The sequence below is a fragment of the Pyrus communis genome, chromosome 13 (genome assembly GCF_041283825.1).
Source record: "Pyrus communis isolate YQ-2024b chromosome 13, ASM4128382v1, whole genome shotgun sequence".
In the NCBI taxonomy this organism is placed as follows: Eukaryota; Viridiplantae; Streptophyta; class Magnoliopsida; order Rosales; family Rosaceae; genus Pyrus; species Pyrus communis.
The window spans coordinates 28,213,590-28,329,466 of NC_142577.1; the positions used below are offsets into that span (position 1 = coordinate 28,213,590).

Below are 115,877 nucleotides of genomic sequence, written 5' to 3' on the forward strand. Positions count from 1 at the left end.
CCTATTTCCTGGTCATTTAAGAACCAACAAACAGTGTCACGATCATCCACCGAGGCAGAATATCGAGCTCTTGCTGCAACTACAGCTGAATTGGATTGGATCAAACAACTATTAACTTTCTTGCGTATTGATATTCCTACTGCCCCAGTGCTGTTTTGTGATAACATGTCCGCCATTGCTCTAACTCTTAATCCAATTCTACATCAACGAACAAAACACATTGAAGTTGATATTCACTTTGTTCGCGAAAGAGTTGTCAAGAAGCAGCTGCAAGTTCAATTTGTATCATCCACTGAGCAGCATGCAGATATCTTCACCAAGGGTTTATCTGCTCCGCTTTTTCAAACTCACTGTCACAATCTCAGTCTTGGTTTCACTACTCCTGAGCTTGAAGGGGGATGTTAAGGGTAGTAATCCAATGGTAGTAAAAGGGCTTTGTTTGTATATAGAAGGTCCTCCGAGTCACTTTCATTGACTAGCCTAATAATATTAAGATAACAATTAACCTTATTGATTAACCAAAAAATTACAATCAAAGTTAGGGTTTATAGCTAATGTAGAAAAAGGAAAGTTATTTGGACCAGGAAACAGTTTACAAACCAATATTTATTTAAGTGAGAGAGCAGAGAAGGAGATCGATGGAGAAGATGAAACGTAAGGGGAAAATAGGGTTTTGTATTGGCCTTTCTGAAGTGAGAAAAATACAGCAGCTATATTTGCAAATTCTAGCACTTATGACAAGAAGAGAATGGCGTCGGCCTTATCTCTCTCAACAAGATCAAAGAAAGATGGCATTGGCCTTGTAATCTTTCACAAATGCCATTAAACTGGCATTGGCCTTGAATTCAACATACTTGACCTGACAACTGAAATCGAACTAGTCTTTCTTAAGAACTAATCTTGATCACAGATCCTCAGCAGCATTCGAAATACCATCAGTGAAAGAAGATCACCAAAGACTTGAATTCAACATACTTGACCTGACAACTGAAATCGAACTAATCTTGAGAACTAAATAACTTTCTTGAGAACTAATCTTGATCACAGATCCTCAGCAGCATTTGAAATACCATCAGCCGATCAGCGGTAGAAGGTCAGCAAAAATCATACACGGTGATAATATCGTGAAAAAAGTTGGAGTTCCACTATAAAACCAATTGGGAATATAGGGAGTAACTCAACCTCTTATAAGCCTTGCAAGATTTATACTTTCACCAATGGGAGACTCTTTTACTTTCATATTCTCACAAAACTAAGAAGATGGTGCCACAATGAGGAGAAATTTTTCATTATGCACGAAACATGGTACACCACGTGCCATTACATAATTAAGTAGAGATAAGTTTTATTTTTTAAGTTAATTTTTTAACACAAGTGTCTCATCACTTGTATAATGACACGTGGTGCACCACATTGTATTCCAGACACACTAAATAAGATATAGGCAGAGGTGGGCAGAGAAACATTGGTCACAGCAAATTTGAACTCGGAATGGTAGGCTGATAGTGGATTAATCGGACAATGAAGATGTAAAAGGTTGTTTTGTTCCCTCTAAAAAATCACACACACTTTGTCTTCCTCAGTCACAACGTTGTCTCTCTACCCAAATTCTAATCAAGAAATTCGAAACCAGTTTTTCTCTCCCAAAACCATGGATCTAACATCAATGGAGGAGTTAAACAAACTGAAGCTAGAAAAACCAAATTTGAAGGAGATATTAACTGAGGCGAAGAAAGAGTTGCGAGAGGTGAGAAAGGGAGTCGGCAAGGCAAGATTCATCTACATAACTAGGGCTTTAGAAATGGCGTCTCTCTTCGAGCTGTTGCAAATAAGACCTTCGTAGAATCCAAGGCAGAGCCGAATCTTCATTGCTGAGTGTCTGAATCCGATCAATGATGTAGTTGAAGAAAGTTGGGTTCTACTGTAAAACCAATTAGCAATATGGGGGAGTAGTCCGTCCATCCTCTTATAAGTCCATGTAAGGTCTCTCCTCCCATTAATGTGAGATTCATTCTCAACACCTACACGTGTAGCAAAATTTCAAGCCAAACACTTAGACAACACAACGGGATGACGTAGAGCGCGTGTGGCCATTTGGCTTCACACATGGGACAACCTATTACCATGAAGAAAGTTGAGATTTCACCGTAAAACCAATTGACAATATGGAGAGTAGCTCAACCTCTTATAAGCTATGCAAGGTCCCTCCTCCCATCAATGTGGGACTCATTCTCAATTGATTTTAGGGTAGAACCTCAACTTTCTTCATGGTATCAAAGTAGGTTGTCTCACGTGTAAAGCCAAAAGGCCACATATGCTCCACGTCATCCTATTGTGTTGTTCATGTGTTAGGCTCGAAAATTCGCCACACATGAGGAGAATAAGTCCCACATTGATGGGAGGAGGGACTTTGCATGGACTTATAAGAGATTAGGTTACTCCCTATATTACCAATTAGTTTTATGATGAAACTTCAACTTTCTTTTTTCAGCTTTGATTGAGAAATAAATCTGCGAGCCTTCCTTGCATTTGCTGAAAATTGTCACTTTCTACTCTTTGCTTGTATCAACGTACCCGGCCGATCAAGATAATATTCCTTAAACATGAACCTTAGCTAGGAGTTAACACCACAAGAATATTCCTTAAATATGTTCTCAGAAGTTCGAGTTCCTGAATTCTATAAATTAAAATTGTTTGTAATCAAGTAATTTCATCAAAGCAATTTGAAAGTGAGCCAGTCTTTCTTTTCTTAAACATTGTCTTCTTTAATTTGGTCACAAAGATGTATGTGACAAGGCCTCTGTCTGTGTATAAAAGTTCTCCCGAGTCACTGTCTCTTCCACCTCCAGAGGGCCCAAATTCTGGCTGTCTTGTACTCCATGACGACGATTCAATTGAGATAAACTGTTGCGGATGCGAGGACGACGGGGTTAAAGGTTTGCCTTTCCCTCAGAACATGGATCTAACCGTTGGATATGGCTCAGATAACGATGATGTTGCCTTCATTCCAGTGCTTGATCAACCCTTGTCTTCCAATAGATACCATGTCATACTTCGAGGAGGCCGCCATAAAGGGTACGCACATATGTATATGTATAAACATCCATACATATTAAGTGTTACTTTTACATGGAAAAATTTATATTGGAACTCATTTGATTTGCAGGAAAGCATGCACAAATACGAGGGAAGAGGATACGGATATTGGCTGTTTCGGAGGTAAAAGTATACCAGATGCTGAACCAAAACCATTGGATCCGTCAGACATATATCAACAAATTGAGATAGTTCATTGGGAGGGAGAAATAAATCGTTTTTTTGCCAAGTCTGTTGATCCAGATGGTTTTCCTCCTTACTTCTTGAGGAGGAAAGGGTGGAACGTGAGAATGAGCACACCGTATCGTTACCAATTGCGTGAAGCCTCGGGACTCAACTCTTCGCTACGAGCTAGTCTTCCTGGGTTCGATTTTCCAATATCACATGACTGCTCTGAAGTTGTGTGTGTTGGTAAGTGGTATTGTCCTTTCATGTTTGTTAAGGAAGGAGGGGTGAAGCTGAAGGACCAAGTGAAAAATTGTATGTACTACGAAATTAAACTTGAGCAAAGATGGGAAAGGATTTTCGACAACCTTAATGAGAACGCCGAAGGAAAAAAGAATCCTGCTGTGTTTGTGGATGCTTTTGTTCAAAAAGAGGTGGTTTATGTGGGTGGACAGGAGGCTGTTTGGGATGAAAGAAATGTGAGTGCGGGTGATATGTTCGTGTGGTTTAAGAGTTTTCATGGGGTGGGAGGGGAAACAAGTGTTGGAATGAGCATGAAAGTTTTTGAAAGAATGAAATGGGAGCAAGAAAGAGTTGGATGGATTGGTGGGGATGAAAGGCAAGTGAGGGTGGAGAGAGAGGAAGAGTTTAGGGGGACGGGTGGTGTCGGGTGGAATAGGTTTAGTAGTTATGTGTTGGTAGAGAGGTTTGTACTGAAGAGAATGTCTACGACTGGAAGCGCAGCAGTAATACTCTCATATGATTTCAAGCACACTCACCAGATTAGGAGCAAATGGGAATGACAAAAATTTGGTATTGAGTATGGTTTTCAGACACTTGATCATCATATTTGGGGTCGAAAACTCCAATTTGTACTGTTTTTGGTATTACACTAGTCATCGTTTTAAGTACATTACTCTCCACTGATAAATGGGACCTTCGTACAGTTTTAATTCATGGATTGCAGTACTTTTTTTTTCAAGCTCAGGCCTTGCCAGTGTTGTTGCTACATACGCAAAAAGGCATTAAGCTTAAAAGAAATCTTAAGTTCCAGTTTACAATGATTATGGAATCTTCGAACCTTCGCAGTGTATGCTACAATTCCAACTTAATTAGCTTAAGGACAAATAAAATTGTAGTTGATTTATTTAGAGTACAACGATGCCAACAAGGACATCTGAAATTCTTTAAGCCGGACAATATTGCTTAATTAATCGCGGAGTCTTAATCATTATGGTAACCACGCAACAACCCTAATGTGATCGCGAATTTCAATACTGTCTTCGACGACGATCAGCAAGAGCTGCTCAATTGCTTGTCATCTACTCTCGACCCCAGCCACGAAGTTAGCTCGTTCGCAGAAGCTTCTCTAAATCAGGCTTCTCTGCAACCAGGTAGTCCCCCACCTAAAAACCCCCATCTTTCAATTTTGATTTTGTTTCAATTCTTAATGCTGACTGAACCTTTTTGTTGCTTTGATTTTGTTTGGTAATTTTTTTTTTTTAACAAGGATGATAATGGATTAGGCGAGTCGAGCTACGTAAGGCTTGGTCGTCGGACTACAATAGTAGAAACCATACTCTCTAAACCCACACAATGCGGAAAGAAAGAACCAAACCTCAAGATTAGCCGTCAACTACAAGTAGGCTACTTTCTTCCCTTTCGGAGCAATGAGAAAAGGCTAACTCCTTTATAAAACGATGCCCCCCACCCCCCCCCCCCCCCCCGGCGTGCGTCCCCTATCTCCGAATTTATTAAATAAAGAAAAGTAAACAATACAAGCAGGGAGACAGAGCCAAAACCCTCTAAGGGAAAAACAAAGAAACATCGACAAAAACAAACAAGAAGATGAAACTCAAATAATTGAGAAGAAATTGAGAGGTGCTTTTGTTTTTGTTTTGGTGTAGAATTTATCATGGTAAATGTTTAGTTTTGAGATTCAGGTATTCTACTTTCAACTGAATAGCTTTAATTTCATTTTGCACGTATTTTATTGTTAGCTGTTAATTGATGACGCGATAAATGTAAATCTTACATATTTACTACATGGTTATGAAATTTGTGTCATATGGCAAAAACGAAATAAAAATAAAATTCAAGTCGTCTACTTTCTTCCCATCACTTTTCTTCCCGGCGGGTGAAGAATATGTCTCAGGAAAATCATCGTACGGTACAAAGTTATCATCGTACTCGTAAGTAGCGTAAAAAATGCCGGATTCAGCCGATATCCGCTAGTAAACTTAGGAAAATCAAAAGAACACATCCTGCAAATTTTGCTCTCCATATTATAAAGAAGCAATCTTGGCGGTCTGATGTTGTAATATCCTGGTGCATCAGGAGGTAGTTGTACCACAATCGCTAGTTCACCTGTGTGGATTTTACATACAGGATGAACACGCCAGCCGCCATCACCAAGGTGTCCCGTGATCTCCATCAACATTAAGATAGTCTCTTCGATCCACATATGGTTCGTGTAGTCCTTCAATTTCCACAAATGGTGAAGTCCATACAACGATCAGGGAGCGGGATCATTCTGAATTTCTAGTCTCCAACATCAAATACCACTATAACATTTTTCCTTTCATGCATCCAATGGATGGCCCCTTGGAAACAAACGCTTCTCGCGAACGTACAATAAAAAATAAAAAAAATCAAAAGGAAGATTACCAAGGTTTGCTTCTGCTAATGGCCTCCATGATGAAATATTTGTCCCCAATGTGAAAATATGAAACATGACATTATTATTCCAAGATACTTGGACAACGTTGTACTAGTTTGCAATCGGATTAAACCCAAAGTGATATGTAACGCGGAGTGTACCTGTACGAGGGAGTTTGATGGACTCTCGTGTAGTAGGGTTAAACATAAGGACAGGGATCGAACAACTGGATGCACAGACCAGGCAGGTTGATGCTCTGATGTACAACCGGGGGAGTACCGCACGCAGAATTGTACGAAAGACGGGTGACAGGCGTTGGTTTCCCTTGTTCATCGATTTGCAAGGAGAAGAAGAAGCCATCCCAATACCAGAAGAGGAGGTTAGTAGTATTTTTCTTGTTCCGGCGAGAGTTGACAAGGGAATGGCTACAGATGAGAGAGGACCAAGGCTTGCATACGTGCGTAGAGCACATCAGGACCATAAAATTAAACCCCAAAATGTAAATAAAATAAAATAAAATAAAGAAACTCAAGACATAACTTATTCACAATTCCAAAGTCACAACCAAAACATATAAAAATGCCAATAGATTGTATCAAGACCGAAGCAAAGAAGAAAACAAACTTACACCCTTAATTACCCAGCAACAAAACCCACGAAAGCTGAATTTGCTGAAACTGAAAACAAAAAGGGGTTAGACAGACAAATATAAAACCCCAGACTACAAAATGAACACCCAAAATAAGAAAGAAAGCAAATTTTCTTGGAGACAGATTCTCTGTCTTTTCACTTTTCGTGCTTTCCTATTTTGTGTGGTCACGGATAAACTAAATCAACATTATATTTTTATTTTTTTTTATAAACATAATAAGATAAAAAATAATAATAATATAAAATATTGACGTGATTTAATCGTGACCACACAAACAGAAGACATAGAAAATAAGAGTACAAAGAATCTGCCTTCAATTTTCTTCGAATGCTAAAAGAAGAAAATATTAAAAAATAAAAACTAAACACACCAAACCAGCTTTTCATATTTTTTAATCATTTTTTTCTTTCTAACCAATTTTTTTATCATTTTTATTCTTTTTTGTGTTACAGATCATGTGCTTGTGTTTAACTCTTGACATTTTTTAATCTTATTTTTTTGTCTAACAGCCCATTACTTTATCATTTTTAATCTGTTTTTGTGCCATAAACCTTCCGTGTATCTTTAGAAAACTAAGAACAGGGTCAAAGAGCACAACCACCAACCAAAAGGAAGTCAGATAGACAGAAGAAAAAGGTAAATCATATTCCCTAGAAAACACAAAACGCAAGCACGGGAACAAAAATGAGAGAGCGTCAAAGTGGCCAATTCACCGTACAACCCCACTAAAGCCCAAAAAACATGAACAGAATGAGGGGTAAAATCGGGTGGGCACTGTTATTGAATAGTACCCATCCACCGGGTTTTAGAAGAGTAGAATGTTTTCAGTATGTTGTTTTGATTTCTATCCGGACTGAATTATCAGAGCTTAAATATCAGCACTTCCACTTGATCAAACTGATGATCCATATTAGTGGTATATCACATGTTTTTATATAAATGATAAAAAATTTTATTCTTTAAGTTATTAACTTTTTAACACATAAGTCCCACAATTTGTATAATAACACGTAATGTACCACCTTATGGGCCGATCATACTAAAAAATCTATGCGTGCTTTTTGGTGGAGCTAGAGGAATGGGACACGTGGCATGCTCAAGTCCCATCCACCTGTCTAAGCGTAGTTTATGAAAGGAGGATGGAGCAAATCTCAGTCCTCTAATCTCTTATCCTTCGTCGCTCATGTACGAGTAATGTCAAGGAAACTAAGTTTATAAACAACATTTTAAAAACTAAATAATATGAAAGTTAATAATTGGTTTATTACTTAAACATTAATGAACGTGTTCATTTTTATTGATGAAACATTATTTAATTTGTAAATTTTATTTCCACATTTAATTTTCCTAGCATTACTCATCTTGCACAGGCACACATCATATATTCCTGCAGGGAAGAGGATCCTCTCCGGATTCACTTTGTGGGGATCTTAGAGATCCTTACATCCTAACCGTTTATCGAACATTGTACGGTCAGTTTGTACAATGAATGGTTAAAATGTGAAAATCTCTAGGATTTCCACAATTTGAATCGAGGATCCAAATCCTTCCCGCAGTACCAGTCTCCATTGTCCCGGGCAATTGGGTTTGTACTGACTGTGGTAAGTGATAATTGCGTGACCCGGTCCGCAGGCTATTTCATCAACGTAGTGAATCTAGTGATCATAATTTATGGAGGAATGGTAAAGTAAGAATTGAACAGCCAGCTTAAGTGGGCGGCAATTAGATGTATGCACACGGCTGGTGTCCAGAATTATTTTTTTTCGTTTCATTTGTTTGCTGCTGTGTAGTTCTGGTGAGTTTTGGAGGCCTGGTATAAAAGAAAACATAAAGCTATTATTCCTTATTTTTTATTTAACTAAAGATAATAATACATCTTCCGCCAAACTAGTACGATATTAATTCGTTTAAATCTGGTATGACTCTCTGCTGCTTCTCTGTCTCTGGTTCAAGTTCAACGCAGCCACCATCTATCGCCACGATCACTGTCCGAGCTGAAAGAACAGAACGTAAACAGCAGCACTTCCACTTGTTCATCAAACTGCTGATGGAGTTGTTTGCTTCTTGGTGGAGCTAGACGACTACGGCAAATCGGACAAGTGGCATGCTTAAATCCAGTCCATTTGTCCAAGCATGGTTTATGAAATAGATGAGCACACCTCAATTCTCTAATCTCTTCTCCTTCCTCAATTTTGCAGAGACACACAGCGCATTCCGCAGTATTAGTCTCCGAATTCGCCCCGGGATTGGGTTTGTACTGGACTGTGGTAAGTGATATTTCTGTGGCTTGGTCTGCAGGCAATAATTCGTCAAAATAGTGATCATAATGTTTGGAGAAGGAATGGTAAACCACGAAGTTGAGCAGCCAGCTGAGGTGGGTGAAAGCTAGATGTATGTACTTGTACATGGTCCGAATAATTGTAGAAGGAGAATTGACAGAGTTGAGGGATTTAAATTTCCACATGGGAGCTGTTGGGTGCGACTATGAGGGCCAAGTATGAAGGTATTTATAGGATTGGACATGGGAAAATAATAGAGGAAAGCAGAGCCATGCAATCAATATTTCGGCTAATGTCAATGATTAATGGTGAGAACGAAAGTAATTTATGCACATTATTTTTCACTTATTGTGAACTGCTAAAAATTTTAAAGTACAAGCAAAAAAGTAAGTATATTCAAAACAAATAGGAAATTAATCATAAACCTTAGAAAATTAGGAAAACAATCCGAATCTTATTAGAAAATAGAAAAAGAATCATAATCCCTTATCCTACTACAAAATTCTAGTACGTATATATGTCAAAAATATTCTATTAACTAATATATTTTTCAACATAAACTCATTTTTTTTAACCATTAGATTGAAGAATATAAATATGAATCAATGGTCAAAATTAAAAATTATATTCAGAAGGTTAAAAAAAAAAGTGTGCAAAAAATATTTCCCTCCTGGCTTTTTAGCCAAAACGTCCCTGAGATTTACATAATACATCATTTTGGTCCCTAAGATTGAAAATCAATAGAAATTGTCCTTGAGATTGTTCACCATCCATTATTTTGGTCATTCCGTTAAAAACTCTATTAAGTGTCCCTGAGCTCTTGGCCGAAAGTTTGGGCAATTTTCAAAGCTTCGTAACTCAATCGTTTCTTAACAAATTCGATCCATAATATATCAAAATGAAGATAGGAAAGTGTAGAACAAGATTGTACCTATTTGGAAGCCCAATGATTGCCGAAGATGGCAGAAAAATAGCCTAAAAGGTGATTGGTCTGCGGGAAAACTGGAAAACTTGCTGGAAATTGGGTAAATTTTAAACGTTCCTAACTTCTTCAATACTCAACGAAATCGAGTGATTCAAAAACAAAAATCATACTTTTGGACAAGAAAAAGAGAATGGTACATTTCTCGATGGCTAAATCACCATGTTTTGTCCGCAAAAAGGCTTGAAAGTGGCTGTCTTGGTCTCAAGTTAGCCAATTTTGAGCCATTTTTCAGCCAAACCACAACAAATGAGCCATCGAGAAAGGTACCATTCTCTTCATCTTGTCGAGAAGTATAATTTTTATTTTTGAATCACTCGATTTCGTTGAGTATTGAAGAAGCTATGAATGTTTAAAGTGTACCCAGTTTCCGGCGACTTTTCCAGTTTGCCCATGGACCAGTCACCTTTCAGGCTATTTTCCGACCATCTCCGGCAACCATTGGGCTTCCAAATAGGTACAATCTTGTTCTACACTTTCCTATCTTCATTTTGATATATTATGGGTCGAATTTGGTTAAAAAACGATTGAGTTACGAAGCTTTGAAAATTGCTCAAACTTTTAACCAAGTGCTCATGGACACTTAACGGAATAACCAAAATAATGAATGGTGCACAATTATTGATTTTCAATTTCTGAAATCAAAATAATGTGTTATACAAATCTTATGAACCATTTTAACTAAAAATGAATATACTGAACAATATCATGTGCTCAACCAACACAAAATACTCCATTATGGCAAATCAATGATGTGACAACAAACTAAAACGACAACATACGTAGGCCTTTGTCCTATGATTTAGACTATTGTGTCACTGTAATGCATATAGGACGCGTGATTCACAAAATAAACGACTAAATTAAGGAGTTTTGGAATGTAATAATTTAACAACTACTAAAAAATGAATAGAAATTCCTAATCAAAATTTCTCAAAATCGTTTGTTGTTAATTTATAGAACTTCCGTGTTTATAATCAGAACCGTTCATATTATAAATGATCCTATAAAGATCGCCTATGCAAAAAGTCATTTAAACTAAGATCGTTTAATCATCAAACTGTTAAAAACAAATGAATAGTATTGGTAAAAGCACTACGAACCGTCTATGTACTTGCTACAATAGATTGAATAAACGACCTTAATTTTAATTTATTTTTTGCGAAGATAATCTTTACAGTATGATTCATAATATGAACAGTTTTGATAATAAGCATAAAACTCTATGATTAAAACATTAAGAGTTTGAGTAAGAGTTCTTATATATTCTTGAGTAACCAAGTATTGTTCATAATTTAATCTTAGTAGCCACCGGGTGGACCCAATAGGACAAGTCTTGCATGTCCCAGTCCTTTAAATTGTTCCTCCGATCGTATGGTTCGAAAAGAGGGATTTGTATGTGGTTATAATTAATTGACTATTTATGATATGGTCGGTTGGAATTCAAACTTCATTATTGTATCAAATTAGATTGTCTTATATGTGAAGTTAAAGATCACACGCGTTTCATGTCATTCTATTGTATTGTCGATGTGTTAGGCTTGAAAATTTGTCATGTACGAAGGCAAGGTTCTAAAAAATCCTAAGCGTTAATCGGGCCGCGGACTAGACCCTAACGCCTAGGCGCCTAGATGGGGCCTAAGAGGACAAGACAAATTTAAGTTAAATTTATTATATATATCGCATAAGTAATGCTTGTTTATGTTTTAAGAAAAAATACATAATTGTATTGGGATATATAAATTGAAAAATAGAATGGCATAAAAATTATAAAGAATTATAATACATATAGGAAAAATGGAGGACATGCATATAGTGAGTATTCATCTGTGTATTTAACAAGTTTCTTACAATTTATTAAAACAATAAAATGCAAAATGAAAGTTATCTATTTTCTATTTAAATGAGAGTCTGCAACCTCGGTGCATGCCTAGGCAAACACTTAGGTGGGTTGGGCAGACACCTAAACAGGTATAGACACCCTTTCTTAATTTTCAAATACCTAGGGATTTATCAATGTCGTGGCTAGCTGCCTAGCGCCTACGTGGAGATTTTTAGAACAATGCGTGAAAGAGCTTGTTGAGAGTATCAATTCTATATTGGAAAAATAAGGAACCTTGCATTTGTTTATAAATAATGAATGGCTCCCATTTGGCCAATTAGTTTTATATTAAACCCCAACTTCTTCACAATCTTATTGACTTGAAGCAAGTCCAACCCACTAAGGCAATAATTGCCTAGACAATTGGACAAGGCAAATATTATCTTAGTGAATAGTAATTGCTCGAATGCATTACTGCCTCATAAAATATATTGCCCCGTCAATTGATTTTTTTTAATAATAATAGTAAACAATATTATTTTATTATTAATTTTTTTCTTTCTTTCTCCTACAAACCTCTTATCTCTCTCTCTGTGGAAACATCTTTTTCTCCTCAAGAAAAGGAAAAAAAAAAAAAAAAAAAAAGAAGATAATCTTAAAAAGAGGAATTTGTATGAATAGAAAACACAAATTATGTGGTATATCAATGACATGGTTGATATGTCTACTTTTATGGTATAGTGTTTTGAGTATGTTGTTTTGATTACTATCCGACCCGAATGGTCAGAACTTAAATAGCAGCACTTCCACTTGATCAAACCGATGATGGATTAGTGCTTCGGAAGAGGATTTTCTACCTTCTTAATCTCTTTATCCTTTCATACTCTCCTATTTGAACGGTCACGGTTAAACCACATCAACATCTTATATTGATTTTTTTATAGAGATAATAAGACAAAAAAACAAGTGTGAGAGGAGGGGATGGAAGGAAACGAAAATAGAAGAGTAAAGAATCCTCCTTCTAATGCGGTCGAGCTAGATGACTGCGGCAAATGGGACATGTGGCATGCTTATCCTGTCCACCTTTTCAAAGCATAGTTTATGAAAAAAGAGGATGGAGCAAAATAGATGTCAAATCCTGTTCATATGATGGAATGTTTAGGCATGTATAGATATCTATTTATACGTGTACAATATGGTTTGATTGACAACAACAAGTCCATTAAGTGACGAGATGTTTTATTGAATATAAATTGAGATTTTTCAAAGTGCACTCTTTTTCTATCTAAAAAACTTGTTTAATAATGGAACCCCGAAGTTTGAATCCAAGATTCGCCATTGCTGCTCATGCAATGCAAAATTAAGTTGAAAAACGAAAAAAACTAATATGAGAGTTTATGGTCGGAAACTAAACATATATAAAGTTCAAAGGCTTTTCTACCGTTCATCCTCCTTTACAAATACATGGTACACCACACGCATACATGTTCTTTCGCCAAAATAGATGAAGTACTACATTAATTTGACAGTAGAATTGGAAGACAAAATTAAACGTTTGACTTTAGATGAACAGATCTTTGCTAACAAGGGATCACTCGTGCATATATAATTACTCATTTAAATCTGGCATGGCTCTCTCTGCTGCTTCTCTCTCTTCGGTTCAAGTTCAACGCAGCCACCATCTATCGCCACGATCACTATCCGAGCTGAAAGAACAAAACTTAAACACCAACACTTCCACTTGTTCATCTAACTGCTGATGGAGTTGTGTGCTTCTCGGTGGAGCTAGACGACTGCGGCAAATCGGACAATTGGCATGCTTAAATCCAGTCCACCAGTCCAAGCATGGTTTATGAAAGAGATGAGCACATCTCAGTTCTCTAATCTCTTCTCCTTCTTCGATTTTGCATAGACACACAGCACATTCCGCGGTACTAGTCTCCGAATTCGCCTCGGGACTGGGTTTATACTGGACTGTGGTAAGTGATATGTCTGTGGCTTCGTCAAAATAGTGATCATAATGTTTGGAGAAGGAATGGTAGAGCAAGAAGTTGAACAGCCAGCTGAAGTGGGTGAAAGTTAGATGTATATACTTCCACATGGTTTGCATAATTGTAATAGGAGAGTTGAGAGAGTTGAGAGATTTAAATTTCCAGATTGGAGTTGTTGGGTGGGATTATGAGGGCCAAGTATGAAGGTATTTATAGGATTGGACATGGGAAAATAAGAAATAAGCAGAGCCATGCAATCAAATTTAGGCTAATGTCACTTATCAATACTTAGAACCAAAATGATTTCTGCACATTATTTTTCATTTTTTGTAAACTGCTCAAAAATTTGAAGTACAAGCAAACAAGAAAATAAATCTAAACAAATAGGAAATTAATCCTAAACCTTAAAAAATTGGGCAAGCAACCCTAATCTCATTAGAAAAAAGGAAAAGAATCATAATCCTTATCTCACTACAAAATCATAGTACATATATGTCAAAAATACCGTATTAACTAATATATTTTCAACGTACTCTTTTTTTTTTTCTTAAGGAAAATTAATAAAAATGATTTAAAAACTTTGAGTTTTAACGATAAGGACAAAATAAAATGTAAAATAAATAGTACCAATATTGAATTTTTAGTGTAAAAAAAAAATATATATATATATATATTTTTTTTTGTTAAAATAAACAGTATCAAGAATTTTTCGTTAAAATTCTTTATCCTTTTTTTACCCACTGGATTGAAGAATATAAACAAGAATCAATGGATCTGTGCTTAACTAACACCAATTACTCAAGTATGGCAATCATGATGTGACAACACATTAAAACGACAATGTATTATGTACAAGTTTGTGATTTAGCCTATTGTATCACTGTAATGCACGTAGGACGCGTGATTCACAATATCAACGACAACATTAAGGAGTTTTGAAATGTAATAATTGTAGAAAGAAATTCAAAAGCAAAACATTTTGGTACGAAAGAAGCTATAAACCGGAAAGGGATCATATTCGGATTCTTTCATCCTAATTTATTAAATCAGAGAATTTATGTCATTGAAATTTGATCTAACAGCTGAAATTATTATAATTTTTAAAGCGGATCCTTATTTGTAGCCGTTAGATCAAATTTCAATGACATGGATTCTCTGATTTGATAGAGATAATCCCTTTCCCTATAAACCGACCAGGAGGACCCAATTGGAGAAGTCTTGTGCATGCAAATGCATACGTGTCCCAGTCCAAATTTGGGTTTGGTATTTTTGGGTCTATATATATTAAATTGCTCCTTCAATCATACGGTCACAAGCTTATTGACTTCACTTAATTTCTTTTTCCATGTAATTATATTTCTTCTTTTTATTAAACGTCTCAAAATTCAGTAGGAGACTAATAGTTTAGTTAATTAAAAACATTCACCCTTACATCTGATATTCTAAGTTACAAAGGGAAATTTTATTTAAATCCATGTAACATATTTCTACACTCAGCTTACCATTTGCATTCATTTGATTTTTAACTAAACTATTAATATCTCTTTAAACCCTAATATACCCTCATAAACCCAATTCAATATGTGGATTTATTTTTACATCCATTTGATTTTTAACTCTATTTTTTGCTTGTATGTACTACTATCAAGAGACGTTGCTTTACTTTTTAACTCATCTTGATTTGGATTGGATTCTCTTATTCATTCCAAGAGTTCAATGTGCTAGACCATGAGGAGAAAGTGGTTGATGGATTTTATGATGTATATGGACTTTCCCTAGATTCAGCAATTCAAGGAAAAATGCCATCTCTCACAAATCTTGAAACAAACCTTGGGAGTTCTGGAAGTCTCTTTGGTTTTTTGGGGTGCAGTCTTTGTATTAGGACTTTTAGGCAGTACTATTTGCACCCATAGCTACATTGATGCCATGATTTTGTGGTGTAGTCAGACTACACCGACAGAGAAGAAAAAAATAATAATATAAAAATAGAAGAAGCAAATGGAATCCAAGGTCTTGCAATATCTGCAAGTCTTATTGGTTTTTTGGGATGCAGATGGACAGTGGGAGACCGACTGCAGTAATTTGCTGTTGCAGAAAAATAAACAAACTATGTAGGATTGATTGAAAAAAAAAAAATTTAAACCAAAATAGTCATCTTCTAAACTCTAAAAAATTGAAATCAAACGAACAAAAAATTCATAAATTGAGTCATACATTAGTTGGAAAATTCAAAACTTCAAAATCACCATCCATCAATAAAAAAAAAACTTATTTTTCTCTATGAGAGCCATTAGCGTTTTAGCTGAAATGAACGTAGGATAAACAAAGAGTGATCGTAGGGTTTAATTATAGTGTTTGGGTTTATTGATAAATTTGAGTTTTATTAATTTCATTTTGTACTTAATAGTAATTATGTAATAAGGTAAAATAGACAATTAACATTTAAATTTTAAAATTAAATGTAAAAAGAGGTTACATAGGTTTAAATAAAATTTCCCAATTACAAATAACTTTTTTTCCAATATGGCTTGTTTTAGAAGAAAAGTCACAAAATATAAACTGAATTAAGAAGTTGTAACACCTCAAAGTGGCGCTGTGATGACTTGAAACAGTAAAAACTGCTCAAACAAATAGCTGCAGAACTATTTTCATATGACTTAAAACACTGGTGACTTGAAACAGTAAAAACCGCTGAAACAAACAGCTGCAGAACCATTTTTATATGTGTAACATATTGTATATCTTGCTCCTCTCCAAATCAAATAAATAAAAAGGGAAATTCTGGTTTCAATCGATCACGGATCAGCGGCTATGTGCGTGGCTCTTTTTCCTCCGGTAATCAGCATTCTTCAGAGTCGGTACAATTGATGCCTGAGCTTTCCTGTGCATCATGTCCATCCTCATGCTCTCAGTTTTCTCAATTTCTGAATACGCATTTCTTTTGTTTAAAAACCTCAGTTTTGATTTCAGAGTCCCTAACAACTTGATTAGGCTCCTCATCACCATGCTTAAACCTCCAATCTGATCGAGGAAAAGAGACATATATGAGGTTTTATTTTATTTTTGGGTTTAAACGCGTTCTTGAATGTTTAGATGATTTTTTAGCGTAAGGTACACACATTCAATGAAAATGAAAATAACATACCAATTAAACGCAGCCGGACGTACTACTCCGAGGAAGGATTGGAAGAGAGCCCGGCTGGTCGGGTTTAAACCAGTTTGATCAAGGGGTTGAGAAATCATATTAATTAAGCAGATGTATTAATATGAGTGTTAGAGGGCTGGCTATGCATAATTATGTATAAACAATGCAATAATCCCATAATTAGCTGCAGTCACGAGAGTGAATCTTGTGTTGGATACAGCCTTGGCTGAAGACGATTTGATTAAGGAAATCATATAAGCAATGCAATAATTATTGATTCTAATCGTAAATTATTAAATTTAAATTAGCCACCCATAATGAGCTCTTATTGTTAATCAAGACTTTCAGGGTTAATTATAAATTTCACCAACTAGTGTAATTATTTTCATTTTTAAGTAAGAAGTCTTAAGTCACTAACTAGTGTTATGTATCATTTTCATTTGTGAGTGAGAAGTTTTGAGTTTGACTTATCGATGATGATAGTTATGACTTTCCTATTGTGTGACCTAGACTGCGTTCCTCTCCGAGTCTCTGAGTATGGAGCCGACGGACCCAAAAATCAAGCCACTTCATTTATATCACGCAGCCTCTATTAACACATGGCCCACCATTAACAAAATCAAGACCTTGAATGCCTCGGATCTCTCTCTTAAATGATTTGAATTTTCTAATGGACACAAAGATCCCGAAAAAATCTCAATTCCAATCACTCTTCATTTAAAATAGAATACGATTGTATAAAAATATTATAAATCCCATGAACAATATCCTATTTCAGTGGTAACGTTTTGTCAATTACCCTACAAGGCTGCGATCTGTCAACAGACGTCGTTACGTAGAAGAAATTTTTAATTATGACGGATTTGTAAAGGTTGCGATCTGTCAACAGACGTCGTTATATAGGAGAAATTTTTAATTATGACGGATTTGTAAAGGCTGCGATCTGTCAACAGACGTCGTTATGTACGAAAATTTTTTAATTATGACGGAAATACAAATGATATATCACGTATTTTTATATAAATGATAAAATATTTTATTTTTTTAATTATTTATTTTTTAATATACATATCTCATTATTTATATAACAACACGTAATCTACCGTAAAAACTCTCGTTTAATTGATAGTACCATTTCTCGCGGGAGTAGGACTGATGACTTGTGCAATTATTTTCGGCTGCTTTGACTCGGTCAAGTTTGTCGATAAAGTTATATAAAAAAAGTTGTTGAGGTAGTGAAATCATTGCATACATCAGTGGCATGGGAGTTGTGATACCCGTGGGAACGTTTTTGCGCCGCTCTCAAAACATTAAGGTCCACGAATTCCCCATAAAAAAAAAGTAAAAAAAAGAAGTCCGCGAATATTCAACACACAAAGACAATTTCTTCTTTTCCTCGATCGTTTGTGCAATTGGTCTTGTGCCACACAGGCAAGTGCATACAGATGAGAATTGTTAGGGAAATTCTTTTGAAAATGACATTTTATAAATTATTTGTCATCTTATATTTTGAGTACAATATTTATAACATTGGACCAATAATTAACATTAAATTATTCGATAATCATAAGGAATCCCACTTTGAGAGAAAATATAAGGTAGGACATGCTTTGATAATTCCTCCTACTTATTATTCATTCAATTTCCCAACTCTTTAATTTTTATATATGTTTATATAGTTAGATTGTAATATTGTTTTGTAATTTTATTTTTATTCTTTAGCTAAAAGAAGGAAAAAAAATTCTAGGAATATGCATAGTTGAGACACTGATCGGGATGTTTGTAGCGATTCTTATATTGCAGTGTTAATTAAAACTTGATCCCTAATCAACCCAAACATATTTACTTATTTTTTTCTCTCTTAATTTCTCGATCTCATCTAATTAAACGTTTATAATTTGAACGATAGCATTGTTGACATTTTCCCCCTCAATTTTGGAAAAATACAATTTTCCAAAGAAAATGTTTAAGTGGTGAGATACAGTAGAAGATGAATTAGTATTAGATTGTCCAACAAAAAAATTACTTTTGCTCTATATTTTGAATAAAACCGTCTTTCAACTATTTAACCTTTGATTTAATAGTATTCGCAAAATCTCAAATTTGATTTACATGGATAGTAAAATCGATACTTAATAATTATTTATACAAGACCGTAGTCTTGTTATGACCCTAGACGTGTTTCGTATGTTAATTTGTAAATATTCTATTAAATGCAACCGTGCAAAAAATAGAGATTTTTTGGTGTGTCTATAACACGGTATAGTACACCAAGTATCATAATATAAGTAGTTGAATATTTGAAAAAAAAAATTTCCAACCACTTATATTATGACACTTGGTACACTGAACCGTGTTCTCGACACATTAAAAATTTTCTCACAAAAGACTTGTAAAACATTAATTCATGTTCGAGGTTGTGAGTTCAATTCTTCTTCCCAATATCGTTCCTATAAGAAAGAAAAAAAATAAAGTAAAGAGAAATGCTAAGGGACTCTTTTAACGTAAATTGACTCTCCATGGATTTTCAGTCACCTTACATTTTAATGTAGGGGTGAGTTCGGTTTGAATCGGTTCAGTTTTTTGCCAAAACCGAAACCATACTGAATTTTCGGTTTGGTTCAACTTTTTTCCGATTCTTGTTCAGTTTGGTTTCAATTCAGTTTTGGTTTTCTTTTTTTTATAGGGAAAATTAGAATGTCCTACATCTTTTCTATAGTTGTTAGATTAAACATTCATCATTTTTAAAGATTTGATTAAGGTGCTTTGATCAATTGCCACCTCAATAATTTTCTATTTATTTAATTTCTATGTATTAATTTAAATGCATTTATATAGAGGCATAAGATAGCTTAGCAACTAATTGCCTACAATATAGGAATTTAATTTCGTCAATCCCCTTCTACGCATTAAATGACATTTTTTTTTAATAAAATAAAATAAAAAATTAATTAAATAATTCCTTATTACCTTTTATTAGTATTTTTTTTTAAATTCTCTTTCTATTAAAAATGTCTCAATAAAAAGTCTTCAATACATATTTTTTCACGTATAGATATATAAAAAAATATACTTAAAACTTATGGTACATTTGAGAACAAAAGTATCGACTTTGGATACATTTAGATTTCAAATATACCGAGAAACCAAATGTACCAAAAATTCAAATGTACCATAAAACCAAATGTACTCATTGTTATGTAACCCTTTTGGTACGTTTAGATTTCAAATATACAGAAAAACCAAATGTACCAAAATTTCAAATGTACCTGTTGATCCTAAAAATTACAAAACCTACGTGGCGCGCAGGCCGAGTAACTAATAAGCTAACTATGTCCTTCGGTCGAATGCGGGGCGTGCCAACTCGTCGGCCGAGCCTGACCGAGGAGTAAAATTTGTTGATGTAGCTTTGAGCGCGTTGCTGACTTCTTTAATTTGCGATTGCGACCGAGGAAGGAACACTCCCGGTCTCTGGGTTCTACAGCCCGAAGACAAGGCTGCTAATTCTGCGGAGTTCACAAATCGTCCGAGCCCGATTCGGTCACTGTGATTATATTCGTGAGAGTATAAGCACGTCGAATCGAGACCAAGGTGTATGGGCACAGGTACTCGAACGTGATATATGTCTTGATGGTAAACGTAGTTCGGCCGTCGGAATGCCGAACCCTGAAACTCACCTGTGAGTATCCAATCATAAAACCACTCGGCGACCAGTACGCCGAGCAATGTAATTCGTAACACCTAACTATGCCGAGAAGGCTAGCAAGGTGACCTCTGCCAACAAAGGTTCGAAAACCTTTCTCGACCGAGACTTGGATAGATAATCGGTCGACCTCGACGCAGTGCTGTTTATCCAAACTGAAGATGCTTCTTGGGCGGCTGATTCTGCGGCAGCAGTGCTGTTTATCCAAACTGAAGGTGCTCGCCGGTTGCTTCCACAGTGCTGTTTATCCAAACTGAAGGTGTGTCGGCAGGAAAAAGAAAAGGAAAAAATCTCAAGGTGATTGAGAGGTTTTGCGCAGGGCAATTGTATGCTCAGTTGAAGCTCCTTTCCGTTTGCATGATTTCTTGTATTTATAGTGCCCCATTCCTTGAATCCGACTCCGATTTGGATTGGGAGTCCTTGTCCCACTTCGCCTTTTCCTCGAACAAACCTACTCCCACTGGGATTCTGAATTTTCCTTCTTTTCGGGACTTCATTCCTTGCTGGTCGAGAATCCTAGTTGTACCAGGACTTCCTCGACCTTTCTATTTATCTGGACTTTTTAGGATTTGGCTGACCCTGCCAGCTGGCCCGGGCCTTATTATTCGGCCCATATTATTTGTCATCACCTTGGGCCGAGCGCATCCTGCTGCTCGGCCCAGCAATAATATTTTAGGCCCAAACAGTACCATAAAACCAAATGTGTCCATTGTCAAGTAACCCTTTTGGTACGTTTAGATTCCAAATGTACCAAAAGGCCAAATGAACAAAAAAAAAATCACAAATGTACCACAAAACCAAATGCCTTTATCAAGCAACTATTTCCAACTTGAAGGAAAGGGGTTCGAATACTCACGTCACCAGGTTAAGGTAATAATTTTATAAAATATTGTGCAAAAAAATGTGATGTATCAAATCCACTTTAAGAAAATCTGCATAGCATTTCTAAATTTTTAATATTTTCCGATAAACGTTTGATAGTTTGGACGGAGAAGGTTGGCACTTTGGTAAGCAAAAGAAAGGCCCTGTGAAAGCTGATCGTTGGTTTCAATCTCAGGGAATTATGGTGCTTAATTCCCCAAACCCGCTGCGCGGCTCCACTGAGTCACTGACCCGCTCTGTTCCTACTCGTTCACCTCCCGCTTTCTTCAAAAGATCTTGTCCAGACCCGGATTTTCCACCGAAGTCCCGGCCGTCAGGTTCGTCTCCGTTCGTTGGCAGGCACCCAGTCCGGACGGCTCGCCTCCAAGCGGTCTGTCAGTTCGGACGAATCCGATGCTTCATTCGGGTCTCTGGGCACTTCATCCGGCGTCCTCCGCCATTGATTTTCTCACATTGTGTCACCGTCTCAAGATATGCGCTGATTCTGCTTGTTCTCCAACTGTTTGGTTACCGAGAAATTAATTGACAAAATGAATGGAAAGTTGGAGAATTGTTTGTGTTTGTGATCTGCAGTCTATACAGATTGAAATTTTGTGTTGTAGTCTCTTTGAGAGATTGGGTGGGAGCTAGCCAGTGGGAAAGTTGAAAATTTTAGGTACTTCTGAATTTTCTCAGCTACCAAACACAGATGGGTGCTTGAATTGAACTCCATGTTTCATATTGTGAAAATCTTGATTGAGATGATTTGGAATGCAATCCATACACTAAGTGCGACAAAGTTGAAAATTGACTTGCCGCGAAGAATTTAGTAACTTTAGTTTTGAAACTTGATATGATTTTCTAATGAAGAGAAAAATGATTCGTGTGAAGTAGTAATAGTGGGGGTGTATATAATATGTCTGTTAGCAGTGAATTACTGAACAAGACTAAAACATGAACTACAACATGAGAAGAATTAACCAGAATTCGTGTATGCGATGACTGTAAGAGTATGAGTATGATTCTTACAAGTCTTGAGATAATTGATATTATAAAGAAGTTTAAATCTTATAAGGAATGCAGTCTTGAGAGAAGTTCCAATTGGTTTTGGAAAATAACTTAGTGTTGGAACTTTATAAGGTCTCATAAGTCTTTATAGTTTGTATAACTTTGAATCCTAGTCCAATTCTGATAGGGATGGACAGAGGAGTACTATATATATGGTTCAAACCACTGCTCTTGCGAAGATCAGCTTATGTTGTTCTAAGTCCTATTGATTAGAGAAGCCATTGTGATCGTAAAAGAGGAGAAGGTTTCGAGCACAGAGGCTGCAGTGGCTTCTTCATCAGGATTGAATAATGCAGGTATGTTTTAAAGGCTTTGGTTCTTAAGTCTGCTCAATGCAAAGTTTAGATTAGTTGTGGTTCAATTGGATGAATTCTTGTTCCTTGGATAAGATGTTACAAACTTGTTCTTACAATGACCAAAAAGAAAAGCATGTTGGAGAACAATTTAGAAACAATAAAATAACAGAAATACAAAACCAAAATACTTATACTTTATTATTCACAAATACTTGCAATACAGAATGCAATAACACAATAATTACAAAAAATTAATATGATACTAACTTGAATGAATTGAAGGTAGAGACTAGCGCAAACGCTATGTCCTTCAAACAGTATTTCCGTCCCACTCGTGTGCTTGTGGTTCTACAACGTCTGCTCGACCAGGATACAACTACCTAATTCTACAACCCGCACTGGATTATAGAACTCTAGCGAATTGTTTTGTGTGTTTACTCTCTGGAAAGTTTGTACGGAAGATAAGGAGGAAGAAAAGATAATCTTTAATGGAACAGAGGACTTCAGTTATATAGGCTCTTTCAAACCTCTTCAAATACTTTTTGGATGTATCTGAAGCTATACAACTCTTTCCAAAGAGATACAACTCTTTCCAAAGAGTTGTGTCTATTAATCAAAACTTTTTTAATTAATTTAATTAAAAACTTAATTTGAAATTAAAACTAATTGATCAGATTAATTTTAATTCCTTGGCCCCAAGTGCCCCAAGGTCTTGATTAATTAATATTAATTAATATTAATATTATAGTATAATCATCAAGCCTAATCCACACAACCATAAGGCCCAAGCCTTCAATCTATTTCCAAATGGTCTAAATTTTAATTACTAAGAAACAGGAATAAGCCTATATAAAGGCTAGTGAAAAAATATTGTTGACCAATATGGGACAAGAGAGTCTCAAACTCCAACAAAGCATACCTGCAGCAGTTCCAGAACTTGAAGCCATGACGCCAAGCTTTTCAGTGAACCTTCTCTTCTCTTGCAGATGATAAAGAACTCGATTTACAAATAGGTTTAAGTCCCAATATGAGCGTGTGTTCTGTGAGAAGAGAGGCCACTATATATATTTACATATAGTCTTTTCCATAATAGATAGGATTCCCGATTAAAATCCCTATAGGAAACAAATAATTGTTTCCTTGTTCCATAAGAACTGATCGCAATGCTATACAAAATCCTTCTTTGTCAAGGATCAGCATTCCCCTTATTAACAAAACTTTTCTATCAAACTGAATACATATAGCCGGTCCCAAAACTTCTCTATCTCATACTCATATTCTTACAATGTCTTCATTATATGAATTGCGAGAAGATTCAGGATATGATTTCCCTCTCTCTCGTAGACGACAAAAAGGAAGGGTTGGATCAATCAGGGAATAAAGGGCTCGGAGTCCATCGCAGATCATATGTATCGCATGGCTTTGATGTCCTTGATTGCTGGTGATGTTCCTGGCTTGAATAGAGGGTTGGAGCTTGGATGCTATATGATGGCCTATGCTCTTTATCATTTTCTAATCGGACTTGCTTGATTATACATGTAATTGATTTGCCACTTGGACCTTTTTCTGTGCAGTACCTTATTTTCTCGTGTTTTGCCTTCCCTTACCTCAACAGAATAGGCGGAGCAAGATACAAATAGTGCACGACACTGCAGAAGGTATCTTTTGTTCCCTTGTTCTTTCACGTTATTCATCTGTATTATATTTACAATGGATTTAGTGTGATACCTATATATGTGTGTGTGTGTGTGTGTTTTGATAGTAGATTGCAATTGAACTATTCTCAGCTATTGTCGGAGATATAACACCATCTGATGGCGTACCGAAAGCAGTGAAGAGCAGAATGGAGCAAGCAGCTTTGGATGAAATGTGCTTAGTTCTTGGTGGAGGGATTAGGGTTGATCATTAATTTTTATCTTCCTGGAACTCTTTTTATATCTGAAAATATTCATTTTCAGAATTCTATTAATTGGAAAAGTTCTTATCTGCAGCTGAAGAGATCAAAGAACTTTGGATGGAGTATGAAAATAATTTGTCCATAGAGTCTAATCTTGGGAAAGATTTTGACAAAGTCCGTATATTTAGGCATTCGTATTTAATGTTATATCGACATGCTTCAATATATTAGGCATACAGATGAAATGTCTAATTTAGTTCTTTACTAGAAATTAGGCCCACGCGTTGACTCAGGAACCAGCTGTTTCAGGCGTAATCGGATGAATAAAACACATTTAAGTTGAATAAATTCAACACAATTATGAGCAAACAAAAGGATACACGAGTGAATGAGGTCGATAAGATAAGCAGTTTTGCTTTTATATATATTCAAGTGAGTTGACATATAAACACATTGTACAATGAGTGGGAAGAAACTGAATGTCTTTGATTAGAAAGAGATGGTTTCCAAAAAAGTTATGTTTCCTTAAGAAACAGAAGAAACATTTAGTTCACACATATAATATGTGTCATGCAGTGTAGGCAGCCATTTCAACAGGTAATTAAAAATGGAAAGTGTTGAGGACTTGGTTAGGTAGCTAATTTTGTAACCACAACTATTCAAAGGCAAAAATAAGTAGAAGGTTTGTTTCCATACGAAATTGAAGAAATAGAAGCAAGCTGCAGTTTACACATAGTTTGCCCCAGCAGTTAAGACGGCAAAATATATGTCCCGCAGCGTACATACCTCACTTGTGCAACATATGCCTTACACTGGAAAAAACATCAAAAATCGAATTCAAATTTGTAAATCATGGACGGATTTGTTTTACATTTTTATAATCAAATCAAGTGGCAGTGTAGCACGTAAAATTACAAACTTAAAGCAACCGGAGAGAGCAGAAATTAAGATGTAGAGATATCCTCAAACTTGCAACATATTGTATGGAAGCTAACCGTAGAGGTTTGTGAAGCAAACTACGGCATGAGTTGCAATCAATTGAACAAAAACATAGTAGTTTAACTAAAAAATGCATGATGAAATGGATTCATTATTTTCATGCATGACATAACTCTATATTATTCCATAAGTCAACTTAATATCATTCCACAAAGTGAAATTAGAATGCTTACTTGTCGTAGAAAGGGCAATGCCACAATGAAGGCATATGGCGAAACTTAGTAACTTGTAGCATTCATTGCATTTGTAGCCGATATGATTTTGCCTATCTGAGGGCATCTGCCAACACAAAAAAGGCCACTAAAGGGATGTCAAGTCTATTTTGATTCTTATGACATGCGATAAATAAAACAGATAGATGATGTTTTCCATATCAATAGCATACCAAGAAATGTAAAGGACACAATACGCAGACCCTCTCTCTCTCTCTCTCTCTCTCTCTCTCTCTCTCTCTCTCTCTCTCTCTCTCTCTCTCTCTCTCTCTCTCTCTCTCTCTCTCTCTCTCTCTCAAACCCTCCCCGAAACCCTAATTGAACAACGGCAAATGATACCTACCCGGTGACCCACCATCTTGCCCAAAACGGAGAGGACAAAATTGCCCTTTGTAATAGACCATCCCCACCTTCGGATTGTAATCTTGGATGGGCAAAAATGTAATTAAATAATTTGAGCCTCACTGAGGGCCGGGCTTCCCAGCCAAAACCAACACATTTGGGCATGGCTAAGGGCCGGGCTGCTGACCCAAAACCAACAAAAAGATCAGATTGAAACACTATTCATTTCTACAGTGCCATTTCCAACCTTTCTTTAGACTAAATAAAGTAATGTTGCAACACAAGAAATTTACTCATTCCTACTTGCGTGTGTGCGTGCTGCGTGCTTATATGGGCTGACAAGAGTTACGCATATGGACGTTTCAGACCTTCCACTATTTCTTAAGATTTCCCTTCATTCAATATGGTTATGCAATTCTGTCCAGGTTGAAATGATTCTGCAAGCGTTGGAATACGAAATGGGTAAAAGTGTTTCATTCTTTTGCTGTAACTTTGTTAGCTTTCTTATCTTCCTCTTTTGATATTATTATTCCCAAACAGAACATGGAAAGGTGGTGGATGAGTTCTTCATCTCGACAGCAGGTGGATCGATTTATTTTGATGCTAACTAGAGTAGGAAAATTTGTGATTTCTGCTATTTGTAACTGCTCTTATCTTTTTGTTTGTCTTCTTTTTCCCCATGCAAATTCCGAACCGACCTAGGAAAGAGTTGGGCAGCTGAGATAATTGCCAGAAGAAATTCACGATTAGGCAAGAGTAAAAAATGATATTTCTCACGGCATGGTTCGCAGTCAAGCCTCCTTGTTGAAGTTGGCCGCCACCCTGCTGCACGTTCCTTGTTAACCATTTTTTCGTCTTCTCGCATGAAGGGCAAACAAGGATCTTGTATTCTAGAGCAGCCCCAACAGGATTATAGGATCTCCAGTTGCAGCTGTGGAATCAAAGCATACATCCATGGAGGCCCGGGTGAAAGTAAAGGTACGGTAATCTCCAAATATATGAAGCTGCTTCAATCTACCAGCTGAACACCAATAAACACTGTAGTTCTTGTAAACTTTTCTCATTTTTCATTTTTTTGAATTTTCAAATGGTTAGTTTTTCTCCTTCGTATACCGGAAACACATCGATTAGATATGTCCCGGAGTGTATCAAGTTAGAGTAGCCCTGCAAAATGAACTTCTCTTGCAACAAACTTGCTTAATTTTCAGTTAAGTTAGTTTGGTGAGATGGAGGTTGTCAGGTTAGGCTTGTATTGTGGATTTCTGAGTTTAAGTTAGGCGGATTGGGCTTAAAGCCCTTTGTTCTATTTTCTTCAATTTTGGGGCAAACTTTCTAGGAATTCCTGCGCCTAAAGTCAAATGTGACCTAAATCGGTAAATTATCAATTAAAAAGCTTAAGCTCAAGGTTTGGTAATATGGTTTGGTTGACATTTTAACGATCAAATGTTAGAACAACTTTCATAGCATGGATATATTAAGAACGTGGTCTCTTATGCTTATAATACAATACCATTTAGAGAATTTTATATGTGTCTTATAATTGGCACGATATGTTATGTTAAATAGGTAACTGTTTTCACTCAACTCAACCTTGTTACAGAGAAATTTTAATGAGACTTAACAGGATGTAATTGATTTAAGATATTACAACATACTCATGTAATATCTTAGTTGCAAAGGAGTTCTCCAACTCCTCTATGTCTAGAAAGTTGCACCACATGCGGCATCGTTTCAACAATGAAGCGCAAGAATACGAGGTCGATGCGCGGGGAGTAGACTTTGGGAACCTTCATGTCGTGGTCGTGGTTGCAACTTGCATTTGTGTTTTCACTGGATTTCGGCTTTTCTTCCCACGATCTTATCACTTGGGCAGAATGGATACTGTGCACGCGCGTGCTTCATATTTCGCGGTTTGCTTTTACTTTTCTTCCCCAAGGCCACGTTGACACCTCCTCCATTCTGAGAAATTTTTCAAAGTAAATAGTTTTTAAGCGACTACAAAAGTACGATATTTATTAAGCAAATTAGAATTCGTACAAACTAAAGATAGTGTGCTTAATGAATTTCGATAAAAATCTTGTCAGGGATTTTAACCTGATCAAAAGAAAAGAGTATCCCGCACAACATAAAACCTATCCTTAAATGAACAATCAAACTTACAATCCTTCCTCGAAAAGAATATCTTGAATCAGATCCGCAAAAAAAATGAACCCACTTACCGACTTACCCATTAATCTCATGCAAATTTGATTTAGAAATTCAATCTAAATAACATTACTCCACATATTAACTTTAAAAAAATAAAGGAGTCATTGAAATTTTAAGCAACAGTAAATACCCAACAATATTTTACATATTAGTAATTTAAATTATGACGAAGAAATTCAAACTAAAATACAAAAGAGAAAACACATTACTTTAATCAATTTACATATGTGTGGTCATTCTTTGTCGTAGATAAATCACATTTTAGGATTTAGATTTCAGGTCTCGAATGATACGATGGTAGCTTTGAAACCGAGCAATCTCGACGTCAAGATCCACAAACAGCAACCGGTGGAGGAGCTTCACGGGCGGCAGCAGCAGAAAAACAGCAACAGACGGGGCATAATTAGGGCATATGACCTGACCCACCACCTCCTCCACTTTCAAACATTTGACAATTCCGCAGACATCCTCTGTGAGAGAGAAAATGCTCCTCCTTTTAAATGATAAAATCACAACACAAAATTACTTTCTCTTAATCCATGCTGGGCCGGCCCCACCGCCACCAGATTAAACGCGCTATTCAATATATTATATTTCATAGCATCCGATAGCTTGTCCATAAACTAACAGATTACTTTAACCCTGCATGCAGTCTTTTCTTCTAATGTGAACAAAATAAAAGATTATGCTCGGAGATTGTCCTTGTTCCCATCGAGAATATGCATATATGTATATAGAGAGTTTTAATAAAAAATTCACGATATTGTTTATTTTAACGAAAAATTATATTTTTACACTAAAAAATCAAACCTAATACTATTCACTTTACCCTTTATTTTGTCATTATCGTTAAAACTCAAAGTTTTCAAGTTATTTTCATTAGTTTTCCTATGTATATATGTGTATATTGCTGAGTTGCTGAATTGTTGATTTACAAAAGAGTGGTGTTATATATACGCATTTTTTATCTTTCATACGTCACATCTCTCAATTATTAACCGTCAAATTAAATGAATTGAAGATGTTCAAAAGACAAATAAACAAGAATATATAAATATATAAAAAAAAATGTAAATATCACATTCTTTACAAAATTCTAAACGAATATATACATATATATATATATATATATAAAATAAATAAATAAATAAAAAGTTGCAATGGATTTGGATTGGGGGTCCGAATCCTCCTGACCAGATAACATGGACAGTTGGATTTTGATCCAACGACTACAATTATTATAACTTTAAAATGATCATCTGTTTGTAACCATTGGATCAAAATCTAACTGTCCTTGTTAGGAAGATTTGAACGCTCTGCTCAGAAGAGGATCTAAATTCAAGCTGGATTTGGTGGCATTAAAGAATGTTGTCAAACTCGTGGCTCCAAAAGTAAACTCCAAAAAACTACAGACTACAGGCACATTACAGTGATTATTCTATTTGTTTATAGTATTAAATTATATTTAAGGACGAAATTAACGTTTTAGGGAGGTGAATATTTTACTAATTTAATTATCTTAATGATAGAATAATTCCATTTTATATGACAGCTTACGTAATAACACACTGCAAAAACTAATACATGTCTCCCATATCTTTTCAAACTTAAAAAAAATTTGGGCAGAAAATTTTCCACGGACGTATGATATTACTCGCGTGAAAATCATTAAAAAATCACAAGGGGAAACAGAATGAAAAGCCAAGATTTTGATAATACTATTTTAAAATATTTTGTTTATATTCAATTAATTGATAGTTATTATAACGTATCAAACTTTATAAAAACAAATTTATGAAATCTAAAAATATTTGAAAGGAAACAAATGGAAAAGGTCCAAACTCCATAAGATTTAAATTGCCCTGACCAAATTGCACAATGCGTTTACGTTGCGTAAAAAGCCAACCACATTAATCTGTCAATAATTATGATTATTTTTTCAACCAAAACAATAAAAAAGAGTTTTAGAAAAAGAAAATACCATATAAATTGTCATCAAACAATAATAATAAGGAAATTTTAACGAAAAACTCACAATACTGTTTATTTTAACGAAAAATTACATTTTTACACTAAAAAATCAATTATAATACTATTCACTTTACCTTTTATTTTATAATTTTTATCAAAACTCAAAATTTTCAATACCCTTTCATTAGTATTGTTTCCTTTCATTAGTAATTACTCTTTCCGAGTCGTTTTCAGTTTTCGCAGAGTACATTTGAGACCCCACAAGCCGTGTGTTGAACTTCCTGTGCAGAGTTGGGAGATAAAGAAGTTTCAAGAGATCAAAGTTTAGGGTTTTTGTTTGGCCATCATTGACGAAGTAAAGGTAAGTCCTTTCCAGATTTTACCATTTGGGTTTTGCTTTTTAGTACCAAGTTGTGATAATATTGTTGCTTCTGCTGCATTTGGTCACTAAAAGTTTGGAATTTTGAGTGTTCACTTAGAGAAAGATTGCTACTTTAATATCTGTGAAATTAGAATTATCTCTCACTCTTTGAAGTTAGTGATCTGAAAAGCCTGTTTGCTGAGTTGGGTTTCTGGGATTTTGATCACAGAAGAATATTTTGATGTTTTGGAGGTGATTGGTTGGTGGAGTTTGGTGGTGGGGGAATTTCGGGAATTCCATTTTTTGAAGTTTTTGGAGATGTTGGTTTGACAAAGACTTGAAACTTGTCGCTGGGGTTTTTCTCTAAATTTTGGCTTTTTGTATTGAAAGCTCTGGATATTTGTGAAAGGATTAAAGATTTCGTGATTGATTGAAGGTTGTGGTGTGTGAGTTATATGGTATCCATTACTGGATTTTGGGTCTAGTTAGATGGCAACCACGTCGCCATCTCCAAATTCGTCTCCATCCGCCGTGCCGCCAGCTTCTAATACTACTTTAACATATCCGTCAACCGCCACACCAACACCGTCTTCTCAGCCGAATTTGGATTCACCAGAGTCCTCTAAGGCAACCACTCAATCTCCGCAACCTGTTGTTTCATCAGCTCCTCCTCCAGCCACATCCTCACCACCTCCAACACAAACACCTCCTCCAACTCCACAATCTGCTTCACCGCCAACCTCGCCGCCACCACCTTCATCCAATGTACCTCCACCAGCTTCTGATTCTTCACCGCCACCATCAACTTCTGGTTCTCCACCCCCACCATCATCAAATCCACCGAAAAGTTCACCTTCTCCGCCACCACCAACATCTGATCCACCTGCAAGTTCACCTCCTCCACCGCAATCTCCCGCACCAGTGAGTTCACCTCCACCTCCACCCTCTTCAAAGCCGCCTGAAAAGTCTCCTCCATCTCCATCAAGTCCCCCCAAAACGTCACCACGACCGTCACCATCAGACCCACCACCGAATTCACCCCCATCTCCAGCAATTGTGCCACCCATAAGTTCACCTCCACCACCAGCATCAACCCCCCCTGAAAGTTCACCTCCACCACCAGCATCAACTCCCCTTGAAAGTTCACCTCCTCCACCAGCATCAATACCTCCCAGAAAAGCACCCCCGCCTCCTAGCCGTACTACTCCAGCCCCACCTGGTTCTCAACCAACCCCTTCACCTGCACCACCCATCATAAGAATGTCACCACCTCCCCCCTCACGGGCTTCTCCACCAGTTCCTTCTCAAATTCCAAGTCCACTAACAAACACTTCCAGTCCGAATGTACCGCAAAGTTCAAATTCCAACGGCATTGGTACCGGAGGCATAGTGGCAATTAGTGTAGTGGTAGGGGCAGTAGTGCTTAGCCTCGTTGGATTGATTGTATGGTGCATGAGGAGGCAAAAGAAAAAAGTATCCGGGCTTGAAGGTTATGCTTTGCAATCCACTATGGATTCTTCTCCACGATCAGGTACCTTCAATCATACATGACGCAGTTGATTCCTTGTTGTGTTATTATGAATGTGGGATTTTCTGTTTAATCGTATTTCTAAATTTCAATAAGTTCTACATACTATTTTAAGAATATATTAGCCTCACTCAGATCAGGGTGTGGGATAAATTAATCAGCTCATATAAGCCGTTGTATTTAAGAAGGCTTTTGTAACTTGTTTCCAGATTCATCCTTCTTGAAGGCGCATTCTTCAGCTCCCCTTGTTGGAAGCCGTTCTGGCAGTGAGTTCGTGAGTCCTCCACCAGAACAAGCAGGAGTTGGAAATTCAAGACCATGGTTTACTTTTGAAGAACTAGCTAAGGCCACAAATGGTTTTTCATCTCAGAATCTTTTGGGCGAAGGCGGATTTGGTTGTGTTTATAGGGGATGCCTACCAGATGGGAGAGAGGTGGCTGTAAAACAACTAAAAATTGGAGGGGGTCAGGGTGAGCGAGAATTCAAGGCTGAAGTTGAGATTATTAGTCGCATACATCACCGCCATTTGGTTTCTCTGGTTGGCTACTGCATCTCTGATAACCGAAGGCTGCTCGTCTATGAATACGTCGCTAACGATAGCCTTTATTTTCATCTTCATGGTATATCTATAACAGAGCTTTTAAGAAACAGTTAGTGATAATGGTTCCGTAATCTCATGTTTTGCACCTTGCAATTTTCAGGAGAAGGTAGGCCAGTTCTGGACTGGGCAACGCGTGTTAAGGTTGCTGCTGGTGCAGCTCGTGGGATCGCTTATCTTCATGAAGACTGTAATTATCTACCCTTAGTTTCTGGATTCTGATAGCTGAATGTTTGGGTTACTATATCCTCATACGATTGTTTTATCGGTTACATAATTTAACTGGAAGTGTTTTGTTGACCAAGTTTGGTTTTATTTGTTTAATGTCAGGTCATCCTCGAATTATTCACAGGGATATAAAGTCGTCAAACATTCTTTTAGATAACAACTTTGAAGCTCGGGTATAGCATCATTTCACTCAGAGCACATTTCAGTACTCCTATATTTTGGTTAGGTTGTAGCTCATGGTTTCCTTCTTTACTTTACAGGTTTCAGATTTTGGACTTGCCAAATTAGCGCTTGATTCAAATACGCATATAAGCACACGTGTGATGGGAACGTTTGGGTACGTCAGCAATCCAGTGTTGGCCCATTTGCTTTCCACTTGTATCAAACCTATTCTTGAGGTTTCTTCTAGATTTTAATTTATACTGTCATCACAAACATACCTTTCATGCCTGATAATGTATTGATTCCGCTTGATTTTCAGATACGTGGCTCCTGAATATGCATCAAGTGGGAAATTGACTGAGAAGTCTGATGTTTACTCTTATGGAGTTGTGCTTCTTGAGTTGATCACTGGACGGAAGCCTGTAGATACATCCCAACCCTTGGGAGATGAGAGTCTAGTTGAATGGGTAAACTTACATCCTCTTTTCATAGTGGACATATCATGCTGCAGTGTTTATATTACTTTGCTTCTATTCGAAAATAATGTTTTGATATTTCCAGTTGAATATTTTGAATTCCCCAATTTATTGAGTGAGATCTTCTGGCCCTATAGTTTTTAAACAAGGAATGCATTGAAACTCCAGAACCGTCTTACAGAAAGAAATCTCAATGCATGAAATCTTTTTTACTGTCTGATTATGCTGTCAATATTTGTCTGGATTCAGGGGGCACAATTTAGTCTCGCCTTAGTTGTGAATCATTTCATTTTTTTCAAAAGTACGTGGATAAATGCTTAATAAAGATGTGAGACCGTACTTAGGAAATATTTATGTAACAAATTGACAATATGTTTATAGAATGAAATAAAACTGTATAGTTAACCAACTGAATGTTCTAAGGTCAAACCCAAGCTTTCCTGACAAGAGACGCATTTTACTATCCAGGCTCGGCCGTTGTTGAGTTATGCTCTTGATAATGAAGATTTTGACGGCGTGGTAGATCCAAGGCTCGAAAAGAATTATGTGGATACTGAAATGTTCAGAATGATCGAGATTGCTGCTGCTTGTGTGCGACATTCATCTGCTAAGAGACCACGAATGGGACAGGTAATAAGGAGCTGAAATTTTTTTGTAATGTGAATTCATTCACTACACCAGCGTAAGCTAACATCATCGTTCTCACTCTCCTCAGGTTGTTAGAGCTTTTGATAGTTTTGTTGCTTCCGATATAAACAACGGAATGAGAGTGGGGGAAAGTGAGGCATTTGACTCGGCACAACAATCACCTGAAATTAGGTTGTTCCGGAGAATGGCATTTGGTAGTCAAAATTACAGTACAGATTTTTTCAGCGAAGAGGTATAGTACACATTCGGAGCGTTAAACACTGAACTGAAAAGGGTTTTGCCAGATTGAGCTAGATTTGGATTCGCTCAGCTGGGACCCTGATCTTTCTGCAACTGGAACTGACTGCATCGGATGTATAGATTGTTCCATCGTTCCTGTAAAGGTCCATTTTTAGTTTCTGCCTATATTATACGTTTATGGACCGCCATTTTTTGCCCCTGTAATTACTTAGCCTATGTATGATGATCTTGTTGCATCCACCAATATTTTTGGTGGTGTTATAAAGGTAATAATTCAATTTTGTTAACCATGGATCCTATTCTTCCCTCTTTTGCTTCCCCTCTTTCACAACTCCATGTTTTGTGATTTATACGTGACAATCTCAGATCGAAAATACGTACCCCTCTTTTTCGAGCTTGTTAAATCAGCCTGCAGGCTGCCCCATCACCCTCAGAAATGTGGAAATCTTGAGTATAGCTGAGGATATATTCTTACAAGTGTCTCACTCGTCGCGTGCTAAAATATTTGGGGTACAATGTAAACTGGGTTTGCAAATATTAGTAAATCTGCAAGTCTTCCCAGAAAGGGGAGAGAACTGTATTTGAAAGACAGCTCTGTGACAGCTTCTATGGAAATGCTTAAAGCTATCAAAGAAATCTTCCACCAAGGAGAAGTAGAAGCCAAGCAACAACAGCTTTTATGTTTCCTTTTCACATCCTAATATTTTAATATATTACAGAACGGGATAAGCTTGTTTTTCGTATTTTAGATTAAATTAGAATATTGCTTGAAAAAAGAAATTCGATTATATTGGATAGCCCCTATTGGAAGCTAGAGTATTTTTTTAATGTTAGACAATGATTGAAGTCATGACTCATGTACAACGCCACATATCATTCCAATTGCTTCACCCTTTCTATTACCTCCCACAAAGGCAAGGAACTTATTCCTTAAACACCACCACCACCGGGGCATGAAGATTTCTTTTAACTGTTTTCTCCACCACCACCACCCCTTTCCTCCCGATTTTCGCAGCCATGGAAGACTGCAACATGATCGCCGCAGACTGCGTCGTGATTTCATGCTGCTGCCAGTGCTTGATCCTCCAAATCACCATCTTCATCTTGTACAAGCTCCCTTGCAAGTTGATCCGAAAGACGAGAGAGTACACCATGAAGAAACTTCAACAGAGAAGGAGAAAGGAAATTATAGTGTTGGATACATGTAAAGATGTTGACTTTGCGAGTGTTGTCGGAGAGTCTATGAGATCACCCATGGAGGCAGGAGGAGGACATAGTTGCAGGCGCTGCATGGAGGAGGTGGAGGAGGTGCTGCAGGAGTTTTCTCAGAGAGGAGAGTTTGGATTTGGAAGCTTTTGGGGTAGGGGAGAATTGGGTTGCTCCCCAACTCATCATTCACCAAATCATGATCCATTTGATGCTAGTTTTGTACAATATCACCTGATTGAAATGGTGGCTCTGTCATCTATTGATCATAAAGCTAGGTAGCTATTCAATCGCGAAAAAACTTACCTGCAACATGTTTCGTATGTTCCTCATTTCTCTGCATTTCTAGTCACGTGACATGTCTTATCACATAATTAGTCGTCTGACAACAAATGTAGAGTGACGGGTATAATCGAAACGGGTTTTAGTAGCCATTGATCAAAATATTGTGGCTCATTCATTTCGTTTTATGATGAAAATGTATGAAATTCAAATGGAACAAACGTTGAAGAAGGTTATGCATATATATGACATCACTTGTTATATATCAAAGGCTTAGATTCTTAAACCTTATCTTAGATCTCGAATATAATGACATCATGCTTATAAATGTCAAATAATTCTTTATTGTCACGCGTCTACACGACCAAACTATGTCAACTTTGTAAATATGTTGTCATTGAAGCTCTGCATATTCTAAGAAAATGCCACTTTCACATAGATTCCATTCCACACATTGAATCTCAAATGTTCTTCACCTAATTATGTTAGCTCCAATCACGCGATGGTGACCAGAAGAGTCTGAAATGATTTTATGAATCTTTTCGATCTCTAAAAAAATAGATTATCGTGGCGAAACCATCAACTGATTCCCTTTTTTAAAGAAGGAAGAAAAATGATTGAACACTCATCACAGCTCGGCCATGTTCTTGATAAAAACAAAACAGAAGTTGTTAATTAATCAATTAATGAATCCAGCATAATCGAAAGTTTATTTTAGTTAACATTGGACTAAACGCGTTAGAATAAGTTTAACTTTTATGGGAATTGAGATCAAACTTGAGTGCATAAAAGCAAATGCATCACCTTAACCAACTGACTTAACTCACATATGTCATCGTGTTGAATTTACTTCAAAACCTAAACAGACCCAAATCAATACTCTATTACCAAAATAGAAAACACATGTTTAAGTCATAAATATGGAAAGATTTTTCATTGTGCTGGAATACGGACTGATATACAAGTGTCATGATACAATTGGTAGAAATATTATTTTCAAGTTTTTAATCAACTGTATTTTGATACTTTATGTACCAAAAAATATTATCGACACACTTGAAAAATTTCTCCTAAATATAGTCAATCAACAAACAACCCCTAAGTAGCATCCCCCCAATATATAACCACGCAGCAAAAAATTGATCAACTCTTAGCAAAAACGCGTTTTCAGTTTTTAAACTTTTAATCCAAACACAAGAAAAATTAAAACTCAAAAAACAAAAACACAAACCAATCAGCGCCCCACACAAAAAACCCCAAATTAAACTCCCAAAAACTCACAAAATTCAAATCGTCTGGATCTATCGATCCCTTCCTTTTTCTTCTTCTACTTCTTCTCGGCCGCCATTATACTAATGATGGCCGCGCTCGGATCCGATCAGCTGAAGCAGCTGAAGGACATCTTCATGCGATTCGACATGGACTCCGACGGCAGCCTCACCCAGCTCGAACTCGCCGCCCTCCTCCGCTCCCTCGGCCTCAAGCCCACCGGCGACCAGCTCCACGTCCTCCTCTCCAACATCGACGCCAACGGCAACGGCGCCATCGAGTTCGACGAGCTCGTCACCGCCATCCTCCCCGACATGAACGAGGAGATTTTGATCAACCAGGAGCAGCTCATGGAGGTCTTCCGGTCATTCGACCGCGACGGCAACGGCTACATCACCGCCGCCGAACTCGCCGGATCCATGGCCAAAATGGGCCACCCCTTGACGTACCGGGAGCTCTCCGATATGATGAGGGAGGCCGACACGAACGGCGACGGCGTCATTAGCTTCAACGAATTCGCAACGATCATGTCTCGGTCCGCCACTGATTTTCTCGGGATTTGATAGGGTGTGGCGCGGGTATGATCGGATCTGCATGGTTTGACTTTCCTCGCTGACTTTTATTTTTATTAATTTTTTGTTTTTCGTGTGTGGGATTTTGCGGGCATGTCTTTGATTTCTTGTGGATGAAGAAAGGAAGGAAGAGGATCTGGACAGACAATCATATACATTGAGACATGCCCTCAAGGCCCCTTTAGTTAATTAAGATCAGAATTACCAATTAATTATGAACACATCTTGTAAATTTTTTTGTATAAATAATAATCTGTGTTATTAGAAACTTAGAATTTAATGTTAATCTGCATGTTATTCTTAATGTCAGAATATGATTTGGTAATTCCACGTGAACTTTGTTTCATGCACGGTGAGAGAGATTTGAGAATTTGCATGGTGAGATAGATTCGAGAATCTGTCTTGTAATCGGTTGTATATTCTGTGAGAAGTAAACAGAGGGACATATAATTAGAGATTGCTAAGAATCTCTTCATGTCCGGACATTAAAGTATGAATTTACTTTTTGAAGTACAGGAAAAGGAGAAAATGGAAAATTTTGGTTTAAAACACATAATGGCATTGAATTTTCTTTAATATTCAAACCAGAGACTGCAAAACAAGATATTTTTCATGCTTAATTCTTACTGCACAAACAGTTTAACAACAACGAAGTCTTATTTCACTAAATAGAGTCGGCTGTATGAATTCTAGAACCATCACTGCACTTGGTTTTGCGTCAAATCTTCTGTTAGCTCCAAGTATTTTATGTCGTTTCTTGGAATCTCTTTCCAGCTTTCTTGGGTCGTCCTCTAACCCTTTTGCCATAAGTCTCTATCTCAGAATCGCATCTTCTAACCAGAACATTGGTAAGTCTTCGGTTCACAAATAATTCGTTGTTAAAAAATTAATAGCTCACTTAATAACCATTTCGTTTCAGTTTTTGTTTTTATTTTCGTCATCAAGAAAACGAAAAGGGAGAATTCATGAGAAAAAGAACAGAAATGCAAGAAGAAAACACAAGTATTGAACCCCGCGATAAATTATTTCACTATGTATTACATACATTGGCCAATGACTCAAAATTTACAATCTCTAAATCTAACAGAGCCGAAAACTGCTTCTGTACAGAGTCATCTGGCTACAGGGGCACACTCCTAAGAACAAATTGAACTAAAAAATCTTGTTGTATAACATATATGCAACCCATCGATGTACAAAACGCAGCGTTTTTCAAAACTTGGGAGAGACTGAAGCTGTATCCTATGAGACCTACTATACCAAAGAACAAACTTACAAAGCTTATCTACGGTTACGACGTCTGTCTTTTACACGGTTGGCCCTCGCTGCTAATCGCGCCGTGAAACCAACAGTCTGTGGCCGCAAAGATCTCTGCCGCACCATGTCACAAAATTCGGGATCATTTGATGTGCCCTCGTAGCGTATCCACTGTATCATTCTATGGTACATTGGGAAGAACCGCATTTGAATGGCTGAGTATGTGAAGTATGGGATTAGAGCGGCGATTGGCACGAAGATTGTGAGGAGCCAGAACGAAGGGGCGGGGGCCAGGGCTTCAATGAAGATTTTGTAGGCAGTGGTGGAGGTTGTGGGTGACATGGCGCCGTACGCCAAGAGAAAGAGGTACCATAGTGCAATTGAACCCCAGATGAAGAGGTGCTGTATTAAGGTGAAGTAACTGATGGCAAGTGCCATCTGCAAGTTCACAACCCAAACTATGCACGTGTACATCGTTGCCCCGAGAATATCCATTCCGGCAGTTTTGCCGTCATTGTTGAAGGCCTGCTGATTTAGCGCTTCCGTGCAGAAGAAGAAAATAATCACGGCAGTTGTTAACCCATTCAACATCCATCCGAATATTCTACGCCAGCTGAAGAGAACATTTTGCACCCCTTCTTGGTATAATAGAGGAAACTGTCACACAAAACAGGATAGACAATTAATACCAAAAGTTTCAAAACAAGGCTTGAAATTAAGTATGTTAATCCGAACGGAATTTCACATGTAACCCAGTGAGCTTACCTTGAGACAAAACCGCGCAGATACATCCTGGTCGAGAACTCCCAAAGCAACCACCGGAAGTGATGAGAAGAATACGTTATAAAGAGACAAAAACCAGTCGTTGTATGCAGGCTGTCCAGAAAAGGATGTGTTTGCCTCGTATAAGAAGACAGTGAAACCAAATGCGATGTTCTTGTAGAAGAAGTAGCAAATCTGCAAGGACAAATTTGCACACATGAGTTTTAGCCTGTGATAATTTAAATTTTTTTCGCCACATTGTCGAAGATTCTGAAGTCTCAAGTTTGTTTCATAGTATATGACATGCATACCATTGATGAGATCCTCCTGTAACACCAATGCCCATGGACAAGCAGGAGACGCTCCAAGTATCGAAATTGGGCAATCGCAATATCACTTGACATGACCGCCTGTGAAAAAATAAGCATGAAAAGTTCATGAGAATAAAAGTTAAGAGGAAAATACAGTGAAACAAGAATTAATTTCGGTAAAACAATTGGAAGAATCTGTACAATACCTGCATTCCTTCAACACCACTAATTCCAACCCCAATATCTGCTTCTTGGAGCATGCCCACGTCATTGGCTCCATCACCGATCGCTAGTGTTGTTTTCCCAGTTCCAGATTTTACCAGTCTAGTGACCTATTTTACATTTCACCATTGAAAACAAATTAATTCTTTTCTGAGCATGATATAAGAACAAAACTGCAAAAGAAAAAAAATCCTTATGTTATAATTTGTCAGCATACCAGTGCCTTCTGTTTAGGTGATGAACGGCAGCAAATAACAGATGCACAGCCAATTGCAAGATTTAAAAACAAGTTCTTTATATCATCCTCCAAAGCGTAAGCAAGCGATTTTCCATCAATGATCAATGCAAATGCCTCAGAGTTCCCGCTCGATGCTATAAGCTGAGCCTTTCCCCTATTTATCTGATCGAGAACACTTCCTTTTGATGCCTAATGATGAATCAGCAAATATCGTATCAGCATCATTACTAAGGTATTATTATATTGTTGAAGTAAACCGTTTTACTTCCTTGAGTATTAAGCTACAGATTCCGTTTTCAATAACAAACAAATTCAACTATATGTATATAGTTTTACCTTGGCGATGGCCTCCTTTTCTCCTGCCTTTTCCAACGCTTTAATCTCCGGAGACTCCAAAGTGATTACAATTTGCTTCATTCCTTGTCTAAGCAAGCTACATGCAAACCCAATATTGATGGCAGTCTCCATCTTATCTCCAGTCAAAACCCAAATCTTAATTCCTGCTTGGGCAAGCTTGTCAATGCAGTCAGGAACCTAACCAAAAAAGAAAGAAAGAACATTAATTCAAAATTTGATATCGTCTATAAAGAAACTTCCATGTTACCCCATCAATATATGACTACATACCCCATTTTGTAGTTTGTCCTCAACAGCAGTTGCACCAAGAAGAATTAGATCTCTCTCAATCTTTTCTGTTACTTCATCAATCACTGTTTCACGATCTGCACTAATTGAATTCTTGGCCTTGATAAAATTTTGATTGAACTCTTTGTATTCGTCTTCCTCAAGTACACGATAAGCAAGTATCAAGGTCCTCAGCCCTGCATCAGCATACTCATTTAGATGATCCATGGTTTCTTCTTCAAAATCCGAACCATTTTTGGCAAGCCTTTCAAGCATAACACTGAACAGAAAAGAAGTTATGCTGGTTAGAAAAACAGTTTTAAATTTGCAGTAAGAAGTAAGAAAAGATTCAAGTTTAAGGCAGCAAGCACTTACTTGTCGGCACCTTTGGAAAGTAATAATATTTTTCCTTCCTCACTTCTGACAATCACAGACATTCGCTTCCTTGTGCTGTTAAACTCTAAAACATTGAGAAGGCTATACGTCCTGCAAAAATGACATAACTCAATGAGTATACTCTCTACATTACTTACTAAGAGCACCAGCACAGATTTAAAAGTCCTAATAATCAGAAAAACAATGCAATATACGAACCTCTCAACTTTTTTGCCAGACACTGGATCCAACTCTCGCAGTGATATGGTTGTTTGCGTTCTTTTGTAGAATTCAAAACCAAGTTCTCTTGCTGCAATCACAAATGCTGCTTCATCAGGAGATTCAGCCTCATATGAAACATTCCCAGTAGCTTCATCAACTTCCGGAATTGCTGTATGACAGATTGCTAATAAACTGAAAAACTTCTGGATGTATTCTGCATTAGGCTCATTAACCCAGTTTCCATTCATGACCCTTTTGTCTGTAAAATTAAAGCCTTTGATGGGTGCCCTTGTTTCAGTAGAGTCCTTGAGATTGTCCCCTCCACTTAGTTGATGAACCAATGGTGAACCATTTCGTCGACCCATAGCCCTCTCAACCTCAGTAAAGCCTCGGCCATAAGCTGTCCCGGCCACAGAACACTTAATGAACTCCATTGAATTGCAGGTCAAAGTTCCCGTCTTATCAGAGAGAATTGTGTCGACTTGGCCAAGTTCCTCGTTCAAGTTTGAGGTACGGGCGTGTGCTGGTTTGTCAGCCTCTTCATAGTACATGTGAACATCTCGATTGATGAAGATGCTCTGAAGAACCTTGACAATTTCTATGGACACATACAAGGAGATGGGGATAAAGTAGCTATACAACATTAGGGCAGTCAAAAAGTGGTAAATTGCTGCATACGGAGCTCTTTTAGCATCAAAGAAAATTTTTGAATTATCTGGCCTGAGATACCACCTTTTCATGGTCCCTTTGTTTAGGTCATCTTTCGTTGCAATCCCAAAGAAAATGGACCCAACAAATGCCATCATAAATAAAACACAGAACAAGAAGTAGATAATTTTATCCATCTTCCTCTCAACTCTGCTTCTTTTTGAAGGAGGGGCGGTAGAATTTTGAATAACCTTTGTGTCAGGACCAGTGAAGATAACAGCTCCATATACGTAGTCTGTATTTCTGAGTTTAGAGTCTCTCAGGAGAAGCTGTTGAGGAGAGACAGGAAATTGTTCATTGTCGAACTCCATAGTTCCAACAAATGAGTACAAATTTGCATTCGGGTCTTCACATTTAACAATGGCGCTAAAATCGTTGAAGTTAGAATCCTCCTGCAAGGATGAAGATACTTCCAACGCTTGTTTTAACTTTAAATTTGTCTCCCCATCAAGGTTCATGGTCTCAACATAGCAAATTGCATCGTCAAAACTGGATGAAAGCAAGAGGAGGTCTGTCGGAAAGAATTCATCCTTTTCTACCTTCACTATATCTCCCACTCTCAGATTTCTCCACGCAGTATAATTGAAAGCCCCATTACCATCACGTACTTTAACCTTTCGATTGTTCACCTCCATATCCTGGAAAATCATCGCACTTGTGAGATTACATAGCTGCGGTTGACAGTATACCAGAACCAGAAAATGATATGTAAACTATAAAGCAGGTAAGATACATGGCACAGTCAAATAATTCAGATCGAGCATATCTTCAAGGAAGTTGAAAAATCTAGTTTGATTATCCTCCAAGCCTCGGAAAACTTTCATTCAATAAATTTCCTCATCAATTCTAACTCCCAAGATAGTTACAGTAAAATTCAACAGTTAAAAATCCTCAACTACTAATTTAAGTCATTGAAATTTTAAGGGACAAGGAAAGAAAAACAACCAAAATGTAGAGCCAGGCTGAAGAAAGAAAAACCAGTACCTGTTGTTTTCGATGCCAATCTTCGATACCCTCTTTCACCATGGTCGCGCCAATCACAATAATAAGAGGGATGATCGCGCTGACAGCGCTATATGGAGCCAGAGCTGTGAATGCCAAAATACCAGTGACTAAGAAGTAGAAGTTGGCCACCCTTCTGAACTGCTCAAACAAAGATTTTGGCAAGAAAGTAGCAAGTGTATACTTTGTACTTCTAACATAATTGTCTCCGTAATTTTGCATCTGAGCCTCGAAAGATTCCGGTTCATTGCAGTAAACCACTCTGGAAAATCCTGGTCCCCCGATTTGTGAATGTTCATCTCTCATAGAAGATTTACCACAAGTGAAAGAATAGATCTTGCTGAAATGCAGCTTTCTTCTTCTGCCTCCACCCCTCATTTTCTCTCTCTAATTCCCTCTCACTCTACCACAAGCTCCAACCAACACAAACCCAACTTACAAGGCTAAAAGCTGCTTTTGAATTCCAAACCCTCACTAATTAATGCAACTTCTTCAAAAGGAATAAAATCCAAACGCAGTTTTGAATATGTATCCTAGTGAAAATAAGAGTTACCAACTTCTGCAGCTGCTTCTTGAAAAGCAATTCCTCAGTGAAAAAAAAAACAGCTTCTTTCTTAAAAAAAAAGACACCCACAGCAAGAACCCAGTTCCACAACCCCCCAAAAATTCACAAATATTAAACACAGAGACCCAAAAGTGGGGGAAAATCCCAGAAAATAAATAAAACTTTCTCAGGCAGAAAGCTCAGAACCCCAGTACACAAAAAACAAACAAATTTGGTATCCGACAGAGAGAAAGAATAAATAAAAACAAAGAATTTTTACAACCTGAATGGTAAAAAAAAACCAGAAAAGGCTTACTGATAAGCACCCTGCTTTTTCCCCTTCTGCACACCCAGCTCTCTAATCTGCACACCCAAAGTTGTAAACTTTTTCTCTCAACAGAAGAAACCCACAAATCCAAACCCACATATATTCAGAAATAAGAGTTGGGAAAGATTGGTTTTATATGAACAATATTCGGGTATTTGAATTTTCTCTAAAAACTGCAGCTTTGAACGGAGACTTGGTTCGGATCTCGCATTTTGACTAATGTCAAGGACGCGCATTTGCCTTCGGTTTTTTCTTTTTTTTCTTTTATTTGAAAATTGATTCCAAAGACTCAGCTGCTTGCCCAGAAAAAAACAAAACGAAGAATAGGGAGGAATGTTTGAAATGGATTTACCGAATTGGAAAAATAAAAGGGTTGATGGGGAAGGTCTAGAAGAATGATCTGGTTAATGGAAAATTTCCGGGTAAGTTCAGTTTCGCGGGAGAGTTACGGGGGGAGCTCCTCGTCAATGGGGGTGACTGTTTTATGCGTGAAATGGTCTTCTCCTTCTAGTCCCTCTCTCTCTCTCTGGAACTTGATTAGAAAAGTCCCCGAAATGATTTGCATTAATCTTCTGATGTAATGATTAATTAGCAGATAACTAATTCATTAATCAGAGGGAGGAGGAGAGAGGGGAAAGTGGAAAGTGGAAAGTGCTTCAAGGAGATTACTGGAAAATTAGGGTTTTTTATTTCAGAGTAAATTTCTTTTTTGATCGGTTTAATTTTTCATGGTTTTTCTTAATTGGTTGGAAAGAAATTTAAGACAAATACAAATTAAAATTAAAGAAAAACTAATGAAAAAGGTTTGAAAACTTTGAGTTTTAACGATAAGGACAAAATAAAGGGTAAAGTGAATAGTATCAGGATTAACTTTTTAGTGTAAAAATATGATTTTTCATTAAAATGAAGAGTACTCCAAGTTTTCCGTGTAAAAATGTGGTTTTTTAAATTTAAAATTAGGGAAGTCAAACGGGATGGGCGGGGCGGGTCAAACACTCTTACACCAAAGCACTCACATCACATGATGCACCTTTTCTTGTCTTTTTATTTGTTTCAAATTTTTTATGTAATGTTTTTGTACTTTTATAATCCTAGGCACTTTTGTCTGGTTCAAAGGCCAAAAACAAAGGCTTTTTCTTCGTCATTCAAAATACAACAAACAAAAAAAAAAAAAAACTCATTATGTGAGATTGGTTATATGAATTTTATAGCATTACTGTGTTCAATTTTGTTTCAAATTTTTCGTTAAATACAATTACTCTATATTTTTTTGAAATCTCTTTTCAGATCTTCCTAAGTATTCATATCCCCTCTTCTTCGTCAATTCAAAATAAAAAAGGGGAAAAAACTTTTGTTCCAAGTGCCATGAAACACTTGTATTTTTTGAAGTTTAAACCAAAAGGAGTAAAGGATCTTGAATCGTTTATTTTAGAATATATTTTGGTAAATCTAGGGAGTCATATAGAGGGAATTAACCAAAGCAATTCATAATTAATTAAGGAATATGGAATGGTAAATAAAAAAGGTAAATCAAATATAGATGCATCTATCCACGTCGACATATATGGTAACAAATCTAGCTCTATTAGCAAACAAACTCGGACAATATTGATAGTATTTGGGAAATAACCTATCAAGAAGAACTGAGCTAGATGCCACCTTTTCTCAAAACAAAAAAACAAAAAAAAACAAAAAAAAAAAAACAAAAAAAAAAAAAGATGACTCCATATGGCTATTGTGTTATGTTGTTGAAACAAATCTAAGTTGACAAATTCCATCTTTTTGAGACAATTATGCATAGTTGCAGATTAATTATGAGACAACTAAGAAGGTGTGAGTTGAACACATTGACAGAGAGAATAATATTATGACGGATTAGTTGGTTAACTGGAATTTAACCAACTCGCATAGATGATATTGTTGGAGTCTCTCAGACTCGTTTTGTGTCTGCTACATGCTTTGTAGTTTGCTATTTGGTCCCAACAAAAATGTCCCCTATGTTTAGTAATGAAAGAGACCACTGCGTGCACCGCTCCATGCATTGCATGATCATCGTAACAAATGAAATTACACACGGAACCTCAAGATCATAGAGGAATTTCAAGTGACTCATATCAATCGTCATCTCACCCTTCAACATAAGGATTAGATTGATATTTTACAAATACTTAATTTCGGATAACTCAATTGTAGTGACGTAACATTGTTTTGTTTTGAGTGCATACAATTTACTATAATCCGTTACAAAAAATTAGGAATAATTTAATATTTTCAACTTCGTTTGTATCTATGGACGCGTGTGTTAATTAAGGTGGCCGTGCAGATGGAATATTTACCCACCAAAAACCAAAATGGTACGTAAACGTAGCACGGGCAGCAGGTGGCCGGCTCAGAATATGTATAACATGTGATTAGTATTACATGCATGCATGAATTGGGAAAAAGGCAAAAGAAGCCGTCGAGCCCGTGAAAGAAGACACCGTTTTGGTAAGCAAAAACTAAAAAAATTTGCCGTCACAAAATCACTTTCATCAGTTCATCCCATAGGATAGGACCATATCATTTCAAGTCTTCAATCAGTATACATGTATATACACACACAATATATATATATATAGAGGATGGATCTCTCTACTTGTATAATGAAATTTAATGTATGTGTCCTTATTCCAGGCACACTAAAAAATATCTCGATATATTACTGATCATTAAGGTTATTGACCAATAAGCTTGTGCCATCTCATAAGAAAATTGTACCATGCATTGTATCTTGTTTCATTGGAATTGTCATTTGTGAATCGTCATTAGGGGGGTGGTGGTCCAGCATTGGCCCTAAGGAGTTAACCACTATATTCTATTAACCCTTACTCAAAAAAAAAAAAAAAAAAAAAAAAAAAAAAAAAAAGACAGTCCTCCTTTCCGTTTTACATGCTCCAACTATTAGGGTTTATGGTGAAGAATGCAACACGAGAACTTCCTAGGAGGTCACCTATCTCAGTATTTAGTTTCACCTAAACTCGTTTAATTTTGGAGTTTTGTTGGGATTCAGTAAAATAAAAACTATTAGGATTTAGGATAAATACTAACATGCATGGGCTCCATAAATATAAGAAGAGCATACATTCGACAAATTGGACAGAAATTAATTAATCACATTACAATAGGGCCAAAAAGTTTGTTACAGACATATCCATCCATTTCCTCATCCCTCCAACAACCATGTATATAAGAAATTGAATAGTAAAGTGAAAGCAACCTACTACACATATATTTATGTGTAATGGATGGTCCTGGACTGGTTTGGATAAATTATTGTAGATAAACAGTAAATTACATAATGTATTGTTCTACGTATTATTTTTTATATGTCCTCTTTTGTCGACATAGATTAATGAAAAACAAATCTATGTAGATATAATGCATTGTGATCATGCTCAAATTCATTGAAAGTTGCTCGCCATAGCAATAGAAAATAAAATCTCTCATAAAATAAACTAAAAGGATCAATGTGGACGGATCATTTTGTTCTAAAACTAATTTTGAAAGAGTTGTATGGTTTTTTCCGACGAAGCCGGTAACTATGCTAGAAGTTTCGTTCGTAACTGCTGAGTTTCTTGCAGCTCCTGATGCTGCGCAGCTGGCTTTTGGCAGTAAGTTTCCGCAAGTGGTCCTTGAGAATGATGCTCTTCAAGTTGTTCAGAACCTGGGCAGCATGCAGATGTGTTCTACTCCACTGGGCTTGATTGTGGAGGATATCAAGTCTCTTTTGCAGAACTTCGGAGACGTCCGTGTATGTCATATTCGTAAAAAAGACAATGTTATAGAGTATAGATTGGCCAAATTAGACTAATTTTAATTCTTGTTAATTTGAGGAGCCCTTAACGTGATCAAGGATGCCCTATGATTGTATGTTTCATTCACGTTAATAAAATTGCTATCGTTCACTTTAAAAAAGAGCTGCTCAAATAATGTTCATCCAAATATTGCATTATCTTGAGATGGTCAGTTCAACAGCTATTATCTGAACCCGATTGGAAAGCAATTTTAAGATCCAATTATCTGCTTTGACTAATCAACGTGTGGATTCATATGTGTTAAGTGGATGACATGTGAAGAGCGAAAGCTTCCAATTGATGCATCATTTGCTTACATGACCGGATGAATTATATAGTGACACGTTTTGGCGACTTGTGCAAGAGTGGCTGCTGCAGAAGCATTGGGCAACGACTAGTACAAATAGAGCCAAAATTACAAAAGAATAGAAAGAAAAAACATGCAAATTAAGACAAATGCATCAATATTATATATCCTTAGAATATCCCACCCACTTGATTAATGTAACCCCACACAAATTATAGTGCCTTAATTGGAATTGTAACTGTCATGGTAAATAAAGTTTTTATTTTTAACATATATTTTGAATTTAAGTTACTCCCTTTTTTTGTATAGTTTAGAGTAATAACGTTTTTGTATAGTTTAGAGTAATAACGTTACTTACATTAAAATATATATAAAAATATATAATAATGGACATGTGGTAGTAAAATTCAGTTATCTTAATTTGGTCTCGACAAAATTATACCTATGAAACAAAGTAACACATTTGATCAAGGCCAAAGCCTCACGCGTCCACGAGGTGGGTGATTGGGAATGGACCTCCGATGTAAGTCATTTTATCTTAAAAGAATGAGTGTTTTGGGTTTGTATGCATAGTAAAAGCTTACCAAAAATTGGTTGAGATGAGGTATTTATAGGAAGGTGGCGGGCCTAGTTGTAGGATTTTGCCCTACACGTGTCAGCTTCCCATTAGCAAGGTGAGTCATTCGTAGATGAACGAAGAAAGAATAATCTCAAAGATATTAATTATGAGCTAACATCTTCGGATGATGATGGTAGTATGATTGAGTGTGGTGAGGATTCAATACTTATGTTAGTTGGTCTTCAATTAAGAGAGTATTAAAGATACAATTCTTATCTTTAATGCCTTTAACTTTTCTTTCTTGCTAGGACATAAAGCTTGGTGGTGTCGTAGTTTGTTGCTCAAGCCTCCAATATTAAATTCATGCGCGTGGGAATATTTGTAAGTCTTGCCTATTTAATGAGGCATTCTTGTCTTTTTAGAAAAATTCCAAGTATCGTTCCTAAGATTATCTATATAATAAAATTAAACAAATACTTGAATCTATTTTAATTCATTAAAAAATTAAAAAAATAATAAAAGATTGCCAATAAACGCTACCTAGTTTAATAAGAAGAATTCATAATTCTTTAAATTGGATTTTAATAAAGATAAATAGAAAAGTAAACCCCAATTACGTGACCTTTTATGATCAGATTTCCTGTACATGTTTTCCCACACAAGGAAAAAGAAAATTCATATGCATATTTAACGCGTGGAAAGCTTCGTCTACGATTTTTCTTTTTTTAGTATGTAGCATGCATTGTCATTCTACTCAAATAAACTTATTATTTATTAATATACCTAAAACTTGGAGAAATTGTTTTATTGTGCCTGGAATACGGGTTGTTAAGTCTTAGGTTTATTGTGTGCCTTCCTTTGTTAAATCTTGTAATTGCTACCACACATGCTCATAACTTAGAGTTAGGGTGCAATGCTAATCTGGAATTACTATTGAGGATTGATCCTGTCAAAGCACCAGCCATCTTCGCTACAAAAGGGTTTGTATCATACATTAGCATATGCATGTCAAACTTATTTTTCTAGATTCCTTCTGTCTAGTGTAGTTGTCTAGTCAGGATTTTCGTCTGTTTTCTAGCTATCCGGCACGCAAATTAAGAAAGCCCACAAGGGGCAACTGACACATTTTTCCGTGCGTGGATCTCTCAGCCTTGATCTGGGAAGGTCTATTTGGCTTGTGACATGTGTCTCCTTGTCCTTCAGGTCTGAAACATCCAGCTTCCATTAAAAAGATTTCTAAGGTTTCATTTGTTATTTGGTTAGGATTTTCACATTTTCAATAAAAGAGTGCATTTGGCCTAGAGCTACCTCTTAAGCTTCCAAACCGAAACTCTAGCCACAAAACCATCTCATGCACAAATACCTAATCATTGTTTGACTAGATTCATGTTAGGTTATTCTTCAACTGTCTGACTGGAGAACCTGACTAGTCGTTGAATCCTCATTTCTCGAACACATCATAACATCATATCATTTCATTGATCATGTTGATCTCGGTATCACAAGGTAATGAGCTCAAGATCAGCTGGCACTTCGTGAGGACCGAATGAGTCTGTCTCGTGTAAGGCAAGGTTACACAAAGGTAAAGCTGCTCCATAGATAGGAATCTAAGAATTGAGCTTGTGTGGTCTTTGTATGAACTTTATTTACACTAGTGGATTGGACTCAGTGGAGAGTCCTCGGTTTTTTACCCAGAGGTGGGTTTTTCCGGCCAAAAACTTCATTGTGTGTCAATACTTTGCAAAGCTACCCTTATGTCCAAATAATCATTGTTAGAGATAAACTTTGTAGGGTGTGCTAGTATTGACACTTTGTTAACTAAGTAAACCTAACTCAAGAACAAAAGCTAAAACAATAAATGGAGATCATTTGTCTTGCTTTAGCAATATCAGTTTACTTGGTTTATATGCTTGTGGATATCTAACAACCTGTACTTAGTTGACTAATTCATCTAACTAATCAATACTATTACTTCTAAGTTTTTATTGCGGGGTATTCCACTTGGTATCAATTTCACAAGTGGTACACCACGTGTTATTATATAAGTGGAGGAAAGTTTTATTTTTTTGAGTTATTACACAAATATCTCATTACTTGTCTAGTGACATGTAATGTATTATTCCATGTTCTGAGCGCACTGAAAAATTCTCTCCAAAACTTGTATACTAGGTCAAGATCTATTTTTTCAATGTAGATACTAGATCCTTGGCATCAAAGTCAAGCACCATATAGAAGTTATAACTCGACTATTATTCTCATGGTCAAGCATGACTTGGAGATGGAAAGGCCTGAGTGTTTTTTATTGCATACAAAAAAGATTGACAACGTGGGAGGTATCGGTTTTATATTAACCGCGGTTTTATATTAACCGCGTTTCGGAACTCGGAAGCTTCATATATGCCTAGTACTGGTAGTAGTGGAATTTTCACGATTATTTCATAACCTAAGCTTCAAGAAATGTAACGTGCAGTAGTTGTGAGCTAGCTAAGGTTCCGGGTTTGAATAATTCAACTACTTGTTAATTAGGTTGTATTAAAGTGAGTTAGCCAGGGAACGAAGGGCCATGCGGATCTTGATGGAATGGTGAATTAGGAGAAATATTTTAATGTGCCGAAAATAAAATTAGGTATGTTAAGTGTAACAATACAATTAGTTATAATTTTTTCTTCAAATTTATAACTAATTGTATTATTACACTTAATATATTTGATCATCTTCCTAAAACACTAAAAAATCTCTTGGTCAGTTGGCTGCTGGTCGTGTAATATTATAAAGCTGTGTGGGTTATGGGTTATTTTGCTTTTTCCACCAACTTATATAAATATATTGTGCACATGTATTTTAAATTCTATTGGTCTTCTCAATCAATCATACAATTTATATATGCACACATGTAAATTCTCTTGGTCTTCTCAATCAATCTTATTTAATATTCGCTAAGTCTATTCTCGACGTATGTGCATACGTAATAATGTTATATATACATGCTAATTTGATTCATCCTACACAAATTCTATTATGTTCTAATTTATTTTAAAGAATTTTAACGAAAAACTTCTGGTACTGTTTACTTTAACGAAAATCATATTTTTACATTAAAAAATTAATCCTGGTAATATTCATTTTACTTTTTATTTTGATATTTTAAAACTTAAAATTTTCGAACTCTTTTCATTATTTTTCTTTTTATTTTATACTTCAAATTTTTTACCGTTAAATTTTAATCAATGATAAGAAATTTCAATACACAAAATAGCCTGAAAGATACTACAAATTTTCCATTTATCATACTTGAGATTATGATAATTAGTTAATGTTCCATTGTGTGGAATGTGGAACAAAGTGGACGCGACTTGCATGTGAAAATAGAAGCAGCTCAATTTCTAATGCGGTGTGCTTGTCGAGCTGATGTTATATCATGCCATGTGTGGTTTGGCAGCCTTTCGTGCCACGCTTCGATGTCTAGAACAGAAGACTTTTTAGAAGGCTTGGATTGACAAAAGAAAACAAAACCAACTAATTCAATCTATTTTCCTAAATCAAATCGCTCAAGACGTGCTCTATTCAGAATCTCTTAAAAGTAAGTTCAATTTGAATTCGGTGATACCTATATGTTTTGTCCTAAATAAGGATAAATAAAGTTTTATGTTTCATTAGGTTTACGGGTTAATTGTTGTGCAAATGATGTCAATTAAGATTGAGTAAAAATTTCGGATGACAACTAACTATACACCATCCAAATTTGAAGGACATACTGGTAAAAGAAAATGTATCACTCTTCCAATCCCATGTATAACCCCGAAAACTCTCTAGTACTTCGGATTATAATTTTATATTTTAAAAATTTTAATCGTTATTTTTTGATCCTTGTATATTTGACAAAAAATAAAGATGTAACGGTCAAAACTTCAAAATATACTAAAATACTCTATATTACGTTTAGAATGAAATCAAGAAAGTGTCAGTATCAGGAACAATATCCATCAGGTAGAAATTTTTTTGGTGTTGAAGTGGAGTTCCATTAGTTTGATCGAAGGAATTTCATAAAGATTAAGGTGACCTACCAAGCATCATCCAAGGCAGAAGGTCTTTTGTGGCGTTACACATCCACCAACCATGCATGGACAAATATGGCAACTTCCCTACATGGGCACTCTTGAATTTGAACAAGTGTGGAAACCCTATAGGCCAAGTTTATTTTATCTTATAAATCTTTTTGAGTAATGCTAAATTTGTAGACAAGATTTTGCAAATTAAATGATATAGAAGTTGATAATTGAATTATTACTTAATCGTTGATAAACATGTTCTTTTCTTATTGATGACACATCATTTAGTTTTGCAAATTTTATTTCTAAATTTAATCATTCTGATATTACCCAATTTTTTTTTATACATGTTACAACATTGGCTCAAGCACGATTTAAATAAAAGAAAACTAATGAAAAATGTTTGAAATCTTTGAGTTTTGATGATAAAGATAAAATAAAGGGTAAAGTGAATAATACCATGTTTGACTTTTTAGTGTTAAAATGTGATTTTTCGTTAAAGTGAACAGTACTGTAGGCTTTTCGTTAAAACTCCCTTTAAATAATCATATTATACAAAAATGTTTATATCCTGTAACGTAAGGGGGAGAGTTGACATTAACGGATGGAAAATAATTGGTGGAGCTGGTTAATTATGCACTTGCCCAGCTCAGTCGCTTGTTTGGGATTGTTTATAGGGTCAGTAGATTATACAAATGGGGGAAGCAAGCCAAAGCAGTAAGTAGAAAGTTGCTTTCATATTACGATTAAATATTATATTGGTCATTATTTTTTTTTAATTTTTATTTATCCTTTCTGTCATGATTGATTGATTGATTGATTGATTAAAATAGACGAGGATAGATTATTGATAATTAATTAGTTATATCCATCGTGAGGCCATCTGGTGATTAGAAAAGAATTTCATGTTTGTATTTTATACAATACATTCTGTTTTTAATTCTTAATGCATATGAATCACACAATAGTAGTTAGGAAAGACTGAAAAACTTCTTTGAATCTTTCCGATTCTTGAAAAAGTAAACTGCAATAGTGAAACCACAACTAATCTCTTTTTGAAAAAATAGTTATCTTCCCACTTTCCCCTCAACTCATCTTCATACTTGCGATAAGCAAAATTAACTTGGTTGGATCCATATTAATTTTGCGTTTGCAAGTTTGAAGATTTCGACTCCAATGTCTTCATAACACCACCGAAATAATGGTAACGAAAAGTTTGCGACTTTATGTCCGTTGTTTGCAAAGTCAGTCGTTATAAAAGAACTCATATAAAACTTCTTAGATATTACATAAACAGAGACAAATTAATATGATTTTGTTGTTGATAAAGTTAGTTGGATGTCGCGAGAAGATATTCAAAAGGACCTTTTGATTTGGATAATTCTTTCAGTATATAATATATATGATTACGTGGTATTGGATGAGATTGATAGATAAAATTTTATATTTTTGTAATACAAATGGCGAGGTCCGACACCCCAACACGAATTTTTTTGTTTGAACACGGGCTCTTCCTGCAAATTGAATTACGGTCAAAAAACTTAAAATTAATGAGCCCAATGAACAAGAAATTGGGTTCATTTGTTGGTAACTTAGTGTCCACCAAGCATTAAGCCCACTAAAAACCCACACTAACCTTCCATCTAATATCCGGTCCAGAAAATATTGTGTCAAAAACTACTCGGTCCAAACAAATGGTTGAGCGCAAAAATTGACCGAGTTAGTGTTGTACCCAACGAGTCCACTCAATTGTGAATGGTTCTCCTAGGTGGATGTGTTCTGCTCTCATTCATTTTCCAGCTTAGCAATCTGGAAATATTTTTTGGGTAAAATTAGCAATCTGGATTTTGATCCACCCAAAAACCAAACCTTTCCTTCACTCGGAGCTTCACTCTCACGAACCCTCCAAAACCCACTTCTCAATTCGAAGGTAAGCTTCCTCCTCCTCTCTCTCTCTCTCTCTCTCTCCCCCTCTCCTGGTGGATATGCAGAACACATATTTTAGCTCCAGTTTATATTCTGTGAGAAGCCAAGGCTCCCTGTCCTATTCCTTCAATGATTACTCTTACTTGTTGAATGAAAGATTTGAAAGGAACCCAATAAACCCAATTCATTGTTCATCATCCAAATCGTGTTGTTGTTGTAATTGTTGTGAATTTTCAATCCGTAGAGTGCCCATAAACCCGTGTTACTTGTCTGGTTTGAGGCAATCCACATTGCTTCAATGGTCAGCTTCTAGAAGGTTGGTTTTGGGTGGCGGGGACCGGTGTGGTTATCGTGTTCAGGAATGTAGGCCTGACTGGGGTTGCTGTGGGCTCCCTTGCTCAGTTAGGGAGAGGAGTGTGTGTGATAGGAGGGGGAGGAGAAGGAATGGGAGGTGTAGTTGTGTGGTTGATGGGGAGGGAGAGGGTGGAGTTTATGATTCGGGTGATCTCGATGATGCCGAGGCTATGCTCAGCTTGTTGAGTGAGGAAGTGGGTGAGGAGTGTTTTTGGAGAGGGGGGAATGGGGTTTCGTTTAAGAGAGTGGATGTGGAGGGTAGGAGGAGTTTGAGTGGCCGAGGGAGAAATGTCAGTTCATCTAAGAGAGTAGAAGAGGAGAGTAGGAGGAGTTTGATCGGTAGAGAGAGAAAAGTGAGTTCGTCGAAGAGAATGGAACAGGAGAGGAGGAGTTTGATTGGTAGAGAGAGAAATGAGAGTTCATCTAAGAGAGCCGAAGGGGAGAGTAGGAGGATATCAATTGGTAGGGAGAGAAATGGTGGTTTGTCTAAGAGAGTAGAAGTGGAGAGGCGGAGTGTTGGTGGTAGAGAAAAAAATGGGAGTTTGTCTAAGGGCGTACAAGTGGACATCGAACAAGACAATAGTAGTGAGTGTAACAGTAGGAAGAAGAAAAGTAATGTTAGGGTGAGTACTTCGGAGAGTAATTCGAAGCGCCAATTTGGATCAGCCACAGTTGATTTGAGTGAAGGGGATTTCAGACAGAAAGAAGAGAGGGGAATGATTTTGAGAGGTGAGAATCGTAGTGGAATGAAAGGAGGTTCTAGTTCGTCTTATTACTCTTTGTCATCTTCAGGTGATTTCGGAAGTGAGGCAGATGCTCAGGATAAGCATGGCCTCTTTGGGGAATCAGCTTCAAGTGTGTACGAGGATTCAAAATTTGATATTGGCGGTAGATTTGATGGGCAGGTCATTGAAGATAACAGGAAGTATAGAGACGATTCCAAGGGCAAAGGAGAAACAACAAAACAAAGAAGTGCTGTAGTTGATGGTGGTGTCATGTGGGATTGGAGGAAGAAGACAGAAAAGAAGCTTACAGAGGTAGTAGCTGAAGAAACTGAGGCTGGTGGGAAATCCTCAGAAATGCCGTCAAGAGTGTCGAAGACCAATCTAAGTGAGTTAGGAGAGGCCTCTGGATCCCGCAAGCAATTTGTTGATCAGCGAGAGAGTTCATATTTGACTAAGGGAACAAGAGAACAATATAGTCAAATAGGGAACCAAGTTGTTGGGGTTGGTGTGACTGATTCTAGAAGAAAATTTCAAGAGTGCAATGAATCAGAAATCCATGGAAGTGAGGTTGAAACAACTTTCTTGTCCCAGGAGAGACTCAGTGGAAGGGAAGAAAACCTAGCAATAGCTACAAACTTGGTGCAGGAAAGACAAGAGGAACGTCACGACACAGCTGGATATATCGGTCAACAAGAAGAGTTAAACAGAGACCACCAAAAGATTTCAAAAATCTCACACATTCAAGTTGTTGATGTTCAAAGGATCTCTGATAGGCGGAGGGAGACTGATATAAGAAGGATTTATCAGGAAGAAAAAGCAAATATGTTGTCGAATTCAGCAAATGAGACAGACGTGCAACTCCATGAAATAGGCCAGCAGGTCATTGGACTCGTTGACTCGGGAAGAAAGTCCCCACAAATCACTGAAGTATCAGAAACTTGTGATAGTAATATTGAAAGGGCCAACATTGTTCAGCCTGAAACTAGAATTACAAACCAGGTAGGGCAGTCACACTTGGTTCCTAATCCAAGTGGAGAGTCATCACAGCCATGTCCCAAAATAGACGAGAAAGCTCTTCAGAGAATTCTATCCGGAAAAGGAACCGCTGATGAAAAGCGCATACAAGTGAAACCCAGAAAAGAGGCCCAAAGTGACTCGGGAGAAGCCTCTAGTTTCCAAGCATCTTTGGACGTGGTTTCCCAAGCTACAACGCAACCGCATAATGTTGAGGGGCATAAGAGAAGCCCACGGGCAATGCTTCTGCCTCCCCCTTCTCAATTGATAGCTAGAGGATCGCTGCGCATCGAGTCATCAAGTGGGACGGCAACTCAGGGAGTTTCTGAAGAAATTCTAGATAGTCGTTCGCCTGCCTTGCGCACTCATTCAGGAAAACAAACTTCTGCGTTGCACCAAGAATCATCCTGTGGGAGTGGAAACTCCGAGACTCAGGGGGAGATTTTATACCTCATTCCTGAAGATGCTCTGGGTTCAACTTATCATTTGGAGAAATCATCTTCACAGTTTGTCAGGAGTTTTGTTCAGAAAGTAAGGCATGAAGTCTCAACTTCTGAAAACCAGAACGAGAATACTGTCTCAAGTAGCGGAAATGGAAACACTCAGACTCAAGGGGAGATTTTATACCTCGTTAATCCTGAAGGTGCTTTGGATTCAGCTCACCGTTTGGAGAAGTCATCTTCACAGTTTGTTGGGGAGCTCTCTGATAGAGCAAGACATGAAGTCTCAACTTCCGAAAGTAAGGATGCAAATACAGTTTCTGAAGCAAAATTGGTGCATGGAGGTGAGAAGAATGGGCAAGTGGATTTTAGTCAAAATAGGTCTGAAGACTCTCAGACGAAGGGAAATGACACGAGGCGTTCATCTGTAGGTTCTGGAACCAAGGGGCCTGCAGATGAAATGTGGGATGTGACAGACACATCTGTTCTTAAAACCCCCAAGTTAGAAAAATCAGAGGCTACTACAACAAGTGGGGATGCCGTTGTCAAGAGAACTGGCAGGTCCATATGGAACATTGTTGCAGATATTGTTAGGCTGAGGTTGAGTTCGCATGCTGAGAGCCCTCATTCTGCTGTGAAGTTGGGTGGAAGGATTTCGTCAAATGAATCTGCAAGTAGTGAGGCATGGTTTTCTGGCCATGAAACCGAGGACAACAATGAAAAGAACACAAAAAGGGAAAAAGACTTGCAACATCAGCTGCAACCGTCTAAATCATTTCCTCAAAGTGGAAAAATGAGATTAAAGGACAAAGTAAGATATCTTGAAGCAGGCACACCGCCTTCTCCTAATAAAGAAGAAAGTGGGCTGACATCAAAAGTCATTTCTACATCTTCTAGTGAGAGATCTTTGGGTTCAAAAGAGAATCAAAAGAGTTTTCGAGGTTCTTCTGGCATTGAAAAAGTGGAGTCGTCTCAACCACTAACTGCTAGTGGCGTAAAGCCTGCTGTTGTTGAAGAAATTTCAAATGCCAGTAACATTGTCTCTGGAAGTGGGTCAATGGAGCGCATGGACCAATTTGGCAGTCAGAAGTTGAATGAAGGAGTATCAGACAATGTGCAAATGAGTGGGGAATTGAAACAAAGAAAGTTTCAGAGGAGTACGCAAGTCCTCAGAGACAGATTTGACGAATGGGAAGAAGCACATACACTTGAAATTAAACAAAGAAAAATGGATGAAATGTTTATGAGAGAAGCACTTCTCGAAGCTAAGAAGGCTGCTGATAATTGGGAGGTACCTGTCGGGGCTGTTTTGGTACAACAAGGGAAGATTGTTGCACGTGGATGTAACCTGTGAGTTCTATTAGCTTATATGTATATTTTATAGTTAAATGCTTTCTTTTGGATATTTACACTGATGTGTGTATCAGAGTGGAAGAATTACGGGATTCAACAGCCCATGCAGAAATGATATGCATACGGGAAGCTTCAAATGTTCTTCGGTCATGGAGGCTTTCGGTAATTTCTCTGTTATTTAGTTGTTAGTACCCATTTCAATATATATATACATGCATATTGATGATCTGAATGGACATATTCTAGTCATGGAATCATGCTTTTCTTCCTCTCCATTAAAAATTCGCTTCTGGCTTGTGTGTCTGCATGATGAAATTGCAAAGTTAGAGAGCAGTCTTTCTTTTTCATTAAACATCAAATATCTGTATTTCTATTGGATGTTAAAAAACTCCCTAAGTTGTAAAATGGAAGCGATGTCAGTCACATGTATCATGAAATTTATAACTGTGGAAGTGTTTTGTTGACATTGGTTTATATGTAACTCAACTTACTACTTAGCGATGAAGGAAGCCAGGCCATCCCACCTTAGACTTAACTCTTGTTTTCTGATGTCTCAGGAGACTACTCTGTATGTAACTCTTGAACCGTGCCCAATGTGTGCTGGAGCAATACTCCAAGCAAGAGTTGACACTGTTGTATGGGGGGCTCCAAATAAGCTTCTCGGAGCTGATGGCAGCTGGATAAGGTATGCGAGTTGTGTCCTTCGTAACCCCGAACTGGATAAGGTATGCGAATTGTGTTCTTCAATTGCTCCTTATCTTATCAACCTGTAAATATGCTTGCAGACTTTTTCCTGATGGGGGTGAAGGAAATAGCTCGGAACACTCAGACAAACGAGCTCCCCCTGTCCACCCATTCCACCCAAATATGACAATCCGACGTGGCGTGTTGGCATCGGATTGTGCAGATATAATGCAGCAATTCTTCCAGCTGAGGAGAAGGAAGAAGGAAAAGCAAGCAGACCCGGCAGCAGCGCCCCCGCATCTTCATCGAATTTCTCTCCATCCATCAAAGTTAATTACGAAGATGCATCGCATCTTCCACATAATGTTCTGTTTGTAAGAGTTCAAAGACTGTTAGTTTGATGAATGTACAAATCTGTGTCGAATTTTGGCGAAATTTAGTTGTCTCTCTCTCAGTTTGTCCTAAAATCTTGCCAAAATATGTCTACCAGTATAATTAGATTTCACTAGTGATCCGAATATGACTACGTCGTGCATGATGTGAAATGGGAAAAAATACTAGGAAATTATAAAAGCACTTTTCGGAGAAGCACTTATCAATTTGTTTTAAAAAACTATATGAATTTTTAATAAACATTTAATTGCAATTTTAACAAAAGCGTGTGCCAAAAGAACTTACAGGAACCTAGCATTTACAAGCAAGGCCACGTAAATGGGATAATGCTCTAGGGTACTTTCTTGGGTGAGTAGTCAGTACTTCGGATATTTTAACCGTTAGATATTTGTTTGAAAATACAAAAATGAAGATCTAAAAACGGTTAAAACGCCCAAAGTACCTAATACACTGGACCATCCAAAATTTTTTGATGTCCTAGATAGTTTTTTTTTATTTTTTTTATTTTTTTTTATTTTTTTTTATTTTTAATATAGCTTTTAGGGGCATTTTGATATAGATGCCTCAAATTTGATTTTTTTTAATCAAACATTTATAACTTTTAAACTTTTGATCAAACATTCTTCTACTAATTTTCAATTAAAAATTATGATTTTTATTGTATTTAATTAACCAACTAGTTCAGAAAATAATATCACAAATATTCTAAAATCACCACAAACATTCTATCTTATCTTATCATAATTCGTTCAAAATGAATTTTTCTTATTCAAACAAATTGTTGTTTTAAATTCTAAAAACACATAAACATCCTATTGACATACAATTATGAAATATAACATGCACATATATTGAATATAACGTACCACACAGATATATTAAATCTAACATACCAATCATTTGGTACGTTATTGGTACATTATATAAATTTAATCTGGGTACATATTAGTATTTTGGTATGTTATAAAATATTGCTTTTGGTACGTTATGCAATTCTTTATTTAGTACGTACCAAGTTATTAGTACGTTGTATTATCCTTATTTTGATACGTACAAAACTTATGGTACGTTATGTGTAAGTTGTGTAACCCAAAAAACTACATCTCAATTTTAATTATAAACGACTCTTGTTTTTTTATAATCTATATAAAATGTAAGTAGGAAATTGGAAAAACTATATTTCATCCAATTAATCTTGAACCCCAGTAGATATAATTGAATCCTTAAATTGAGGAAGGGATGAGATTCCATAAAAATAGCAATAAATTAATGAATATTATTGAGTACATTTTTTTTTTACATAGAAATGAATTTAAAAGAATTTATAAAATACTTAAATTAAGAATATACCTGGAATATAAATTTTAATTAAAAGTAAAAGCACTTTAATCAAAAGTTGAAAAGTAACATATGTTTAACTTAGAAAAACCTAAAATGAGGCATCTAATTCTAATTAATCCTAGCTTTTATTCATGATATTCGCTTGGATTATTGTTGGCCTTTGTTTGCCCATCCTTTGTTTTAATCACGGTGCCTCCCACCTCTCTTTGACAGTGAGAAATTACCAAATGAATGATAAACAAACAAATAAATGCCGTGCGGTCATCTGTGCTTCATAGGAGAGTAACTTGCATAACACAATACTGCCATCGCAACGTCCCATGTTACGAAGGGTGTTGAATTGAGGATTGAGGACCTTGCTTTCAGAAAGGACTGAACACCTCCTACCAGAGTTAAGCTCTGCTGTTAAGATCAAAAATAGATGTATCTTCTACATTTGTGCCGCGAGACCCTTGTCAATTTCTTGGCCAGCTTCTCAACTTCATTACCAACATTTGCTCGCCAAATGATTAGCAGAGAAGTTCCCATCACATGAAAATTATATCTCTTCCCACTTCTATTGTTTCACCAAACTGCATTTTTCTCTCCTCACAAACGTAATATATAACCGACAACCCTCCAATGCTGTTCACTGGAATTCGTCTTCCAAAAATGGTTTCGATTTTGCTGGCTTTCGTTTTATGTTGCCTCAGCTTTCCAGTAATCCTTACCGGTGCACAGACACCGGCAGCCGCACCCTCTACTTTACCAGCTGCAACGCCCCCGCCTACTACCACACCAGCTGCACTGGCTACTCTGCCGACTACAACCCCACCACCTTCTACTGCACCAACCGCAGTAACACAACCGCCTGTAAATGCAGCACCAACCCCACCAACCACCACACCTGCATCACCTTCCCCTAAGGTAGCACCATCCAAAAGCCCAGCAGTCCCACCCCCGCTACCCCAAAGTCCACCTGTGTCAACTCCATCACAGCCACCGAATCCGCCGCCATCACCACCTGTTTCGACACCAACATTGCCACCTCCTGTAGCGGCGCCACCTGCATCTCCAACACCAGTTCAAGCCCCAGCTCCTGTTAAAGCAACTCCTGCACCGGCACCAGCTAAAGTAGCACCAGTGCCCTCACCATCAAAAGCACCCCCAGTATCGGCGCCGGCACCAGTTATTGTGCCACCAGCTTCACAACCAGTGCAAGCACCGTCAACTGCTCCACCCAAACACAAGGGGAAGCACAAGCACAAGCACAAGCACAAGAACAAGCATCATCATCATCATCATGCACCAGCACCTGCGCCAACTGTACAAAGTCCCCCAGCACCACCTACGGTGACAGATACAGAGGACGATACAACACCGGCCCCATCACCAAGTTTGAATTTGGTAAAGAATTTAACCAGCTCTTACTCTTATTACCATAGAACACCATATTTGCATGACTGAGCTCAAATTTTATAGATGTTACTTGACAACTTTAAAGTTTTTTCTATGACCCCTCTCTTTTTTGTCTCGTAGAATGGAGGAAATGCACTCCATCAGAAAGGAGGGATATCAGGATTCTGGGTTACGATCGGGTTAGCAATCACTATACTGCTGGCAATGACAGGCTAAAGTTCTTATCAATCTTAGACGTTGAACTATGAATTTATTGGTACAATGCCAGAAGATTTTTTTCAAGAGAATATATTGCAAGAAGATGATTTTTTCATATGTACAACCCTAGATGTAAGAATCAATAATACTAAAGATGAACGATCAACGTTTACCACTTTTTTGTTTACTTCGTGTTCAATATATCAAGGGAGATGAATTCCAACAACCACCAAGAATTAGTTTATCACAAAGACAACTCAAAAGTAGCATAATGAATTCAATGTCGGATCAAACTTCATCCGCATTTGTATCCACGTCGAAATCCTCCCTTAAGTCATACACATACTGAACCACAAGGCCAAGATTATTGCACGTGGATGTAACCTGTGAGTTCTATTAGCTTATGTGTATATTTTATAGTTAAATGCTTTCTTCTGGATATTTACACTGATGTGTGCATCAGAGTGGAAGAATTTCGGGATTCAACAGCCCATGCAGAAATGATATGCATACGGGAAGCTTCAAATGTTCTTCGGTCATGGAGGCTTTCGGTAATCTCTCTGTTATTTAGTTGTTAGTACCCATTTCAATGTATATACATGCATATTGATGATCTGAATGGACATATTCTAGTCATGGAATCATGCTTTTCTTCCTCTTCATTAAAAATTCCCTTCTGGCTTCTGTGTCTGCATGATGACATTGCAAAGTTAGAAAGCAGTCTTTCTTTTTTCATTAAGGTATGCGAGTTGTGTCCTCCTTCGTAACCCCTAACTGGATAAGGTATGCGAGTTGTGTTCTTCAATTGCTCCTTATCTTATCAACCTGTAAATATGCTTGCAGACTTTTTCCTGATGGGGGTGAAGGAAATAGCTCGGAACACTCAGACAAACCAGCTCCTCCTGTCCACCCATTCCACCCAAATATGACAATCCGACGTGGCGTGTTGGCATCGGATTGTGCAGATATAATGCAGCAATTCTTCCAGCTGAGGAGAAGGAAGAAGGAAAAGCAAGCAGACCCGGCAGCAGCGCCCCCGCGTCTTCATCGAATTTCTCTCCATCCATCAAAGTTAATTACGAAGATGCATCGCATCTTCCACATAATGTTCTGTTTGTAAGAGTTCAAAGACTGTTAGTTTGATGAATGTACAAATCTGTGTCGAATTTTGGCGAAATTTAGTTGTCTTTCTCTCAGTTTGTCCAATAATTTTGCCAAAATATATCTAACAGTGTAATTAGATTTCACTAGTGATCCGACTATGACTACGTCATGCATGATGTCAAATAGGATGACTAGATTTTGGGACCATGCGGCAAAATTTTTTTGAAAAAATACTTGGAAATTATAAAAACACTTTTTGGAAAAGCACTTATCAATTTGTATTAAAAAACTATAAATTTTTAATAAACATTTAATTGCGCTTTTAACAAAAGTGTGTGCCAAAAGTACCCTAGCATTTACAAGCAAGGCCACGTAAATGGGACAATGCTCTAGGGTACTTTCTTGGGTGAGTATTCAATATTTCGGAAATTTTAACTGTTAGATCTTTGTTTGAAAATACAAAAATAAAGATTTAAAAATGGTTAAAACGTCCAAAGTACCTGATACATCGGAGCACCCAAATTTTTTTGATGTTCTAGATAGTGTATTTTTTTTTTTAATATAACTTTTATTCATGATATTCACGTTGAATTATTGTTGGCCTTTGTTTGCCCATCCCTCGTTTTAATCAAAGTGCCTCCTACCTCCCTTTGACAGTGAGACATTACCAAATGACTGATAAACAAACAAATAAATGCCGTACGGTCATCTGCGCTTAATAAGAGAGTAACTTGCATGAGACAATACTGCCATCGCAGCGTCCCGTGTTATGAAGGGTGTTGAATTGAGTATTGAGGACCTTGCTTTCAGAAAAGACTGATAGACACCTCCTACCAAAGTTAAGCTTTGCTGTTAATATCAAAAATAGACGTTTCTTCTACATTTGTGGCGCGAGACATTTGTCAATTTCTTGGCCAGCTTCTCAACTTCATTAACAACATTTGCTCGCCAAATGATTAGCAGAGAAGTTCCCATCACATGAAAATTACATCTCTCCCCACTTCTATTGTTTCACCAAACTGCATTTTTCTCTCCTTTCAAACCTAATATATAACCGACAACCCTCCGATGCTGTTCACTGGAATTCGTCTTCCAAAAATGGTTTCGATTTTGCTGGCTTTCGTTCTATGTTGCCTCAGCTTTCAAGTAATCCTTACCGGTGCACAGACACCGGCAGCCGCACCCTCTACTTTGCCAGCTGCAACGCCCCCACCTACTACCACACCTGCTGCACCGGCTACTCTGCCGACTACAACCCCACCACCTTCTACTGCACCAACAGCAGTAACACAACCGCCTGTAAATGCAGCACCAACCCCACCAACCACCACACCTGCATCACCTTCCCCTAAGGTAGCACCATCCAAAAGCCCAGCAGTCCCACCCCCGCTACCCCAAAGTCCACCTGTGTCAACTCCATCACAGCCACCGAATCCGCCGCCATCACCACCTGTTTCGACACCAACATTGCCACCTCCTGTAGCAGCGCCACCTGCATCTCCAACACCAGTTCAAGCCCCAGCTCCTGTTAAAGCAACTCCTGCACCGGCACCAGCTAAAGTAGCACCAGTGCCCTCACCATCAAAAGCACCCCCAGTATCAGCGCCAGCACCAGTTATTGTGCCACCAGCTTCACAACCAGTGCAAGCACCTTCACCTGCTCCACCCAAACACAAGGGGAAGCACAAGCACAAGCACAAGCACAAGCATCATCATGCACCAGCACCTGCACCAACTGTACAAAGTCCCCCAGCACCACCTACGGTGACAGATACAGAGGACGGTGCAACACCGGCCCCATCACCAAGTTTGAATTTGGTAAATAATTTAACCAGCTCTTACTCTTAATACCATAGAACACCATATTTGCATGATGGAACTCAAATTTTATAGATGTTACTTGACAACTTTAAAAATTTTTCTATGACCTTTTTCTTTTTTGTCTCGTAGAATGGAGGAAATGCACTCCACCAGAAAGGAGGGATATCAGGATTCTGGGTTACGATCGGGTTAGCAATCACTATACTGCTGGCAAAGACAGGCTAAAGTTCTTATCAATCTTAGACGTTGAACTATGAATTTATTGGTACAATGCCAGAAGATTTTTTTTCAAGAGAATATATTACAAGAAGATGATTTTTTCATATGTACAACCCTAGATCTAAGAATCAATAATACAAAAGATGAACGATCAACATTTACCACTTTTTTGTTTACTTCATGTTCAATATATCAAGGGAGATGAATTCCAACAACCACCAAGAATTACTTTATCACAAAGACAACTCAAAAGTAGCGTAATGAATTCAACGCCGGATCAAACTTCATCCGCATTTGTATCCACATCGAAATCCTCCCTTAAGTCATACTCAACCACAAGGCCAAGATTATCAACTAACTTGTGATACTTTTGACACCCTGCACACTGATGAGAAGCAGTGCGAATTAGTCAGATGAACCCAAGACTTGTTTCGTACTTTTAGATTAAGAGAACTAGAAGCAATGTTGAAACCGACCGTAGAAAAGTATCAAAATATCAACAAATTGACAGAAAAAAAGTTTAACAGGTTTTTCATCATCAAGAACAAACAACACTGAATCTTATATCAATCAACAAGAGGAATAAATACCTGTACGTAAATAAGCCCCCGCTCATAAGCCAATCGATTGACAAGTCTATTTGTCCTTTCACCACACAAATTACAAGTAAATTTCACAAGCAAGCTTCTTCTTGGAAGTTGTATGTCAATCGTAGCATCCTTCGAAAATTCGAAAAGGGCATCCAAGAAACAGAACCCAAGTTAAGAAGTTAACACATCCAAGCAATGACAAAACAAACACATACATTGATATGATAATATATGTCACATTGGTCTCAAACAACTTGTAAGAAAAATTAAATGACTACGAGCAAAATCGATACGAAAAAGACAATGATTCTATAAAATTACACTCGAATCGCATATTTTTTTAATTTTTTTATACCGTATTCGGATTATTGGGTTCCCATTCTGCGTCCGTCTCAGAATTGCCGCTCATCAACCCAGAAACAGCCAGCACCACATAGCCACGCTTTGGTGCTACACCTGCCGTATGGGAAATTCTTGAGCTGAAATTAAAGATTTAAACTTTAGCATAAACATATATGTGGACGAAGAAAAATGAAAAATTGAAAGAAACCCAGAAGAGTAAATTCACCAGAGAGGGTTTCTTCGCCCGTGGGTTGAGGACCAGGAGAGGCCGACGGTAGGGTTTTTCTGGGAAGCAGAAAACGGTCGGAAGAAGGATATGGGTTTATTAGGGTTTGTTATGAGAGGCAAGAGAGATGGAATGGCGGGGGAGAAAGCGCAGGCGGTTGGTGTCGCCGCCATTGATGTAGCTCTGTAGAGTGTATGCAATTTTCTCTGTTTTGTTTCCGATTGCAGTTGCAAGAATGTATTTGCTTTTGGGCTTTGCTTATTTTGGGCAAAATCAATTGGGTTTTTGCCACGTGTTATATGGAAAAGGCTGAGTTGCGCAGCCAACGGTCCTTAAACGTCCAAAACTCAAATTATGACACGACGCAACTTAGATTCAGAAAAATTTTATCAAGTGAGACCGTTTTGATCGTGTGACTTACTGACAAGATGCATAAACTAGTTAATTTGTATTTTAGTCTCATCCGTCCTCCGATTAACTACTAAGCATTTTGAGGTTCCAATAGAACAAGAACAGAATCTACATAGCAGCAATGAGTGAACTGTACAGTACTAATGTATTTGCACTTTGCATCAATTTTCTTTTCCTTTCATTGATGAAGGAATTTTTTTTGTGTACAAGTATGAACAAATGTTCTCCTAAAATCCCGATCGAACAAAAAGAGATTACACAGTTGATGTGTCTTATTACACCAACTTTGGAACGAGCTTTCAACAAGATTCCTCCTCTTGGAAACATTTGTTTCGAAAATGCCTAAACATCGAATTCTATATGCAGCTGTTGCCAATGGGGCATCAGTCCTGATCATCCACTTCATGAAAAGGCAGTGGTACTGTCTTAACTGCTCTAAACTTGCCTGCATTGTTCAGATGTTCATTCTCTAACCTGTACCATTCGAACATATCATGCGTTAGAGATATTGAAATCGAAAAAGGGTAATTTGAGTTTCATGTCAAATTCTGCATATGGCTGCAGATACAGACTGATAAGAATAAGAATCGTAGGAATTTAAGGGTTTTTCTTTACCTGAAAAAGTTCCACAACCCTCTTCTGACGACTTCAAGGGCTGCCAAAAACAGCCCGGTTACCCTGTAATCTACATGTCCAAAACTTGAATGGAGAACAGTTTGCATCCAAGCTAGCCTGAGAATAAGGTTCAATCCCTGCATTGATAGCATCCAAAACATTCGTCAAACACCGGATTTGAAACCCGATAAAATTTATAACCTAGAAAGAAAACACAAAAGTTGTTTCGATGATGTGCGTGCAACTTCTCAGACAACATCTAATCCTTTGCTGTCATGTTGTCCTCTTTGAATAGACTGGGAATCTTTTATCATGACATTTACCAGAATTTTATTTCGAGAATATGTTCATTCTCGGTTGCTTGCCACACAAGAAAAATCTTGTTCTCCAAATTTATGATTTATTTGAGGGGGACATGGCAATTACCATTGAGATGTAGTATATGTACTTTCGGCGAATCATTAATTCGTTCCTAAGCAAAGGATTCTTGGAATTCATTTGTAGCAAACCCCAATCCTTTACAAAGTCCCAATACAATTGGTAAATTGTTGCGAAAGTCGATATGATCACAACAAGACAGAGCCACCCAATGCTCCCTTCTTTCTCATAAGCTACTTTAGCTACTGCTGCTAACATTGCTGACACATATTTGCCTAGATTCACAAGGTGGCTTGTCTGTCCCTCATCAAACCACCGCCGAGCACACTGAAATCCAATTAACAAAATCTTTGTCAGATGTCGAAGAAAAGAGACGGTAAAGATTATAGCAGATAGCCAAAGAGCCTAATTAGTATACCTGCATTGCTCTCCAGTAATAAGGTAGGAAGGACACGGCATAAGCAAGATCTCGGTAATGCCCCGCCCTCATGCAGTAGCCATAGTCCTGAGTTTTGTAGCTCCCGGTTATGTAGTAACACGCCACATACTCGAGGTTCCTAAGCATCGGAACCTATTGAATACAGATAAATCTATTGTTATGACGAACCGGAAAACTTTATAACTTGAGGAACGAATATATTTGATTTAGCGCTGAATGATACCTGACTACAAAGTTGATCTGCCATGAAGAAGTCCAGCATGACAACCTGCAGACAGCAAACAGAAACTAATTAGAAACATGATTTAATTGGTCTAATATGGTTTTAGCTGTTACTAAAAATGTTTTGTTTTAATCATGTTGAAGAGATGCAGTACCTTGTACAGAGGCGACAGAATGATATTTCTTAGGACACGAAGAAGGCGGAAACGGCTTGATCGGTAAATGATGTTGAAGGGGCACACAAGTAGTACTAAAAACATCTGCACATGTAGAAGAAAAGTTAAAACCTGATTAATATTTACTGTAAATATGCATTATTTGATCTTCCTTTTATGATTTATCATGTCATGAGTTGAAGAATTTACCAACAAAAGAAGGCCAGGAATTTCTTGAACTTGGGCATATGAGTAGCCTTTTGTTAGCAGTAACAAATGAACACACATGACTCCGACCACAGTAGTCAACGACATGGTGCAGATCAAGAACACATCTCTGTACTTTAGCTCCTTCGTCTGGGACAGTTCAAAGATGAAACTGTAATTTATACGCGCCTTTCTCCACGCGAAAATGTTGCAGCCGTATAAGAAGAAGTGTAGAAACAGTAGGCTGAACATGCTGCAAAAACAAAACAAGAAGAGTTTAGTTCTTTAGCCTCTCCTTGTTTACACCAAAGTATCAAACATTTTAAAGACTTGTTCAAATTATTTGCAGCAATGCTTACCTAAGTACAGGGTAGGCAGTTTCCATGTAGACTGAATTTGGCTGCCGTTTGTACAATCCCGTGATATGAGCCATAATGACATATCCAGTTAAGAGTGCGATAAAACATCCCGTAAATAAACCTGATAATTATAATTAAAGAAGATAAGTCACATGAGTAGTTAGTCATTGCAGTTTAATGTGTCACATATTTATTAGTTTCATATATTATGTATGAGTAGAGGCGTTCACAATGTAATGCAACCTATATTTTGTGTTCCACTTCTTTTTTTGCTAGGCAAGAAAACAAACACCATTACCAATATTCCCGTTCGATATTATGATTTTTACTCGAAACTTAATTTATAAAAACTGAATCTACTCCGATCCTAACTAATTACCTTGTTCTCTCTCACCACTTGGACTAACCTTGAAGACTTGTGGGTTCTTAAGCAGTGTACATGCGAGTAGCTCGGTTCCGCACCGAGGAAATAAAATCTTGCTGCCCTCTAGAATCTGGATGTTGATGTCCCTTTTTAGGGTTCTACCTTTGTACAATAAAAAAGTTGTCCAAAAAAATAACAATGGCAGTAGCGACCTATGCTTTATTTCCCACCCAAAAAGTGGACAAGGCACAGCCTTGTGTTTCAAAACCCTAGTGGGATATTGGGTCCGTACACTTTTGGTTTCTTAATCTTGTATGGTCACAAAATGGAGAATTTTCAGTGGTGTCTGAGTACACAGTTTGGTACAGAAGTGTAGTAATATAAGTAGTTGGAAACTTGAATTTTTTTAACCAATTGTATTATGATATTTGACGTATTGAACTTTATTCCTGGCATATGGAAAAATCTCTCCACAAAATGAACAAACTTTTAAGCTCCAGGGCTAAAGTTGTGTAAAGGAGAACCACTTAGGTACTTTAATTTTTATCTTTATAAAAATGTTCATCCAAATTTGTTGTAATTTGGCATAACATACCCCTTGTGGTCACTTTTCATGAAAATTTTGTACCTACCAATGAAAAACGTTACAGAATGTGATTCTTTACGCTCAGTCGGTTTAAGATACTTCATGGCCTTTCGCCGGTCTTCTTCAGCAAGGTGTTTGGTGAAAAGCTCCTCAACTTCATCTCCTAAGTTCATCACCTGTCATTTTTTAAACTAATAAGCAAAAATACTATTGACCTGCAAAGTTAACCTTTTCTAGTTTCCGTATCAGACAAGCATATCTGGGTTCGATTTTTATGAATCTAATGGCATCCATTGTGCAATCATAAACTGCAGGATCAATGGCCACTTGAAATTGTCGGGAAAATATTTGGACGAAATGATAGAAAGTGGCCAACATTTGAGCATGATCCAATCAAAAGATCATGCAAAAATTTACTAAAACATAGCTAGCATGATGGGAATCAGATACTTAGCGTTCGAAGACGTTTTATGATTCATACAACCTACTCTGCTTAGTGGAATAAAGCTTGATTGTTGATGTTATTCTTCAAAAATTCGAAAAATTAGGGTTTGTCAAGTACCTTATCCGAGCTGTTGAAATAGGAACTCTCCACAACTTTTAGATAAATCGGAAGAACTTGTTTTCCAGTGACCTGAAAAAGATAAGAAAAAAAATCAATTTAATTACGTAAGCAAAAACCAAAGTGCAAATTTAAAAAGATGAATTAAAAGTTATGCATTTTACTTACTTTGTCAAACTTCTTTAAAATCTTTATAAAAGCAAGCATGTTCAAGTTCCTGAAAATTTGACAACACGTAAGCTTCCCCTGCATCATCGAATAACAACTCCAAATTTGTTCATCTTTTGAACTAAAAAATTTTACCTGTAAGTTTTGAGGTATCCCAACCCTTTGTAGAGCTCGACGAAAGCTCCTTGGATCATTTTTTCCGCATGATGCAACTTAGTTTTGTTGATGTGCAGCTTACCACCGTCTGCGCCGCATTTTTTCGAGGACTGATTCACCAGATCTTCCCAAACTATGTAACTGATCGCTGAGAAAGTGCGCGACGGGGTTGTTAGAGGAATGTTTATCTTCAAGTTCTTCCCCTGGAAGCTGAAAGAACGACTTGACATGCTCCTTAGCTTTCCACTATCTTCACTTTTCGTTCTAATTGATTTTCCCAATTCACCGGATATCGTGCCTTCCGAGTATGCCACTTCATTTTTCTCCAAGTCTTCTGTGCAGTCTTGCAGCTGTTCTTGCTCTGTTTTATCCTTAACAGAATCCTCATCTGTATCCAAGAAACAGAGCCATCATAAACTAAGTATTGATAATCGCTTTTTCGATTCTATAATTTTGGTAAAGAATGAAACGACTTAAGGTACGTTTACTGAAATAGATAGCAAACTAGAAATAATATAAATGGAACACAATGATAATTTGTTCTAGCGACAGTCAATCTCCACTTTGCTAAAGGTGGTAGTGAAGAAAAATATTCAGAGAAACAATCTAAATGGGATATGCCAAAACGTATAACTAAAACATGTACGATGTATGCGTGTGTGTATATGCAGATTTTGCACATTCGACTGAAAATTAAGACGAAATCGAAGATTTACCAGATGTGAAGGAGCCTGACATGGAAATATCCTCCTTGGAATTCAGCGCAAAAGCTCCTTTGCCGCGCTGTTTCTTGAAGGCGGTTTTGAGCTCAATGAGTATGTCCGTTTGTTTCTTCAAGGACTCCCCTCTCTCCATGAACTCTTTCTCCTTTGTTCTGAAAAACTGATTCACCTTGTTGAGCTGAAGGTCGAGGAATGAGAAAAACTCTTTCGCAGCATTAGTATCAGCAAACTGCTCTAACAATTCAGTCTCATACATGTCTCCCTTGCTTGCTGATGAGGCAAGCTTCTTGTGAACCTGGTACATAATTATAAGACGCACATTAATTCATACGCGTTCGAAACATGATTTAAAATTTAACCAGAAAACAAACATAATAATAGTGTTCGGAAGAGAGAATGAGTACATGTATGAGGTCATGTTCTCTATGTGGATGGCCAAAAGGAGTGAACTTCCTAATGGAAGTGATGAGAGTGTCGGATAAAGACGTGCTATTTTGGTGATTAGTAGGTGAGTTTTTGTTGTTGTTAGAGTTAAGGAGATTGATTTTTTTGAGGTCCTTCTTGAGCTGCCAGTAATCGACGAATGCATCCTTCCATTCAGGGATGAGCTGCCCTTCGAATTGCTTGGAGAACTTCACCATTTTCTCTCTTTGAGTTTTGGGTTCTGAGAGAGAAGGATGACGAAGAAGCTCTAGCTCTCGTTGTTATTTATGGGGGTTGGAAAAAAAGGAACTTTTTATCGATATCTCGTACCAAATTCCCTAAGTGCACAGTCTAAAATATCCTTTGCTTTTATACCATCACCATATGCTTCCTCCACTTGAAAGGGTATAGTAACCAGCTTCACCGGAAAGTAAGCCGAATCGCCACCGGATGCTACGACTATTTCGGCCAACTTGTGCTCATGAAGATTTTAAAATGGTGGGAATTTAGAGTGGCATGGAGAGGGGAACAAATTCAATTCAAATATATATATATAGGGAAAAGAATAATAGCTCTTATAAGATGGCATAGTTTGTAATTAAGGAAGATTAGCAAAGTTGTTGTCTTTTTTTTTTATGTCTCCTTAATTACTACCAATACCCTTTGTTTCTCAACTATTATGCATATGATCAAAGGGTAGTTTAGACTCTTTAGAAGTTGGAAGCTGCAGTGGCCCATAAGATCTGCTTAATTATTTGTGAAAGTGAAGCTTATTGGTTAAAATATTTATAAGCACACCCAGGTTAGCTCCAATTAGACCAGCCTGATTTCCACTAATTGAAGCTAACTAAAGTTTCAATATTTTTTCTTGCCTTTCATTAAGCAATCAATACTTTTATTTGCAGTATATAAAGTAGAGATTATCATCTTATACAAGATCACCGTGATCATATATATATGAGTTACTTCCAATATAAGCAACATTAAAGACTTCAGGTTGCAAACTTGTAGACTTTGTTGTATGGATATACATGCCAAAAAAAAAAAAATTATCTCCTTAATTTCTGGAACCAATGTGAAATGGTGAATGAAAATAAATTAATGTATATGAATCCATTGTTGTAGAAGATATGTGTTAGCATTTTGGACGGAGGAAGATCTTGTATTCTAAATGTTACATGTTCATGATGAAACACCTGACATAATATGCAATGAATTAGGTCTTTGAGGTTCTTGGGAATTTTGAAACGTAATTTACATATGATAAAATGATTTATATTAAACAAAACGATTGTGATATTATTTTAAAATAAGATATGAACAACTAAATACACTGGCACATTCTAATACATTATCAACAAATTAAGCTAATTGGAAGTACCTCTACTACTAGTGTGGTGGGTTTTTTTTTAATAAGTTCAATGATTTAGGAGAGATTAGCTCTTCAGCAATGGTCACGTGCGAGGCACATATCCCCTTTCGTAAGGGTGGGAACTATTACACCTAGATACTGTCACATCCCGGCCCGAGCCCCCACCACATCCCAGGCTCGACTCCACCATAGCACGATATTATCCGTTTTGGGTCCCGACCACGCCCTCACGGTGAACTCACACAAGAACTTCCCAGTGGATCACCCATCCTGGGATTGCTCTCGTGCGAACTCGCTTAACTTCGGGTTCCGTCCAGTGAGCTTCCAAAAGGCCTCGTGCTAGGTAGAGATGAGAATATACATATAAGGCTTACATGATCCACTCCCCTGGGCGATGTGGGATGTTACAATCCACCCCCCCCTTAAGGGCCCGACGTCTTTGTCGGCACATTTCCGGCTAGGGATTGGCTCTAATACCAAATTGTCACATCCTGGCTCGGGCCCCCACCACATCCCGGGCTCGACTCCACCATAACACGATATTATCCGTTTTCGGCCCCGACCACGCCCTCAAGGTTTTGTCTCTGGGAACTCACACGAGAACTTCCCAGTGGGTCACCCATCCTAGGATTGCTCTCGCGCGAACTCGCTTAACTTCAAAGTTCCTACGGAACTCGAAGCCAGTGAGCTCTCAAAAAGCCTTGTGTTAGGTAGAGATGGGAATATACATATAAAGCTTACATGATCCACTCCTCTGGACGATGTGGGATGTCACAGATACCCCATGCATGTCCCTTCTCCACCATTTTTATTAATAAATAAAAAAGGAAAGTAAACGGAAAAATTATAAGCGGGGAGTCTAAGCCAAAACCCATAATAACCAAACGATCAATGAAACTGATAATAAAGAAAAAAGGAAATATCATGAGTATGGTAGAGGCAACAAAGTCCGGAACTGTAAATCACCAGTGGTAAGCATAACTATCTGCCCAAAATAAAGCTAAATAATCTGCAACTTGATTTTTGTTTCGATAAACATGTGTACACATAAATCACATTAGACAAAGTCAGCCATAGTAGGGTGGTGATTGTAATAAGAGGCTCCATATATGTGATGATGATATATGTTCTATTCCCTTGTTCTAAATCCACTCCATTGTTGCCAACTTGTCAACAAGATCCCAGCCTCCCACCAAACTACAAAAATAAAAAAATAAAGACCCACAGCCGTTGCCCTAGCTATAATATTGCATTTGTCATTTTTTTTTCTTCTTAGACATGGATTGCAACATCAACAGTATAATTGTGGAAAATTGACAGCGTCACTAAGAAAAGATACCCCTTTTATTTTCTTATGACATCCGTATAAAAGCACACTGTTCTCCCGTGTTTTCTGTTCCATGCATATATGCCCCTTACACACAACCAATACAAATAGTTTATTTTTTCTTGGTAAAAAAATGGTAGTTATATTATGCTGGCGTAAACACTTTTTGTCCCTTAATTGACAAAATTATACCAGATTTTTGGTTTAAATTTTTACATGTATATATAAAGAGGGACAAGTGTGAGTTAAACTGTGTCACTTATATTGATAAGCTTACAAGGTAATATATATTGATGTCATTAAAAGATATGTAACATCTTATCAATGACATCGGCATATTAGTTTAACATTGTATCAATGGTATATTAGTGTAACATCGTATCAACAGTATTGGCATATTAGTGTAACATCATATCAACAACGTATTAGTGTGACATTGTATCAACAACGTATTAGTGTGACATGGTATCAACATCATATTAGTGTCAACGATATAAAAGATATGTCATCTTTCAACTACAGTCGAGGAACATCCACTTATTAAGGGTCATGTTACCTTATATATCACTTCATATGAGAACCTAGAACCTATTTAGGTACAATTGTTTAAAATGAAGAGACATACATCTCAACGTGAAATTTCAGATAAAGAGATGAGAGAAAAAAAAGTTACACATGAAACCTAAGCCTCTAGGTATATAGAATATAGAACCAATGAAAATCCATGGAAATGATGATCTGATTCGGATGGCATATTTGGGTACTCCTTGCAGAGTGACTCAACTCGTCTCTATTTCTTTCCCTTCCATAATTAATTACATTAGCATCCTTCTCCGATGCGTAGCTTAATTACCAAAAGAGAAAAAAAAAAAAAAAATATATATATATATATATTTGACTATGCAATTTGGATTTAATTAATTTTACCTTTCCATGAGAGTGCTGTTAATTTCTTTTAATCAACTAAAACATCTGCCTTTTTTCCCTAATTAATTGGTGTTACTCTAAAAGTTTGGCACTGGTCGCCGATTAAGAGAGGACTAATTGCGAAGCTTTAGTAGGTATTGCTAGGTATTTGTTCGGAGAAATTTTGTGACTATATATAACATGTAAGTACTATCTATGAAGCTATAAGTTTCCTAAAAATTAAGATATGTCACAAGATTCGGATTAGGGCACAAAATTATATGCTGGTATTTCATTTTACCCTATTTTACTCACCACAAGTACATGTATTGTTAATCCTCAACAGCTAGGGCATTATTGCACAAGGTTGAGCTCATCAAATCCATGTCGTAGATAACAATATGCTTCCCATTTTCCAGAATAAGATGCCATTCTTCAATTATGCACACCCTTTAGACGTACAATTTGTCCTAATTATATACATGTAATGATAATAAACAAGTAAAGAAAAACAAAAAACAAAAGAAAAAACTGATTTTCAAATTTGAACAAGATGATTATTCTCTAAGGCATACGATGCTTGGCTATGGCTCCGAAAAAATGCCTTGAAAATTAATCATGTTAAAAAAGAATATCCCCCAATAACTTAATAAAATAATAATCACCTCAGCGAGCCATGCCATCCCATCCCTCATTATCTCTTCAAAAAGCACTGGTTGCTGATTCAGTGAGAGCATATACTTCAATGAGTACTAATAATAATATTGGTTCAATGATAAGTGCTAAGGAGACTCTCAAAACGTTCATAGACTTTCTGACACCTCATGTTTTTCACACAATGTTTATACTGGTTACATAGAAATTGACGTTAAACTGTGAGCTGACAGAGAGTCCATGGAAAGTCTCACTTTGAGAGAGTTTTCTTAGCGTTTTTCTAGTTTCTACTCTTTGGCTTGTAAGGAGTAGGGGTTGACCTAAGCCGCACCATTACTGCTAGGGTAGGGCGCCTCAGCCTCTGAACCGTACGTGGGACGAGTTTATGCCTTATACAGCTCGGACCAAAGACCAGAGGGAGTTTAGGAGAGATGGGAGGGTGGGTGTTTTGGTGGGGGGGGGGGGGGGGGGGGGGGGGTGGAAAGGAATTGTACAGGAGTATTATCCACCATGGAACTTTTGGTAGTAATTTTTTTTTAATAATGGAATATTCTGTTGCTGCTAGTATATGCTCTACTTTGCACCCTAACCCTACATATATGCATTACTTTGCATCTTACATATGCATTGTCATCCCTTAGCTTTGAAATGTGAGGCAGAATTTGATTCTCTTAAACGTGCTAAGAACCATCTAAATTTTCTCTAGTTTATTTGGGTATAAATTATAATGAAAAGTTTGATATGGATGTATGTGAAGTGTAACTGAACAAGTGACTGCCGGTACCATATGTCGGACTTTTAACGAAATTAATCCACCTTATTAAGGATCAAATCCAATGTTAGGCACACGTATAGCCCCAGTTAATTATTTAATTAAGCTTAACAGTTTATGATTGCTAGAAACTGACTTGGATTATATTCTCAGATTCTTGATCGATCAGGATCATTATCTTCCAGAGTGTTGAAAAGGAAGGTATAATACAATAATGGAAATGGTTAATCTGATTCTTTCACTACCATCCTAATGAATTAGTACCATATGTCGCCCAAGTTTAATTGGAAGTACTATACATTATACTTGTACTTAATTAAATTTCATCCCAATAAATAAAGTTTGAATAAGCATATACAAACTGTGTAGCTCAAACTATTAGACCATCTCCAATGGTTGGGCTAAAAGTCAAATTTTTTAGCTTGGAAAATTTAGCTTTTAGCCCAGAAACAGCTTTTCTGCTCCAACCGTTTTAGCCTAAAATTTTAGCCCGGGATTATTAAATAATGAACTTAGGGTATTTTTTTTGTTAAATTAAATTTAAAAAAAAATTAATATGTAGACTATTGTAAAATAATTTTATGAACATTTTAATCTAAAAAAATTAAATTCCGATAAATATTGGGTGGAGTCCACTCCGATTTCTGGGCTAAATTTTGGGGGAAATTTGGCATTGGTTTAACATTTAGCATTTAGCCCAAAACTTCCCCTTGGGTTGGAGTGGGTTTGGGGGAAAATTTTGGAGGATAATTTGGCTTTTAGCCCACCATTGAACTTGGTCTTAAGAGTGTTTATCTTTTAATGAGATTGCTGGATTTTTTTTTTAAATTATTAAAGAAGAAATTCAACTATATATCAACCATGCATCACATCATGCACATAATCTACAAAATATGATTTAAGTACATGATCATTCTATCATCTCCCTTATATAAAATATGCTACACCATGTCAATTCCTTCTAGCCATCAGAATAATATGCTGAAAGCAATATACTAATCGTGCGTTATATTTAGTGTCCACCCCAGAAGTAGTTTATAGTTTTTATACCTAGTATATATTATAAGTTGCTGCATAGATTGAGTACTAGATAAGAGCCGGCTTCTTAATTAAGGGAATATGACTAATGCTAGGGGTGCAACTCAGATCATTCGGGCGAGTTAGATGGTCAACTCAACCCTAATTCAACATTCTTAATTCTTGTTTGGATTGGGTTTAGATTCATGTCGGTTTGTTTGGGTTCATGTTTAAATTGAGTTCAGGTTTACCTAACTTTTTTAAGTTCAATCTTGCAATACATTATTTTATAAGATAAATCTCAATTTTTGATTAGATAATGTCAAAACTATTTAAAATTCATTTACACATCATCATCTATACAAAAGATAAACCAAATACCGTGTAACACATTTTTAAAATTTCAACCATGCAAAGTTGAAATTAAATTACATGACAATACTAAAGTTTTAACCAAAAGTAATGTCAAAGCAGCATATCATTCATTATTCAAATGAAAACAAACAACAAACTTCAAGCATAGCCACTTAATACTACGGTCTAGTGATATTCTTCTTCACTTGTAAGTGAAAGGGTTTACGTTCGATTATCGCCAAAGACGAAGTTGAACCACATTATTATGGCAAACCCATTGTAAGGCTTAGCTCACTGTCCCAACCCTTAGTGTAGATACTATCGTTTGTACAAAAAAATAAAAGAAGACAAACTTCAAGTCTAGCTGTTGTACCTAGCTTATATAATATAAAATTAGACGGGTTAATATGTGCATGAGAAATTCAAGCTAAAAATTGGTTGGATTTGGGTTGACATGGGTAGGCAACAACCCAGCACAATCCAACGAATAATTGGGTTGAGATCTGGTTGGTTGGGCGGATTTTTACTTCATTCTAACCCGTCCATTCAGATTTGAAACCGAATTGTGCACAAGTGGATTCGAATTGACCCAACTCAAATTGCATCCCTTAATTAATGCTTCTTTTTCAAGAAGATGCATAGTATGACTATTAAATATATACGCTCCCATGATCCAAAATAAAGCTCCCTAAAAAGGAAGATAAAATAATTGGGAATTAGAAGCTTCCGGCTGCCTAATTTGAACAATTTCCACTATGGCTTAATTGGGCCAGTTTGAGGTTTCTTTGAAACTATATACAGTTAAATCTCCCTATTAGTTGAGTTGAGATGAACAAAACTATCTGGTACTCAAGAAAGTTTATATATAGAACGGTATTGTACATTAAAGGGTAGGGGATTTGAGTTAAATCAAATTTAGGATCTAACTTGATCACCATTCACATGAGTCGAATTTAGGACAAATAAAGTTAAAAATTTGGGATATTGCCTGCAGTCTCTTCCATTCAATCCAATAATATATCAATTTTCATTTTATTAGCTTGTTTGGTGGATGCACATCACTATTAGAGGTCCTAATCTTTTTAAAAACCAATTTTGTATGATTGGCTTGGACGTCTGACTCGTAAAAATCAGTATATTTTTAAGTGCATATATTAGTTTAGTCGATGAACCTAAAAACTGAAATCATGCTTCTAAACTTTTTTTACCTTTTATGGTCGTGTGTTTCTAAACTTTTTTTTTTAAAGGAACTTTAATGAAAACTCCCGGTATTGTTCACTTTAACGAAAAATTACATTTTTACACTAAAAAGTCAATCTAATACTATTCACTTTACCCTTTGTTTTGTCCTTATCGTTAAAACTTAAAGTTTTCAAGCCCTTTTCATTAGTCTTTTTTTTTTTTTGGTGGTCATATGCTTCTAAACTTTATAGTTTGGTCAGTTGCCACCACTTGAATTTGGATAAGCGCGCGTAATATAATTGCATGCCGAAATCCATATTTTGACTCTGAATCATGTATGAGAGATGGATGACTAACGTGTTCTTATGGATATTTGCATACGCATGCAACTTTTAAATGTTTTCTACGTGCACGATTCATCAGCCAAAACGATCCGCACAATCATAAAATGAACTTGTACTGCCACAATTAGAAGTTTAATTAGTAGTTTGTCCGGCATGGTTTAGCTTATTAATCAGTCATGATCAGATCAACTAAAGTCTAATCTCTTTTGGCCTTTTTATCTCAATACTAATTTAGTAATTTGAGATAGAATGCTTATTTAATTGACGTTTATGACCACATTCAATTAATAGATATACTTACCTGATGGAAGAACCCCCACTTACATGCTATAGGAACTAGAAATACAAGTCGTGTGATGTAACATTTTACGTGTTATAAATGGACTATGATTTATATGTCCACTTCTATGATATAGTAACAATAAACTCCACACGTTTGATTTGAGTAAAATATTAATGTCACGTGGCCAAGTTTAGAGTACATTGAAAAAAATTGTGCTGACATGAGCAATGACTTAATTTCTATAATTAATTACGTGGCTAATTAAATTCGACTTGCCCATTATCGAAAGGACCCAGCACCAGAATTGGTTAGTTAGGATGCATGAATCCCTGTGCGGCTAACTAGAAAAAACCAGGCCATATATACACCAAGAAAATCCAAATTTTAATCAAGATAATTAGTGGAATACAGACTAAGCATCCATTAGGAAATCCAAATTTGATCAGCTGAATGGTATCTTGTTCTCGGTTGAACTACTATTTCCATCATTTTTTCTCTCTTGGGAAATTTTAACACGATTAGGGAAGGATTGAAGATGGTTATCATTTTTCAAAGAAAAACCAGTGGTCAACTAATCTTTTCTAGCTAAGAGTATGCTTGAGATTAGTTGGAGTCAAAGGTTAGAGAGAGTAGCACACATTTTAAGGGTTTGTTTGAATGTACTTTTAAAATGTCTGAAAGCGCTTTTAGAGAAAATATTTTTGGATCCCAAAAGCACTTGAAGTGTTTTATGCAAGAAGCATCAATTATGTGCTTCTTCCAGGAAGCACTTTAAGTGATTTTCCAGGAATTACTTGCATTTTTAATAAGAATTGTTCCAAAAACATTTTCCTCAAAAGTATTTTCAGTCTTTTTAAAAGTACATCCAAACGATGTATTAAGTTTGGCAATATGAAAACGAAAGGTAATAAGTGAAAACCAAATAAAAGATTTAATTAAATTATTTAGTTTGTTTGCATTTAAGCTCAAGGGCCTCAAAAGGTCAACAATTTCCATCTAGGACAAGGTGGATACATTTGCCAATCAGTACCATAATATTGATTGAAATACTTAATTGGCTGCCTACAGACAAATTACAAAGGTTAATTTTCTTGATGAATCAATCAATATACATTTTATATTTGTGAAACAATCAATATATTTGTGAATCACACGATGATGATCAATAAGAAGTTGAAATGTCTTTATAAATTTTTTTTATTTAAAAAAAAATAAACAACTGTGACGAAGCTCTCTAACTACAATCGACTTGTTTCCTCTTTTTGTTTTTTTTTTTTCTTCATAATCTCATCTGTATATAAAAGGAAAAAAGACCAAGTCAACTTTACGAAAGAAAAGTTCAGATATTGACAAAGGCAACTTACGACTCCTGTAATGGACTGCATGCGTTTCCCCACACAATCAAAAAGTTGCTTGGCTAATTAAATTACGCTAACCAAAAAAGATCAAAAAGGAAGTAGCTAGGATAGGTTAGAGTTCACTTTTAATATATTAGTAGGTTAATTACTATAAAGATAACATGAAAATCACTGGACCGTCGGTGTAAACTTTAAACATCTTCGTCACAACTAAAGTGAAAATCAAAATCAACCTCTTTGTGTTATTGTAATGTATGGACTCTTCACAATAAACTTCTCAAAACTCCATTTCTTCTTAAAAACGTATAAAACAATACTGTGAAAGAAAAACCTAGACTGAGTGTTATTGTTGTGACGGACATTAACATTTAATAGGTAAATAATTTTTGTATTAACTTTACAAGTGGTGAATTGCTTTAGTGAATTGATCAAATTCAATTTGTTGTGCTCTATATACTCAAATTGTCCCCATTTCTCTAGCCTTAAGAGCATCTCTAATGAAAGATACAAAACGTATTGAGATTGGTGTTTTACATTTTTGAATGCCGTCCGAATAAGCAAGATAAGAAATATAAACGGAATTGGAATCTCAAATTTAGATCTCCCTCATTATTGTAGAACTAACATTACAGACATTTACACCTCCCATAAATAAAAAATAAAATATAAGTTTGACTTTTACTCTCAAATTTGCATCTCTCCATTAAAGAAGCTCTTATCAACTACCTTACAAAAGTACGTTCAACGTCTTTTTAAAGTTAAGAAAAAAATTAGCACTAATTATATAAGTCTTAATCAACGTCTTTTTAAAGTTAAGAAAAAAAAAGCACTAATTATATAAGTCTTAATCAAAATCACTCATCGAATCACGCTCAATCTTTCTCTTCTCGAAAAGTGGAGGCAAATCTTAGCCTGTAAGGATTCAAACACTTGAGCTAAAGGCCAACGCAGAGTCAGTGTGTTGTCACTCGTCACTGCCTCCCCATACGCAGGGAAACCACAAACCCTTTTTGATCACTTCGACATGGAAGCAACAACAATAATGCACCTGAACTTGACTTCCAAATGCTCCAATATTATTCCACTGCAGATTCAAACTGATCAGTTAGTCTTTCCAAATGCTCCAATATTATTCCACTGCAGATTCAAACTGATCAGTTAGTCTAAGTGCATTGGACTGTTAGCATGCCCCATTTCGTCAGAATCAGAGAATGTTGCTTAGTTGGTCTCACCAAACCCTAAAATATGGAATACAAATTATACCAACTATATATGTATGTATTTATAGGTGTGACTTTAATGTCATGTATTTTTTTTGAACTATTAAATTTGATTTCCACACGATTTCGATCCACAACGGTTTTGATCTTTTATTTTTAATCTATGTCAATCATTTTTCGGTATTACTTAGTGCTAACTATCTATGCTAGCTACTGTGAATGCAAATTTCCGCCGTCTTCTCCTTTGACGAAAATATACCTATAAAATAATAACACCTAAGATTAAGGCCAAAAGCCTCACACGCTCAAGATGAATGGGGAGGGCTTTGGCTAAAGAATCTCCAATGTCAAAGTTAGAATTCGAGAGAGAAAGTGTTTAGGAATTTTTGGGGAGAGAATGACCTAGCATTTTAGTGAGAAAACATGGCTATTTATAGGGGAGTGACCGGCGCTATTTGGAGAATAGGGGCTAGCCACATATGGTCAAATTGTGAGAGTAATTGCAAGATATTATGTGAAATAATATTTTGCAATTAACTTGACAATTAATCTCAAATTGAATAAGAAAATTAGGAGTTATCTTTTGAGTGAGGATTTGATGAGGAGTTATGAGAAGGTTTTGAGTATATACCATTTTGATCACCTTTGACTCTTCCTTGATCGAGCTGTTATTGTCCATTGCATGTGCGTGGGAATCCCGGTGTGCCTTGAGGGTAATTTTGTCATTTTTACGCAAAAGTACATGTGTCGTCTCTATAATTTTCTTGATTATTTTTGGCTCCACAAATGCCCCCACACCTGCTGGGTTGCTCGCAGGAAAGGGCAGTATGTGTAGAGATCTCCAACTTTGATGCAGATTCCCACTTGGACTTGGAATTAGATTCTTCTAGGAAAGGGAAATAAATCGCCTCCAAAACTTATTTAAGCCTACCTTAAGACCAACTCCAATGGTGGGCTAAAAGCCAAATTACCCCCCAAAATTTCTCCCCAAACCCACTCCAACCCAAGGGGAAATTTTGGGCTAAATGCTAAATGCTAAACCAATGCCAAATTCCCCCCAAAATTTAGCTCAGAAATCGGAGTGGACTCCACCTAATATTTATCTGAATTTAAATTTTTTTAGATTAAAATGTTCATAAAATTAATTTACGATAGTCTACATATTTATTTATTTTTTAAAATTTAATTTAACAAAAAAAAAAAGCTTAAGTTCATTATTTAATAATCATGGGCTAAAATGGTTGGAGTAGAAAAGCTGTTTCTGGGCTAAAAGCTAAATTTTCCGGGCTAAAAAATTTAGCTTTTAGCCCAACCATTGGAGATGGTCTAAGTAGGGGATTAAATCAACTTCGGAGCGCAATTATTTATCCCTACAAGAAAGAGAGAAAGCTAGAGGATATTTGTTCTCCCTCCCCCTAGCAATCTTCTTTGCTTACCCGTGTAAATAACCGTCTTCCGTTGATTTCTTTGTCCTCTCTGCGCCGCACCAATGTAAGAAAAACTTAATTTTCTTTGTCTTTTCTTGGATGGTGCTGCCACGGGGTAGCCGTCGGGGCGGTGTGGCACGTCGGATGGTAGGGGCCAAAAGTCGGCTTAACATGGGCCAATGAGGTAGTGTGGCAAGGGCCACAACTTATGTTGCTTGACTTAATTGAAGCCAATGACTGTCTCGGCATGAACCAAGGAAGTGACGTGGCATGAGCCACGGTTTGGGCTGCTTGCCAAGAATGAGGAAACTGCTTGAGTTTGATTTCCCACCTGCTATAAATGGAGCAATCAAGGACGAAGCTGCCAAGATCAGAGCTGCTGAAGATGAAGTGTCGAATGATCGAACTGTTGAGTGCGAAGTGGCTACTGCCCCCTGACCATTTACTGCTTAGCTGGTATTCGAGTATTCGATTTTTTGAGTTGTGTGGCCTTCTCACACTGAGAGCAATTAGTTTATCATCTCGCACTAGAGAACAAACCCAGATGGGTATCGAGGAATTAGTTTACCCTCTCCCACCAGAGAGCAATTAGTTTATCCTTTCGCATTGGAGAGCAGACCCAAATGGGTGTCGAGGAACTAGTTCATCCTCTCGCATTGGAAATCAATTAGTTTATCCTCTCGCACTGGAGAGCAGACCCAAATAGGTGTTGGGGAATTAGTTTACACTCTCACACTGGAGAGCAATTAGTTTATCCTCTTGAGAACAGACCTATATGGGTGTCAGGGAACTAGTTTACCCTCTCGCACTGGAAATCAATTAGTTTATCCTCTCACATTAAAAAGCAAACCCAAATGGGTGTCGAGGAATTATTTTACCTTTTTGCACTAGAGATCAATTAGTTTATCCTCTCGCACTGGAGAACATACCCAGATAGGGGTTTTAGCAGTTGTTGTAGATAACAGTTGCGCCAGACTTATGAATAACTTCTTGAATCTTCATTAAGAATAAAGAAATGGATCAACTGTGCTGGAAAGTAGAAACTGCATAAGAAACTAGATAATCTTCTGCTTGCGAGGTCTTGTTCGTTGAGCTGCTTGAGACTTCAAACTTATTTGGAAAACCCTGAACGGGGTTCAGGGGGTGATGAAGATTTTCCCTAGCATTCCATTATGTTGCTACTTGATGAAAGTCAAGTGCTTCTTTTTTTCAGAGCTGCTCATAGCCTGAAAGTGCTCAGACCTAGCAAAAATGCTATTAATTTGCATTGTCTTTGATGAGGGTTCAGTGTTGGCTTCCAATTATTTTGTAAGCTATGTCGTTGACCTGTCAAGATACTCGTCGCACTGACCATCATTTGTCAGCTTCTCAAGGTACTGCCTCCACTTCAGGCAACTATTGGTAGTGTGGCCTGGTCCTTGATGGAATGCGCAATACTTTGTCTGATCTAGCCTGGTAAGATCGCCCTTTATAGGTGGTGGCAGTTTGAACCAAGGTTCATCCTTGAGTTTACGGAGAATCTGGCCGATTGAAGCTGTGAACTTGGTGAATGTTTCAAGTGTTGAGTCTTCTCTGGTCGAGGAACGTTCTATGCACTTCTTTTCCGACTTATTTTTGCAAGACCGCCAAAGCATAAGAAGCTGCCACGGTTAGTTATTCTCCCATGATCAATTCTCCGAATAAAGGGTGTTCGGTGGGAAACCCATTTCTGAATGCTGTCATTGCTATGTCTTCGTTGCAGCTAACAATCTTGGCCTTCTTTGCTTTGAACCTCTTGACATAGTTGCGAATTGTCGCCTAATGGTCTTTTATGATGCTGAAGAGATGGTTGGATGTCCTTTTGATTGAGCGGTTAGACGAATACTCCTTAGTGAAAACCAAGGAAAGTTTGTTGAAATTTCGGATCGATCGCGATGACAGGGTGTGAAACTAGTCTTGCGCCTCGCCTTGTAGAGTTATGGTAAAAATTTTGCACATAAGCGCGTCGTTGTTCCTGTAGAGGATCATGGTACTACGGTAGTGCTTGAGATGTCGATTCGAATTTTCATCTCCCTCGTACAGAGTGAAGTGAGAAATAGTGAACCTGTAAGGTGAATTTGTCCACTTGATCTCATCAGTGAATGGTGACCAGCTTATGTTGATGATGTCTTGTCGAAGCGCATCGTCAGTAGTCTCGTTGTGCTAAAAATTGCGCAATCGTTCGATCAGAAACCTTTCAGCTTCTTCTTGAATTTGCCTCTATTGGCACAGTGGAACTTTCGGCTGCCCCGGTCATGACTTGTTGGTCTATGGCGTTCATCCCTATGCTCGCCCCGTCTATGTCGCAGCTACGGTGCAGGTGGCACGTTCCTGGCAAGCGAGCGGGCTGCTGGTTGAACTTGAGCCGGATTGAGTGACTGTTTTTCTCCGTCCGCCATATTGCCTACTCCGATGTGAGGTGGAGAATGTTTGGGACACCTCGTCTGAAGCACACTGCATCTTAGTATGCTATAAAAGCCGATTCACCAAGCCCGTTTACTGCGCGAGAGCGCTTGTCAACCTCTATGACTTGTTAGGACAAATGTTGTTTGCCATGCAGGATGGAAAAGGCTTGGATGATAGGTTTCTCCGTAGGTGGTAGAAGTGTAGTGGACTCCAAGTGCAAAATTTGAGCTGAGATAGGTTAAATTTGCATAAACTCCGGGTGAAAATGGCCCCGATTTAATTGTCGGTCTAGAAATCTGAAGCTGGGACGGTTGAACTTATCTTGGACCGGTCGGGATCACCAAGTGAGCCATTGGAGTGGGTTGGATCTGCACTGCTGGGGCAGTGGCTTAGGTCAAGATAATTGTTAGTGCGGCTTGGGCTTGCGTTGTTGGGGTAGTAGCTTAGGCCGGCTTATGACGGGCCTGGCTCGGCTGCTTTGCTGCGTGGGCTACTAGCGCAGCTGTTCCCTGCTCTTCGTGGGCTTAGTGCCATGAAGCTAACCCATTCCCTATTGCCATGGTGGTCTCCGTGGCTGCCATGGTGGTGGTGCTCCGTGGTGGCAAAGTTACTCTTCTTGCCATCATGTTGAGCCTCGTGGATTGTCGTGGTGGGACTATGTCTCGTCCTCCATCATTCGATCCGGATCTTTAAACGTAGGAAGTTCTGTTCGTTGTGGTTTCTGAATTTCCCGTCATTGTATTTTTTTTCCTTACCTCTATTCAAAGAATTAAAAAATTCTAGGAATAAGAAAGTATGAAAAATTTACAAACGAACGAGAATTGAGAAACTTTGAATGCGAGAGTCTTCTTCGAGCGTGTAAATCAAACTTTCAATGAAAGCACCAATTTGTGGATGCAAATTTACGCCGTCTTCTCATTTGACGAAAATGCACCTGCAAAATAATAACACCTAAAATTAAGGCCAAAAGCCTCACGAGCCCACAATGAATGGGGAGGGCTTTGGCCAAAGAATCTCCAATGCCAAAGTTAGAATTTGGGAAAGAGTGTTTAGGAATTTTTTGGGAGAGAATGGCCTAGCATTTTAGTGGGAAAACATGGCTATTTATAGGGAAGTGACCGGCCTTATTTGGAGAATAGGGGCCGGCCACATATGGTCAAATAATGAGTGTAATTGCAAGATATTATGTGAAATAATATCTTGCAATTAACTTGGCAATTAATCCCAAATTGAATAGGAAAATTGGGAGTTACTTTTTAAGTGAGGATTTGATGAGGAGTTATGTGAGGGTTTTGAATAAATATCATTTTAATCCCCTTTGATTCTTCCTTGATTGAGCCGTTATTATCCGTTGCATGCTCGTGGGAATCTCAGTCTGTCTTGAGGGTAATTTTGTCATTTTAATCTAAAAATACATGCGTCGCATCCATAATTTTCTTAATTATTTTTTACTCGACAGCTACCCCCACACACAGGAAGTGTATATATGAACTAGTGATCTGCAAATGGGAGATGCATTATTGGAGTGTACTTATCCTAAGAAAAGTGATATAGCATTTTAAAAACCCCATCTTCCATCTGTTCAATTATTAATCTAATCTTTTGGTTGATTTAACATAATTCTTATTTCTTGGCATTCAGGACCCCGTCTGCTTTACTCATCACTCGATCACAACCTTCTTTTGGATTCTTTTGTGGAAAAAATAAAAAAATGCTGCCCAACACAATCGAACAACTGCAATTTGCAACATACATTGCCTTTATTTTTGTCAAAAAAGAGTGATGGGATTGACCAAAATAGTTACCGACGTAGCCACAGTGGATGCATGATTATTTTCATGCACATTTGTCGAATAATGGAACTAACCAAATAGGGTTTCTGTGCAATAATATGGTATGTTATGTTTGGCTGGTTGACAGCTGGGACTCATTTTTAGCTTTTCTACATTTACTGTAACACTTATTCAGTTATTTTACGATTTTAGAGAAAGAAAAAAAAAACTTCGATATTCAATTTAGAATGTAAATTAATGGCTAAAGGGGTGTGCCAACATCACTTTGTCGCAATGAGAAAATATAATAAATGAATGAAGTCTGTCACCCACCATGAATTAAGATTTTTGTTAATTCCTATTATTGTTATGTGAACCATGCTTCGTTGCTAAAAAAAAAGTAACAAATGCTGCTAAAATCCAATCACAAATGGACAAGTATCTAGTGGCGAAGCCAAAAACTCATTCTAAGAGGGGTCTTTTTATTCCATATGAAATAAATTAGATAAAATATGGAAAATATAATCAATTGGGGAAAAGCTAACGTTTTTTCTTTATTCTTGGCAATGAAAATTTTAATCAAATACGATGATACAACTTTAAAAAGTGTTTGAAAAAGTTAGTATTGAGATGATTATATAATAACATAACTTATTTACGAGTTTTAATTAAAAAAAAAAAAGATTAACACGTTAAATTCAATCACAAATTTAAGGGCATAACTTAAAATTGCTGGAACTCTCAAACTCAAATTTCCAATAGGCCACATGCTCATTGCTGTTGTACCTTACAGACAATGTTATAAATACAATTCAGGATGATAGTTTTTAATTTCAATTATTCAGATACATTTCTATTTGTAATTGATTTTTCAATTGCTCTTCTTTCAGCAACGAAGCATGATTATTGTTATGGTTTATTCATGTGCTTTGCTTTCATGAGACAAAATCAGATTCACTCCCTTACCCTTCAACTCATTCAGGTCCACAAACAAACATCTGGTCTGCAATTCCAGGCCCATGGACATTGACAACATATATTGGAGACAATGAAGGGAAAGCCCATTTACTTGGACCAGCCCATTTAAACAGAGTTATCCAGTTGGAAGTGACAACCCAGTAAAATACCATTCCTTGTTGTTCCAAGAAATTTGGCACATGACTTTTGACCCAGCTACTGCTATGCTATGGACTACAGTCCAAGAAACGCTGACTCATGTACACCTTCATTGTAATCCAAGCACTTGTAGAGCGATCCAACCTAGGGAATGTTTGATTTAACATAAAAACTTGGATGAGATTCAATATCGACGGTCAACTCAGGTCTTTCAATACAGGCAAGCATAATGACCCGTTATAAATTATTAACATGTCACTTATATTATTGATGCTATTGATATTTCGGTTGCATGATTAAACCCAAATTTAATCTCTTGATTTACATGTTTGAGTTTCCTTTGTTTCAAGTTATGCTCTTTCAATTCACCCCAAAATAAAAGTTACTCTTATTTTATCGTTTATTGCTAGTTGTTTATCTAATGAGTCTATTTCATCAAAGATACGTCGAAAGAAACCACAAATCACTCATTCCAAATTTCATCAGGCAAGGTATTGCAATAGAAAGCAAAAAGTTAGCTTCAAAGTGAAGTCTGCAAGGGTTTGCAGCTCAAGTGAATACGAGATATCGTGTTCAAAATAAAAGCCATACAGCTCCTTATTACACTCATAGCCGTTAAAGTTAAACAAAGCTAAACAAAAATGACAGGGGAGAACACAAAAAACAAGAAAACTCAATGGAAAACGACCAATTCCAACTCCTCCAAAATCAAAGTTCAACAGCCCATCACGGCACCCCACGTGGCACACAACTGGCCTTCACCAACCCCCCTCCCTCCCTCTCTCTCTCTCTCTCCCTCCCCCCTCTCTCTCTGGTTGGCTTCTGCATACCAAGGAATGAACACTGCAGTTTTTGAGAAAATGGATTACTTTTCTCCCGTTTCCTGTTGATCTCCAAATCTGACAATTCCCCAGATTTGCCCATTCCCCAATAAAAATTCCCAGAAAGGGGAGACAGTCAGTTAATACGGTTATTCACAAAGCACAGAGCTCATCAGGATTTGCTGCCAAGTTTTGTGTCTCTACAAAATGCCATCCCAACAGATTCTGCCCATAACATATCACCCCCCTTCAGAGAAATCGCTACGCAGAGAAGAAGAGGACGACCCGACAACCCGACTTCTCTTGTACTCGAATTTCGAGGATGAAGAAAAGAACACGCCTTTGAAGCCCCTTCTCCCCAGGGTCTCCAGCTACACAACCGCCAGCGCTGCCGCTGCCAACAACCACCAGCAACGGCGGCGCCGGACCGCCAGCGACAGCTCCCTTTCTTCCCACTCCGATGAGGGTAGCCGCCACTCCTTGGCCGGCGATGTGGAGCACGCTGCTGCCGAGACGTTCTTGGTGACCCGGTTGAGTTTGAAGCTGTTAAAATATCTTGGGTACTCGAAATTTCTCTTCTTTTTTGTGTTTGGATTTGATGATTTAACTGTTTTTTTTATATATTTTTGAATAACCATTTTGTCATTTGGATTGCAACTTAAAGGTCTTAAATTTTGGTCTGAAATGAGTTAGACGTGTAAAAATTGTATCTTTCGAAGTGACCTGTAGGAAAATTACTATGGTAGCTGAATCTCCTTTGAAATTGGATTAAATGTTGGGTTGAGATGAGAATCTTCAGAAATAAAATTTTAATTGAATAGATTTTGGTGGAAATTTGGATGAAATTATTGATTGGAAATTTGGAAGAAATCAGATATGGTCTTTTTACATTCATGTAACTAGAGAAACTCGAGCGTCAAGCGATTATGCTCACATAAGAACCAACACCCTCCTAAACATTTCACATTAGAAAGAGAGAAGATTTGGTTTCAGAGTCACTTCTGTTGTGTGTTCTGTAAAAAGAAATCAGTTATATAGCTTGTACTGTTTCTTCGAGATTCTTTATATAACTTATCCGTGTGGTTAGATGCTTCCTGATCGTATATTTTTATTCAGGGTAGGCTACAGATGGATTACAAGATTTCTCGCCCTTGGTTGCTATTCATTTTTACTTATGCCAGGTTTTATTCAAGGTTTGTTACTTTCGTACATTTATGCTTCACCTCTTGCGTACCTTTTAGACATTATACATGTTTTTTTGGTCCATTTCAGACATTAAATTTGTAGGCATTATCATGACCATGACATAGAGGACTCTTAATCCAGGGGAGCATGACTTAATCCACCTTTCTTTTTGTAGTTGGCTATTATTATTTCTTCTCCCGTCAGGTTCGCAGAGGTATAGTTTATGGCGATCAACCAAGAAATAGGTAGGATACGAATGTATGTTTTTTATGTATTTAGGACAATATTCATTTGTGTTGCAGCATTAATACCTCAAGTTTTGTTCTGCAGGCTAGATCTGTATCTACCCAAAAATAGCGATGGGCCAAAGCCGGTCATTGCATTTGTAACTGGTGGAGCCTGGATTATTGGGTGAGTGATGTTGCTCCTTGGCAGTTTAGTTTTTAATAATTCCATGAAAAGTCTAAGCTGGCAGTAGTGTACGTTTCTGTTGGTTTTCAGAATGTTAATCTAAGCAGTGTGGCTGAGAGGTCACTTTTCTGGGTACCGTTATTCCTTATAACTGAATAAATTCAGTGTCACAGTTTTGGTTTGTTTGTTCAAATATGATCTTAGTTGCCTTGTTCTCACAACAGATTCCTGCTTATCTATTCTTAACATGTTTTTCGGTAATGCAGTTACAAAGCATGGGGTTCTCTTTTAGGACAGCAGTTATCAGAAAGAGACATCATAGTGGCATGCATAGATTACAGGTGAATATTTAAACTTCAAGCAAGCGCACATACTACAATAACTGATGTCGGGTGTCCGAATGAAACTCTGTTCTGCTGAAGTTCTTTACTAAATACACGGAGATTTGAGTTTTTCTTAAAAAGTTAATTGACTTGACATCTTCGTGCAGAAATTTTCCTCAGGGTACTATCAGTGATATGGTAAAGGATGCTTCTCAAGGCATCTCATTTGTGTGCAATCATATTGCTGATTATGGAGGCGACCCAAATAGGTAACAAAATCTTTTCTTATGTTTGTATAATTTTTTCCGTTGTGGAGGCAATCCTAGTGGCTAAAAGTTGGTGTTTTTCCTGCTATGTTTGTGCAGGGTTTATGTAATGGGACAATCGGCTGGTGCACATATTGGTGCCTGCACCCTCGTTGACCAGGCAATTAAGGAGGCCGGCGAAGGAGAGAGCTCTTCTTGGAGTCTCTCCCAGATAAAGGCTTACTTTGGTTTGTCTGGAGGGTAATGACAGTTTAAGATTATTATGACTATTTCTTTGTTCTTTCATTCTAAATTCGAATGTAAGAGTTCTGCAAGGAATCATACCTATTTCTTTATTCAATCTTGTGTTTCTGATTTCACCTTCTGCACTTTTTCATGTATCTTTGTTAGTTCTGAGTTTTCTGATTCCAAACAGGTACAATTTGCTTAACTTGGTGGATCACTTCCACCGCCGAGGTCTGTATCGTTCAATCTTTTTAGGGTACGGGCTTCTTGGTCTCCTAAAATGTTAATCATACATATGCTCTTATACTCTCATAGCTTAAGTTCGAACTGCATTTAATTTTTAAGACTTAAAAACCTCTCGCAGCATAATGGAAGGAGAACAATCTTTGCAACGTTTTTCTCCAGAACTCATGATTCAGGACCAGAATGTTAGAAATGCTGCCTCTCTCCTACCTCCTATTATTTTGTTTCATGGTACTGCAGATTACTCCATACCATCAGATGCCAGGTATACGTTCCCCTGAAATGAATTATTTGATTGCCTGCAGTTATTTCTTAAATCGAATTAGTGCAAATCTATAGTTGGCTCTTCAGAAATAAACTCTTATAGTTCAGTATTTAAGTTTCATATCGCTTAATATCACTATATTAGAGTGGAAAATATACTCTTCAGAAATATGGTTCTATTGCCACAGTCTTTGACAAACATGTTCTCTGTGCAGCAAGAATTTTGCAGAAACTCTTCAGAGACTTGGAGTGACAGCTGAGTCGATTCTTTATGAAGGAAAGACTCATACGGATTTGTTTCTTCAGGTAAGGGAGCACTGAAGATGGTTCATTTTTAATTCTCATGCCAGTTTTTCATTTTCCTGTTCGATAAGCCCCCTCTTGGGCCTCTCCCCAGGAAAGAAAGAAACAACTTAAAAAAGAAGAGTTCCATATGTTAAATTTAGTTGGTGGATGTGTTGTTCAGGATCCAATGCGTGGTGGTAGAGATGATATGTTTGAAGATTTAGTAGCTATCATTCATGAAGGTGATTTAGAGGCTCTCGCCAAAGATGCAGTGGCTCCGCCAAGAAGGCGCCTTGTGCCTGAGTGCATGTTGAAGTTGGCTCACCGTGTCAGCCCGTTCTAGCCAATTTTTGTTAATCATTTATCAACCCTAAAACCTTTGAGTTTCTTGGTGATTGATTGTATTCATTTTGTACATATCATTAATGACACGTGAAGTTTTTACCCCTTATTTTTTCTGCAACCTTCAGAATTATCCAATTCTCGTCTCATATCAAAGATTTTCTTTCCCTTATTCTTGTTCATACCAAACTATCAGTTAGCAATTTATATTTTGTAATTTGAAGTGAAATAGTTTTTAAACTGCACGTAATCAGCTCATTTACTCGAACATGTTCGCTTAAATTTTGTAATCTCAGATCATGCCTTCGTTGCGGTTTATTTGAGTTTGATTCTAAACAAAACCAGCTCCATAGCTAAACACGAGTTTTTATTTCATTGGGATGGGTTACGTGGATTACATCAAAGTTACCATGCTTACACACCTTGCTGATTACAAAATCCAAAAACACAAAATATTACGAGAAAACGAAATGAAATCGTTTCTTTTGCTGCATGCCTCGTCAGCAATTTGGTCAGTTCTTTGCTGCAGATTTGCCACCTTTACCCTGGTCAATTATCACCGATTTGTTAGTAAAACCAAATTAACATGACGCAAGAAGATGACGGAAAAGCAAAAACGAAGCCATGGTGTTTGTGAAAGTAACTGATAACATATATATATATATATATATATATATATATATATATTTATACCTTCTTCTTGGGTGCCGGAGACTTTGGTGCGGCTGCAGCCTTCTTTGGGGTGGCTTTAGATGCCGGAGCTTTGGCATCACCAGCCTTGGCAACGGCAGGTTCTTTCTTGGCCTGCCCAAACAGCTGAGTGCCGACTTGCCTATCCACCTTCATTGATGCCATACTTCTCTAAATTAACTCTCTTCTCGCAAATATACGAAAAATTTAATGTGTGTGTTGTGAATATTGGCTGCTTCTGAAACTACCCTCTTTATAAGTGCAGGGCACAAGTGTAGAAATGGAATTAGAATAACAAGTTATGATAAAAGGTGTTTGGAAGAGAATGGAATAACCGGTATTGGCAAAAAAAGCATAGCTGCACTTAAAAGGCTGTTGGCATCAGATGCTTTTGCTTGCTTATTGATATATACTGAAATTATGAGAGATCGAATTTCGCCAAATGGGTTGTGAATGACATTTTACAAGAATAACATGCGATCAAGAACTAATTATATGATTCTTTTCATAAATAATTGTGTGATTCTTGGACTTTTGGGGTCTTCTGGAATTCCATTATGTAATAGTAAGTGCATTTAGTAGTGAAATTACACTAATCAGGAAAAACTACTATGATCCATTGCTCCTAATCCGATCAACGAAACTTCTGTAAAATTAAGTAATATGCCAATATTTACATAACTAAATGTTGAAGACTAGTCTTTGGGGCTCAAAAATCACATCCATTGGCAAAATTGAAAACCCGCCAAGTGACAGTGTAACATACATTATTCAAGCAATACTCTAATCTAATCTAAACAACGTGGATGGAAATTCGAACTTAGGTGCAAAGGGGTTAGACTTCTCTATCTAGTCCAATTGGCTATGCCCAGGTCCTCGCAAAGTGATTTAAATTATTAATTTATGTATGGTGACAGTATACATTAATGTAAATTGATGTTTTGGTATGTAGTTCTGAAGAAGGAAAATAAGACTGAAGGATGAATGCTACTCTTTCTGCAAGTCACAGAGAAGCACAGAACTAAATTGATATTTTCTCATTCTCCTCTACACACAAAACGTGCAGTAGGGAATATTACAGCTAACAAAAGATGAGTTGGATCAATTTATCAGATCAAAGGATCACAACCATTCATCTAACTAATAACTAGGATCTAAGTCCACATGGCACTCAAGGCCTTTTACACATGAAACTAAAGCATTACACTTAGCATTCTTTGCATAAGTGAGTACACCAATTAAATCAAAGCTTTTATTCTAATTCATTTTCAGCTCAAATACTTATAGTTCAACAGTATATACAACATTCTCTAAGGGAAGGGCTGAGATGCATGCTCATTTCCATACATTCTTAGTTTCATTTTTTATGAGAAAAAGGAGATCCTTTTGTATGAGTTGTAGAAATGGAGATCGTTATGCATTTCTTCTTTGTCTTAACTGTTGGTATTTAGAAGTTTACTAACTCAATACCAAAATATGTGGGTGATAAGTTTACAAACTCTATCACACCTCTCACGTTGCACTTGTTAGTGTATATGAATTCACTGGCTTAGATCTAGAAAAAGAACAAAAAATGAACACAGAGGAAACTGAATGGTTTCTTTCTTTCACTCTCGCCTAAAGTGCAGAGAGGATTGCTTTCACTATATATCAAAGGTGAGCACAAAACATGCTTTTACATAACTGTTGGCTTTAACTTGGGACCACACATACACTACATTTCATCTTAGTCACTCATCTATCTAATTACATGGATCAATCAACACATGGCACTCATGGCCTTTTACTAAATAGAACTTTACACTTTGCATAATTTTGCACAAGTGGATACACCAATTTAAGACATCTTATTCTAAACTATTCAGCTCAACACTTATAATTCAACATTCCCTTTTAAGTTTTGAGCTGATTTCACACCAAGCATATCCCTGAGATAGTTGAACCGATCCTTTGTTAAAGCCTTAGTGAATATGTCTGCCACCTGCTCATTTGTTGGACAGTACACCAAATCGATTATCCCTTCCTGGAGTGCATTCTTGATGAAATGATACCTTCTGTCAATGTGCTTGGTTTTCTGATGAAAAACTGGATTTTTAGTGATTGCAATTGCAGCTGCATTGTCACAGTGCACTGGAGTTGCTTCAGTTTGCATCTCACCAAAATCTTCAAGTACAAATCTAAGCCAAATGGCTTGAGCAGTTGTTTCAGAGGCACTGATGTACTCTGCTTCTGCAGTAGAGAATGCTACACAATTCTGCTTCACAGAGGCCCACGAGAACACTCCACTGCCAAAAAAAAATGCATAACCAGAAGTGCTTTTGCTATTTTTAGCAGATCCTCCCCAATCACTATCACAGAATCCGATTAGCATTGCATTCTTTCCTTTTACATACTCCAAACCATAATCTAATGTTCCCTTGATGTATCTAAGCACTCTTTTGGCTGTTCCAAAATGTTTGTTTGTAGGACAGTGCATGAATCGAGCTAGAAGGCTTGCAGCATACATTATATCTGGTCGAGTAGCTGTGAGATACAACAAACTTCCCACAATTCTTCGATACTGTTCCTCACTTGCTGAACCACTGCCATCATCTTTGCATAGCTTCTCTGATGGAACAAGAGGTGTGAACACATATTTACACTCATTCAAACCAAACTTATCCAACAAGGAAGCAGCATACTTTCTTTGATGGATAAATATGCTTGTGTGAGTTTGAATAACTCTCATACCAAGAAAATGGTGAAGAAGTCCCAAATCTGTCATCTCATATTTTATCATCATGTCTTCCTTGAACTCCTTCAACATCTCAGTGCTATTTCTAGTATACACTATGTCATCCACATAGATTAAAACAATTAGAATTTTTCATCCCCTTGCTTTGATGTAAAGAGTAGCTTCACTTTGACTTTTCACAAACCCACAGTGAGCAAAGTAGGTATCAATTTCACTATACTAGGCCCTTGGTGCCTGTTTTAGACCATACAAAGCTTTATGAAGCTTGTACACCTTGTCTTCACTCCCCTTGATCACAAACCCATCTGGTTGTTCTACATAAACCTCTTCTTCGAGTACTCCATTTAGAAAAGCAGATTTCACATCTAGTTGGTATAATTTCTAACTTTTCTGAGCTGCCAAGGCAATTAGAGTCCGAATTGTATCAGTCTAGCTACAGGTGCAAACGTTTCATTGTAATCCACACCTGGTTTCTGAGCATATCCCTTGGCTACCAATCTTGCCTTATGCTTTTGAACTGTCCCATCAAGATTAAACTTGGTCTTGAATACCCACTTAACCCCAATTATAGGTTTGTCACTTGGTCTGTTCACTAGATCCCATGTTGCATTATTCTCAATCATTGACAATTCATCTTCCATAGCCTTCATCCATGATTCATCTTTAGCTGCCTCTTCAAACTTTTCAAGTTCCATAATACAAAGATTGCATTGTGCTAAAACATCATCCAGATTCCTCCATCTCAATGGAGTGTGATCAAAGGCTTGAGCCTTTCTCATGCTGCTGTTCACATCACTTACAGATTCATGAGAAGATACCAGACTTGGTGACAAAGCATAGTCATTACCTTCTGGAGTTGTCCCTGATGAAATACATTTAGGCATCTCGGATAACTCATTATGATTCAACACAGTTACATAATTCTCAGAAGCTTTCTTCCATTCCCAGGCTGCATTTTCATCAAACACTACATCCCTTGAGAGTATAAGCTTTTTACTAAGGGGATCATACACTCTGTACCCCTTTTCATAGGTTACATAACCTACAAATATGCCCTTGACACTCTTTGCATCTAGTTTTTGTCTCAACTCACTTGGTGTGTGTACATAACACAAACAACCAAAGATTCTAAGATGTGCAATTCCAGGTTTTCGACCACTGAATGCTTCAAATAGAGTTACTTCTCCAAGAGCTCTTGTAGGACACCTATTCAGTATGTAGACAGCTGTGAGTACAGATTCTGCCCATAAATAGTAAGGTAGTCCTTTGTCGTGAAGCATAGCTTTTGCCATTTCAACTACAGCTCTGTTCTTCCTCTCTACCACTCCATTCTGTTGTGGAGTGTAAGCCATAGAAAACTGTCTTTGAATCCCTGCATCTTCACACATTTTGTTGAATTCACCTCCTCTGTCACTTCTCAGACATTTTACTTTAAAACCACGTTGTAACTCCACCATGGATTTGAATTTTCTAAAACAGATCAATGCATCTGACTTTATTTCAGAAAATAAACCCACATCATTCTTGTACAGTCATCTACAAGAAGCATAAAATATTTGTTGCCCACAAGAGAGTCATTTTGCATAGGACCACAAAGATCTACATGCACCAGTTCTAGAGGTTTGCTTGCTCTTCATGCCTGATTCTTTGGAAACCACTCTCTATGCTGTTTCCCAAACTGACAACCTTCACAAACTTCATCCATTTCTTCTAAAACTGGAAGACCATGCACCATTTCTTTGTTCTTAAGCTGTTGAAGACCTCTAAAATGCAGATGGCCTAGTCTCTTGTGCCATATCCAAGTAGACTTAGAAATACTTGCTCTTAGTACAACCTGATCATTTGGTATCAGTGTCAAAGGATAACACCTGTTCTTTTTCATTTCAACTTTGAGTACCATACAATCCAATGAAGTACCATCAAAGATACTAAACATTTTTCCCCCAAATACCAGGTAGTAACTGTGTTTATCCATCTGACCCACACTTAACAAGTTTTCCTTCAAACCAGGTAGATACATTACTTATTTGACATACTTTCTGCCTTTGCTTGTGTCCATCACAAATGTACCAAAACCTGCCACATTCATAAGTTCTCCTGTGGGCATTTGAACTTTGCCAACCACATTTGTCTTCATGTCTATCAACAACTTTGAATCCCCTGTCATATGGTTGCTACAACCACTGTCAACATACCATTCTCCATTCACTTTTGATTCAGTGATTGTGCTATTTGCATAAAACAAGTTCCCTGTCATCTCAACTTGATTAGCACTGTTTGCCTTTTGCACTGATTTACCTACTGTGCACTCTCTAGCCCAGTGTCCAAACTTTTCACAGTTATAGCATTTAGGTTTCCCTTTATACCTACATTCTCCAAAGTGAAACTTAGAACATACCATGCACTGTGGTTTTGTAACTATCTGACCCATTGACTGTGCATTATGTGCAAAATTAGCAGGAAATTTCTGCTGAAACTTGGGTTTTGAACCCCATTTCTTGCCCTTTTTATTCCAATTCTTCTGGAACTGAGATGAACCAGATTGACCTTCGCCCCTATTTTGCTCATTTGAACTCACTGAGAAAGATGAGAATGCTTTCCCAGTAGTATCAACAATATGCAGATCAAACCGTTGTTCTTGACTCTTTAAGATTGCAACTACTTCCTGCAATTTTACAGTCTCTAAACACTTTGTGTTTTCTATAACCAAACAGATAGAATCATAAGGTTTACTAAGACTAATCAGAACCTTTTGCACAAGTCTCTCATTCGACAGAGATTCACCAAATGTTCTCATCTGATTAATTAGTTCATTCAACCGTGTAAGATAGCTAGATAAAGACCCATCATCTCGCATCCTAGCATATTCAAATTCTCTTCTAAGATTCTGCAATTTCACAAATCGTACCTGATCACCACCATGATATTCTCCATACAACAAATCCCATGCCATCTTAGCTGACTCGGCATTGGCGATTCGTGGGAAGATTTGATTCGAGACTGCATTCTGAATGATTCCCAAAGCCTTTGCGTCTTTCATCAAAACAGATACCATTTCTTCATCATCCTCTGATGCTTCTCCAGCTTCCTTCTTCTTCAGATTGGAGGTTGTAATCCCCTTCTCTACCAGATTCCATAACCCAAGAGATTTGAATATTGTTGCCATTTTAATTCTCCAGAACTCGTAGTTCTCATCGGAGAAAACTGGAGTCCTCACTTCCGAGCCTCCAGATCCAGACATGTTTTTGATCTGAATCAACAACCTTCACGGACCTTAAAGAGAGCTTCGATTGAGCTCAATAACTTCACAGATTTACGCCCAGATTGTTAAATCCAACCTGGCTCTGAGGCCATGTTAGTGTATATGAATTCACTGGCTTAGATCTAGAGAGAGAGAGCTAGACAGAGAACAAAAAATGAAAACAGAGGAAACTGAATGGTTTCTTTCTTTCACTCTCGCTTAAAGTGCAGAGAGGATTGCTTTCACTATATATCAAAGGTGAGCACAAAAAATGCTTTTACATAAATGTTGGCCTTAACTTGGGACCACACATACACTACATTTCATCTTAGTCACTCATCTATCTAATTACATGGATCAATCAACACATGGCACTCATGGCCTTTTACTAAATAGAACTTTACACTTTGCATCATTTTGCACAAGTGGATACACCAATTTAAGACATCTTATTCTAAACTATTCAGCTCAACACTTATAATTCAACAGCACTCTCAGTAAATTTGGACAAAAGAAATAGAGAAAGGAGGGAAACAACAAGCTTCGGCAAAACACTTGCACTTTGATATATTAAAAGGAGTTTACAAACTCAACTGCTGAAAATGGAATGGGATTACAAAGAGCCTTACGGGAAGGCTTTCTTATACTTGCAAAAACAGAAGAACCACACAAGTGGTTTTAATAAACAAATGCAAACAAAGACTTCCTAAACCTAGCTAGTGTTGAAATCTATCCATGCAAAATAAATGAAGGTGTTCAAAGTCTTTACTTGCAGCAGCTTTAGACTTTTGAACACACACACTACATTATTCCAGTGGTTGCAACCACATTTCGGCTAGCACAGAGAAGAAGCATTTAATTTGAGTAAGTGCAGGAAGCATGAGTCAAAAAAAAACAGCTAGCAGCACACAAACATTGAAACTGGCTATGAATGAAGGTCCTTGTTATTCTTCTTCCCTATTTTGATTTTTGCATAGATATTGTAACTTATTGGGTTGCATATATCTGATTTTATCGAACAACAACAGGCCGGTATATGCAAAGGATCTTTAGCCAACTAGAAAACAGAAGAATAAAGCTTGGTGCCTGTTTTTCATGACAGCTTATACAGCACTGCGGAGTCTCTCATATTTCCCGGTCATACGATGCATCAAAGTTCGCAAATTTAATGCCGCTTAATCTCATAAATCTGCTTTCTATTTCACCTTTTATCAATTTCTCTTTAGCATATTATTTTATGTTTTACTTTCAACATGCCTTCAGTTCTGGCATTTATCTGTTGGACTAGTCATCCTTTAATTTTTAGCACAAAATCAAACCCCTAATTTGCGCCAAGAAACTTCAGTTCTATTGAATTTTGATATCTTTAATTTCTTGTGATCCTTGTGATCAAAGTTGTTCAGATTCACTTAAAACATTGTCTAATATTAGAAAGTAAATGGCCGATTCTTTTTGGAGGTTTTCGGATACTGAAAACATACAGAATCTGCCCTTTTTTTTATATATATATATTTTAAACGGTTAAACACTTAAACTTTCTCAGTATCTTCATATTCTGGCACTTGATTCATATTTATGAACCCCTTTCTGAATGCTTTATGTTTGCAAATTAATATTTCATGTAGTTTAAGCAAATACCAAGCAAAGGTTCCTCTAAAATATGTTGATAGTTAAGTTGTTTTCAGATTTCCTTAATTGTCTTTGTATTGTCTTATATGACAAGTTTAGGTTCTGGATCCATTTACTTTTGAAGGTCTCATATGTCATTGTAATAGCCATGTGTCATCATCATATTGATGACCTACTATGTACGGCTAAGATTGGATTTAGTACTTAAAAGAATGTAAAGGGAATGTTGGTTTGATGCTCTGAAAAGAAACAGAGCAGCTGCAACTTTTGATTAAGTGAGAAAGACAACAAACAGCAAGTCTACTCTTTCTTTTCCAGAGAGTTTCAGTTTCTCTTCCTTCTTCTTCGTACTTCAAAACTAAACCCAGAAATTAAACACTCCATCCATAAACTTCAACATGGTATCAAGAGCACAGGTTTGAATTTAAATCTGGGCGTTGTGAAATCGCAAAGCTGAAAAGGGGAAATCAACGAAATACCCCAATCTCTGACGGTTTAGTCTCAGATGGCCGGAGCCGGAGGTGGTGAGCTACGAGCTCCCATTTTCAATGGAAGTAACTATGATTTCTGGATGATCAAGCTGCGTACGATCTTCATCTCGCAGGATCTCTGGAGACTAGTTGAAAAAGGGTATGAAGAACCTGAGAAAGATGAGGAGGATGAGAAAGAGCTTACAGCAGCTGAAAAACTAGCACTGAAGGACAACGTCACCAAAGATGCAAAAGCACTAGGACTGATTCAAAATGCAGTCTCAGATGATATCTTTCCTCGCATAGCTCAACAGGTAACCTCCAAAGCTGCTTGGGATATTCTAAAATCAGAATTTGTTGGTGATAAGAAAGTAAGATCTGTGAAATTGCAAGGGCTTAGGAGGGAATTTGAACATCTTAGAATGAAGGATGATGATTCTTTATCTGGGTATGTATCTAAACTGTTTGAGCTTGTGAATCAAATGAGGTCATATGGGGAAGAAATTTTTGATCAAAGAATTGTACAAAAGCTTTTGATTAGTCTACCTAGGAGCTATGATTCGATTGCAGAACTTATAGAGGAAACCAAAGACACAGATACAATTAGTGTGCAAGAAGTTGTGGGTTCCTTGAAGTCACATGAGCAAAGACTACAAAGGCATGCTGACTATGGTTCAGAGAAGGCTTTTTCATCCTTGAGTATCAATCCCAGAGAAGGACCAAGTTCCTCATATGGGGGTAGCTCAAAATTCAAGAACAATTGGAAGAACAAAGGCAAGAAAATGGATGTAAAATCTGCAAATGTTCCAAAGAAGGAGAATCAAGGTGAAGGAACAAAGATTTCCTGTGTTCACTGCAACAAACTACATTATGGAACCTGCTGGTTTAAGGGAAAACCCAAGTGCCATAAATGTGACAGATTTGGTCACTTGGCAAAGGACTGCAGAAGCAAAATTGTACCTGCAGCAAATTATGCAAATGAAGTAGAGGAAGAGGGAACTATGTTTTATGCTTGTCACTCAGCCTCTGTGGTGAAAAATTCTAGTGTATGGTATGTGGATAGTGCATGTAGCAATCATATGACTGGCCATGAATCCCTCTTGATTGAAGTGAACAGGAATGTGACAGCCAAAGTTAAGATGGGTACTAGTGAATTAGTTCAAGCTGTTGGAAAGGGAACATTGGTTATTGACACCAAACACGGAAAAAGATTCATAAAGGAGGTCATGCTAGTGCCAGGACTAGATGAAAACCTCTTGAGTGTAGGCCAAATGGTTGAACATGGGTACTTCTTGATATTTGGGGATTATCTAGTGGATATCTTTGATGACAAAACCTTTGAGAACCTCTTGGCAAGGGTGCAAATGACCAGCAATAGGTGTTTCCCTATGACACTTGAATATGGAAATGAAGTAGCTAGAAAAGCAACTATTGAAGAGACCACTTGGAACTGGCATAGGAGATTTGGGCATCTGAATTTCCAAAGTCTAAAATCTCTACAACAAAAGGAAATGGTTTATGGGCTACCTGAGATAAAAGATACATCCAAAGTTTGTGAAGGGTGTGCTATGGGTAAAGCTCACAGAGAGGTATTTGACAAGGAGAAAGCATGGAGAGCCACTGTACCTCTAGAATTGATCCATACTGATGTATGTGGACCAATGCAAGTCTCTACTATAGGAGGTAACAAATACTTCCTAACCTTTATTGATGATTACACCAGGATGTGCTGGGTATACCTGATGAATCTGAAATCTGAAGTTTTCAATATCTTCAAGAAGTTTAAGGCCATGGTAGAACTACAAAGTGGATTCAAAATCAAGAAGTTGAGGAGTGATAGAGGGGGAGAATACACCTCCACTGAGTTTTTGACATTTTGTGAAGATGTTGGTTTGGAAAGACAACTCACAATTGCCTATTCCCCTCAGCAAAATGGAGTGGCTGAGAGGAAGAATAGGACAATTGTTGAGATGGCAAAGGCTATGATACATGAGAAGCATTTACCATATAATTTCTGGGGTGAAGCAGTAACAACTGCAGTCTACATTCTTAATCGATGTCCTACCAGATCACTTCATGAAGTAACACCTTTTGAAGCCTTTAGTGGCAGGAAGCCAGGAGTCAAGCACTTGAGGGTCTTTGGTTCTATATGCTACTATCACGTGCCTAGTCAACTGAGGCGCAAATTGGAGGAATCTGCAACGAAGGGAATCTTCATTGGGTATGGAAAATGTGAGAAGGGGTATAGAGTGTATGACCTGCATTCCAAGAAAGTAATATTGTCTAGGAGTGTCATTTTTGATGAGAACTTAGCTTGGAATTGGGAAACACAAAGGGAAATGCCTATTTCAGTTCCACTGAATGTTGAGATCAATGATAGAATCACTGAGCAAGTGGAATCAGCACTTGCTTCTGATCAAATACAAAGTGAAGACACTACTGGAACACAAGATTCAAGCGTAAGGGTCCAGAATTCAGCAACTCCTACCTCTACACCGGTTAGGCTAAGAAGCTTAACTGATATCTATGCAAGGTGCAACATGTGTATCATAGAACCAGAAAATTATCAAGAAGCTGCAAAAGATAAAGCATGGCAGGCAGCTATGGATAATGAGATCTCCATGATAGAAAAGAATGAAACTTGGGAGTTGGTGGACAGATCTACATCCAAGCCGGTCATTGGAGTTAAATGGGTATATAAGATCAAACTCAATCTTGATGGTTCTATACAAAAACACAAGGCAAGACTAGTTGCAAAAGGATATTCTCAAAAGCCCGGAGTGGATTTCAATGAGACCTTCGCTCCGGTAGCAAGGATGGATACTATTAGGACACTAATAGCTCTTGCAGCCCAGAAAGGTTGGAGATTGTTCCAACTTGATGTCAAATCTGCCTTCTTAAATGGAACTCTACATGAAGAGGTCTATGTAGACCAACCTGAAGGGTTTGTAATTCAGAATGCAGAAGAAAAGGTTTATAAGTTAAGGAAGGCATTATATGGCCTGAAACAAGCACCAAGGGCCTGGTACGAAGAAATTGATGCATATCTCATCTTATGTGGATTTGAGAGGAGCCCCAGTGAACCTACACTTTATGTTAAGGTAAGAAATGGTACTGAAACTATAATCATCTCAATCTATGTGGATGATATAGTTTACACAGGCAGCAGTGAAGAATTGATGTCAGAATTCAAGTTTGACATGATGAACAGGTATGAAATGACAGACTTGGGACTGCTGCACCATTTTCTTGGCATGGGGATTCTGCAAAGTGAAAAAGGGATCTTCATTGGGCAAAAGAAATATGCTCTAACTCTGCTAGACAAGTTTGGTTTGCAGAACTGTAAACCAGTGAGCACACCACTGGCTACAAATGAAAAACTTCGCAGGAATGATGGAAGTGAATCCACTGATGAAGGAGTTTACAGGCAGATTGTGGGCAGTTTGCTATATCTAACTGCCACTAGGCCTGACATTATGTTTGCTGCATCACTGTTGGCAAGATTTATGCACTCTCCCTCCAAGAAACATCTTGGAACTGCCAAAAGGGTCCTAAGATATATACAAGGGACCATTGATTTTGGAATTGAGTTTGAGAAGGGAAAGAAAGCTGCACTTATAGGATATTGTGATAGTGATTGGAGTGGGTGTGAGGATGACATGAAGAGCACTTCCGGATATGCATTCACATTTGGAAGTGGTGTGTTTTCTTGGGCCTCTGTGAAGCAACACAGTGTTGCTCTCTCAACTGCAGAAGCCGAATACGTCAGTGCAGCTGAAGCAACAACTCAAGCCATTTGGCTAAGATTTGTGTTAGAAGATTTTGGAGAAATGCAGGCAGAAGCTACTCCACTTATGTGTGACAACACATCAGCTATAGCCATGACTAAAAATCCAGTCTTCCATCAAAAATCGAAACACATAAATAGAAGGTACCATTTTATCAGAGAAGCTCTGCAGCAAAATGTGATTGACATCATGTACTGCAAGAGTGAAGACCAGCTTGCTGATATTTTCACTAAGGCTCTTCCTAAAGCTCGTTTTTGTTTTCTCAGAGATCTACTTAGTGTGAAATCAGTTAACAACTTAAGAGGGAATGTTGATAGTTAAGTTGTTTTCAGATTTCCTTAATTGTCTTTGTATTGTCTTATATGACAAGTTTAGGTTCTGGATCCATTTACTTTTGAAGGTCTCATATGTCATTGTAATAGCCATGTGTCATCATCATATTGATGACCTACTATGTACGGCTAAGATTGGATTTAGTACTTAAAAGAATGTAAAGGGAATGTTGGTTTGATGCTCTGAAAAGAAACAGAGCAGCTGCAACTTTTGATTAAGTGAGAAAGACAACAAACAGCAAGTCTACTCTTTCTTTTCCAGAGAGTTTCAGTTTCTCTTCCTTCTTCTTCGTACTTCAAAACTAAACCCAGAAATTAAACACTCCATCCATAAACTTCAACAAAATAAAGTTCTCTTTTATTTATCAGGCCAAGCCTAAAAGGAGAGACATATTATTATCAGAATATGGAGGACCACGGTGATTCAGCATCTTCGTGCACTCCTCGCCTCACACCGTTTCTTTCGTCTAATTCTTGGCTGCAGGCTTGCTTCCTGTTGTCTGATAAAACCGTCGCAAAACAAAAATTAAGGTGTTAATAAGCACATGTTTGGTGCCCAATAAATATGAAAATATATGCATCGATGTATTTAGGCACTTACCCTCTTCTTAAGCTCCCTAGGCTTTGTCTCAGCCGCCTTAGGGTCGGGTTTGGAGGCTGGAGCTTTGGGTGTGGTACCACAAGCTTTTGGAGCAGGCTCTTTCTTGGCCTGCCCGGCAGTGGGTTGAGTGCCAGCAGGTTTCTCTTGCTTGAGTGATGCCATTTCGGTTTTGTTAATCTTACACGCTGAACTGTTTGCTTCCTGTTGTCTGGCCTCAAGTGTTACCTCTACTAGGGTTCAACCATTTTATAGTCGAAGTTCATAATTGTGACACGGAATTAGAATACCTTCTTGCAGCAGATATAAGGTGAATAAGATGTGATTGCACATGAGCAAAGGGGGGATAAAATGGACTGGTGGCCTGTTGGGAGATGGTGCTGAATCGGATGCTTAATCGAGACATATGTAAATTGACATCATTTGATGCGTATTCGAGTGCGTGTATTGGTAGATAGTTGATTTTGATATGCTTAATTAAACCTACAGAGAAGTACAAACACTTTCTATAAAAAAATTATGTACATTTTCAAATTATGTAGACATTAATCCATGCATGTGGACTAACATGGTTGCGTCTCGTTTGAAATTTTGGTAAATTTGCAATTCAATAATTGTCTGAAGGTTAGGCGCGTACATTTTCAAATATGAAGCACTGCAGAACTTTTTACTGCATGAAGCAAGTAAAAAGTGAGCCAAGCTCATGAAATGCACCATTCTACCAGAACACCATATTGCAGCACTGCAGAACCATTTATTGCTTTATGTAACACTTGAAAATCATAGACAATATAAAACGATAAGAATATTTTATGAATAAAAAATAGAGAAACGCTGCCGAGACGGTTATATAACTCGAAGCGATTACATCTTGATAAACTTGTTATTCTACGATTTACTGAGCATCCTATTCATAAAGAAAAACTAAATGACACTCTAATTCCTAACGGCCGAGAACTCATAAACTTGAATTTTCCAACAGTAACAACTTCTGAACTTTGATCAATTGCTAAAACATGACGGTTTGGTTACTTCACCTAAACAAGTCCAAGTGGTTCAAGTAAACTCATGTAGCATCCCCAAGAAAAACTGGTATATAGCCTTCAAATTCAAGAAACTGAGCTCCGGATATGGAAGACCTAGCTACGTACATTTGTACGAAGCTAGATACAATTCGATCAAGAACTTGAAATCGACTCCCTTAGGTTTCGGTGTGGGGTTGAGGAAGTTTTTATTTTGATCCTTTCATTTTTTTTCTTTCACCAGCTTCACTTGAAGAATCTTTGCTACTAAATCGTCTAATATATTCACATTTTCACCCTTTCCCATTTTTAAGCATGGATTAGGATCATAAGTTAGAACTTTGGCAAACACATAAAGGGGAAGGACATGGGAGTTTAGGAAGAAGAGACTGTGATAGTTTTGACTGGAAAATTTACAGATTAAAATTCTCCCTGTTTATTAAATGGGTTTTGAGATTGGGTTGGGTATGAATTTACTGCTTTGGGTCGATTATGTCGAGCTCGTTTCAATTAAATTAGTTCCGTCAATATCTGCCGAAATATTTTGAAAAGAACCGAAATATTATGTAAACAACCTTTTTGTTATTAAGGTTTTTTATTTTATATATTTTTTCTTTGTTCGGATAATGGAATAAGGCATTTCATCAGCAAATTGAGTTTTTTTCAACAAATCTAACAATTTATCATTACCATCATATCCATTTCCTTGTAACGGAATACAATTCATTACAATTTCTCCAGCCAGCATACATGAAATCTTGGTTCACAATATCAGTTCAAAACCTTCGATTACTCGATAAAACTGGATATCCGAACGTATGTCATCAAGTTCTCTTGCTGCAATAATATGCTGCATGTCAGTTTCTGATCTATCATCATCAAGATTCAAGAAGTCAGTGAGGTTGGCCCATCCTCAATGCCACATAAGCCAAAACCCTATATCCCACCAGCATCACAGCCAATGCAGCTACATCTATCCACATATTATCAAGACCTACACACTTAATACCAGGAAAGTCCAGCACCCTACAATGCACCCCCATCCCACACTCATAAACCTCATGCACCGAGTATTGTACTCCCACAAGAAGCTTGTAGCAGTAATGGCTGTACGAAATGTACTTCAACCAAGCTATGAAAGGCGGCAAGTGCTGAATGTAATATCCGCCTAAAAGTAAAAACACCAGCGTTGTCACAGAAGCCAGAGTTGTGCCTTGCTTCACATCCATTAGAATGGCCCCTAGTGCTAGCCCTATGCCTTGGGCGACTAGCACATTGTAAAGAACAATGAAAAGGGTTAGTGCAAATGTGACTATTGAAGGCTTGAGACCACTCATCCAATAGCTTATTGTTACAAAGACTGTTGGGAGAACAAGTTCCATTGGCAAATCACCAACCGTTCGCGCAAAAAAATAGGATGAGAGACGGTACATGCCCGAGGAACGTTCTTTTATCAGCATTGGTCTTTCCATAGGGAATGAAAATATGGCATTGGATAGAGGGAAGAAGCCCCAAAATATGGAGAAGAAGAAAAGAAGTCCCACCTGTTCAAGCTACTTTGTTAGTATTGCTTCTTATTATAAGTCCAAATCTAGCCTGGTTTTTGAAGTCAGTTTTCATTTTAAAGAAAAACAAAAACTAGTTACTGAAAAAGAAATCTTCAACAGACGAGCAGAGATGAGAGGAAATTGGAGTACCTGATCTTGTATATGCGAAATGTTGGAGTGCCACCACAAAAGACCGGAAATAATTGAAACTGACATGACTTGGAAAATCCTTAAGCGAGAGAAAGATTCATGCTTCCTCTCTTTTAAACCCCTTTCCAGCAAAACGCTAAATTGCTCCCACCAGCTGGTGGTCCATTTGTAATTTCCACTACCTACATACCATATACATGCACAAATGAATATTCCAGCGGAAAATCTAGTTGAAAAATAGAGACTTATTGATTGGAGGTTACCTCTGGATGATGGTGTTCTTGAAGAAGAAACAACTGTGTCTTTATGAGTTTGCTGAATCTCTGTCGTCAATGCAGGGTATAGATACTTTTTATAGGAAGATATTAAGAACTGCTTGGTTGTGTTTTGATCTTCTTGGTGGTCTAATCTGCCATTATACTCTACTTCCTCATCCTGTTTTGCATCAGGTGCTATACCTGCTTGTCAAAAAATATTCAAGAGATTTTTATTAAACCAATCATCACGGAAAAAAGGATTAAATCTCAAAGAAAGAAAACAATGTATGACCCACTATATTTATATTTCTTAATGGTGAATGGTGATATAAAGTTCTTCATTTTGTTTTTGTTTTGATCTCATCAAACTCACATGCAATTGGACACTGATGAAATTGTATCTTAAGTCAATAATGTATTATATGTTTTAATAATATGACATCTCATAATTGATTTGGAATAACACTACCTTTGACATCTTAGTTGCTTGTAAATTTCTCTGTCCACAACTCGATATTTACGAGTTCATCGTTCCATTGATTTTAGGTGGTTAAAAAAAAAGAAAACTAATTAAAATGGTTTGAAAATATAGAGTTTTAACGATAAGGAAAAAATAAAGTGTAAAGTGAACGATGATTGATATTTTAATATAAAAATATAATTTTTCGTTAAAATAAATAGTACCGTAAATTTTTTGTTAAAATTCTTTTAAAAAAATTGTCAGATGAATGAAAATGATGCAAATTGCAAAACAGATATTTTCAGACGAGGGGTTAAATCAGACTGTACAAGTTTGGACATGCATATAGGCGTTGTAGTTGTGGCATTGACTTTGGCAAAAGTTTTTGGTGCTTTGAGTACCGAGTACTCCAAATTTTTATATTTTTAAATGAATCAGAGCATTTAAGAAAGTTGTTAATTTTGGTGTTTGTTGGATAAAAAGTAAAAAACCCTAATTTGGGATTAGGTTTTAGGGTTGGCAACAAGTCCACATGTCCATGTGAATCCTCCTTGGCTAAGAGAGTGCTGAAAGGTTCCTTTCAATATTTTTGTGCTTTCCAAATGCGATCGACTAAGATTAAGAGTCGTGGTCTGCCCTTGCCCTCTATTGTATTCACGGAGCCGTCGGTGCGATGAAACCATTTTCTTTGTGGACCACTCACTCACACACACGCACTAATATTGTTGTGAAAAATGGACTCGTACCCGAATGATTAAGTTTTAAAAGTTCCTCAAACTTACATTAATCATATGTCTAGTTTGTGACTTGTGGGTAAGCCCTGAGGTTGACATGTACTAATTAAGACTTGCGTATATGAAATATATCTTTAGGTAAGGTGAGTAATGTTTTCTTATCCGTGTTTGGTATGTCGATATGTTAATTAAAGATTGTCAATCCAATCTTCTTCTTTTTTAAAGTAAAATGTTATTTTGATAATGTAGAATGTCAGAATCTTTAATGTTTTTATATATAAAAAAAATTGCATAGTTACCACATTTTGATAATTAGTGCTAGAAACTAAAAAAAAAAAAAGGCAACGCTAATAATGAGAGAAGAAATTTCATACCGTTAGCAAGATCAAGCAAGACATCAGCCGGGTTGATGAAATTGAACCCGACCTCATATCCAATGGACCCGAAATACTCCATGACCCGACCAGCATGCCCGCTATAAATTGGGTACCCGTCCGACAACACCACTACTTTATCAAACATCCTGTATAGCCTGCTTGACGGCTGATGGATGGTGGTGATCACCGTCCGACCACCACGGGCCAGTCTGCGCAACGTCGTGATGATACGTTGGGCCGTGGTTGAGTCGAGCCCAGAAGTGGGCTCGTCCAAAAGCAAAAGACTCGGGTTGACAAGCATCTCTTGCCCAATACTGACCCGTTTTCGCTCACCACCCGAAATGCCTCGTAGTAGAGGCCCACCAACTACAGTATCACGACACCGGTTCAACCCGAGCTCCATTATCACCGTTTCGACTTGCTCAATTTTCTCTTCTTTTGTAAGCTGCTTGGGCAGCCTTAGCAAGGCAGTGTAGGCTAGGGTCTCCAGAACAGTAAGGTGAGGATACAAGACGTCATCTTGCGAAACGAAGCCGATGTTGTGCTTCATGGAGCTTGAGAAGTTCTGGCCATTGTATGTTATCTTGCCAGAGATTTTACCTGGCAAGCGGCCGCCCAGGGCGGTCAAGAGAGTGGTCTTGCCGCTCCCGGATGGCCCCAACATTGCGAATAGCTCACCCGGTAAAGCGATTCCACTCACTCCATTGAGTACAGTGCGTGTTGGTTTTGGCTTATGTGAAGCAACACAACCTCCGTTTGTTGCTTGCAGCTTAATGCTGTATCCAACATCTTCAAACTGTAGGGAAATGTCAAATTAAATACATATATTACACAAATGTTAGCTTAATAACTACTATAATAGTACCACTATTTTTTTTTTCTCCAACAATTTAGTTATTACATACTTACCCACATAACATGTCAAATTATCTAATTAAAAAGTTACTCATAAAATATCAATGCGAATTATCAATAATTGGCCCTTAAGTCTAACCTTAAGTGTTATAGGGCGCAACGACTGGTGCAAAATTGAAGCCCTGTGCGAGGTTGGTCGGGGCTGGTCCGGCATGTCGTCAGCCAAACATGGGCTCACATTAGTCCTCGACGAAGCGGAGGGTTCGGCCTGAACCGAACAGTTCTGATCAGGCCGGTTCAGATTAGAGAGTAGATTGTTAGGTGGAGTGTTTGTCATGCTGTTTTCCTGCCCAAGAGGTATCATAATTGCAGAAAATGTTGCACTATGATGATCAAATACAAATAGAGAGTCAATATTAGGCAAACGGGTGTCTGCAGGTCGACCAGCGAGAGAGAGAGAGGGAGGGAGAGAGAGACAGAGACTGAGAGTGGTGGATGAAGGTAATGGAGGGACTCAGAGGAGAGGAGAAAAGAGGTTTGGCGGGGAAGAGAGGAATTAATAGGGGAAGGAAGGAGGATCACATGCAAGAGAACAAGACGTGATGATTCTTATAAAGTGATCCTAGGCACGAGATTTAAGCAAGCAGCTGATCACTACTACATAAATTAAATTCAAAAATAAAAATAAAAATGAGTAGTACTGTTTGTTAGTTCGGCTTCTACCAGAAAGAGACCCCAACCAACTGAGTTGGACTGAGCATATAGGCGAGGGGTAATGCATTCCAATTAATAAATTAGTGTTTCTTTCCTACTAATTGGCTTAGGTGGGGTACGTGTTTGCAAGGCATTTGTTATATTCTTGTGTTTTGACATTTCAACTTAATTAGTTAACCTCTTATCACTATTTATGAATGATCTGAATTTTATGGGAAATGATAGCGTACACACCTATTTTAACTTTTCACACACCTATATTTAATTATGTTTGTTTGTTTCGTTTAACTTATTCATTTTGATGAATAAAAATAAAGAGAAGTGTGCAATGAGATGCTAAAAAATGTAAGGAAAACTAATGAAAAATACTTGAAAACTTTGAGTTTTAACGATAAGGACAAAATAAAGGGTAAAGTAAATAGTACCAGAATTGACTTTTTAGTGTAAAAATGTGGTTTTTCGTTAAAGTGAACAATACCGAGGATTTTTCGTTAAAACTCCCAAAAATGTATGAGAAAATCACTTCCCTTATATGCCGTTTTCTTTTTCTCTTCCATTTCTGATGCTAATTTCAAATCACAACTTGACAAAAATTTGGCTATCAAATTAGGTTGTATGTATTACTATTACTGTATTTTAATATTCCATAAGCTTTGGCAAAGCTAATAATCAAAGGGTATATATATTATACTAAACGTATAAATCTATGTTTATTTCAAAAGGGAACAAAAACAGGTCCTACTTATAAATTCACATTCCCATTTTTTTTCTTATACACTTGATATTTGAATTTGATGTCAACGGAAATGTTGGATGTATCGTAGCTTAAAATTTTCTGTCTAGGTTCTGCTTTTGGTTTGGCCATTAGACTACATTGTGCTTGAGGCTGAGATTATATACAATAAAGGGTGAGAGATATAATTCAAGAAGTATCACACTCCGATTCCTTTTCCAAAATTAGAAGCACCAGACAGAGATAGTATGCATTGCCCTTTATTTCTATGCTGCTAGCTAGCTAGCTTATTTGATATTTTCGAATGCAAAAACTGCTGTGGTCCATAATCTTCATTTCGTACGTCCTATATTATTAGATTGGTCGAAGATGTTCCCTTGATGATTCTTTCTTGTTTAAGATATTTAATTGTAGGCCATGGCCACTGAAAAAGTATGCTTGATATTATGTGTCAAAGTTTATGATGAGATAGTCTGGCCGTTCACTATTATTACCTTCA

At 37.3% G+C, this 115,877-nt stretch overlaps 13 protein-coding genes, 3 long non-coding RNA genes and 1 pseudogene across 23 annotated transcripts; 11 read left to right on the top strand and 6 right to left on the bottom strand.

Moving 5' to 3' along the window:
- Positions 1-2,735: 2,735 nt before the first annotated feature.
- Positions 2,736-4,165, top strand: LOC137736347 (uncharacterized). The gene is made up of 2 exons (XM_068475631.2): positions 2,736-3,075; positions 3,167-4,165. The coding sequence occupies exons 1-2, from the start codon at positions 2,783-2,785 to the stop codon at positions 4,062-4,064; spliced, it is 1,191 nt and encodes a 396-aa protein (XP_068331732.2). The 5' UTR covers positions 2,736-2,782; the 3' UTR covers positions 4,065-4,165.
- Positions 4,166-8,526: 4,361 nt separating this feature from the next.
- LOC137736348 (E3 ubiquitin-protein ligase RHA2B-like) lies at positions 8,527-9,036 on the bottom strand. The gene has a single exon (XM_068475632.2). It carries the CDS (start codon positions 9,034-9,036, stop codon positions 8,527-8,529), a length of 510 nt encoding a protein of 169 aa, XP_068331733.2.
- Positions 9,037-21,312: 12,276 nt separating this feature from the next.
- LOC137736349 (uncharacterized) lies at positions 21,313-27,485 on the top strand (annotated as a pseudogene). The gene is made up of 9 exons (XR_015954700.1): positions 21,313-21,364; positions 21,476-21,849; positions 24,066-24,185; positions 24,340-24,377; positions 24,507-24,616; positions 24,698-24,790; positions 26,595-26,631; positions 26,710-26,751; positions 26,851-27,485. The product of XR_015954700.1 is annotated as an uncharacterized LOC137736349 (transcript).
- A 3,091-nt stretch (positions 27,486-30,576) lies between these two features.
- Positions 30,577-34,879, top strand: LOC137737316 (proline-rich receptor-like protein kinase PERK9). Of its 4 annotated transcripts, XM_088683094.1 has the most exons (9): positions 30,577-30,709; positions 30,939-32,240; positions 32,447-32,857; positions 32,939-33,025; positions 33,166-33,236; positions 33,324-33,400; positions 33,545-33,692; positions 34,170-34,331; positions 34,417-34,879. In XM_088683094.1, the coding sequence occupies exons 2-9, from the start codon at positions 31,199-31,201 to the stop codon at positions 34,585-34,587; spliced, it is 2,169 nt and encodes a 722-aa protein (XP_088539220.1). In that variant the 5' UTR covers positions 30,577-30,709; positions 30,939-31,198; the 3' UTR covers positions 34,588-34,879. The 4 variants fall into 4 exon arrangements, 3 of the variants coding, with proteins under 3 accessions (XP_088539220.1, XP_068332859.2, XP_088539221.1); XM_068476758.2 differs by having other exon boundaries at positions 30,668-32,240; XR_015955038.1 differs by having other exon boundaries at positions 30,679-32,240; positions 33,324-33,461.
- Positions 34,880-35,437: 558 nt separating this feature from the next.
- On the top strand, positions 35,438-36,338 carry LOC137736559 (uncharacterized). The gene has a single exon (XM_068475811.2). The coding sequence runs from the start codon at positions 35,607-35,609 to the stop codon at positions 36,075-36,077; it is 471 nt and encodes a 156-aa protein (XP_068331912.2). The 5' UTR covers positions 35,438-35,606; the 3' UTR covers positions 36,078-36,338.
- Positions 36,339-37,298: 960 nt separating this feature from the next.
- On the top strand, positions 37,299-38,044 carry LOC137736803 (putative calcium-binding protein CML16). The gene has a single exon (XM_068476074.2). It carries the CDS (start codon positions 37,433-37,435, stop codon positions 37,907-37,909), a length of 477 nt encoding a protein of 158 aa, XP_068332175.1. The 5' UTR covers positions 37,299-37,432; the 3' UTR covers positions 37,910-38,044.
- An 877-nt stretch (positions 38,045-38,921) lies between these two features.
- Positions 38,922-45,169, bottom strand: LOC137736802 (putative phospholipid-transporting ATPase 9). Its single transcript, XM_068476073.2, has 10 exons — positions 43,622-45,169; positions 41,927-43,275; positions 41,708-41,818; positions 41,336-41,612; positions 41,045-41,242; positions 40,688-40,897; positions 40,455-40,580; positions 40,249-40,347; positions 39,941-40,132; positions 38,922-39,832 (listed from the first exon to the last, which is right to left on the bottom strand). The coding sequence occupies exons 1-10, from the start codon at positions 44,015-44,017 to the stop codon at positions 39,200-39,202; spliced, it is 3,591 nt and encodes a 1,196-aa protein (XP_068332174.2). The 5' UTR covers positions 44,018-45,169; the 3' UTR covers positions 38,922-39,199.
- A 9,795-nt stretch (positions 45,170-54,964) lies between these two features.
- Positions 54,965-64,262, top strand: LOC137737719 (tRNA(adenine(34)) deaminase, chloroplastic). Of its 2 annotated transcripts, none has more exons than XM_068477267.2 (4): positions 54,965-59,068; positions 59,146-59,233; positions 59,629-59,756; positions 59,857-60,222. In XM_068477267.2, exons 1-4 carry the CDS (start codon positions 55,245-55,247, stop codon positions 60,131-60,133), a joined length of 4,317 nt encoding a protein of 1,438 aa, XP_068333368.2. In that variant the 5' UTR covers positions 54,965-55,244; the 3' UTR covers positions 60,134-60,222. The 2 variants fall into 2 exon arrangements, with proteins under 2 accessions (XP_068333368.2, XP_088538864.1); XM_088682738.1 differs by lacking the exon at positions 59,857-60,222 and adding an exon at positions 63,929-64,262 and having other exon boundaries at positions 55,002-59,068.
- LOC137736541 (uncharacterized) lies at positions 61,766-63,272 on the top strand. Its single transcript, XM_068475793.2, has 2 exons — positions 61,766-62,875; positions 63,008-63,272. The coding sequence occupies exons 1-2, from the start codon at positions 62,111-62,113 to the stop codon at positions 63,101-63,103; spliced, it is 861 nt and encodes a 286-aa protein (XP_068331894.2). The 5' UTR covers positions 61,766-62,110; the 3' UTR covers positions 63,104-63,272.
- A 905-nt stretch (positions 64,263-65,167) lies between the features above and the next one.
- LOC137737650 (uncharacterized) lies at positions 65,168-66,393 on the top strand. The gene is made up of 2 exons (XM_068477192.2): positions 65,168-66,007; positions 66,140-66,393. The coding sequence occupies exons 1-2, from the start codon at positions 65,258-65,260 to the stop codon at positions 66,233-66,235; spliced, it is 846 nt and encodes a 281-aa protein (XP_068333293.2). The 5' UTR covers positions 65,168-65,257; the 3' UTR covers positions 66,236-66,393.
- Positions 66,269-67,636, bottom strand: LOC137737651 (uncharacterized). The gene is made up of 4 exons (XM_068477193.2): positions 67,388-67,636; positions 67,175-67,298; positions 66,820-66,948; positions 66,269-66,614 (listed from the first exon to the last, which is right to left on the bottom strand). Exons 1-4 carry the CDS (start codon positions 67,558-67,560, stop codon positions 66,507-66,509), a joined length of 534 nt encoding a protein of 177 aa, XP_068333294.1. The 5' UTR covers positions 67,561-67,636; the 3' UTR covers positions 66,269-66,506.
- Positions 67,637-67,946: 310 nt separating this feature from the next.
- LOC137737652 (phosphate transporter PHO1 homolog 1) lies at positions 67,947-73,490 on the bottom strand. Its single transcript, XM_068477194.2, has 14 exons — positions 73,136-73,490; positions 72,726-73,026; positions 71,989-72,397; positions 71,854-71,902; positions 71,686-71,757; positions 71,170-71,299; positions 70,174-70,294; positions 69,818-70,067; positions 69,608-69,712; positions 69,454-69,498; positions 69,210-69,362; positions 68,840-69,118; positions 68,414-68,550; positions 67,947-68,272 (listed from the first exon to the last, which is right to left on the bottom strand). The coding sequence occupies exons 1-14, from the start codon at positions 73,370-73,372 to the stop codon at positions 68,182-68,184; spliced, it is 2,379 nt and encodes a 792-aa protein (XP_068333295.2). The 5' UTR covers positions 73,373-73,490; the 3' UTR covers positions 67,947-68,181.
- Positions 73,491-91,377: 17,887 nt separating this feature from the next.
- On the top strand, positions 91,378-95,156 carry LOC137736857 (putative isoprenylcysteine alpha-carbonyl methylesterase ICMEL1). 2 transcript variants are annotated; one of them, XM_088683142.1, is made up of 11 exons: positions 91,378-92,063; positions 92,625-92,696; positions 92,864-92,933; positions 93,019-93,099; positions 93,366-93,440; positions 93,590-93,691; positions 93,788-93,928; positions 94,104-94,169; positions 94,278-94,421; positions 94,636-94,726; positions 94,887-95,156. In XM_088683142.1, the coding sequence occupies exons 2-11, from the start codon at positions 92,678-92,680 to the stop codon at positions 95,046-95,048; spliced, it is 951 nt and encodes a 316-aa protein (XP_088539268.1). In that variant the 5' UTR covers positions 91,378-92,063; positions 92,625-92,677; the 3' UTR covers positions 95,049-95,156. The 2 variants fall into 2 exon arrangements, with proteins under 2 accessions (XP_088539268.1, XP_068332259.2); XM_068476158.2 differs by having other exon boundaries at positions 91,416-92,063; positions 92,620-92,696.
- Positions 95,157-95,397: 241 nt separating this feature from the next.
- LOC137736858 (uncharacterized) lies at positions 95,398-95,967 on the bottom strand. The gene is made up of 2 exons (XR_011068805.2): positions 95,741-95,967; positions 95,398-95,592 (listed from the first exon to the last, which is right to left on the bottom strand). It is a non-coding gene; the product is annotated as an uncharacterized LOC137736858 (long non-coding RNA).
- Positions 95,968-102,418: 6,451 nt separating this feature from the next.
- On the top strand, positions 102,419-103,009 carry LOC148692047 (uncharacterized). The gene is made up of 2 exons (XR_015955278.1): positions 102,419-102,576; positions 102,741-103,009. It is a non-coding gene; the product is annotated as an uncharacterized LOC148692047 (long non-coding RNA).
- Positions 103,010-108,279: 5,270 nt separating this feature from the next.
- On the top strand, positions 108,280-108,874 carry LOC148692048 (uncharacterized). Its single transcript, XR_015954660.1, has 2 exons — positions 108,280-108,462; positions 108,830-108,874. It is a non-coding gene; the product is annotated as an uncharacterized LOC148692048 (long non-coding RNA).
- Positions 108,875-110,252: 1,378 nt separating this feature from the next.
- LOC137738121 (ABC transporter G family member 21-like) lies at positions 110,253-114,690 on the bottom strand. 2 transcript variants are annotated; one of them, XM_068477747.2, is made up of 5 exons: positions 114,071-114,690; positions 113,074-113,872; positions 111,512-111,706; positions 111,249-111,430; positions 110,253-111,095 (listed from the first exon to the last, which is right to left on the bottom strand). In XM_068477747.2, the coding sequence occupies exons 1-5, from the start codon at positions 114,293-114,295 to the stop codon at positions 110,445-110,447; spliced, it is 2,052 nt and encodes a 683-aa protein (XP_068333848.1). In that variant the 5' UTR covers positions 114,296-114,690; the 3' UTR covers positions 110,253-110,444. The 2 variants fall into 2 exon arrangements, with proteins under 2 accessions (XP_068333848.1, XP_068333847.1); XM_068477746.2 differs by having other exon boundaries at positions 111,249-111,706; positions 114,071-114,446.
- Between the last annotated feature and the right edge of the window lie 1,187 nt (positions 114,691-115,877).

Bases quoted from the DNA above. Each gene is read 5' to 3' on its own strand.
- LOC137736802 (XM_068476073.2), bottom strand. From the start codon at position 44,017: ATGAGGGGTGGAGGCAGAAGAAGAAAGCTGCATTTCAGCAAGATCTAT. The intron at 43,276-43,621 runs GTACTGGTTTTT...ATGATTTTCCAG, and splicing joins ATTGGCATCGAAAACAACAG to GATATGGAGGTGAACAATCG. The intron at 40,898-41,044 runs GTAAAACTATAT...ATTCATCATTAG, and splicing joins AAAAGGAGGCCATCGCCAAG to GCATCAAAAGGAAGTGTTCT.
- LOC137737651 (XM_068477193.2), bottom strand. From the start codon at position 67,560: ATGGCGGCGACACCAACCGCCTGCGCTTTCTCCCCCGCCATTCCATCT. The intron at 67,299-67,387 runs GTGAATTTACTC...CTTTAATTTCAG, and splicing joins GGGCGAAGAAACCCTCTCTG to CTCAAGAATTTCCCATACGG. The intron at 66,615-66,819 runs GTATTTATTCCT...GCTTCTCATCAG, and splicing joins GGGGGCTTATTTACGTACAG to TGTGCAGGGTGTCAAAAGTA.
- LOC137736559 (XM_068475811.2), top strand. From the start codon at position 35,607: ATGGAAGACTGCAACATGATCGCCGCAGACTGCGTCGTGATTTCATGC.
- LOC137736541 (XM_068475793.2), top strand. From the start codon at position 62,111: ATGCTGTTCACTGGAATTCGTCTTCCAAAAATGGTTTCGATTTTGCTG. The intron at 62,876-63,007 runs GTAAAGAATTTA...TTTGTCTCGTAG, and splicing joins CATCACCAAGTTTGAATTTG to AATGGAGGAAATGCACTCCA.
- LOC137737316 (XM_088683094.1), top strand. From the start codon at position 31,199: ATGGCAACCACGTCGCCATCTCCAAATTCGTCTCCATCCGCCGTGCCG. The intron at 32,241-32,446 runs GTACCTTCAATC...ACTTGTTTCCAG, and splicing joins GGATTCTTCTCCACGATCAG to ATTCATCCTTCTTGAAGGCG. The intron at 33,026-33,165 runs GTAATTATCTAC...GTTTAATGTCAG, and splicing joins CGCTTATCTTCATGAAGACT to GTCATCCTCGAATTATTCAC.
- LOC137737652 (XM_068477194.2), bottom strand. From the start codon at position 73,372: ATGGTGAAGTTCTCCAAGCAATTCGAAGGGCAGCTCATCCCTGAATGG. The intron at 71,903-71,988 runs GTAAAATTTTTT...TCAAATTTTCAG, and splicing joins GGATACCTCAAAACTTACAG to GAACTTGAACATGCTTGCTT. The intron at 69,499-69,607 runs GTACTGCATCTC...TGCTGTCTGCAG, and splicing joins TTCTGTCGCCTCTGTACAAG to GTTGTCATGCTGGACTTCTT.
- LOC137737650 (XM_068477192.2), top strand. From the start codon at position 65,258: ATGCTGTTCACTGGAATTCGTCTTCCAAAAATGGTTTCGATTTTGCTG. The intron at 66,008-66,139 runs GTAAATAATTTA...TTTGTCTCGTAG, and splicing joins CATCACCAAGTTTGAATTTG to AATGGAGGAAATGCACTCCA.
- LOC137736857 (XM_068476158.2), top strand. From the start codon at position 91,711: ATGCCATCCCAACAGATTCTGCCCATAACATATCACCCCCCTTCAGAG. The intron at 93,441-93,589 runs GTGAATATTTAA...ATCTTCGTGCAG, and splicing joins GTGGCATGCATAGATTACAG to AAATTTTCCTCAGGGTACTA. The intron at 94,422-94,635 runs GTATACGTTCCC...TTCTCTGTGCAG, and splicing joins TCCATACCATCAGATGCCAG to CAAGAATTTTGCAGAAACTC.
- LOC137736803 (XM_068476074.2), top strand. From the start codon at position 37,433: ATGATGGCCGCGCTCGGATCCGATCAGCTGAAGCAGCTGAAGGACATC.
- LOC137737719 (XM_068477267.2), top strand. From the start codon at position 55,245: ATGCAGAACACATATTTTAGCTCCAGTTTATATTCTGTGAGAAGCCAA. The intron at 59,069-59,145 runs GTGAGTTCTATT...TGTGTGTATCAG, and splicing joins GTTGCACGTGGATGTAACCT to AGTGGAAGAATTACGGGATT. The intron at 59,234-59,628 runs GTAATTTCTCTG...CTGATGTCTCAG, and splicing joins TTCGGTCATGGAGGCTTTCG to GAGACTACTCTGTATGTAAC.
- LOC137738121 (XM_068477746.2), bottom strand. From the start codon at position 114,295: ATGATACCTCTTGGGCAGGAAAACAGCATGACAAACACTCCACCTAAC. The intron at 113,873-114,070 runs GTTAGACTTAAG...ATTTCCCTACAG, and splicing joins TGCGCCCTATAACACTTAAG to TTTGAAGATGTTGGATACAG. The intron at 111,707-113,073 runs GTATGAAATTTC...TTTGACAAGCAG, and splicing joins CTTGCTTGATCTTGCTAACG to GTATAGCACCTGATGCAAAA.
- LOC137736347 (XM_068475631.2), top strand. From the start codon at position 2,783: ATGTATGTGACAAGGCCTCTGTCTGTGTATAAAAGTTCTCCCGAGTCA. The intron at 3,076-3,166 runs GTACGCACATAT...TTTGATTTGCAG, and splicing joins CGAGGAGGCCGCCATAAAGG to GAAAGCATGCACAAATACGA.
- LOC137736348 (XM_068475632.2), bottom strand. From the start codon at position 9,036: ATGTGGAAATTTAAATCCCTCAACTCTGTCAATTCTCCTTCTACAATT.